Genomic DNA, 121276 nt, shown 5'->3' with positions numbered 1-121276 from the left:
TGTCTTGTCAGTCCACTACAGAATGTACTTTGCAAATGTGATTAATGTTCAAACTGATGGCCCTCAACATCAATACGTTTCTGAGTACGAGTCACCACTGATTCCGTACATCATACCAAAGTGTCCAATGAGGTTTCTGCGCACACCGCCTGAATCTCATTGCAAAGTTGTAATATTGTTACTCTTAAGTTGCTATGCTGAATTCGTAATGTTGTTACTTTTGATTTGGTATGCTGAAATCGGTGCTAATTGACAATGAAAGTGGGTTAAAAGCCGTGATCTGTCTGGGGACGTTAACCGTGGATTACTGGGCAACTGTTTCATCAGATATTTAGCAGACTAACATTAATGATAATCTTTTAATAGTCATACAAAACCGGTAAAATATATATATAAAAAAAGGAGAATTTAAATAAAAAGAAAGAAATCAGTTTATACTTGGAAATTTATTTTAAGATTGTTCATTGAAATTTCAGCATATTATACGTGAGTTATAACTGAGCTGGTGCCTTATTTACGATTGAAAAGAATGTGAGATTGTAATCTTACGGAACACATAAAATATGGAGCCAAGATTTGGGAAACTGCATACAACACTCCATTCATAAAATAACACACGAAGAACATTGAAACATAAGCAAGAAGAAATTAACCACAACCAACAGATTCAGTTTTTACCCAAAGAAATTACGTTCATACCACAATCCTGTCCGTCATGTAATTACCACACACTGGTATACTAAATTCATATTAACTCTTTGTGAAGACTTCGCAAAAAGAATAGCTGAGGGCTACTTTGATGATTACACCACATGCTTCACGTGGTCAACTTGGTTTACACAAAGCGTACAACTCCACAATAATTTTGATAATTAAAATAAATTAGATCGAAAAGCAATTGATAAAAGAAAAACCTTGAACTGGTTACTAACGTCTTACTATTAACCTGATGGGTCAAACAGTTATATAAGCACGCGGTACTGGTCTCGCAAAGTACACCCCACGTGGGTTGAACATAAAGAAAAGCATAAAGAAAAGTTGCTATATTAAAAAAATATTCTCAAGACGAGACGTTATAATCTCACGCACATACGGATTTAAGATTGATGAACTTAGTTAGAGTTACTGATCAACACGTGGTTCCACTTTACTCACAAAGTAGTAACAAAGCAACTACCGCAAAATAATCTGAATTTAACACGAGAATTACACTCCGCTGCACTTTAAGATAGGATTAGATATTTTAGAGCTAAACCTGAAATCAAGGTGATTAAATTTTCAGTTAGGCTGAACTTAAGAAATCCATTGTCCTACGGACTTAACAGACACGCGCTTAGCCGGAGATCTTACCACTTCAGACGCTCGCCACGGCCACCCTGCAACTGCCTTACTGCCGAGCGTACTTCCTGAGGGGTCGCTCACAAAGACCAACGGAAGTGGCCAGAGGGGCAGCTTCCTATACCAACATGACAACGGACGGACAGGACCATACTAAGAATAGAAACCTCTTTGCTTTTAGGAAGCGTAGCTACCTGTTCCGACGTTGGTCCTACTGTTCTCTAGCAGACAGCCTTGTCTGCTACCCTCAAGCATGCAACTAGAAATACATATGCTCATTCATCCTCTCACACAAAAGGGAAGGGGGATGACAGTATCTTATCATATACAGTATATAAAAGAAAGCGGATGTAGGTTCCGTATGAGACTGTGTGACATGAATTACATATAAGAATTACATATAAACTGTGCTTTAAAGTGTAGTAGTGTGACAGATCGTTCTTGTTTATGTGTAAAAGTAACACGTTCCACTGCTCAGTCTCCTCCCAGATAGTCAGAAACGCCACAGTACATTTAGAAGAGGAATTTATTCCATAAATGGCAACAGATTTAAGAAATTAAACATGAAAGGAATCCAACAGAGACCTTTCAAAGTGTGTCCAGGATACGTGGATACGTGGTTTACGTTTGTACACCTCATATTTTACTGTGCCCCATAAGAAGAAATCCAGCGGCGTGAGGTCTGGAGAGCGTGCAGGAAACTCGATTAGTCCCCTGCGTCCTATCCACTGGCCTGGCACATTGTGATCCAGGTATGCTCAGACGTCCCTGTGATAGTGCTGCGGCGCGGCACGTTTCTTTTTACCGCCCTGCCAGTGTCCAGCAATGTTCATTTGTCTAGCTAAAAGCTGTAGTAGAAAATACTAGGCCACTACTGTCTACTGCAGGTCGCAACATACATTGAATTGTCCGATAAATGGGATGTGGCTAGTACTGAAATAAAAGTTTTAACTTGGCAATGTAAATTTTCAGGTGTATTTTTACGGTATAGATCACAGTTAATACTGCCAAGTCCGTACTAAGTGGCTACACAATGTAAAGTTCCCACGCACACCACACATCACACACGTAGCCAGCTTATGGTATTTACATCCGTTACCGAAGTTAATATAGTTCACTAGATCGTTTAGTTATGAAAATGCTCGCTCAAATGTTGTGCACTCTGCTCTACACGCAATACCTGTTCCAGTCTTAGCTCGCACAACACGCCACGCGGTTTTAACTAACAGTCAAAAGCAATAATTTTGATATTCCGTCCGAAATTCCACACGACTTCCACTATACCGTTCACTTAAATACGCTTTGTACTACTTCGCGAACTCGTAATTAGCATTTTTCCGCGATTTTACAGTACTTTCGTCGGAGCTGCTTTCAATCAGGTCTTACTAGTTCGAACCCTCAGTCCCGACCGACCTAGATCACACCAAAGGCTTTGTTCCCCGCATAGATTGGCGCGAGCCTGCATTTTTCTGATTGGCTGATATCACAAACAGCAAATCAGGTTGCAGCATTATCCCGCGCTAACCCGAGCTTTACTTCAATGACCAATCATAGTAAAACATTTCTTTCTATGGCAATTGCTAAATAAATAAATTTAGAAAAGTATCAAATATAAAATTACTCCTTCTGAAATTACCGATTAATTTGTGTTCTACTCACGATTTATTAGTACCATAAACTGACTGCCTTTAATTATAGTAAATCCCCTGTATAGTTTAACTGGTAGTTCGTGAATAAACAAAACAATTTTCATTTACTTCTGTTTTTCTTCACTCATACAACACTCACACTGCTAATTACTACACATATAAAACAATTATAATTATGCAAATACATTAAATATTAGTCAAACATAACTTTGCAACATTGTTTTGACTACGACTGCTAGCACTGTCCGTCAACTGCTGACCTCTGCCGCCTACTAGTACAACTACGTGCAGCTCTGTAACTCAGGTCCATGTCAGCTGGTGACATCTGTCGATGACTCATGCCTATAACGATATCGTCCTAACAAGTGACAGGAGCGATGCGAAGGCGCTACGCCTCAGTGCGGCGGGGTGCCATCTTATTGGAAATAAAACTCATCATTACTGTATAATGCACGAATGGCAAGGAATATGGAGTCAGCAAGCATTGTTAGGTACGTTTCTCCAGTAACAGTACGTTCAAAGCGGAAAGGCCCAATGAGTCCCCTTGCAGACAAACCACACCACACATTTACACCAGGTAAATTCACAGCCTTTTCAACTGTAATGTGAGGATTATATTCAGCCCATTACACACAATTGTGCCTATTGACAGTTCCATTGAGTTTGAATTGGGCTTCATCCGACCAAATTATGCTACCCATAAATCCCGGTTCAAGTCTCACCATCTCCTGAACCCATTCACAAAATTCTAACCTGCGATCACTTAGCTGTTGCACCAGCCTTGGAATGTACACACGAAACTTGCCTTTCTTCAGGATGTGTAGCACACTACTAGCACTTACATTACTCTCACGTGCCGCTTGCCTTGAAGATTTTTCAGGCGAACGCTGAAACAGTTCCAGGACCGCAGTTGTGGAATCATCACTTGTAGCTGTACGAGGTCGCCCTAATCGACCTTTATGCATATCACACACTGTTCCATGAATTTCGAATTTGTCTCGTAGACATGTAATTGTTAACCTTGAAGGTGGTTCTGTACCATACTCACTTCTCCACTGACATCGAACGGCAGCTACATTCTCAAACTTCCAGTACCACTTAATTATATGCTTCCGCACTTCAAAGCTCAACGCACGTCCGCCATGTTGCAGTTACTTCCTTGCCACTGCTGCCACCTGTTGAAGAATCATAACATTACTTTCTCACAGATATTTAACCTTGTAGAATGGGAAATAAATTGTCTATGACAGTTCAAAGTGTGTATACATTTTTTTGACGCACCCTATAGATATCACAACGCAAACAAAACACGGCGAAAAACACACACCGACAGTTGATAACACCATAAACAGCAAAAATATTCCCAACCAATACACGTAGGTCTCTAGAAGAGCGTAGCGTCCCAAAGGATTGGAAAAGGGCACAGGTCATCCCCGTTTTCAAGAAGGGACGTCGAACAGATGTACAGAACTATAGACCTATATCTCTAACGTCGATCAGTTGTAGAATTTTGGAACACGTATTATGTTCGAGTATAATGACTTTCCTACTTTGTAGGAATCAGCATGGGTTTCGAAAAAGACGATCGTGTCAAACCCAGCTCGCGCTGTTCGTCCACGAGACTCACAGGACCATAGACACGGGTTCCCAGGTAGTTACCGTGTTTCTTGACTTCCGCAAGGCGTTTGATACAGTTCCCCACACTCGTTTAATGAACAAAGTAAGAGCATATGGACTGTCAGACCAATTGTGTGATTGCATTGAGGAGTTCCTAGATAACAGGACGCATCATGTTATTCTCAATGGAGAGTAGTCCTCCGAAGTAAGAGTGATTTCAGGTGTGCCACAGGGGAGTGTCGTAGGATCGTTGCTATTCACAATATACATAAATGACCTTGTGGATAACATCGAAAGTTCACTGAGGCTTTTTGCGGATGATGCTGTGGTATATCGAGAGGTTGTAACAATGGAAAATTGTACTGAAATGCAGGAGGATCTGCAACGTATAGACGCATGATGCAGGGAATGGCAATTGAATCTCAATGTAGACAAGTGTAATGTGCTGCGAATATAGAGAAAGAAAGATCCTTTATCATTTAGCTACAATATAGGAGGTCAGCAACTGGAAACAGTTAATTCCATAAATTATATGGGAGTAGGCATTAGGAGTGATTTAAAATGGAGTGATCATATAAAGATGATCGTCGCTAAAGCAGATGCCAGACTGAGATTCATTGGAAGAATCATAAGCAAATGCAATCCGAAAACAAAGGAAGTAGGTTACAGTACACTTGTTCGCCTATTGCTTGAATGTTGCTCACCAGTCTGGGATCCGTACCACATAGGGTTGATAGAAGAGATAGAGAAGATCCAACGGAGAGCAGCGCGCTTCGTTACAGGATCATTTAGTAATCGCGAAAGCGTTACGGAGATGATAGATAAACTCCAGTGGAAGATTCTGCAGAAGAGAGGCTCAGTAGCTCGGTACGGGCTTTTGTTGAAGTTTCGAGAACAGAGCTTCAGCGAGGAGTCAAGCAGTGTATTGCTCCCTCCTACGTATATCTCGCGAAGAGACCAGGAGGATAAAACCAGAGAGATTAGAGCCCACACAGAGGTATACCGACACTCTTTCTTTCCACGAAAAATACGAGACTGGAATAGAAGGGAGAACCGATAGAGGTATTCAAAGTACGCTACGCCACACACCGACAGGTGGCTTGCGGAGTATGGATGTAAATGTAGATGTAGATGTTTTGTATAAACACACAGCGAAGGTGAACTGTTTAATGAAGTGCGCTCGCAAACGCGGAAAAATCGCATGCTTGTGTACGCAGTGCAACGAAGTAGAGGAGAGTTTTGTATTTGGGAGCACTTTTCACACTTCCGACGCTAGCCAGCTCTGTAATGGTAGTTTAACATCACGCTTACCAATATGTTCCAAAACGCTGCTACTAAAACTGCGATTATTCCGCGGATCGTACCTAGGCTTCTGCTGGTGATGAAGTAGTTGGGTCAAGTGTTTTGGATAGTCTTTGGACCAGAGTGTTAGGGTGTCTAACAGAAGGATCCTCTTAGTGTCGCTATCCTACACTACAGGGTCAATGTATGAATATTACACACTTCCTACAGCTTAGGCAAACGGAGCAAATCGTTTTTTTCTACGATATGCATTACGGGGTTTAAGGGACGCCATTAGTGCATGGGCGATTCCTTGGGGAACCTGAAAAAAGCATTTTTTTACCGTTTTTCGTACCAAAACCTAGCCGCGAGTTCCAAGACGGCTGTGCACAGAAATGGCTCCGCTTTTGACGATATATTCCTAAGATCAATATCTCAAACAATCTAGAAATTTTTTTGGATATCTTAACCTATTTCTGAGATACAGAGATTCAAAGTTAGCCTACTACCCGTCATTATAGAGAAACAATCCAAGAACATGGTATTTGGGTACTACAACCGAGTCGCTGTTCCAAGACGGCTAAGGACAGCAAATGGATGAAATTTTTTCGATATATTCCTAAGATCCCGATTTCGAGCAATCTCGAAAATTTTCTTGATACAGTATCTCCATCCATTTTCGAGACACAGAGGTTCAAAATTATCCTACTTGTATACTTAAAATACGCAAGTAAAATCCGTTGCGAGTCGAAAACGGAGTTTATAAAGTGCCGTAGCACGGAGAAACATGCTGTAAAGCGCCTCTGTTATCATCGTAAGGTTTCTGGGAACCCCTTGTAGTACTGAAGCATACGCAAAATTTTTTTGCACGTAAAATCTGATCTGCGGTGTAAAACTAATTTTGCGTTGCTTCAATTTCACATGAGTAAGCTATCAGTATTCTACAGTCCTGTACGGTCCTTTTCATATAAGTGACATGCCCTGCTGCAGCAGGGAAAAGAAGGAAACCAGCGGAAAAGTGTTCCTATCGGAGCACAAAAAATTAGAATATGTTTATTTAAAAGAATCTGGCTGAAAGGTTGGGTACTAACTGCCTGATTCTACCTTCCTGAGCACCTTTAAAATTTTCCCAAAACTTTTGGCATGCGAACATATTCGCACTTCTCTATGCTAAGATGGAAGGAGACAGTGGCAGTGGGAAAGAGACGGAAAGGTAATAAATACTGGGAGGCAGTAGACGGTGTGTAAGTAGGCTGTTTAGGTTTTTATGTTGGTAACGCCACGTAGCGCTCTGTATGAAAATCACTGGCTGTGCTGTGTGCAGTCTGTGGCTGGGTGGCATTGTTGGAATTTGCTATTGTAGTGTTGGGCAGTTGGCTGTTAACAGCGCGTAGCGTTGCGCAGTTGGAGGTGAGCCGCCAGCAGTGGTGGATGTGGGGAAGTGAGATGGCGGATTTTTGAGAGCGGATGATCTGGACGTGTGTCCATCAGAAACAATACATTTGTAAGAATGAATGTCATGAACTGCTGTATATATATATTACGACTTTTGAACACTATTAAGGTAAATACATTTTTTGTTCTCTATCAAAATCTTTCACTTGCTAACTATGCATATCAGTAATTAGTGCCTTCAGTAGTTTGAATCTTTTATTTAGCTGGCAGTAGTGGCGCTCGCTGTATTGCAGTAGTTAGAGTAACGAAGATTTTTGTGAGGTAAGTGATTTGTGAAAGGTATAGGTTAATGTTAGTCAGGGCCATTCTTTTGTAGGGATTTTTGAAAGTCAGATTGCGTTACGCTAAAAAAAATATTGTGTGTCAGTTTAGTGTTGATCAGAATAGGTAAAGAGCGAAATGTCTGAGTACGTTCAGTTCTGCTCATCTGTTTGAAAATCAAATAACGTAAGAGATTTATCAGCACAGTAATTCAATAGTTTTTCTAAGGGGACGTTTCATAAGTGTTTGTGGCAGAGAAAGAGAGGGACACAGTGGAAGTGGCAGTGGAACATTGTTGACAGTGACAGAACAATGCTAGGAAAAGTGTGAAGAGGAGACGATGCCAGTGGCAGAGGAATAAAGAGGAGGACAAAGTGGATGTAGTTAAGAGCCAGTGATAATGAGAGGCAGAAACTATGAAAATGACAACGAGGAAGGGGGAGATAGTGACAGCGCAAAGAGAGAGCAGCAGTGGGAAGGAATAAATGAGAGTAGCAGTAAGAGAGAGACAGTGACAGTGTAGGACAGAACGGAGGAGACTCTTGATGTGACACAGCAGACAATGACGTTGAGAGAGACAAAAAGATAATGACAATGAGCTGGGCAGAATGACAATGGGCAAGTGGGAGTGGATTTCTGTGTGTGAGCGGGTTACTGTTAGGGGAGCTTGTGGGCGTTAGAGGTCAGTTGTGCGTTAAAAAGGAGTGAGAACGTTCGCATGTCAAAATTTTTGGAAAATTTTTTAAAGCTACCAAGGAAGATAAAATAAGGCATCTGGTAGCCCAATTTTCAGAGTCCTAAATAAATAGGACCACTTTCACATTTTTTGTGCTCTGGTAGGAGCATTTTCCTGCTGATATATTCTCTTGTTCAGTTTTTAAATGATAGCGTTCACTTTTCTCTGCTACAGTCTTTTTCTGAAATTAGAAAAATTATTGCGAAAAAGTAAGACTTTTCCAAAAGTGAAAAAATGTTCCAAGGTGCAACATGGTCATTTACCCAGGAACAAATATTCTATGTTGTTGTTGTTGTGGTCTTCAGTCCTGAGACTGGTTTGATGCAGCTCTCCATGCTACTCTATCCTGTGCAAGTTTCTTCATCTCCACCTACTGCAACCTACATCCTTCTGAATCTGCTTAGTGTATTCATCTCTTGGTCTCCCCCTACGATTTTTACCCTCCATGCTGCCCTCCAATATTAAATTGGTGATCCCTTGATGCCTCAGAACATGTCCTACCAACCGATCCCTTCTTCTGGTCAAGTTGTGCCACAAACTTCTCTTCTCCCCAATCCTATTCAATACTTTCTCATTAGTTATGTGATCTACCCATCTAATCTTCAGCATTCTTCTGTAGCACCACATTTCGAAAGCTTCTATTCTCTTCTTGTCTAAACTGTTTACCGTCCATGTTTCAGTTCCATACATGGCTACACTCCATACAAATACTTTCAGAAACGACTTCCTGACACTTAAATCTATACTCGATGTTAACAAATTTCTCTTCTTCAGAAACGCTTTCTATTTAAATTAAAAAATCGAGAAAATCATGTCAGTACTGTATTTTATAATCTGTTACATACCAACATCAGCAAGTGAAATCAAAGTAAAAAGAAGTCCTATCAAAAACAAGTTATAGGTCAAATACATTTGAAGACTAACACAGATTTCCATTTTCAAGTCAGGTAAAACTGTTAAGACATTAAAGAAACTCAATTCAGTTGCAAATATCACGTCTTCCATGCTAGACAACCTCCTTTTGTTTCAATGTGCTAGACGGTCACGAATGGCAAAGTTTGGCTTAATCTCCACAGGTTATATACCTAGTTTCAAAAACATATAGAATTTTACTCAGCATAAAATTCTGTAACAGAAGAATTAACATCTTCGAGACAGCTTTAATAGATTACACGAATGCTGCACGAAACACAACCTGACATTCCTCAACAATAGAAACAGTATAAAACGCCGGATAGCGGTTATGGTGCTTTGTAGTGCGCATTTCTACATGTTATTCTAAAATCGGCCACTACATCGAAACACTGACCCGGAAACGTCATGGGTTCCTAGGTACACTGTCCTTAAGGTACAACACTCTTCCTCTGCTGTTCCAGGGCGACACGTTACAACATAAGATCCCAAAAAATTATAAGTACAATCAAACAGTATATTAAACTTACGAAACTTTCACTGGCCTAAAATTAAAGAATAACGAGTAGTATATCTGCAAACATTACATAACACATTTATTTTATTTATACATGCAAATAGCCCTTGCATTCTTCTTCTTCTTCTACATTCGTTTCATCAGTTCTCTTCTCTGCTTTCGAAGTTATTTTCTTTTACTTCCTTCCGTTCCTGAAGATCACTTTCTGGACTTTCTTCCTAATTTAATTCCTATTATGTGTGTTCATTGTGTTGATGTCTGCTTCTTTGAAGTCGTTTATTGTCTGTGTAAATCATGAAGGTTGTCCTTTCAGTTTCATAATTTTACTAAATATGTGCTTCGTCAGCCTGTCACCGTCCATTCTAGCCAAATATCCGAAGAACTACATTCTTCTTTTGCACATTGTGTGTATTGCGTATCCACATGTCCATAGATTTCTTTGTTAGGTCGTGGTCTGCAGTATTCTATTTCTCCTGTCCTCGAAACAACTATGTTTCTAATCAATCTTCTTTCTGTTTTCACACTTTTGTTTATGCCACCTTTCCTCTCTAGTTTTAGTGTTTCGGCGCCTTCGGGAGCCTCAGATCTCACTATTGTATTATAATATTTAATTTTGGTGTCACACGAACAGAGCCTTCTTCTTGTATACGTTTCTGGCTTTCTGGAATGCAGAGTTCATCTTATTTGCCCTCGCTCATCTCTGCCCTTGAAACAAGCGAAGACTCAAAACTGCCCAGCAGTGCTTAATATAGTGCTGATTTTAACGATAGAACTTGTTGAAAATGATGTATTTCTTGGAATACAAAGAGACGTTTAAGACGTATTGGAAGATCAGTTTCACGATAGAAAAACAAACCGGAAAAGGATTTATGTTGGTGCTCTTGATAATGGAACGCAGAGCGGAAGAAAATCAGAATACTTTTCTAACACTTATGGTCCAAGAGAAAGCGTTGGAGAATGTAGGATGAAATGGATATTCATAATCCTTAGAAGATAAGAGTTTAAAACACAGAGACAGACTAGTAACACTGGCCAACAATGTTTTTGTTATATAAAATATGAATGGGGCTCATTAGTATATCGTAGGAGGTGTTAGAATATAAAATCAATTCTTACTATTGGGATCATTTGTCTTGTCGCACGCTATCTTCTGTCTATCGATATACTTGAAAATACTGCGTATTGGTAACTCTTCCGTGACTTAAATTTTATGCAGATTTAACTGTCGAAAAATAATCACAACATGTACAAGTAATTGCTACACAAGGCCATAAGCCCAGAAATATACCTTCAAGAAGTGGAGGTGGTTTCACAGCGCTGGCGAAGAGCCCCCATTGAACATGTAGAATCACTGTTTGGTGCCACTTACGTCTCAGCATTCAAAGTTCTGGCAATTGTAAACAACCGCTTGGTTTTCTAAACTAGTGAAGATTTTTGGTTTGCGATTTGTGTTAATTCAGAATAAGAAATTCCTCGTACGTGTGTAAATACCACAAATTATTTTTGCTATATCAGTAAATAGTTTACCCTGAAATCGCGGAAACGATATCCTAATAGTCTTGTAAACGTGTAAGGTTGGCGATCAGGACAAGTACTGGGCCCCACCAAAATGTTTTTCGTCACGTGCTACACTCCTGACAGCGTGGCTAAGTGGATCACTTCGCATGTCCTTTACTGTTTCCATGATTAGGAGGGAACCAATAGACGATACAACGAACTGCAATTTTTGTCTGAGAGGAATGAATGGAATCAGCTCAAAAACAAGGAAAACTGTGTAATATCGTAATTTACCATCTACTATAAAGCCTATACGTTGCCGTGAAGAATTACCTGTACCATTGTCTTCTGAGAATGTGACTGACAGTGAAGACAAATGCAGCGATGAACAAACAGGACACAGTGAAGGAGATATTGGCTGTTATTCATAGATTGCAGCAAAGTTAGTCTGAAAGCAATACTTATCTACAATGGGCACATAATACCGATTGTTCACACTTACATGAGAAGTACAAATGGCAAATACGTGGAGATTTCAAGGTATTAGCAATTCTTCCCAATATTTGAAAAAAGAATATTTGTGCCATCAGCTGTACACCATTATGTGTATTTTTTGTTTTGATCATTACAATCATTCTCCAAGGACGAAAAACATTGTACATCATTGGATGAACCATACTCTTCTGTCATACATGAGACATACAAATATAAAACCTATGTAATTGTCGTAATAGTCTGTCTTAAGACAGTCCATAAATCTATGGTGTACCTTGGCATAATTACAGTAGTACACATTTGACGATAACTCCACATGTAATAATTATTAAAACTGGGATTATTATCAAATGTATTATTGAACCATTGACACATAATGTTTTTATCCTTGTAGATGATTGCAACAATCGAAACCAGTACAGAATAAACATAAAATTGTACAGCTGGTAGCACAAATATGCTTTTTCCAGATGTTGTAACACAGGGGTGACCAAGATTTCGGCTCGTGGGCCATATCCTAGCCCAAGTGCTAATGCGCTCAGCCTCATTTCACATTTCCCCCAAGACCACGCTGCACTGTCTGAGCGCGAGGAGTGAAAACAGTGAAGGCGTCACATTTAAATGGCAGTACAGTAGTACGGCATATGACTTGGTTTTATATTTCACATTTCTCAACAACAAAGATCACAAACAAAAGAAGTTTCCAGTATTAATTATTTAGTTTTGGCTCGCTGAAGACATAACACAGGGTTTTTCAAAAATAACTTTACAACTTTAAAAATTCATATAAATTTATTGAAAGAAGATATAGAGCTGGGTTTGTAGGGAAACACATCAAGGTTTTTTAACTTAAACTAAAGATGTTGTATGTGGCTTCCGTTGGTTATCCTGCACATATCCCACTGGAAGCCAATTTCTTCCCAAACTCGCTGTAGTACTGCAGGTGTAGCTTGCTCAGTGGAGGCATAAATTCTTCTCTTAGTTCAGGTAGAGAATCTGGCACAGCAGGTACAAACACGATATCCTTGATGAATCCCCATAAAAAAAATCGAGTGTTGTCGGATCTGTGGAACGTGAGGCCTATACAATTGGCGCATCATGGCCAATACATTGACCTGAAAAATCCCGGACATCAGCCAGGTAGTGGGGTGGTGCACCATCTTGCCTGAAGTAAACATTTAGTACTTAGTCATTCTCATCGATCTGTGGTATCAAATTTGTTGTAACATACCCAGGAACACTATCCTATTGATGCCTCTCTCATGAAAAAAAAGGGGCCGTATACTTTGTTCTAGTTAAATGCACAAAAAATGTTGAGTTTAGGCCTATCACAAACACGCTCCAGTATTCAATGTGGATGTTCACTGCCCCAAATACTACAGTTATGTGTGTTAACCTTGCCACTGAAGTGGCACAGAAGTTCTTGCGAGCAATTTTATCAGTCTCTTTTATTGCATGTACGATCGTCAATCTGTACGGTTTCAAATGAAAATGGTTTCTTAAATCGAACCAAACAGTCATATGTGGGATTTGCAGTTCGCGAGATGCATGCCGGGTCGATTTTGTACGTCTGCCGACAAAACGTTGTCTCATTCGCTCAACGACGTCGTCAGATGTGCCTGGACGACACGATGATTATCTGTGTCTTACTAAGCAATCTGTTTCTACAAAATATTTGTAGCATTCATAAACTGTAGGCCTACTAGAAGGATCTTCAGTATACCTGGTATGGAAATTACACTGAACTGTTGTTGCAGACTTGGATTCTGCGAACCAAAACACACAACTAGCACGCTTGGGTCCAGGGAAGACAGCCATCTTTAACGCAACTGCCGCTAGCGCTCCTTACGGTGCGATTCGGTTCAAAAAATGGCTCTGAGCACTATGGGACCTAACATCTATGGTCATCAGTCCCCTAGAACTTAGAACTACTGTGCGATTCGGCACTAGCGATCTATGCGATGCAAAACTTGATGTATTTCCCTACAAACTGACACTACAGTCACCCTTTAGGTACAACGAATTAATTTACATTAATTTTCAAAGTTGTAAAGTCCATTTTGAAACACCCTGTATAATTTGTATTTGTAGACTGTCGGTTTATGGAGACACAGACAATTTTACAGAATTTTGCAGTCAAGTTGCCATGTAATCGTGACTTATTTAATTTCGTAACCGAAAAGAAGATCTTTCACAGAAGTATGTCAGTCGAAATATTGTATCAGTTTTGCAACCCTTATTATGGAGACTTGGGAAATATATCTGAGAAAAGCAGTGTAGAGGTCCTGCACACTTCTAATGTAAAAATGTTTGTAATTAAAGCTGGAATTACCTTGCAGGTCAATCAGTTACATCTGCACTCTCACAGGGGTGCTTTCAACTGAAACGGCAAACGGTTTCGACAACAGCTCGAAAACAGATGTAAGATCCATAGTGTCCTCAAAACCTTTATAAAACTGTTTTTGTAATTCTTGCAAGGCCACACTGAATTCTCGCGCTTTCTTTAACGCCAGTGAACTTAGGGAATTGGAATGTCTTTGTCAGAACCTGTCCTTCTACAATGCAATTTTCTTTTTAAATGAACCCCATCAAAACAGAAAGAAGTTATCGTGCAATGTCTTACTTTAGGCAGTGTGCAATCAAGTCCACTTAAATCACGAAATCTGCCATCCATTCCGAATGTTCTAATTTTCGTTCCTGCACTCCTTTTTCCTTCATAAATTCAACAATAGTGAGATTTAAATCGAAAAATCGTTCCAGGCACTCCCCTCAACTTAACCAGCGGATTTCTGCAGTCATATATGAGGTCTCCTTACTCTTTGTTCATTTCCATTGAAAACTGTATGTATACAACTCTATGCAGGAGAGATTCTTAATGCTATTCTTCAGATAATTAATAAGTGATTTTCTTAAGTGAACTCTCCCTTAATTTTGAGTTAGCACACCATATTCGTTTCTCTACAATAAGTGGGAGTCAGACCAACAATTGAAGTAGCACAGGAGCAGGAGACGGTGCACTGGGTAGAAGGCTCCTAATTTTTAGTTGTATCTACCGATGGAAACTTGAACCGGAAGAAGAACATTACTGAGCTGCTCAAACAGTTAAGTTCAGCGACTTTTGCTCTTCATGTAGGTTCTAGTCTTGGAAACCTCCTGAAATATTTTGCATATTTTTACTTAATAATGTCTTCTGGAATTACTTTCTGTGGTAACTCATCACTTAGAAAAAAAGTATTAATGGCACAGTAGCGAGAAGTAAGAATAATATATAGTATTAGCCCTTGGTTGTCCTGTAGACACCTCATCCAAGGAGTTAGGCATTTTAACTGTACCGCCACAGAATGTATGTATCAGCGTACGAAATTCATCACAAATATTTCACCGTAAATTGAGAAGAGCAGTGGTATCCATACCTAAAACACTAAAGGAAAAAGTTATCTTTATTATTCATTATTAAAGCTCTCAATGCCTCATAAAGAAGTTCAGTATGCAGCAATAAAATTTTTTGATAATTTGTCGGATAACATAGAGACAGGTAGCAAAGCAAGTTTTAAATTTAACCTAAATTCATTTGTTTTGGAAAACTCCTATTCCATGAACGAATGTTTACTTAAAAGCCCTAGTTGTTAAGTGTACTTGCACAAGTAGGACTAAAAAAATAATGTTTTCTTTAATTTTAATGCGAAAAACGTTTTCGTTTCCTATAAACTGACTCGCTCAACTCAATTTCGATAAAATAATCATTAAAATGACGCCTGTAACATGTAACTAACTGAATAAATTCTCGATTAACATAACATGTACAGAAGCCAAGCGGAAGTAATAATAGTTTAAGGTCACGGAACGCAAGTTTGTGTTAAGAAGAGTGTAAGGAAGACTTAACCTTATCACTATTACTGCTCAAACTTGTACATCGAAAAGGCGATACCGGGAGTGAAACAAAATTTCGGAACAGAAATATAAGTTGAAGGGAAACAGATCAAGGCAAAGGTTCGCAAACAAAGAACACTTAGAAGACATACTGAAAGGAATGGACAACATACTCAGCGCCGAATATGGCTTAAGCACAAACAGAGCGAAGTCGAAGAATTGCGACATTCTCCTTATCAAAATTGTTAACGACACTTTAGTTACAAACAAGTGGTAGGATTCTGGTACGTAGCAAGCAGGAGTTCACACGATGGTCAAAGCAAGGAAGATAGCGGAATTAGAATGGCACAGACAAAGAAAGCTATTTTCAATAAAAGAGATCCACTGACAGGTATTGATATGGAACAGACGAAGGAGGTCCTGAGCGCATACATGTGGAGCGCAGAACTGCGTGGCAGCGAAATGTGAACCTTCGGAAACTCGGGTATGGAGAAACTGGAAGCATTTGAGATACGGTGCTGTCTAAAAACGTTAAAAATTTCGTAGACCATGGCGGTATAGTGGGTATATGAACCCCTAGGCTGAACTATCGTGAGGAGTCCCATCAGGGGGAAATTTTTGACGACTGTTTCGCAAAAATATCATTTTAGAGCAACTTTAGAATTAATACTGCACAGTTGCATGATTTCATGAATTGACGTGATTTCGAAAATTAAAAGACTGGAAAGTTGCAGAAGTCACATCAACACCAAGAAAGGAAATACAAGTAATCCTCTGAATTACCGACACATATTACTAACGTCGATTTGCAGTAGGATTTTGGAACATATACCGTGTTCGAACATTATGAATTATCTGGAAGAAAACGATTTATTGACAAGTAACCAATACGGATCCAGAAAACATCACCCTTGTGAAAAACAACCAGCTTTTGTTCTCACGAAGTAATGAGTGCTATAGAGAGGCGATGCCAAACTGATTCCATACTTTTAGATTTCCAGAAGTCTTTTGACACCGTTCCTGACAAGCGACCTTTAATCAAATTACGTGCCTATGTAGTATCGTCTCAGTTGTCTAATTGGATTGGTGATTTCCTGTCATAAAGGTCACAATCCGTAGTAACTGACGGAAGGTCTTCGAGCAAACCAGAAGTAATAGGTGTCATTCTCCGAGGAAGTGTTAGACGCCTTCTGCTATTCCTGATACGTATAAACGATTTAAGAGACAACATGAGCAGCCCCCTGACATTGTTTGTAGATCATGGTGTCTTGTAAAGTCATCAGATGATCGAAACGAATTGCAGAATGATTTTGACAAGAAATCTGTATGGTGTGAAAAGTGGCAGTTGATTCTAAATAATGAAAAGTATGAAGTCATGTACATGAGTACTAAAAGAAACACGCTAAATTTCGGTTACAAAACAAATCACGCAAATCTTGTAAATTCATCTGAATACTTGGAGATTACAGTTACGAATAACTTAAATTGAAACGATCACGTGTTGTAGAGACAGCAAACCAAAGACTGTGATTTCTTGGCAGAACAGTTATGAAATGTAACAGGTCCACTAAAGAGAAAGTCCACGTTACGCTTGTCTCCTCCTCCTGTGCAATACTGTGTGTGGTGTGGAATCCGCATCAGATACTATTGACTGACGATTTCGAAAACCCCCAAAGAAGGGAGCTCGTTTTGTGTCATTGCGAAACAGGGGAGAAAGCACTATCGATATGATGCACGAAATGGGGCTGCAATTATTAAAAGAAAGGCGTATTTCGTTGCTGCAGGATCTTCACACGAAATTTCAATCACCAACTTTCTCCTCAGAGTGGGCAAATATTTTTTTGTCGACCACCGACATTGAGAAAAAAGATCATCATAAGAAATACGAGAAATCAGAGCTCTCACGGGAGGATTTAAATGTTAGCTTCCTCACACGCTGTGGAACGATAGAGAAATAGCTTGTAGGTGATTAGATGAACCTCTGCCAGGCATTTAAATGTGAACTACAGAGTAATCATGTAGATGTAGATGCAGAAAAGACTTGAAATCATTAATGGTTCAAATGGTTCTGAGCACTATGGGACTTAACATCTGTGGTCATCAGTCCCCTAGAACTTAGAACTACTTAAACCTAACTAACCTAAGGACATCACACACATCCATGCCCGAGGCAGGATTCGAACCTGCAACCGGAAATCATTAATGTATTTAACGCAATTTATTAACCACGCTGTGAACATCTACATACAGGGTGAACATTAATAAAACCGACAAACTACAGGGACGGATTCCTGACTGGGAATGGAGGGAAGAAAGTAGTTCGAACATGCGTCCGCGAAATGGACGGTGCGCATGTAACAACAAATCCTCCCGGAGCACAGCACAGAGCTGCATTCGTCCACGTCTCAACAGATGTTCTCCATTTGATGTAATGCAAGCGTACACACGTCGCATCACGGATTGTTTCACTCTTTCCCATAATTGTGACGGTCTGGTGCAAAAACCATCCACAAAACCCTTCTCGTATGGGCAAATCCGTTGCTGTTAAACCTTGACTTGTTGCAGGTGATAGAGACAGTAGTGGTTGCCATGGAGGATATACACAGTCGAATTCTGGCTTACACCATGTTGGCGGACCACTTACTTGGAGCTTATATTAGTGTTTGTCTCAATATCCTGTAGAACCCTGTGCTCCAAATCTGCTGTACGCATAGACCGCCACCTCCCTGCATGTTCGTCTGTCTAAAAGGACCAATGATAGCACAAATGCCCAAAAAGAGCTTTAAATGTTGTGTGATGTGGTTGGTGTCTGTGAGAGTACTTGTTTTGGTTATAGCCGTGCTCCCTCTCGACCGTTTCCATCTGCTTGGGGCTACTCAAAACACCATCTCGGCTTGTTCTCGACATGAACACCAGACCATTCTACTGCTTACAGTACTCTGCGTCTTCCACACAGCTTGCAGAACACAAGGAAGATGCAGAACATGGTCAGAGGAACTTTCACTCGTCAGCGCCATCTACCATGGCAACGATGCGTTTTTGGACACATGTTCATAGGACCTTTTATCCTTCATTTCCAGTCAGGAATCTGTCCCTGCAGTTTGTCGGTTTTATTAATATTCACCCTGTATATATTTGTAAAATAACAGGTTCTACCCATGCAAAATTAGTATTTCAGTTTAAAAAATAATATATTATAATCTAAAGCAAGTGGTAGTATTATAATTAAGAAAACAAAAAATGTGTTTCTTATAAATATAGTATCTAAAAATTTCTGCCTGTAACACCCCCCAATCCCCCCCTTCCATCCTGTGTTTTCTCCCCACCTATCATCTCCTTTCTCTCCCCCTCCCCCCGAGTCCTTTTGTACTCCCCTCCTCTGCCTTCCCCAATCCCTGGCCCGTCTGCTCAGCCCCCGCCACCCCTCTTATGGATCCTCCTCTTCCATTGGCTCATTTCCCCCCTCCCCCTTCACTTTTCCTCTCCTTCCCCCCCTTTTTCCCGTCATCTGATCAGTTTCCCCCCACCTGCTCTCGGGTGTGGTATGTCGTATTTGTGCCAACTTTTAGCGCAGTGTTTAAATGAGTGTTCGGTGTTGTGCGTCCTTCCACAGTGTTGCGAACAGAAATCATGCTGTCGCTGGGTGTGCTTTTTATATCTCTTGCGAACAGAACCCAGACTGTCGCCGTGTTTTTTTAATTGTCTGTCTATTGTTTTTCTGCTTCCTGTGTGTTATATTAGCTTCATCGACCATGTGTTTTATGTTTTACGCTCCAGAATTTTCTGCCATTTTTACCTTTAAGTCACCGATTTTATCGCCAACTGTTATTATTTTTTCTTATCTTCATCTTTTTAAAAAATTCTGTAGACTGAAGAGCGGCGTAATAAGCTGCTGCCAGCCCGCCCCCTTTAGGGGGAATCGAAACCCAATAAAGGAAAAAAAAAAAGAAACACCCACCACACAAAATGTAGTTAGTAGTTTTCCCTTCTACAACACAGGGTAGAATAATTACTTCATACTAATGTTTAGTGATCTACGTTGACTTTCTTACTGCAGAACCTGAATTCATTGCTACACAGATTGCACTACAATATTAATCATACAAAATTTATAGACACATCACGAGGAGCGTGAAGGAAAGACGCTTAAATTGATATGAATAAGACAAAATAATGTAATTTGAAGGAAGTTTAAGTGGTGAAGCATAGTGTAAACTGAATGGCACGGAGAAATGGTCACTTCAATACATGCAGTATACGATCAAAAGTATCCGCACACCCATCGGCGGACATTAATACTGCGCGTGGCCACACTTCGCCTTCATGACGGCTTGAAATCTGCTGGAGGCACTTTCAGTGGGGTCACTCAGTGTCTGTGTAGCCCATTCGAGAGCCGAGACCAGAGAAGTAATGTTGGACGCTGGTGCCTCGATCGAAGTTGACATTCTAATTCCTCCCAAAAGTGTTTCATGGGGTTCAGGTCAGGACTCTGGAGACTAGTCCATTTAGAGGATATTATTGTCCGCAAACATTGCCACAGAGATTCTGCTTTATTACATACAGTGCATTGTTACGCTGATACAAATAATCCTCGACTCTGCACTTGCTACACAATGCTGTAAAATGTGTTTATATCCCAAAGTTTTCTGTAGCGCGATAAGTGTACCGCAGCCTAAGCATGAAACTCTGCATTTAGTGACTTCTTAAGCACAGTACGCGGACTACATCCTGAAGGAAGAAAGGAAGGAAGATCGGGTTTAACGTCCCGTCGATATCAGGGACATTATAGACGGAGATAGGCTCAGATTATATCAAGGATGGCGAAGGAAATCAGCCGTCCCCTTTTCAAAGGAACCATCTCGGCATTCGCTTGGGGTGATTTAGGGAAATGGCGGAAAACCTAAATCTGGATGACCAGACGCGGGTTCGAACCGACGTCCTCCCGAGTTCGAATCCAGTGCGCTAGCCACTGTACCACCTCGCTCGTTCCTAACCAAGAAATGGACCCCATACCGTCACAGCACCCAAATTCCCTCCCCCGTACTTCACCATCGTCATCATACATGATGGCAGGTAAGGTTCTCCTAGTGCCGGCCGGTGTGGCCGTGCGGTTAAAGGCGCTTCAGTCTGGAACCGCGTGACCGCTACGGTCGCAGGTTCGAATCCTGCCTCGGGCATGGATGTGTGTGATGTCCTTAGGTTAGTTAGGTTTAATTAGTTCTAAGTTCTAGGCGACTGATGACCTTAGAAGTTAAGTCGCATAGTGCTCAGAGCCATTTTTTGGTTCTCCTAGCATTGGCCTAACTCAAACCCTTCCATCGGACTATCACAGGGTGTAGCGTGATTCACCACTCAAAATCACTCCTGTCTAGTCATCCACTGCCCAGTAGAATCGCTCTTTACACCAACTCAAGCGTCGCTTAGCACTGACTATAAAAATGTGTGGCTATTGAGGAACTGTTCGGCCATTGTACCACCTCCTCTGTAACTGACTGTGTACAGTCAGTGAGTTAGTTGGAAGTCACAAGTGATTGCCTCTGCTGACTTCATGCGATTTTGCTACAACCACCCTCTACAATGCTACACAGTCCCTCTGCATGGTCTATGTTTAGCTGTCGTTGTTCACAGTCACATCAGCAACAGTCGACATGAGCAGCCTTAGAAGTTCTGAGAAGCTGCTGATCTGCAGTATTTGTTTACCAAGTTAAAGTTGTCTGTGCTCTTCACAACTTTCACTGTTGAAATTATTTCACGCATTGTTAACTCATAGGTACATTGCAACGTTATATTTTGTACAGAACTGTTTATGTAAGTGTAACTGTCTTCGGCGCATTCAGTAAGATGGTAGGAAGACAATGGGTTTTTTGTTAAGCGCTCCAGTGACTTTTCAAGTGCGGTGCGTGGACGTACGATGGACAGCGTGTTCGAAAAGGACAAAGTTGTAAGTATGGTGGTGTCGGTCGGTGATGTCGGGAGGGACACTGCGGCGTGGTAAGATGCTATATGGTTGTGTAAAATTTGAGTCCAATTGAAATCAGAGTCGTAGATATCGCTCATATAAGGTGTGTCAATTTTCTTGTCGTATTAAAATGCTTGGAGTGGTGACTTTTAAGGTGATTTCGGAAGATTAGAGCGCGTTTTCCATGCTGAGATGTTACGCTTGTGGATTTGTGAAGTGAGTGATCGTCGATGCACGGTGCAGAATCTGTTTTCCGTTAATGAATACGACTAGTAGGGCTTTCAAACTCATCACATTCCCATTCGATGATCCTTCTTTCAATATTTTTCTAGATATGTAGATTTTCTTTTGTACCTGTGCGTCAAGTGCTGCAGCCTTTGTACCACCAGCTTTCTACATAAATGTTGTGTGTAGCGTAGTGACTTAACTACATTTTGGGAGCAATTACATGCTTTTCTAAACATGTATATTCAAAGTCAATTTTAATTCAAAAATGGTTCAAATGGCTCTGAGCACTATGGGACTCAACTGCTGTGGTCATAAGTTCCCTAGAACAAGGTAAGTCTCTCCTGTTCTGCGTCATACTCCTTTAACGGTGCAGCTAGATCGCGTTGTTTTTTAAATTCATGGGTCTAAATTTTGTACACGAGAGAGCATTTCAGTGCAGGGCATATTTAGTATGTACATTTGCATGAAATCTGGGCTTCAGTACTGGGAGGGGGAACTGACAAGGTGACATCTAACGGGCACCGCACTCTGCTGTTACAGCTTCTCCACGGACAACACACTACTCCTTTCATACTGGCGGGTCCGCCTCTCCTGACATCTAGTGCTCATTCCGCGTTACACAGTGTTTCTGGATCTTTTATTTATTTATTCTTTTCTTTATTGTCATTTTACACCTTACAAGGTGGGCTGGCAGCGGCAACAGTACGCCGCTCTTCAGCCACAGGCAGTATAAGAGAAAAAACAATGGAGACAAAGAATGAACATAACATAACGGAGGACAAAAAAACAGTAGACTCAGTAACGAAAAAACATGAAGCCGTTCACATGAGAAGAAAACCAAAGAAACTGTTAGCACTGTACATGAACACTGATGATGGAGATGACACACATGAACGATGGAGCGTGGGAGGCGCAAACACTAAAGCACAAACACGACAGCACACACACACAACAGATGGCGATGATCTCCAGCGCGCTAATGCCCACTGAACGTGTGCGAGTCTGGGGACCTGCCAAAAGGGGAAAAAGGTGGGGGAGGAGGGAGAGGGGAGAGCAGAGATGCTAGAGGAGAGGGGGGAGGAAAGAAGGTATGGGGGGGTAGGGGAAGCCAGGGGGGAGGAGGGGGGAGGAAGGGAGGAGGGAGAGAAGAGAGAGAGGGTGCCACGAGGAAAAAACACAGGAAGTGGAAGGGGAGGATCAAAGTTGATAGGTGGGGTAGATGGGGGGGGGATGAGGGCATCATCAGGCAGGGGGAGCTGGTGGAAGCCACCTTGGGAGAGGGTAAGGAGGGTGGAGAGATGGAGAGCAGGTGGGACGTGGGAATACAGGCACAGCAGCAGACGGTGTGGGAGAGGATGGGAGAGACAAGCGGGTGAGGGGGATCTATTTTACGGGAGGTTTAGAGGATCCGTATCCGTTCGAGGAAAAGGAGGAGGTGTGGGAACGGAATAAGGTCATACAGGATCCACGTGGGGGAGAGGAGACGGGTGCGATAGGCGAGGCGGAGAGCATGGCGTTCGAGGATTTGAAGGGATTTGTAAAAGGTAGGAGTGGCGGAGATCCAGGCAGGGTGGGCGTAGCAGAGGATAGAGCAGATGAGGGATTTATAGGTGTGTAGGATGGTGGAGGGGTCCAGACCCCATGTGTGGCTTGGATTGTGCGGAGATGGGGGGGGGGGGGGTCCATGAGAGGCGACGGTCAAGAGTGACGCCAAGGTACTTAAGGGTGGGGTTGAGGGCAATGTTGTTGTTGTGGTCTTCAGTCCTGAGACTGGTTTGATGCAGCTCTCCATGCTACTCTATCCTGTGCGAGCTTCTTCATCTCCCATCTTACTGCAACCTACGTCCTGGAAAATAATCTTAGCGTGATAAATGTGCGACAGTGTTTTAATAAATTTGCTCCTATTGTGTTTGTATGTGGGGTGGGGGTGGTGGGGGTGGGGGGGAGTACATTCCCACACTAAACCCTGCTATATTTGTTTAATGGCAGATAATTTCTCAGAGATAGTTAAATTTAATAACTGCTTTTAATAAACGAGCTCCTCACCAAATACTGAAGGACCAAGGGATGTCTACCGGCCGCCGTGTCATCCCCTGGCTTGGCGGCATAAGGCGGATGCGGTATGGAGGGGCACGTGATCAGTACACCGGTTTCCGGCCGTTTTGCAGACTTTCCAGACTGGGGAGCCGCTACTCTGAGTGCACACTGTAGCAGTCCTCCCATCAAGGAAAAATTCTTGGCAGTACAGGGAATCGAACCCGGGTCTTCCGTATCTACGCTGACCTATCAGCTAAGGTGGCGGACAACTGCTTTTAATAGTATCTTTGTTGGTCCATCATGGACAGGGTTAAGTAATTGTCAGTGTCAATGAAATTCACCAGCAGCCGTGTAACTTCAGCTCTTATTTTATTCTGCAGTATTTTGAAGACTACTAATTTCTGTACTTCGATATGCCATCTTCAGGGGCCATAATAATCTCTCCAAAGAAACGAAAATTTCATATAGAGTCATAAATCTCTGGGTGTCGTGAATTCAGTCGTTACACTAGTGCTTTATTCGAAGACTTGATAGAATCTGACAAAATTCATTGAATGAAAGGTAATTCTTAATTGAATTAATATGTGACGTTTATCTAATAAGCATCAGAAATTAAATGAATGGTATCCGTTACAAGTTCACGTGTGTGGAAGAGAATCGCGCTTCGAATACCACAAGTGAATCACCGTGCCGTAGAGTTCAATATTTTGGATCAAGTGGAGAATTTCTTTTCTTAATTCACATGACAGTCGTGTAAATACAAGGTCCCAATCCCTCTTAACGTAATAAAAACAATCGAAATGAAATTCCGTTTCATTATCCTGTGGCCGTATAATGAAAAGAAATAAAAATTCAAGTTTCAAAGCTGCTGAATAATTCCTGCAGCCATATAATGAAAAGAAATAAAAGTTCAAGTTTCAAAGCATCGAGAATATTCTAATTCCCAAAGACTATAAAATTACTTAAGATTCGTCCAAAGTTAGTCTGAAACTCATGCGAAATTTTGCTTCAACAAATGTAATAGTAAATTCGGGAAAATTCGGAACACACGAAAATATTTCTATCAGTCAAAACAGTGCGGCCTCGAACCGTGCACCGCTGACCGTTCGTATACTGAACGTCACAGCGACTGACCGACCGATACTGACCCGACGATAAAGACTGACCTCGTGCACCAGTTCCCCACTGCTTACGTACACACGTTTCTCTCCAACGTTTCACGGATAACAACTTTCGGACACCGTGTAATTTTCACACACGAAAACGTACACGTAATTAATCTCAATAAAAGTATCTTTCGTCGCGGGTCACTCTCCAGCGTTTCAGAACTACATAACATGCATGGTGTTTTTTTAAAAAAAGTGTTAATCTTAGGACATCGCGAAAGATACGAAAACGCGAATTCGAAATCAAATGAAATTATTGCGAGAAACACTGCCTGACAAGAAAAGTAAAGCATCCAAAAGACGTGATGGGATGTAGTGTGACTTCCCATAGGTAGGTTTGTAAGTATTTAAAAGTTGGGATTATCTGTGACGGATAGAACGGCCGCCAGAGTGCATTAATGTTGTTCGTGTTTAGTGTTGTTATCAAGCGTGGTACATAGGTGCTCGTAAATTCCCTTTAACAACTTCTGCGACTTGTAGAGGGAAGTGAGTAGATAATACACTACTGGTCATTAAAATTGCTACACCAAGAAGAACTGCATATGATAACCGGGTATTCATTGGACAAATATATTATACTAGAACTGACATGTGATTACATTTTCACGCAATTTGGGTGCATAGATCCTGAGAAATCAGTACCCAGAACAACCACCTCTGGCCGTAAAACGATCTTGATACGCCTGGGCATTGAGTCAAACAGAGCTTGGATGGCGTGTACAGGTACAGATGCCCATGCAGCTTCAACACGATACCACAGTTCATCAAGAGTAGTGACTGGCGTATTGTGACCAGCCAGTTGCTCGGCCACCATTGATCAGAAGTTTTCAGTTGGTGAGAGATCTGGAGAATGTGCTGGCCAGGACAGCAGTCGAACATTTTCTGTATCCAGAAAGGCCCGTACAGGACCTGCAACATGCGGTCGAGCATTATCTTGCTGAAATGTAGGGTTTTGCAGGGATCGAATGAAGGGTAGAGCCACGCGTCGTAACACATCTGAAATGTAACGTCCACTGTTCGAAGTGCCGTCAATGCGAACAAGAGGTGACCGAGACGTGTATCAGTGGCACCCCATACCATCACGCCGGGTGATACGCCAGTATGGCGATGACGCATACACGCTTCCAATGTGCGTTCACCGCCATGTCGCCAAACACGGATGCGACCATCATGATGCTGTAAACAGAATCTGGATTCATCCGAAAAACTGACGTTTTGCCATTCGTGCACCCAGGTTCGTCGTTGAGTACACCATCGCAGGCGCTCCTGTCTGTGCTGCAGCGTCAAGGGTAACCGCAGCCATGGTCTCCGAGCTGATAGTCCATTCTGCTGCAAACGTCGTCGAACTGTTCGTGCAGATAGTTGTTGTCTTGCAAACGTCCCCATCTGTTGACTCAGGGATCGAGACGTGGCTGCACGATCCGTTACAGCCATGTGGATAAGATGCCTGTCATCTCGACTGCTAGTGATACGAGGCCGTTGGGATCCAGCACGGCGTTCCGTATTACCATCCTGAACCCAACGATTCCATATTCTGCTAACAGTCATTGGATCTCGACCAACCCGAGCAACAGTGTCGCGATACGATAAACCGCAACCGCGATAGGCTACAATCCTTTATCAAAGTCGGAAACGTGATGGTACGCATTTCTCCTCCTTACACGAAGCATCACAACAACGTTTCACCAGGCAACGCCGGTCAACTGCTGTTTGTGTTTGAGAAATCGGCTGGAAACTTTCCTCATGTCAGCACGTTGTAGGTGTCGCCACCGGCGCCAGCCTTGTTTGAATGCTCTGAAAAACTAATCATTTGCATATCACAGCATCTTCTTCATGTCGGTTAAATTTCGCGTCTGTAGTACGTCGTCTTCGCGGTTTACCAATTTTAATGGCCAGTAGTGTATCTTGAATTGTAAGCTTGCGAGGTGCCGGGGCTAGCAGTGTATTTAACACTAAATTCTTCTAGAATCTTCATATATAAATGATGCTCTAAGCCCCCCCCCCCCTATTCTAACTCCGACATTTGCTGTTGCACATGGATTAAAAAGAAACGCGAACTGACTGTAATCGACCCTGCAAGTGGAGTAGAAAAGCGTTTAGCATCTGCAATAATTTAATTTGATAAATAAGTTAAATAAAGGACAGTTTCATTAACGTAGTGAGAAATGAAAGGGTTGCTCTACCGATTAACAGAATGAAAGTTCTGTCCAAAATAACAACATGATTTATTATGACTAAAATCAAAATAATAAACAAAACACACGAAACATTTACAATACATCAAATTGGCTCAAATTGGATACTCAAATAAATGCTGTGAAGGTGAAGTTGTCCCTAAACTAGATTGTGGCATTGATGACGAAGTGGTATGTGGAGCCAATTCCTTGCAACTCAAATCTTAAGAGAAACACACAGCCAACCCAACATTAATTGCTGCTACAGTAGTGAGAACTCAGACAATAAACACCCAAGACAGAACAAAGTTAGAAAAAGACGAACAGGCGCGCTCTGCTGAGCTCTGATTATCACCTAGGAAAATCCCTATCTGCCGGTGCTGCGGACATACATTACCAAACTATCTTCTTAACTGCACGAACACGATCTGGCGTACCAGAGGCGATGGCTGGTTGCTTCGACGTCCTGTCGTGGTGATGATAATGTCGCGAGTATAGCCCGAAACAAATTATCCTGGTCTGGTTGTTCCAGACTAAAGACTTCCTAGCAATACAAATGCGCCTCTGAGGGAGACGAAGAAGGCTCGCCACACAATCATTGATGGTACAGTGATTGATTTTAACAAGCTAAGTCACACAGTAACTCCGATACAGTCAACTTTAGCCAAAACTGCTCAAGACAGACAACATAGGCCGCTTTTACGCAGAACGCTCAATTGCCAACTGTACTCGGAAAGTTACGTTAAAGTCGAAACTTCAGCAACTTCGTCAAACAGTTACAATTAAATAAAAGTATATTAGACAGCCAGCGGAAGGCAGGCTGTCCAGAGCAGCGAGAGCTCAGTCTTGTAACCTACTCCGACCGAAAGGCGAGAGACGACCACCACAAGAGCACCTGTACAAACCGAACACAGAACATTCCCGCCCCCACGACAGTGGCCGTGGTTAAACGTTCCAATCAGCAACTCTAAAACCGGCGGGAAATTCCACTCTATTGCCTAAGCACTACCATTACACCAATGGAGATTCTTGGCGCCAATTTCTGCGCCAATTTTGCTACGTCACGGAGCTATGTCATGAGCGAGCCAATCACAGTTACGATTTGGCAGGAAACGTGGGAATTTGCCCACCAAGACTGCCTGCGGACATAAGTCATTCCCACGCCTCGGTGGTAGCCCGCCAGAAAGTGTTTTCACTAAGTTTCTGCGAAGTAACAGAATATCTAGCCCAGCCGCTGCTTCAGGCCCCTGCGGGCGTGTCTCTGCCGCTCTACTAACAATGTTGGCGTCTGGAAAGCAATCACTCGACTCCCTCACACCCGTCGGCTTAACCCTTTCAAGATCAGCAGAGTCTGCCTGTCACCGGTGTCACCAGCCCACCCGGGTGACGAGAGACGCTGCGTGGGAAGTCTGCGTGTGATGGAATAGCAACTTTTCACCGCATGCAATTAGAGAGGAAAATCGAATTACTCAGAGTAAGATAGAAATATGAGAGGGGGCTTCTGCCGCCTCTCAAACTACAGTATATCCGGAAAGTAATGTTTCCGTGCTATAACCGTTTGAAAAATGTTGGCAACTTTTACAGGTAATTGATTAGGGGTCACTCAGTACATCGTTTGTTTCACAATTCCACTCATTAATAGCCAAAGGAATTGCTCTTGTTGCCGGGTTCTCGTAAACGTGATGCGGTACGGTCTCTTCCCATTCGGGTGTGTGGCATCTCCTTGGAGCACCGCAGTGACGCCTGCTGCCGGTGAAGTTACCCGTTTCTCGAAGCCTTTCTGTAATTGTGGCGAAAAGGGTATGTGGTGGAGTTTGACGTTGTGCAGAACGATCTTGATAAAGGCCGCGAGCAGTTCTTCCATTACCGTGAGCTTCGCCGTTCAGAAGGATCGTGACGGTGTACTCTGCAAACGTGCACTCAGCCACGTTGCCCTGACACCCACAGACACGTGAATGAGGCCCGGACCAGGTCAGAGAGGTAGCACAGGCGTCAAATGACATCAGCTGACCCGACGTAACCACCCCCTGCCACGAGTTCCCTGTTGCATACGTACCTAGCAAACATGTTTTCAAACGGCTGTAGCACGGAAACGGTAAGTTTCCGGACATGGATTGATATTCAAAATATTATGTATTCACTCCTCTCTACAAGTCCTAGAAGTTTATAACGACAATTTCCCAACACCCTGTTGGTTGGTTTGGTTGCTTTGGGGGAGGAGACCAGACAGCGAGGTCATCGGTCTCATCGGATTAGGGAAGAACGAGGAGGGAAGTCGGGCGTGCCCTTTCGATGGAACCATCCCGGCATTTGCCTGGAGCGATTTAGGGAAATCATGGAAAACCTAAATCAGGATAGCCGGACGCGGGATTGAACCGCCGTCCTCCCGAATGCGAACACCCTGTATAAAGATTGAATCCGCGATGTTGTCGCAAGCTTTCAACAATGATGGATAAATTTATCAACTTGAGGTAAGGGTCCCGGTATCGGAAACGAACGAGTCGAAAGTTATACGTGAAAACGACTCTGATACCTCTGTCAGTGGAATACATGTACTGGCCGCGCGGAGTGGCCGCATTGTTAGAGGCGCCATGTCACGGATTCCGTTGCCACTCCCGCCGGAGGTTCTAGAGCTTCCTCGGGCATGTGTGTGTGTGTGTGTGTGTGTGTGTGTTGTTAGTTTAAGTTAGTTTAAGTAGTGTGTAAGTCTAGGGGCCCTATGACCTCAGCAGTTTGGTCCCTTAGGAATTGACACACATTTAAACATGTACCGGCATTGTTGTTGCTCAGATTGTGGGTTTGTAATATAGACAAAAACGAGAAAAATGTCGAGTAAACAAGGGCTTTTAAATGCGAACCGTAAGATTTATGAGCACTTGTTCGTTAGAGGAGACGTGTTTCACACTAGTGAAGTAGATCTTATAGCAGGTAACCTTCCATTCGGAAAGCGGGTGCACTCACCGAGTGTTATATTGACTTGTAAATTATAGATTGCAGCAACCAGTCGTCCTTTTTAAATTTTATTACGCAGATCTAGATTTCGGCTAGAAGCTAGCCAACTGTGGGTGAAGCCCGATCAACAGGGACTTGCATGTATTGAGCGAAAATATTAGTGCATTGAAAATGGCTAGCTTCTAGCCGAAATCTAGATCTGCATTGTAAAATTTAAAAAGGACGACTGATTGCTGCAATCTATAATTTACAAGATCTTATAGCTCCTCAGGTGCGCCTTTTTGATCTCATGTTTAGTAGACATTTTTTTCCTTTTTTCGGTCCATACTGCCACCCCTGAAAGTTGTATACCCTACATTCTTAATAACAACGGTACTGGTACACGTATTTCACTGTCAGAGATATCAGAATGATTTTCGCTTGTAACTTTCGACTCGATCGTTTCCAAACAGGGACCCTTACGCCAGATTGATACATTAATCCGTCTCCATTATCCTTAAGAGTTTGTTACATGATCACGGAATCACACTGTACATTAACAGGCACCGGGGCCTATAACTTTGACGCTCTGTAGTATCGTCAGATGACGTTTCTGGACATTGCTTCCTATTCAAAATATTATGTAGTCACCCTCCACCCCCCACCCCTACAAGTCCTAAAAGTTTTTAACGGGAATTTCGGAACACCTTGTACAAGGGACATGAACAGCGTCAGATGTTCGGGGATGACTGTGAAGCAAACGGAGATGCCACTTACTCGTATGCAGTAGCGTTATCAGCACCTGCCATAGTTTGAAATGGGTCTCATTGTTCCTCTTCATTTGGCTGGCTGGACGATTCGTGCAGTGTCCACATTTGTGGGGCATTAGAATGTGACGGTGGTCCAATGCTGGACTGCATGGAAACTAGTCGTGAAGGTTCTGATCGATCAAATCCAACCACCACAAAAGAGGATAGCCCTATTGTGCAACAAGCACGTAATACCCATCGCACTCCATTGATCGGACACTGGTAGCAGTCAGACTAGAGAGCTTCCGTCCCATGTGTGGGCTGCACTGAAAGCCAGACAAACGCTGAGTTTGGAATGGAGACGAGAGCGGAAAGCATTGACTGCTGATGAAAGGCGTCGCATTCTGTACAGCGATTAATCGCAGTTCTGGACTATTCTGGATGGCTATCGTCGGTGAATATGGCGGCGACCTGGGGAGGAGTGCCATTCTTACAAAGCTTTGGAGACGCGCAGCAGTGATAGTCCTGGCGTCATGGTGTGCGGAGCCATTGGGTACGACTCTGCGTCACGGCTGGTAGTGGTAGAGGGAATTCTGACAGCAAAACGTTAAGTTACGAGCATCCCGCGTTCTCATGTGCAACCTCTCTTACGACAGCATCCTGGTGCCATTTTTTAACAGCACAATGCTCGTCCACACATAACGCGTGTGTGTATACGGTGAACTTGTCTGCTTGATATTGAGGTACTCCCACGACCCCAGCATGTGTGAATGTGTGTGGGAACACCTTGACGTCAACTTATAACACTACCGTCTGCTACTGCTATACCATAACCTCGAAACCGGAGGCAGTTTGCAAAACAGATTTATTTTGTTAGAGTAATAATGGTATAAAGCAACAGAGCAATGTTACCCTCTCAGAGGAATTTTGTTATGTTGACCGTGTTGTACCGTGTGTGGCTTATCGGAAGTGAAAGTCAGAATTACGTAAATATTTGAACAGTAACAAACAAAATTTTGCCTATCTGCACTGTTTAACTGATAAAGAAAACGGTCGCCAGCCTAACTAGGCAAGAGAATGATTAACATTCTCGTTCAAGAAAATAGTTATTAGTAACTTTAATGGATAAACACAACCTATACTTTGTCACACGCGAGTGCAGTGAACTCTGACACATACATATGTTTATGGTAAGATTGAAACTAACAGTTAGAGCAGCAGAAACTATTTGCAAAATTATAAGAGACACCGAAAGACACTATTACTTTCAGGCTTTAAAGAAATTATGGTTTTTATAACATTACTATTAATATGCACTTCTAATACACAAGAGAGACAAACACTTAGCAATTATGAACATATAATTTTCTACTATTGCAGTTTCCCACTTTTACTACAGCGAAACACAATGTTGACAAAATTGCAAGAAACTGACTCACCTTTTAGAATTTACTACAGACAGCAATGTGATCATTTACTTTATAAGCCTCAGTTTTAAGAACATTTAATTTTGAAGTTGGCAACAGCACTTTAATAAGCGGTTTTACTAGGAAAATAATTTTCAGCAAGCAACATTAACTTTAACTCACTCTCTTGCCACATTAACTTTAACTTTCTCTTTACTATGTTCAAGGTTAGGTTAGTGTTGTTTAACGTCCCGTCGACAACGAGGTCATTAGAGACGGAGCGCTAGCTCAGGTTAGGGAAGGATGGGGAAGGAAATCGGCCGTGCCCTTTGAAAGGAACCATCCCGGCATTTGCCTGAAACGATTTAGGGAAATCACGGAAAACCTAAATCAGGATGGCTGGAGACGGGATTGAACCGTCGTCCTCCCGAATGCGAGTCCAGTGTGCTAACCACTGCGCCACCTCGCTCGGGTACTATGTTCAAGAGGCATTAATGAGCAAAATATTGGGCTTTAATGTTCTTTTAGTAAGGACACTCGAATATCACTTTAGCTCAAACGGAGAGGAACCTGAGAGGTGTTATGATGAGGAGAAAAATCAGGGTAGGTACATAAATTCAGATATAAATTACCTTATATTTGAGCACACTAACACATCCATTAAGCTGATCCTTCACTGTACATTATTGTAGTATTCCGATGTAATGATTGCGCAATGTGGTGGCAACTGCATGTTGTTAGTTGGAATTGCAGGTAGAATTGCTGGACTCTGTCATTTCTTGGTGGCGATGATTGATACCAATCCCAGAATATTTCCAGCTATTTATCCATTCTTCCGAGGCATTGGAAAGCGGCAGGAAAAGCATCTCTCGGAACCAGCACAATATGCATCTTTTACATGGCAGTCCCCGACTCGTAGCTTGTCCCCGACTGACTATCAGTTCCACCTTTTCTACGTAGGCTAACCACAATTTGCGCGCGCTACACAGTTCCGTTCCCGAGGGGAACCACTGCACCCTTTACATACAAATTAACTAAGAACCCTAAGTGAGGATCAGCAGTTTACCTAACAGCAACCAAACACATTAAATGAAACAGAACATTTTCACATATTGACATTTCTACCAAAAATTATTCACACAAAATTACAATCATATACAGTAAGTTTTGTTCCCTCCAAATGGGACAAAGCATTTAAACGACAGATGTACTACATTGCATAGAATCAGACCATGACTCAAGTTTTTACAAAGAAAGGAGTATACAGTTTTGTGTTATCGATTCAAACAAACACATTTACAGAAGCACAGCAATGTAACATTAAATGAAACAAAAGCAAAATAAATCAGTAGAGCATTAGAGCTTTGGTGTTACAAACTGCGTCCAGTATCAGTATCTCAGATATCAAACACCGTTTACCATAGTTGTGGACCAGCTTGCCGCAGCAGAGGTAACGACCGTTTCAGGACACCCTTCCCAACCGAATCGGGGTATACATTCAGGCCAGACGGGGAGGGACGTCATAATGGTAAGTTAACTGCCAAGTTATTAGTAAATTTAGCTCTATTTTGTAAGCACTAAAATAATTTTACTACTCTCTTAATCCGCGAAGTTTCATTCCCTCCTCCCCTCCTGGGGGCTTCACTTTTTTTTGTCATGCAGTGTGTATAGCCACCTCAGCTTGTACGTCTCTCTAAGCCGCACCAATTCTTGTTATCAGTTATTTTCTAAGTGGCACCAAATTTTAACAGTAGGCCATTTTATTATTGGCCAATTAATTGAGCGTTCATTTCATAAAGCTTATTAACCTACAGAGGTACTACACTGAGATAACGGAAGTCATGGGGTAGTGATATGCACATATACAGATGGCGGTAGTATCTCGTACAGAAGATATAAAAGGTCAGTGCGTTGGCGGATCTCTCATTTGTCGTCAGGTTGTAACGCCGGAAATGCATATCCTTCTATTTCCATCTATTGTACTATAAATTTGTTTTCCTTATTTTTGTTACCTGAATATATGACATTTCTGTGTCTTTACATATTGTAATTGTTTTACTATTTGTATATATATATATATTTATGCATTTATGTCGATGTATAATTGGTTTGTTTCGTAAATATTATTTGTATTTTTACGCTGGGTCTTGCCTAGGGAAAACTGCTGTCGAAAGATTACATCGATAGGTCGTGTGAAGAATCAAAGTGTGTAGGATCTTTGGTAGTGTTAACTCTGTCGCGTGGAGCGCGGGCAGAGGGAGTCTGGCTGGAGTAGCGAGTGGAGCAGGTGTGTTGTGTGAAGCTCCCGCGAGTTGCCGCGCTTTCGGGGTTTGGCAGCATGTAATTGCGCTCTACTTGCGATGATAGTTTCTGACATGGTATCGCGGACGGGAAGCATTAGCTGGCGCACATCAAGAGCCCGTTTCGTCTGGTGACCGTGTTGAGAAGAAGGTGCGCCAACATCCAGCTTCTGCAACAGCGACGGCCGACAATGAGTGACTGTCGCCACCTCCTCAATCGACAGCTTCAAACCTTCAATCAACCTACAAGGAAGACTGGAAGCATGTAAAGTTTTAGAACTGTATGGCAGACCTCAGCTTTTCAAACTTTTAAAATTGTTGCAGCACAAAATTACAGCAACTTAGCATGAACGTTTGTTGCCCATTGTCCCAATTGCATTACCAAGCAGGGTCCCTTCCTTTTCCGGAATGAACCCGAGTGTCGTTGAAGTTCAAACGCCAGCTTCATTCCATTTCACTACTTTAATTTCAAAGTTCAGTTAAAGTATTCATAGCTGGCTGGCTACAATACTTAGATTACACAAGCACAAATTAAGGGTGCGAGTTTTGTTACCATATTTTAGCTTACCTGTGACTGCAGCTCAGCTTGGTACGTACTAAATTTTACTATTGTTAATTGTTCAGAATCATTTAATTCAAGTTGAAAGTTAAATCCCTTATTTCTAAGTTGCGTAGATTCAAGTAGCTTTTGAAATGATTGTTGAGGTAGTCCAAGACTAATCGTATTTTACTGAATTTCGATGTGCTTCAGAAAGAAAGCTCACTATTAACTTCAGTCACTAAATTAACTTTCGATTTTCCGGTTTTATTAATTCTTTTGCTAAATTAAGTCAGAGTGTAGCGAAATTTATTACTTCTAACAAACTTTCAGTTTTCACACTACACTTGTCAACCTTCAGTTGCCACGCTTCTAGTGCTAATTATGTGTGTAATAATCTTTCTTTTTCAGTTACTATAGTAATTGTCCTTAGGACTGGCGACCGTAATTTCCCCCAAATCTCAAATATCTAATTACCGCTAGTTGATTGTTAACGTAACGGCCGCACATTTACTTTCTTTATTAACTTTACCCCTATTTCAAAATTAATTTCCACCAGTTTCATTAGCATTTTTCCTTTCATTTAGATGTAACCCTTTCCTCCCTCTTTACCGACAAATTAACCTCGGTGACGATTGCTTTTCCCAAATTTCCATTAGGTACACGAGGTTTAATTTTTCACTGTCATTAATGTCGATAAGTGAGGGGGAGGTGACAAGGTACTACACCGAGATAACGAAAGTCATGGGATAGTGATATGCACATATATAGATGGCGGTAGTATCTCGTACAGAAGATATAAAAGGTCAGTGCGTTGGCGGATCTCTCATTTGCCGTCAGGTGTTTCATGTGGAAAAGCTTTCAGACGTGATTATGGCCGCACTATAGGAATTAACATTCTCTGAACGCCGAATGTTAGTTGGAGCTAGACGCATCGGACATTCCATTTCGGAAGTGTTCAGGTGATTCGGTATTCCGAGATCCACAGTGTCAAGAGAGTGCCGAGAATACCAAGTTTCAGGCATTGAGGGTCGCCACGGACAACGCAGTGGCCGACGGCCTTCACGTAACAACCGAGAGCAGCGGCATCTGCGTCGAGTTGTCAGTGCTAACAGAGGAGCAACGCTGCACGAAACGACTGCAGAAATCAGTGTGGAACGAACGACGAACGTTTCCATTAGGACAGTGCGGCGCAATTTAGCGTTAATGGTCTACAGCGGCAGACGACCGACGCAAGTGCCTTTGCTAGCAGCACGACATCGCCTGCGGTGCCTTTCCTGCTGGGCTCGTGACCACATCGGTTGGACGCTAGTCGACTGAAGAACCTGGCCTGGTGAGATGAGTCCCGGTTTCAGTTGGTAGGAGCTGATGGTAGGGTTCGAGTTTAGTGTAGACCGCACAAAGCTAAGGTCCCACGTTGTCAACAAGACACTGTGCAAACTGGTGTTAGCACCATTGTGGTGTAAGCTGTGCTTCCATGGAATGCACTGGGTCCTCTAGTCCAACTGGATTGAACATTGACTCGAAATGGTTATGTTTGTCTACTTGTAGACCATTTGCAATCATTCGTGGACTTCTGTTCCCAAACAACGATGGAACTGTTTGCAGTTGATTTGAAGAACATTCCGGACAATTCGAGCAAATGATTTGGCCACCCATATCGACATGAATCCCATCGAACATTTATGGGAGATAACATGAAGTCAGTTCGTGCACAAAACTCTGCACCGGCAACATTTTCGCGTTTATGCATCGCTATAGAGGCAGCATAGCTCAATATTGGTACAAGGACTTCCAACGACTTGAGTCCATGCCACGTCGAACTCCTGTACTACGCCGGCCAAACGGAGGTCCGACTCGGTATTAGAAGCTATCCCATGACTTCTGTCACCTCAGTGTGTATCATGTGAGGATGAAGATTAGGCATAGGTCATTACAACTTTGCTTCATAATATGTGTTAATCACTCTACAAGTGTTTTCTAGCTGTATCGTTGATCCTGTGTTAATTAAAATGGGTTTCACGTCGAAAACAGACATGATACAAGGATGCGACTTTTTCCAGCCACTGCTGCAACTGTCTGCTACCAAACGCTGTTTAGGTCTTGTTCGTAGCTGTAGATATACAGGGTGATTCAAAAAGAATACCACAACTTTAAAAATGTGTATTTAATGAAAGAAACATAATATAACCTTCTGTTATACATCATTACAAAGAGTATTTAAAAAGGTTTTTTTTTTCACTCAAAAACAAGTTCAGAGATGTTCAATATGGCCCCTTCCAGACACTCGAGCAATATCAACCCAATACTCCAACTCGTTCCACACTCTCTGTAGCATATCAGGCGTAACAGTTTGGATAGCTGCTGTTATTTCTCGTTTCAAATCATCAATGGTGGCTGGGAGAGGTGGCCGAAACACCATATCCTTAACATATCCCCATAAGAAAAAATCGCAGGGGGTAAGATCAGGGCTTCTTGGAGGCCAGTGATGAAGTGCTCTGTCACGGGCTGCCTGGCGGCCGATCCATCGCCTCGGGTAGCTGACGTTCAGGTAGTTATGGACAGATAAGTGCCAATGTGGTGGCGCTCCATCGTGCTGAATTATGAATTGTTGTGCTTCTTGTTCGAGCTGAGGGAACAGCCAATTCTCTAACATCTCCATATACTGTAGTCCAGTTACAGTAGCACCTTCGAAGAAAAAGGGACCAAAAACTTTATAGGCTGAAATGGCACAGAAAACGTTCACCTTAGGCGAGTCACGTTCATGCTGAGTTGTTTCCCGCGGATTCTCAGTGCCCCATATACAGACATTGTGACGGTTGACTTTCCCGTTAGTGTGCCGTACTCAATAACACAAAAATCTTTCTGTTGAGCGGTCACCATCAACTGACGCTGACGCCTAGTCAGCAACGCCTCAAGCGAACAAATGTACAACTAAATGAAACTTTATAGCTCCCTTAATTCGCCGACAGATAGTGCTTAGCTCTGCCTTTTGTCGTTGCAGAGTTTTAAATTCCTAAAGTTGTGGTATTCTTTTTGAATCACCCTGTATGTGCACAGCAATGCTTCAGTTTTCGTTGCGTAATTTCAAGAATCATAGTCTACGTTTCACAACATTGGTCGTGCTATCGGATTTGAAGTAATGAATTATTTCGCAAGTATGAAGCGTTTGCACCCTGCACACACCAGTTGGTGGGAGGTCCCAGCGAGACAGTTGGCAGCTAATCCCAAGCCTATGGAACCAGCTCTACTTTTAGAGTACACCTGCAAAAAACTTGACACGTCTTTACAAGTTTCCACAGCCTTCGTCTCACTCTAGCTGGCTCCGTGGACAGCTTATCGGGCAACATGAAGCAGCGACTGACAACCGGCCAAATGGGTGTAACCTTACAGGAAGAGAACAGAAGCCTTTCAGGTGTGATTTCACAAAAAGATACTGAGCGTAAGTTAGTTTAAGTTATTTTAAGTAGTATGTAAGCCTAGGGACCGATGACCTCAGCAGTTTCGTCCCATTGGAACTTACCACAAAAGGAGAACAGGGAGAGGATTGAGGACATGTGGTTAAAGTCCAAAAATAGCTCCCATGCCACTGCAGGGAGTCGTAGAAGGCAAAAATTGCGCCTGTAGGGGAACACGGAGACTGAAATATGAAGAACAAAACAGTGAAGGAGGTGACTGCAAGTGCTACTCTGACATGAAGAGATTGGTATAGGAAATCAAATCATGATGGGACGCATCAAACCAGTTGGAAGATTGACGTTAAGAAAAAGATAAGGCTTGGAAAGTCTTTGTCAGTAAGGATTTCCCACATCTTTTTTCTCGTAGTTCTAACGTTCTAGTTCTAGTTCTAGTTTGTAATACCAGTCAGCAATGTATGTGTGTTTCAATTCGTAGTCTCAATGCTTGTCGATTATCTGTTGCATGCTGAGTGCTGCACTGACACAGGAACGACATTTATGGATACCATTTTGATATTCGTTCAAGACGACCTGGGAAAATTTTCAGTATTTTGTTGTAATTATTATGGCATAGTTCCTAAATCACTTATTGAAATGTGAATGCATTTGTTTATTCAAACTTGCATTTTTGGAGTGGTTTGGTAACATTTTATATCGTTTTCTATCTCGTGCTAATCTTTTCATCTCTATGGAAATTTTGCACACAAAACTGCCTACAGTTTATTTCGTATATTCTAATCTTCGTGTACCGTTTTATTTTCCCCCTCTACTGTTCCACTTAGCGTCAGCTTAAAAAAATGGCTCTGAGCACTGTGGGACTTAACATCTGTGGTCATCAGTCCCCTAGAACTTAGAACTACTTAAACCTAACTAACCTAAGGACATCACAAACATCCATGCCCGAGGCAGGATTCGAACCTGCGACCGTAGCGGTCACGCGGTTCCAGACTGAAGCGCCTAGGACCGCCCGGCCACAACGGCCGGCTAGCGCCAGCTTAGCTATTATGGATGCCGCAGCAGATGCCCCACTAACTACTCCTTCTCCCGTAAGCCCTGTCATCACCAATTCTTTTTAGTAGTGCTTGATTCTGCATTTTATCTGCCTGCTTAATTTTTAACGTTCTTTGATAGCACCACATCTCATGAGCTTCAAGTTTCTTCTTCTCCATATTACCAATGGTCCACGTTCCACTTCCATTCTATGCTGTGCTCAAGGCGAACACTTTTAGGTACTCCTCCCTCATTTCCATGCACCTGAATCAATGCTCGTGTGATGTTTCTCTGGCTTCAGCCAGTTGTGTAACAGCATTCGTATATGCTAGGTAGGAGAATTCTCTCACTTCTCCCACAGCAGTGTAAATCAGTTGTCAGTTCTAAAGTTATGCAAGCCATTATTCTCCTTTCTGTCACTAAACACCGTCGTCTTCGCTTTGTTTATCCTAAAGTCATGTCGTACGCCAAGTAAGCTGTTCATTCCTTTCCACAGATCTTCTACTTCTTCTTTATATTCGCTTAGAAGATGCGTCACCTTCGATCACCAGCATTGGAATTACTGTGTGTTTCTCTTCTGAAATTTCCTTCCACTTCCTTGGTTCTTTCTTCAGCGTTAAAATTGTACAACAATGATGACAAGTAGTGTACCTACCTTAATCATTAATCTCATTTTTTGCATTAATTTCTTGTAGTTCCCGCTTGGGTTTTGTAGGTGTTGAAGCCATGTTTGTATATTGCTGATTGTAATAATGTTCGGAGGAGAAGAAAAATAAATTAAAGGGTTTCTGGATGAAGTTGAGCGTGGTTTAGCGAAGGGAAAGCGTACCAGTGAAGAAGTTCCGACATCGCTCTTAGAAATGGAAGGCTGCTGAAGCAAAATAACGATATCTTGCTAGCATTTGTGAACCTAGATAAAGAATTACGGATCTTCATTTATAACTACACATACATACACACTCTGGAAACCACTGTGAAGTGCACGGAAGAAGTCACTTAACATCGTACCAGGTTTCTTCCCGATCTGATCGAATATATACTGAGGTGACAGAGGTCAGGGGATAGCGATATGCACATATACATAGCGATAATATCGCGTACACAGAGTATGAAGTGGCAGTGCGTTGGTGGGGCTATCATTTGTACTCAGGCTACGTGAATTAACGTGAATTAACAGACTTGGAGCTAGACACATCATCATCATCATCATCATCATCATCAGCCAATTCAATCATTAGATGATGTGGCCTCTTCGAGTTGTGGATTCAGGTAGGCTTTCAGAAGTCTTCTCCAAGTGGGACGGTCTTGGGCAATTCTCTGCCAGGTGTTACCAGCGATCTTCTTGATGTCTTTGTCCCATCTGTCTGGTGGTCTTCCTCTAGGCCTCTGGTGCTCTCTCGGACTCCACTCCAGTACTAGCTTCGTCCATCTGTTGTCTTTTCTTCTTGCGACGTGGCCAGCCCACTGCCATTTCAAGGAACCTACTCTCTCTAAGATGTCATTAACCTTCGTCTCAGACCGGATGTCATCTGCCCTTTTCCTGCCCTTTCTTGTATAGCCCAGCATTGATCTCTCCATGGCTCTCTGTGCTGTCCTAAGTTTCCCTTTTGTGAATGAGTTCAGTGTCCATGTCTCGCATCCGTACGTCATCACAGGAAGAATGCATTGATCAAATACTGCTTTCTTCAGATTTACTGGCATTTTTGATCTGAATACTTTTGAATTCTTCCCAAATGCTTGCCAACCAAGCTTGATGCGTCGATAGATTTCTGGTCTTATGTCTCCCTTCATATTTGTAATCTGGCCAAGGTAGACATATTCACTGACCTCTTCTAGTAGACTGTCCTTGACTTTCACATCTCCAGGTGGGACCCATTTGGAAATCATTAGGGGATTTAATATTCCGAGATCCACAGTGCCAAGAGAGTGCGGAGAATACAAAATTTCAGGCATTACCTCTCACCAGCACGGACAACGCAGTGGCCGACAGCCTTCACTTAACGACCGAGAGCAACGGCGTTTGCGTAGAGTTGACAGTGCTAATAGACAAGCAACACTGCGTGAAATAACCGCAGAAATCAATGTTGGACGAACGACAAACGTATCCGTTACGACAATACGGTGAAATATGGCGTTAAAGAGCTGTGGCAGCAGACAACCGAAGCTAGTGCCTCTGCTAGCAGCACGACATCGCCAGCAGCGTTCCACCTGGGCCCGTGATCATGTCGGTTGGACCCTAGACGACTGGGAAACCACGGCCTGGCCAGATAAATCCCGAGTTAAGTTGGTGAGTGGCACAGACACAGCGAAACCGTGGACCCAAGTTGTCAACAAGGCACTGTGCAAGCTGGTAGTGGCTGCATAACGGTGTGGGTTGTCTTTACACGGAATGGACTGCGTCCTCTGCAAGGCAGTGGTGGCCGCATAATGGTGTCAGCTGTGTTTACGTGGGATCATCATCATCTTGGACAGTTTCCAGCCACTGGCTGGGTCTGTCGGGAACACAAGCCCCTCCATCGTGTTCTGTCTTTCCACCATTCCCCCTCTTCCACCTTCGTCCAGTTCTCTTCTCTTGTCATCACACATTCCTTCACTCCCTTCACCCATCTATCCCTTGGTCTTCCTCTGGGCCTCTTCCCCTCCAGCTGCAGATCAAACATCCTCTTTGGAATTCTTCCCTCATCCATTCTCTTCATGTGTCCATACCACTGCAGTCTTGATTTTTCTGTCCTGTCCTGTACTGGTTCCTCCTTTAGTCTTTCCCTCACATACACATTTCGCAATCTGTCTCGTCTTGTTACACCCAACCTGCTCCTCTGGAACTTCATTTCACTAGCCTGTATTCTACTTTTGTCGCTTTCGTGCATTACCCATGCCTCACTTCCGTATGCCAATATGGGGACAAAGTAGGTTCGGTATATAATTCCCTTGGATTTCTGTGGCACCTCCTTGCTCCAAATAAGCCCCCTAATGCATTTGTAGAACTGCCCTCCTTGTCTGCACCTTTCATTTATTTCCATTGCGTTTCCCCCCTTACTTTCAATCACACTTGCCAGGTACTTGAAGTTCTCTACATCTTGTAGTTTTTCCCCTCCACAAGTTATATCCACATTTGGCCTATTCTTCTTCCTTGTTGTGACGATTATTTCACTTTTCTTTGCAGAGAAATGCATTCCACATTGTGCTGCCGTTGCCTCCCATGCATCTAACTGCTCTTGCACCTCCTTCTTGCAATTTCCCCATAACATCAGGTCATCGGCAAAAAGCACTGCTTTGATTTTATGATCTCCAATTGCATCTGATACTTGCTGTAGGATTTCATCCATAACAATAATAAACAATAAAGGCGAAAGTGCAGTTCCCTGTCGCAGCCCATTTTCCAGCTTGAACCATGCAGTACTTTCCCTCCCCACTTTCACGCAACTCTCACTTCCCTCATACATTTTTCTGACTTTTCGTGTTATCTCTTCATCTATCCCTTTCACATTCAGCACATCCCAGAGCTTGTCCCTACAGATACTGTCATACGCCTTCTCAATATCCAAAAAGGCCATGATTAAGTCCTTCCCGTACTCATAGTGCCTCTCCTGCAGTTGCCTTACCGCAAATATGAGGTCCGTTGTTGATCTTCCCGGTCTGGGGGATATGTGTGTGAAATATTATGGGACTTAACTGCCAAGGTCATCAGTCCCTAAGCTTACACACTACTTAACCTAAATTATCCTAAGGACAAACACGCACACCCATGCCCGAGGGAGGACTCGAACCTCCGCCGGGATCACTACGTGGAATGATCCGACTGAACCGCTCAATGATTGGAAACGGTGTTTCGGTTATTTGGAGACCATTTGCAGCCATTCGTGGACTTTATGTTCCCAAACAAGAGTGAAATTTTTGTGGATGATATTGGGCATGTAATCAGACCGCTTTTGTTCGCAATTGATTTGAAGAACATTCTGGAGAATTCGAGAGAATGATTTGCTCAATCACTTAGCCCGACGTGAATCCCATCGAACATTTGTGGGACATAATCGAGAGGTCAGTTCGTGCGCAAAATCCTGCACCGACAACACTTTTGCAATTGACGGTTATAGAGGTAGCGTGGCTCAATATTTCTGCAAGTTGACATCCAACGACGTGTTGAGTTGCTGCACTGCGCCGGACAAAAGAAGTTCCGACACGATATTAAGAGGCATCCCATGACTTTTGTCACCTTAGTGCAGGGGCGGGCAGGAATCCTGCACGTGTGCGATGCACTTGCACGTGTGCAGTTAACAGGTGTTCTGCGTGCACACAGGGGCAAGCTGGCCACCCGCTTCTCTCCACTCCCCACCATACCGTCTCTCCGCTACTTTCTCTGTAATGCGTTTTGTTTCCTGGCCTGTTTTATTGAATGAAAGAATAAGGTTAGCAGGAGTGCTTGAAAGAAATCGTGGTTTGAAAGAGTACCTATTACCTTCGATACGTTTTATTTAATTATCACAGGTGGAGTTTACAATACATTTAATGTCTGAAACAAAATTTCTACATACAGACAAACGCAAACAGTTACGTGGATTTTCATGACTGATGTTTGCTCTTAACCGAGACTTATTAATCTTCATAACAGAAAAAGTCTCTCACAAACGTATGTCGAGCCAAACATTGACATTATCTTCGCGGCTTCACGGTGGAGACGAGGAAACTTGCTGTGGAAAGTCATGATTAAAATCTATTACACGTCTTGCCAGAAGGAACATGTCTCTCAGACGAGAATTATGCTGTAGAATTTACAGCGCAGATCTATTAATTCCATTTGCAAACTGGAATGAATATCATATACAGAAACAGCAAATTGTCTCGAGAACTACTCAAAACCTTGGGATAAGTGTGATATATCCCCAAATCGCTTGAGAAATTCCTCGTTTATTGCACTAAGTACGGGAACATATTGAAATTTATTATAATGGCGTTCAATATTAAACTACCGCTGACCAGCGAGAATACTATCACATATTATACATTTCGAATTTTCACGTTTTTGGACAAAGAAAAAATGATTCTTCCATTCCTTTTTAAAAGATAGCAAAAGTCCACTTCTCCGTTTCCTTGATTCACTCTGCATTTTCCGGTTCTTGAAATACAACGTTCACTACGTAGTGGTCGCTTCGCTTCAACGTCGGCAGCTTAGCCCGGTACTACACTGCCGCAACCTGCCGGCTGTCGGCACTGTCCCGTTCGACGATTGCACGCGAGCAGCACACGTGCAGCGCCGTGTGCTCATGAGCCGCGTGCAACGTTTGCCCGCCCCTGCCTTAGTGTATACTGATAAAGATTTTTTTATCGTGTCCATGACCTTCATCCGTGACAGTATCCTTTCAATTAACGGAAGCCTGACACATGCTTCACCTGCAGCTGTCCCTGCGTTATCATTCCAGTTCGTATGCATACAAATTATTACAGCAAGAATTTGTATGAGTTGGCTGACTTCTGTTGTGACTCATTGATATTGCAGATGCAGCCATTTACTTTTCTGCATATTGTGAAGTGCACAGTTTTAAAATCCTGAATATTTGGTAGAATATGCAAGCCTTTATCAATAGCTGGTATGATATTGGCGTTGCTTTTTTTATTTTCGACGATGCATGGAGAAATAAGATATTCGCAATCCTTAAAGGAGATACGAGGATGTAAATAAACAGTGGATCACTGTGAGGAATATTATCAAAAAGGCAGCGAAGGTCACAATAGGTACAATTAAGAAGAACAGGAGGAAATCGTGGTTTGATGAGGAATGCAAGAAATTGGTAGAGGAAAGGGGAAAAGCGCGATTAGATTGGGATAGAATGGGAGACAGGAAACGAGAGGAGTTCTTGAACATGAGAAGGGAAGTTGGTCGTAGGCTACGGGCAAAGAAGAGGGATTATTTGAACAATCAAATAAAAAAATGGAAACAAACAGTAAAACAAAAAACATTAGGGAACTTTACCTAGACATAAATCGGTAAAGGAAGGGGTACAAGGCTAGGACAAAAGCACTTCGAGACAGACAGACCCCAGTACTATATTAAGTAAATGGAGGGCGTATTTTGAGCATCTATTAAATGTACACCAGGAAGCAGCAAATGAGCAGGCGAACGAAATACATACAGCAGAACCCCAGATACCTGAGCCAACGTTAAAGGAAGTAAGAGATGCAATCAACAAATTGAAAAACCATAAACCACCAGGATCAGACTGCATACCTGCAGAATTAGTTAAAAATGGGGGACAGAAATTGGTGGAAGTAGTTCACAAAGTGATAAGTATGGAACTCAGAGATGATACCTGAAGAGTGGCAGGAGTCGATTCTGATCCCAATTTTTAAGAAGGGGGACAAAATGGATTGTAGTAATTATAGAGGGATATCGCTATTACCAGTACGTTCCAAAATTTTCTCGAATATTCTGCTACGCAGGCTTACACCATATGCAGATGAAATTGTGGGGGATTACCAAGCTGGCTCTCGGAGGAACAGATCAACTATAGACCAAATATTCACCCTGCGTCAAATTTTGGAAAAGAAATGGGAACACAATAAACCAGCTCATAATCTTTTCATAGATTTTACAAAAGCATATGATTCAGTATTGCAATCAAAATTGTACAGAATTCTTTTGGAACTTGGAATACCAATGAAATATGTTAGACTTATAGAAGCGAGCTTGAAATACACAAAAGGTAGAGTACGCGTGAGGAAATTGGAGTCAGAAGAATTTGTAATAAAGAACGGACTTAAGCAGGGATATGCCCCGTCTCCGCTACTTTTTAATTTAGTCCTAGAATATATTGTATGAATTGCAGCAGATAATTCAGACGGTGTGGAGTTAAATGGAAATATTAAGATATTAGGGTATGCAGATGATCTAAACATCATTAGCGATAGGAAAGAATCTGTAACAGCAAATGCGAATGCATTAATCAAGGCTAGTGAAGATGTAGGTCTAAGGATAAGTGAAGACAAAACCAAATACCTGTTTACTACTAGAATGCCAACAGCATCAGATCAGGAAATGTTAAGAGTTGGAGACATGCAGTTTGAAAAAGTGAACACATTTAAGTATTTAGGCGCGGACATCACTTCGAGAAATGAGATTGAATCCGAACTGAAGAAGAGATTACGGGCGGGAAATGCGTGCTATTTCTCAGTGAATAGATTACTTTCATCACGGATATTGTCTAGGAATTTAAAGATTAGATTATACAAAACTATTATTGTACCAGTTATGCTGTATGGGTGTGAAACTTGGTCTCTCAATGTGCAAAATGAAAACCCGTTTCGAGTATTTGAAAACAAAATTTTGAAGAAAAGTTTCGGAGTAAAAAGGGATGACATTAGTGGAGAGTGGCGAAAACTGCATAACGAAGAGGTTCACGAACTCTATTCAAGCCCTGACATAATAAGTATTATTAAATCACGTAGGCTGCGATGGGCGGGTCACGTAGCTCGAATGGATGAGGGCAGGGCAGCACGCAGAGTACTGGCAGGGCACCTAGAGGGTAAACGTCCTGTGGGGGGACCGAGGCGTAGACGGGAGGACAATGTGAAGGCTGATTTGAGGAGCCTAGGTATTGAAAGTGAATGGAAGGAAATAGCCCAAGACAGGGACAGATGGCGAAAATACGTTGCTGCGGCAATGGACTCTCGAGTACGGTATGACCATTGAGTAAGTAAGTAAAGGAGGTACGAATAATGTGCACAACTGCAACGCCAAACTTTTAAGTAGAGACGTATAGATTCGACGGCGCAGTGTCTATCAGAGTGTTATCTGCAGCCAGCTGTGACGTCACGGATCGCGCTGTCTTCACTGGTGAGTCACCGGCAGAGCTCTGCGCTCTGCTGGCCAAGCTCGAAGAGAGCCAGACGAGGCGCCATGCATTCGGCGACCAGACCGTTCCGTACCCTAGCGGTGCTGATGCTGATCTCGGTGTCTGTGCTGGAGGGCGCAATTTCTACTCCGCAACCAGGAACGACCACCGAGGGACTGGACATCTCCAACGAAGGTACGATCTCATTGTTCCCGCCACGAATCGCACGTGGTAACTAATAGCGAGACATAAGAACGTCACAGAGGAAAGGAGCTGGAAGTGAAAGTCTTAAATAACATAGTTTGAATAGACTCTACATGTACACTGTGAAGTAGGAAGAAAGCACTTTTGACGGTACCGTAGGAGGCGTGTGAAAACAGCAATGAGACTGACAACGTTGCGAACAGTCTGGTGGCGCTGTGTTGTTCTACTCGTGTAGACTGGTGAGCTTATCCCTTCGAGACGTTCAGTCCGAGTTTCAGGTCCGTACGGCCATCAAGTGAATTTTGAGAGCGCCATCTGAAAAGTTGTGTTTTTGTTGCGTGTTACGAAAATGGGATAGTGGAGTTTAGAGCAACGTTATTCCTTCAAGTTTTTTTGTTAAACTTGGAGAATCCGCGAGTGTGACCTCTCAAAAGTTGAAACAGGTTTATGGGGAACATTGTTTATCCAGAGCACGAGTTTTTTGCTGACACAAATCCTTTTGGGAGGCAAACACATTGAAGATGAACCTCGCTCAGGGAGACATTCAACTTCGAAACCAGGTGAGGCCAGACTGACTTTTAACAATAAGGATGATGGGTGACCTGTTAAACACTTTGGCGGTACATAAAATTATGACTGGAATTTTGCACATGCGGAAGGTTTATGCCTAAACGGTGCCGAGAAAACTTACCACACGGCCATTTTCATCACGGAATTTTTGACCTCAAAAGGCATTTCTTTTTTTTCCCGTGGCCCCTCTATTCACCTGATCTGAGCCCTTTCTTTTCCCGAAATTGAAAAATGTCTTAAAAGGACGTCATTTTGGGACTTTGGGGACCATTGAAAAGAATGTGACCGACATGTTAAAGGCCCTACCAGATAAAGGCTTTCAACGCTGCTACCAACACTGGGAATAACGAGTCCGCCAGTGTATAGCTGCCGAAGAGAACTACTTTGAAGGGGCAATGTTGTTGTTTGGAAAGAAAATAAAAAGTTTGGTAAGTAAAGAACAGTCTCATTACTTTTCTCACACACCTCATATATTCATGTCTCCCACTTACGCAGCAAATGAAGAAACAGAAATGGTACCCTTCTGTGGGACCTCCTACCTAATTTTATCTATGAGTTATATGTGGGATAGGCAACAGTTAGCTGCAACTTTCAGCTACTTCTCTACACAGTCGTCAGCGGCACGAGGCAGCCGCGCGGTCTAAAGCGCCTTGCCACCGTTCGCGCGGCTGCCCCCATCGGAGGTTCGTGTCCTCCCTCTGGCTTGGGTGTGCATGTTGTCCTTAGCGTAAGTTAGCTTAAGTTAGATTAAGTAGTGTGTAAGCCTAGGGTCAGATAGGTACTTAGGTACTTACTACAATTTGCCGCGCGGGATTAGCCGTGCGGTCTATGACGCTGCAGTCATGGACTGTGGGGCTGATCCCGGCGGAGGTTCGAGTCCTCCCTCGGGCATGGGTGTGTGTGTGTTTGTCCTTAGGATAATTTAGGTTAAGTAGTGTTGTAACCTCCCCCTCCCTTATCGTCCTTAATGACAGTGAAAAATTAAACCGCGTGTACCTAATGGAAATTTGGGAAAAGCAATCGTCACCGAGGTTAATTTGTCGGTAAAGAGGGAGGAAAGGGTTACATCTAAATGAAAGGAAAAATGCTAATGAAACTGGTGGAAATTAATTTTGAAATAGGGGTAAAGTTAATAAAGAAAGTAAATGTGCGGCCGTTACGTTAACAATTAACTAGCGGTAATTAGATATTTGAGATTTGGGGGAAATTATGGTCGCCAGTCCTAAGGACAATTACTATAGTAACTGAAAAAGAAAGGTTATTACACATATAATTAGCACTAGAAGCGTGGCAACTGAAGGTTGACACGTGTAGTGTGAAAACTGAAAGTTTGTCAGAAGTAATAAATTTCGCTACACTCTAACTTAATTTAGCAAAAGAAGTAATAAAATCGGATAATCGAAAGTTAATTTAGTGACTGAATATAATAGTGAGCTTTCTTTCTGAAGCACATCGAAATTCAGTAAAATACGGTTAGTCTTGGACTACCTCAACAATCATTTCAAAAGCTGCTTGAATCTACGCAATTTAGAAACACGAGATTTAACTTTGAACTTGAATTAAATGATTCTGAACAATTAACAATAGTAAAGTTTAGTACGTACCAAGCTGAGCTGCAGTCACAGGTAAGCTAAAATATGGTAACAAAACTCGCACTCTTAATTTGTCCTTGTGTAATCTAAGTATTGTAGCCAGCTATGAATACCTTAACTGAACTTTGAAATTAAAGCAGTGAAATAGAATGATGCTGGCGTTTGAATTTCAACGACACTCGGGTTCATTCCGGAAAGGGAAGGGACCCTACTTGGTAATGCAATTGGGACAATGAGCAACAAACGTTCATGCTAAGTTGCTGTAATTTTGTGATTTGAACAGTTTTAAAAGCTGTCTGCCATACAGTTCTAAAACATTACGTGCTTCCAGTCTTCCTTGTTGGTTGATTGAAGGTTTGAAGCCGTCGATCGAGGAGGTGGCGACAGTCACTCATTGTCGGCCGTCGCTGTTGCAGAAGCTGGATGTTGGCGCGCCTCCTTCTCGACCCGGTCACCAGGCTCTTGATGTGCGCCAGCTAATGCTTCCCGTCCGCGACACCATGTCAGAAACTATCATCGCAAGTCGAGCGCAATTACATGCTGCCAAACTCTGAAAGCGCGGCAACTCGCGGGAGCGTCACACAACACACCTGCTCCACTCGCTACTCCAGCCAGACTCTCTCTCTGCCCGCGCTCCACGCGACAGAGTTCACACTACCAAAGATCCTACACACTTTGATTCTTCACACGACCTATCGATGTAATCGTTCGATAGCAGTCTTCCCTAGGCAAGACCCAGCGTAAAAATACAAATAATATTTACGAAACAAACCAATTATACATCGACATAAATGCATATATATATATATATATATATATATATATCTCGGGGCGGTTAGTAGACCCGCAACCGAGCGCCTCCCCAGGTGGCGGATAGGGGAATGCCTCCTAGATATAGGTGGTACCGAGGAAATGAAATACTCGGGGCGGACCAAAACTACTAGTAGCGTCTGTTCCCACAGTGGGCGGCTACAAAAGGCGTCTGCTCCACATGTCAGTGGCGGCCTCAACCAACCTCCTGATCTGGAAAGTCAGGTTGTACTCGGCAGCATGCCATACATCCAACTACTAAACATCATGATGGTACAACGAGAAAAATCTCATTACCCCGGGCCCCAGTCAATAGACTGGGATTGTCGTGAGCATCGGATTCCGGGGGCTCACGGACATCATGAGAAGAATCGGAGCTTCTCAAACTCCCTCAAGACCAAACGCAAACACTACATCGGCACACTCAACGTGAACACACTGATGAAGACAGGAAAGATGAAACAACTGACAGACACTCTCGAAAAATTTCAAATCAAAATATGTGCACTGCAAGAAACACGATTCACAGACGAAGACCATTTCAACACGGAGAATTTCAGAATATACAAAGGAAAACCATCGAGACAACTGAAAAACCTAAGGCTTTTTGGCACAGGATTTGCAGTACACAGGTCCATCACGGACAGCATAATCGACTTTTCGTCACCAAACGATAGAATCAGCACCATCACAGTGAAATCAGCCAATAAATCCTACACAATAATCAACGCACATGCACCAACTAATGACTACAACAGGAAAAACCCAGACGAAATTGATGACTTCTGGACGACAATGGAAGAAACTATCAGAAAAATTCCTGCACATAGAGTCAAAATAATACTGGGAGACTTCAACGCCAAACTCGGAAAAGAAAAGATATACAGACATATCACAGGAAAACATACTCCACACAAGGACACCAACAAAAACGGAAAACATCTGATAGACTTTTGCAAAAGCCACGACCTCGCCATTATGTCAACAAAATTCAAGAAACCAACACGAAAACTTACCACATGGAAATTCCCCAGCGGAAAGCAAGAACTACAAATCGACCACGTAATAGTGCAGAAAGACTCACAAAAAGAAATTTTGAACATAGACACCCGTAAAGGCTACTTCGACTCAGACCACCACCTACTACAGATCAGGATTCGTCTTTTGCCCAAGAAAAAGCTCCAGAAGAACAAAATTGTTAGACCAGATCCAGAATACGTTACTTTAAACCAGACACAAATATTACACAAAATTAAAATGGAGAAAACGGCAGACTGGACACAACTTTCACGAAGAATCCGAGAGGCCATGAAACTAGCACAAGCACCACGAACACGGAAACACCGTTGGTGGAACCACACATGTGACCAAGCTATTGACCAACGAATCAGTGCATGGAAAAAATTTAGTTGCCATAAATCCCAAGAGAATTGGATGAACTTCTTGAAAACACAGAAGCAATCAAGCAAAATCATTCGCAGTGAAAAACGACAGTATGACAAACGGCGACTGACAGAGATCGAATCGGACTTCACGAAGAACAATACAAGAAACTTCTACAGAACGTTCAGAGAAAGTATGACTGGATATCAACCACCCAACTTGTGCTTCAGAAGACCGGATGGAACCCTAGAAACCAATACCAAAAACAATTGTGACATTCTGGCAAAGTACTTTGAAAAACTGTTCAACACGGACCCCCCCATGGAAGAAATGATGACAGAAACGAGCACATACAATCCAGATAGTGAACCTCCAACTCTAGAAGAAGTTAAAGAAATAATAAAGTCACTCAAGAATCGTAGAGCACCAGGAGAAGATGGCATCATCGCGGAAATCTGGAAGTTACAAGACCCAGAACTCACCAAAGACATCCACAGGATCTTGGAAGACATCTGGAAAACCATGAAAATTCCTGACGACTGGAAAACTGCCCTGATACACCCACTACACAAAAAAGGTGACAAGACTAACCCGAACAACTACAGAGGAATATCCCTACTACCGGTCACATACAAGATCCTCTCTAAAGCTTTACTGAACAGACTAGAATGCCAAACCGACCACTTGATTGGGGAATACCAAGCAGGCTTCCGTAAAGGGCGGTCTTGTGCGGAACAAATTTGGAATCTGAAAATGATTTTACAACACAAACAGAACCTGATCATTACCTTTGTTGACTTCAGAAAGGCGTACGACTCTATCGACCGGAAAACTCTCTTCAAAATTCTAGCAGAATACAAAGTAGACAACAAAACACGAGCTATCATAGAGCAAACTTTAACCAACACGACCTCCAAAGTAAAGTTCTGTGGGGAACTATCAGAGCCCTTCGAAATTCGCACAGGTGTCCGACAAGGCGATGGCCTCTCACCTCTCCTTTTCAATCTGGTGTTAGATAAGGTCATAAAAGAATGGGAAACATCACAACAGGGGATAACATTAGGAAACCTACAGATTAAATGCCTGGCTTTTGCAGATGATTTGGCGATTGTCACGAAAGGTATAAAGGAAACAAAAGACGCTATTGAAAAACTGCACGAAATCGCTTCCAAAACTGGACTACAGATCTCTTACGAAAAGACACAGTTTATGAGCACAAAGAAACTCTCATCTCTGAACACAAAGTATGGCACGATTTACAAAACAGCAAACTTCAAATACCTCGGTGAAACACTACAAATGAGTGGACATAACAGAGACTCAAATGAAGAAAGAAAGACTAAACTGGACAAGGCATACAAAGTAGTGTGGAATCATTACAACAAGAAGTCTATCTCACAAAAAGCCAAATTACGCCATTACGACACGGTGGTGCTCCCCGAGGCACTATATGCAGCAGAGACCACACTAATCCGAGGGCATACACGTATCAGACAATTAGAAAAAGTAGAACGGAAAATACTTAGGAAAATATTTGGCGCAACTAACAACAATGGAATATGGATCAAGAAACCTACAGAGGAAATGTACAAACATACGGAGACAATCACAGAAAAGATTAGAAAACGCAGACTACAATTCTATGGACACCTATACAGAATGCCATCACACAGGCTGACCAAACAGATCTTTGACTGGGTAACCACTAGAAACAACAAATGGGTGGCAGAGGTAGAAAACGACCTGAACCAGCTCAACATAACAGCAGACACAATAAACGACAGAATAAAGTTCAGAAACATCATTAAGAAAAGTAAACTACATGAGATACAATGCGACAAACGAACAGGCATAAAATGGACCGAAGAACGAAAGCAAGATCACAGCCAGAAGATGAAAGAAATATGGGCAACAAAAAAGGCAATCAAGATGAAGCCGAAGACACGAAGCCGACAAGAAGCATGGACAGAGGACCGGAAACAGAAACACAGGGAGCGAATGAGGGAAGTTTGGGCAGCAAGGAAGGCAGCAAAAGGAACTGGCCATGTAGTTTAGTCCAAATGCGCTCTTTAAGGGCAAAACACCAATAATAATAATATATATATATGCAAATAGTAAAACAATTACAATATGTAAAGACACAGAAATGTCATATATTCAGGTAACAAAAATAAGGAAAACAAATTTATAGTACAACAGATGGAAATAGGAGGATATGCATTTCCGGCGTTACAGTGTGTAATCTTAGGGACTGATGACCTTAGCAGGTAAGTCCCATAAGATTTCACACACATTTGAACATTTTTTTTTTTACTACAATTTCCCGATTAGACATTTGTCGTAGCGTTGTTCCAACATACCTATATCCTCATCATAGAAGGCAGCCGCCTCTGCTTTCCGCGATGTCTCTACGCTGGTCTACAGCTCGTTATCTGTGCGAAAATGTGCTCTTCACAGCCAGCGGTTCACGTGAGCAAAGATGGAGCTCACACGGGGGAACTAATTTCGGGGAGTGTTGTGGGTGATCAGGCACTTCCCATCGAAAACGTCCCTGCATATTGCGGTCGAGAAATGTTATGAAGAAGAAAACGCGTGACAGTTGTGTTATGTGGCCTGCGTGACAGCAGGCGAAATCTATCACCAATCCCTCACACCTGGCGGGGGACTATTTTCTAGGCGCCTTTAAGGGCTTACTGTGCGCTCAGAACTGAAAAGAACGATGTGACGTGATCGAGAGGCTTACTAGAGATACTGCCCAACACATTTGTGCAAAGCTTCATCGGAGTTTCACTGTGGTTTTCATTTCGCGCCCAATCGAACTTTACTTTCCGAACAGCCCACGTTTTTACGACAGGTAATCATAGAGTTTCAGTTATCACCTGAAAAACAATGGGAGGTTAATGTTTTGTTTACTTGCTTGCAGGTACATGTCACAATATCGTGCCACGCCGATGGAGGAGTCAAAACAAAATTCTGCAGGCCATTGATAAAGTGGAGGAGGTGGTCTGCACCATTTTGCTTGACTCCTCTAAAGGCCTGCTGTGCTACTGGGTTGCTTAGATTACAATGTTAACAAGCGCTGCAGACATCTATCTGCCAACAACTAACACAAAACATTAGTTACGTACTACATTTTTCGATGCGATAATTTAAACTTTTACGACTACCGTCTCGCACTCTCATATACTTATCTGACATGGGATGCCCCAATGGTGACCCATTAATCGTGTGATCAAAGGCTATCAGGCTCTCGCGTTTCGTGTGAAGTGCACTTTTCATTTCCCTGCATTAAGAGCAAGTTGCCAATATTTGTGAAAGGTTGATATTTTGTCACCGGCCGTGGTGGCCGAGTCTAGGCGCTACAGTTTGGAACCGCGCGACCACTACGGTCGCAGGTTCGAATCCTGCCTCGGGCTTGGATGTGTGTGATGTCCTTAGGTTAGTTAGGTTTAAGTAGTTCTAAGTTCTAGGGAACTGATGACCTCAGAAGTTAAGTCCCATAGTGCTCAGAGCCATTTTTGATATTTTGTCGATGTCTAACTGCAAAAAAAAAAAAAAAAAAAAAAAAAAAAAAAAAAAAAAAAAAAAAAAATGTTCAAATGTGTGTGAAATCGTATGGGACTTAACTGCTAAGGTCATCAGTCCCTAAGCTTACACACTACTTAACCTAAATTATCCTAAGGACAAACACACACACCCATGCCCGAGGGAGGAGTCGAACCTCCGCCGGGACCAGCCGCACAGTCCATGACTGCAGCGCACTAGACCGCTCGGTCTAACTGCATATTGCTGCATTTTTTTACAGGATAAAATATTCTCATAGACAACTGCACCAACTGCAAAATGTCTGACATTTTAACTAATACTATCTGATAAGTCATTAATGTAAAACATAAACAGCAATAGTTCTACTGCACTGCCGTGTTTCACATCAGATATTTCTTCAATGTGTGTGGATGACTCTCCATCCAGGACAGCGTGCGGCGACCATCATACGAGGAAAATTTCTGCCAGGTTGCAATGCCCAGTTAAATATACCGTAGGAACGTAAATCAGATGTAGATAATTCGAGTTGCTCATTGTCGATGTGTACGGTTCTTGTACTGATTTCAGTGGCGAAGGCTATTTTGGGCGTGGTTGGTCATAATGTTTGAAATGAGAAAAAAAAATGGTTCAAATGTCTCTGAGCACTAAGGGACTTAACATCTGTGGTCATCAGTCCCCCAGAATTTAGAACTACTTAAACCTAACTAACCTAAGGACATCACACACATCCATGCCCGAGGCAGGATTCGAGCCTGCGACGGTAGCGGTCACGCGGTTCCAGCTTGAAGCGCCTAGAACCGCACGGCCACACCGGCCGGCTGAAATGAGAACACAATGTTTTTGCTAGATACTACACAGAGCAGTAGTTCTGTGGATAAATTCTTCCTCTCATAATTATTTCCGTTTTGCGTCGTTCCTTAGTTGCTTCAAAATTCACTGAAGTATGCCCAGTCTTAGCGTCTAAATAAAAGGCAGTTTGCTTTTTGCCAAACGGGTTTCTTTCCTTTATTTATGAAGCACTTTCAGTGGTCTGTATTACATGTTTGTTTTTATACTTATAAAAGGTGCTTTATGTAGCAGTTATAAGTTCTTGCAGTTATTGATAGAACGAATTTAATGATAGCACTGTTTCATAGGTCTAATAAGAGCTGACCGAGTAAAACTACGTGTAAAAAGTACTTGCAGCTGCTGCATAATGCGTTCATTATATATGTAAAAACAAACATGCAACACAGGCCACTGAAAATGCTTCTTAAATAAAAGAAGAGAAATACATATGACAAAAAACAAACTACCTTTCATTTAGTTGCGAAGATGGAATGTACCTCCATGAATTCTTTTTGTGTTTTTGTAGATGTCTGCGACCTGTATTCTTTTCCAATCAGTGGGAATATTTCTCCTATCAAAATATTTGCGGTACATCTACATCTACATGTACATTTACACTCCGCAAGCCACCCAACGGTGTGTGGCGGAGGGCACTTTACGTGCCACTGTCATTACCTCCCTTTCCTGTTCCAGTCGCGTATGGTTCGCGGGAAGAACGACTGTCTGAAAGCCTCCGTGCGCGCTCTGATCTCTCTAATTTTACATTCGTGATCTCCTCGGGAGGTATAAGTAGGGGGAAGCAATATATTCGATACCTCATCCAGAAACGCACCCTCTCGAAACCTGGCGAGCAAGCTACACCGCGATGCAGAGCGCCTCTCTTGCAGAGTCTGCCACTTGAGTTTGTTAAACATCTCCGTAACGCTATCACGGTTACCAAATAACCCTGTGACGAAACGCGCCGCTCTTCTTTGGAGTGTTTTGTAAGCCACCTCTTTTGTTGATGGACTACATTTTCTAAGGACTCTCCCAATGAATCTCAACCTGGTACCCGCCTTACCAACAATTAATTTTATATGATCATTCCACTTCAAATCGTTCCGCACGCATACTCCCAGATATTTTACAGAAGTAACTGCTACCAGTGTTTGTTCTTCTATCATATAATCATACAATAAAGGATCCTTCTTTCTATGTATTCGCAATACATTACATTTGTCTATGTTAAGGGTCAGTTGCCACTCCCTGCACCAAGTGCCTATCCGCTGCAGATCTTCCTGCATTTCGCTACAATTTTCTAATGCTGCAACTTCTCTGTATATTACAGCATCATCCGCGAAAAGCCGCATGGAACTTCCGACACTATCTACTAGGTCATTTATATATATTGTGAAAAGCAATGGTCCCATAACACTCCCCTGTGGCACGCCAGAAGTTACTTTAACGTCTGTAGACGTCTCTCCATTGATAACAACATGCTGTGTTCTGTTTGCTAAAAACTCTTCAATCCAGCCACACAGCTGGTCTGATATTCCGTAGGCTCTTACTTTGTTTATCAGGCGACAGTGCGGAACTGTATCTAACGCCTTCCGGAAGTCAAGGAAAATAGCATCTACCTGGGAGCCTGTATCTAATATTTTCTGGGTCTCATGAACAAATAAAGCGAGTTGGGTCTCACAGGATCGCTGTTTCCGGAATCCATGTTGATTCCTACATAGTAGATTCTGGGTTTCCAAAAACGACATGATACTCGAGCAAAAAACATGTTCTAAAATTCTACAACAGATCGACGTCAGAGATATAGGCCTATAGTTTTGCGCATCTGCTCGACGACCCTTCTTGAAGACTGGGACTACCTGTGCTCTTTTCCAATCATTTGGAACCTTCCGTCCCTCTAGAGACTTGCGGCACACGGCTGTTAGAATCCATCGTGGTAAGGAGCAGGGCTAACACACTTGCAAGTTTTGGCAGAGAGCGTCTTACTGAGTTCTCAGCGATGTAAGCTGCTCACTCATCTCAGTAGCACTAAGGTTGTTGCTTAATTGTACTGATGGAAGACCCAAGTCAGTAAATTTATTTTGAAATGAATTTTGCTTTGTTTAGGCTCCTCAGTGGCAGTTGATGCAACGAATTTAGTGATAGCACTGGTTCAAACGTCTGGTAAGAGAAGACGCGTAAAAATATGGTTCTCCTACAGTGCTTTCGATGACTCGGAGGCTCAGCTTCATAAAATTTCCGCCGCTCTTGATGTGTATATTACGTAGCGCAGATACGCTATACGTGGTAAACTGTATATAGGCATTCGGAGAATTTAACATAAAGGCGGCGGAATTAGAGCCTACCCAGGTAACGTTTGTTGGAAGGTACTCATTTATAGTACGTTGTTCGCAGATGGATTTTCGCCATCGAATTAAATCACAAGTCTTTTATAATTTACTAGTGTTTTTACAAATGAAGAACTGAGTGATAGGAAATAAATCATCATCATCATCATTTAAGACCGATTATGCCTTTCAGCGTTCAGTCTGGAGCATAGTCCCCCTTATAAAATTCCTCCATGATCTCCTATTCAGTGCTAACATTGCTGCATCTTCTGATGTTAAGCCTATTACTTCAAAATCATTCTTAACCGAATCCAGGTACCTTCTCCTCGGTCTACCCAGACTCCTCCTACCCTCTACTGCTGAATCCATGAGTCTCTTGGGTAACCTTGCTTCTCCCATGCGTGTAACATGACCCCACCATCTAAGCCTGTTCGCCCTGACAGCTACATCTATAAAGTTCATTCCCAGTTTTTCTTTGATTTCCTCATCGTGGACACCCTCCTGCCATTGTTCCCATCTACTAGTACCTGCAATCATCCTAGCTACTTTCATATCCGTAACCTCAACCTTGTTGATAAGGTAACCTAAATCCACCCAGCTTTCGCTCCCATACAACAAAGTTGGTCGAAAGATTGAACGGTGCACAGATAATTTAGTCTTGGTACTGACTTCCTTCTTGCAGAAGAGAGTAGATCATAGCTGAGCGCTCACTGCATTAGCTTTGCTACACCTCGCTTCCAGTTCTTTCACTATGTTGCCATTCTGTGAGAATATGCATCCTAAGTACTTGAAACAGTCCACCTGTTCTAACTTTGTTCCTCCTATTTGGCACTCAATCCGTTTATATTTCTCCCACTGACATTACTTTCGTTTTGGAGATGCTAATCTTCATACCATAGTCCTTACATTTCTGATCCAGCTCTGAAATATTACTTTGCAAACTTTCAATCGAATCTGCCATCACAACTAAGTCATCCGCATATGCAAGACTGCTTATTTTGTGTTCACATATCGTAATCTCACCCAGCCAGTCTATTGTTTTCAACATATGATCCATAAATAATATGAACAACAGTGGAGACAGGTTGCAGTCTTGTCTTACCCCTGAAACTACTCTGAACCATGAACTCAATTTACCGTCAACTCTAACTGCTGCCTGACTATCTATGTAAATTGCTTCCAAAAGTTTGGCTCCTATTCCATAATCTCGTAGAACACTCAATAACTTCCTCCTAGGAACCCGGTCATATGCCTTTTCTAGATCTATAAAGCATAGATACAATTCCCTGTTCCACTCGTAGCACTTCTCCATTATTTGCCGTAAGCTAAAGATCTGGTCCTGACAACCTCTAAGAGGCCTAAACCCATACTGATTTTCATCCAATTTGTCCTCAACTAATACTCGCACTTTCCTTTCAACAATACCTGAGAAGATTTTACCCACAACGCTGATTAAAAAGATACCTCTGTAGTTGTTACAATCTTTTCTGTTTACATGTTTAAGTCTGATGGAACCTGTCCCGACTCCCACGCCATTTCAGTTAACCTGTGTAGCCATTTAAGACCTGACATACCACTGTATTTGATGAGTTCCGACTTAATTTTATCCAACCCGGCGGCTGTATTGCACTGCAATCTATTGACCATTTTCTCCACTTCCTCAAATGTGATCCTATTTCCATCAACATTCCTATCCCATTGTACATCGAAATCTGAAACATTACTGATCGTATTTTCACCTACATTGAGCAACTCTTCAAAATATTCCCTCCATCTGCCCAAGGCATCAACAGGATTCAACAGCAGATTTCCTGACCGGTCCGAAATACTTCTCATTTCCTTCTTACCTCCCTTTCGAGGACTGCTAATTACACTCCAGAATGGTTTTCCAGCAGCTTGACCCAAAGTCTGCAACTTATTTCCAAAGTCTTCCCAACATTTCTTCTTGGCTGCTGCAATTATCTTTTTTTGCTTTGTTTCTTTCTTCAAAATAACTTTCGCTGTCTTCCTGAGTTCTAGTATGTACCCATTTTTGATAGCCTTCTTTTTCCTTTTACAGGCTGCCTTGACTGTGTCATTCCACCAGGCTGTTTGCTTCATCCTACCTTTACACACTACTGTTCCAAGACATTCTTTAGCCACTTCTAGTACTGTGTCCCTGTACCTTGTCCATTCCTTTTCCAATGACTGTAATTGACTACATTCAACTAACTGGTACCTTTATGAGATCACTGTTATGTACTTGTGCCTGATTTCCTTATCCTGAAGTTTCTCCACTCTTATCCTCCTACATATGGACCTGACCTCCTGCAATTTCGGCCTCACAATACCAATTTCACTGCAGATTAAATAGTGATCAGTGTCATCAAAGAATCCCTGAATACACGTGTGTCCCTCACAGCCTTCCTGAATTTCTGATCTGTTATTATATAGCCAATGACAGATCTAGTTCCCGTGCCTTCCCAAGTATACCGGTGAATGTTCTTATGTTTAAAATAGGAGTTAGTGATTACTAAGCCCATACTGGCACAGAAATCCAAGAGTTGTTTCCCGTTCCTGTTGGCCTCCATATCCTCTCCAAATTTAGCCATAACCTTTTCATACCCTTCTGTTCGATTTCCAATCCTGGCGTTAAAATCACCCATGAGCAGAACACTGTCCTTGTCCTTTACTCTAACAACTACATCACTGAGTGCGTCATAAAAACTATCCATCTTATCTTGATCTGTCCTTTCACAATGCGAATATACTGACACAATCCGAATTTTCTTGTTGGACACTGTCAAATCTATCCACATCAGTCGTTCGTTTACATACCTTATTGCAACTGCGCTGGGTTTCATTTCTTTCCTGATGTAAAGCCCTACACTCCATTGTGCTATTTCTGCTTTGACTCCTGACAGGTAGACCTTGTATTCTCCCACTTCCTCTTCTTTCTCACCCCTTACCAGAATGTCACTAACAGCTAAAACGTCCAGCCCCATCTTATTTGCAGCCTCTACCTTCTTCCCAGAGTAGCCCCCATTGATATTAATAGCTCCCCATCTCGTTACCATTCTTTTGCCGAGTCGTATCTTAGGAGTCACTGGTTTGTCAATTAGAGGTTTGACTCCGTCACCTCCGAAGGTCCGAGGCATTTTGCTCTGATTGTTGACAGCATCATATTTAAAGTACCAGGGAAGCAGGTTGCTAGCCTTACTTGCCCCGGGTCCCATTGGGTTTTACCCATAACGGTTGAGGGACTAACCGGTGGATTTGGTAGTCTTTGCCGTCTGAGCACAAAGGTGACCATGATTCAGAATATGTCCGAGACGCTCAGCCTTATTCCAAAGTAACTGGTATCCCGACTGTCAGGACTACTTACTTGGCCACTCATATGTTGCCCGTGGTTCATGAACTAGGACATGACAACAGGAACCCACACCATGAACCACATAGGAAATAAATTTCTAGACAAAATCACTAAATTGCACTAGGGGCGGTAGAATTGTTTCAAATGTAGCACCAAATGTAGTAGTTCTTGCTGTAAGAGTGAAAAGAGATTTGTGTCATTCAAATGAATATTAACCTTTATTCTGTTATATTGCTTCTAGATATAATCATAGAACTGGTTTTTAACCATGACAGGTTTCGGCCGTAATTGAGAGCGTGGCTGTGCACAACATATAGGTTGATTCTGTTAAAGAAGGAAACAGCAACAGTCACTATTGCTAATGGTATTTATTTACATAAATAGCGTCACTTACTAGAATACCGTTATTTACGTAAATAAAGTATATTATCAATAGTTACTTCTTTGAAAGAATTTTTTGTGACGGCTCCCAAACCCAAGGTCCTCGTCGCCACTTTTGTGACAGCTCCCAAACCCAAGGTCCTCGGCGGTACTTTTTGGACAGCCACCACAAATTGTATAAAGCGTGGGTAGTGACCAGGATGTAGCTATGCCTGTTGGCCGAAAAATAATTAATGACAAGAATTGCGCCAGCTAGAATGAAGAGATGACTGATCTTTATTTCTGACGAAATGTGCACTAGCAACATACGGTGAATAAGTGCCAAGACATTGATTGTGTGCTTTTGTCTTGTTCAGTACTGAAAGCGTGCTAGTCACCATTTGTCCTTTTATGGTATAAAGCGATAAAGCGAGAGAGGTGGCACAGTGGTTAGCACACCGGACTCAAGTTCGGGCGGACACCGGTCCCAGTCAGCGTCCGACCATCCTGATTTAGGTTTTCCGTCATATCTCTAAATCCCACTAGGCAATTGCTGAGACGAATCTTTTGCAAGGACACTGCCGATTTCATTCCCCAATCTTGTAACAATTCGAGCTTGTGCTCTGCCTCCAATGAATTCCATTTCAACGGAACGTTGAACATCAGTATTCCTTCCTTTTTCCTATAATGCTTACGCCACATTATGCTCCATCATGTCTCAATAGCTTGTGCAGGGACGAAAAAATACTGCATGTGCATCTCCTAATCTCAGTTCAATAAATGCTTTGCGACCTGCGCTTTCACTCTTCTTCTTCTTTCGTTAGAGGCCAAGTAAGGACGAACGTTTAGTTAGGTTCACGCTTTCCCAAATACCCTTTCATCTGTTCACTTTTTTTCTCTTTTCTTCTGCTGCCCCGCTTCTTTCACTCCATTCTTTAACTGTTTTGTCTTGGGAACCTTCCAACCTTTTAACTTTATTTCTGTGTTTTGTTCTGTCTTCAATTTCTTGATTATTTATGTCGATTTCTCGAACTACGCTGTTTTGTCGAAAACTGACGTTTTGAGAGCGTGGCTGTGCACAACATATGGGTTGATTCTGTTAAAGAAGGAAACAGCAACAGTCACTATTGCTAATAGTCACTTACTAGAATAGCATTATTTACGTAAATAAAGTTTATTATCAATAGTGACTTCTTTGAAAGAATTTTTTGTGACGGCTCCCAAACCCAAGGTCCTCGTCGCCACTTTTGTGATGGCTCCCAAACCCAAGGTCCTCGGCGGTACTTTTTGGGCAGCCACCACAAATTGTATAAAGCGTGGGTAGTGACCAGGATGTAGCTATGCCTGTTGGCCGAAAAATAATTAATGACAAGAATTGCGCCAGCTAGAATGAAGAGATAACTGATCTTTATTTCTGACAAAACGTGCACCAGCAATACAAGTTTAAGTAATATCCAAGAGTAATCCGTGTACTGAGCTTAGTCGAATACAATAGCAAATATCACACTGCAATGGCTCCGCTATAAACTCCACGAAAGGCTAGCAATAGACAATCGACAATAGACTGTCCATCTCGGGGTTTCTTTTTCTTTATTGTGATTTCATTCCCCTCCCCCTTATGGGCAGGGGAGGGCTGTCAGCGGCACAATCCGCCGCTCTTCAGCCGAGAGACACGACAACTAAAACAAGAATAAAATGATACATACATAAGGAGATAAAAAAAGGGGAACATAAAACAGAGTAAGGGGAGAAAATGGAGGTAAAAAGACATGGACATGTATACATTCATGGGGGACAATTAAAAAAGTGACCAGAAAGTTAAAAAACACAGAGTAAGGGGAGAAAATGGAGGTAAAAAGACATGGACATGTATACATTCATGGGGGACAATTAAAAAAGTGACCAGAAAGTTAAAAAACACAGTTGGCGATTCTTGAAACACAGAGAAGACACTGAATGCGCATGCACAGGTTAAAAGTTGGCCACAGTATTAAAAACACTCCGAAACAGCACACTTAAAACCCACTTGGAGCGCACTCCGTCTCGGGGCCAGCGCTCCTCCTTATATGCAAAAGGCAGAGGGCGCTGCGGACCCGAGCTCAGCCATGGCGCGACCTCTTCCGTCGGCGGTAACGCCCTGAGACGCCGACGGCCGCGACAGGAACTGTGGCCAGCGATGTCACGGTCAGGGCGCCCGTGCGCGAGTTGGTTGGTTGGTTGGTTGGGTCCGTGGATACAACAGAATTACCGCTTTCTTGCTGATATTCATGCACTTTCTCAAGACGACTGGACTTGCGTCCATATGTTTCCCACGTGGAGAGACACCATATGGGTTTATCAGTTTTACTTCTGTATTCAATTTTTATTCTGTCAAATCTCTTCACACACGCACATACACACAGACACACACACGCGCACACACACACACACACACACACACACACACACACACACACACACACAAACAAACATGCACGAGGAAGAGAAGATAATGAAAGTGAAGGAATAAAAATGTCCATATGATATATCGGCCACACTTTAAACAAGTCAATAAGATTTTCGACTTGCGGTACCTATCATTGTAACGTTTGCAAAGGTAATTTGTTTTGAAAGCAAAACAGATTACAATTTAACGAAACAAATCAGCCCAGTAAATCATTTTCATCGGCAAAGCAAGGACCAATGTTTGTACCATGAATGGAATTTTGAAACTATATCTTGCATTTCCCCCCCTCCCCCCATATGAATCATGGACCTTGCCATTGGTGGGGAGGCCGATGTGTGTCAGTGTTACAGCCGTACCGTAGGTGCAACCACAGCAGAGGGGTATCTGCTGAGAGGCCAGACAAATACGCGGTTCTTGAAGAGGGGCAGCAGGCTTTCCAGTAGTTGCAGGGGCAACAATCTGACTGATTTGGCCTTGTAACATTAACCAAAACGGCCTTGCTGTGCTGGTGCTGCGAACGGCTGAAAGCAAGGGGAAACTACAGCCTAATTTTTCCCGAGGACATGCAGCTCCACTGTATGGTTAAATGGTGAGGGCATCCTCTTGGGTAAAACATCCCGCAGGTAAAACAGTCCCCCATTCGGATCTCCGGGAGGGGACTACTCAGCAGGATGTCGTTATCAGGAGAAACAAAACTGCCGTTCTGTGGATCGAAGCATGGGATGTCAGGTCTCTTAATCGGGCAGGTAGGTTAGAAAATTTGAAAACGGAAATGGTTAGCTTTAAGTTGGGTGTAATGGAATTCGTGAAGTTCAGTGGCAGTAGGAACAGCACTTGTAGTCGGGTAAATCAAGGGTTTTAAATACAAAAACAAATAGGAGTAATGCAGAAATGGGTTAAAAATGAATAAGAAAATAGGAATGTGGGTAAGCTACTATGAACGGCAAAGTGGACGCATTAATGTAGCCAAGATAGACACGAAGCCCACACCCATCACAGTAGGACAAGTTCATATGCCAATTAGCTCCGCAGATGATGAAGAGATTGAAGAAATGTATAATGAGATAGACGAAATTATTTAGATGGAAATGAAATGAGCGTTAGCGTCATAGGCCGGGAGGCCCCTTACAGGGCAGGTCCGGCTACCTTGGTGCAGGTCTTTTTACATTCGACGCCACATTGGGCGACCTGCGCGCCGGATAGGGATGAAATGATGATGGAGACAACACAACACGCAGTCCCCGAGCCAGCCGAGAATCGAACCCGGGCCCGTAGGACGGCAATCCGTCACGCTGACCACTCAGCTATCGATTATTCAGATAATTAAGGGAGACGAAAATTTATAGTCATGAGGGACTGGGATTCGATAGTACGATAAGGAAGAGAAGGAAAAATGGTCAGTCAATATGGACTGGGAGAAAGTAATGAAAGAGGAAGCCGCCTGGTAAGACTTTGCACAGAGCATAATTTAATCTTTGCTAATACTTGGTTTAAGAATCACGAAAAAAGGTTGTATACGTGGAAGTTACCTGGATATACCGGAAGGTTTCAGTTTGATTATATAACGGTAAGCCAGAGATTTCGGAACGAGATTCTAAACTGTGAGACATTTCCAGAGGCAGATATGGACTCTGACCACAGTTTATTGGTTATGAACTGTAGACTAAAACTGAAGGACTTGTGAAAACGTAGGAAATTAAAGATATGGGAGTTGGATAAACAGAAAGAACCAAAGGTTGTTGAGTTTCAGAGGGAGCATTAGGAAACGATTGACAAGAACAGGGGAAAGGAATACAGTAGAAGAAGAATCGGTAGCTTTGAGAGATAAAATAGTGAAGGCAGCAGAGGATCAAGCAGGTAAAAAGATGAGATGCAGCAGAAATCCTTGGGTAACAAAAGAAATATCGAATTTAACTGTTGAAAGGAGAGAATATAAAAATTAAGGAAATGAAGCAGGTGAAAGGGAATACAAATGCCTACAAAATGACATTGATAGGAAGTGCAAAATGGCTAAGCAGGAATAGGTAAAGAAGCGTATATCACTAGTGGAAGAATACATACTGACTACAGGAAAATTAAAGAAGCCTTCGGAGAAAAAAGAATCAGTTGTATGAATATTAAGACTTTCCAAGTCTTAAGCAAAGGAGGAAAATCTGAAAGATAAATGAAGTATACAGAGGGTCTATACAAAGGAGATGTACTTGAGGGCAATATTATAGAAATTGACGAGGACATAGATGAAGATGAGATTGGAGATACGATACTGCGAGAAGAATTTGACAGAACGCTAAAATATTTAAGTTGAAACAAGGCCTCCGGAGTATACAACATTCTGTTAGAACTACTGACAGCCTTTAGAGAGCCATCTGATGAGCAAGATGTATGAGAAAGATGAGATACCCTCAGACTTCAAGAAGAATACAATAATTCCGATTCCAAAGAAACCACATGCCGACAGATGCGAGCACTAACGAACTATCAGTTTAATAAGTCATAGTTGCAAAATACTAACACGAATTCTGTACAGAAGCATGAAAAACCGGAAGAAGCCGACATCGGGGAAGATCAGTTTGGATTCCAGAGAAATTTAGGAGCATGCGAGGCAATATTGACCCTAAGACTTATCTTACAAGATTTGAAATGGTCTCTACAAAAAGTACAAAACACGTTCTAGAACGAATCCTTGAGAAAACTCGGAAAACGGAAAAACTTCCAAGTGAGTGGAAGATGACCTTGATACATCCGCCTCCTTGCGGCAACCAATGTGAACTCGGCCGCAATTTCCACGGCGATCATAACATTAAGAGTAGCCAAAAAAATGGTTCGAATGGTTCTAAGCACTATGGGAGTTAACAGCTGAGGTCATCAGTCCCCTAAACTTAGAACTACTTAAACCTAACTAACTTAAGGACATCACACACATCCATGCCCGAGGCAGGATTCTAGCCTGCGGCCGTAGCAGCCGCGTGGTTCCGGACTGAAGTGCCTAGAAGCGCTCTGCCACCGCGGCCGGCTAAGTGTAGCCCAACGAGTTAAAATCAGGCTCGTCAATTCTCGGCGTTGATCAGCATGTTCACTAGAACTGTGTATTATTATAAAATAATGATGGAATTTCATTGCTTATGGTTCCTAGTACACTTGTTTATGACAATGACAGTTACCGTCTTCCAAGTACAAAGAAAGCTGAAAACGCAATATGACAGACTACAAGCAGATAATGTGTTACTAAAGAAACATATAAAGCAACTTAGTGTGCGACACAAAAGAACAATATTGCGATTAATATCTTGAATTGCCAGTTTGAAAAAAAGTCTATGTATTTCAGTTTCTTATACGTTAAATAATGATAATGTAACGGGCCTGTTGAAGGAGCTTTTGGAACTGCAAGCTAGTGATAATGTATCACAACATTCTCAGAAAATAAGGAAATAGGCTCTGACCATTCATTTTTATTCTGCTAAGTCATATAGTACGTGAAGTTGTCTCACCCAAGAACACTTCGCTGCAACTGACGAGAAGGTACTTATTTATAAACTTTGACCATATTTTTACAACAATTTAATTTTGGAGGAAAGCGCATTATGTGTAAAAAAAACTTCTCCTCAAGCATTATTTTATCTTCAGAATAAATCACTGACATAACCCTAAGTCTTGTGAGCTGACAGGTAAAGTTGCAAGACAACTGGATACTAAGTTTATTTTATTTAAAGCTCAATGACAACACTGCAGAAACAGAATGTGAGTGAAAGCACTGCAACAATGAAATGCCACTGAAAACATTGTAGAAATGAAATGACGATAGAACACTATAAACACGTAGCGGCAGTAAATTATTTTATTGTATTGTAAGTCATTATGATTGTCATTGAACTACTTGTGTTAATTACTTGTAACGCACAATTTATTTTAATGTTCTCGTCCATGGTATTCTGATTTTTGAGGCTTTGACTAAGCTTAAAATACGAGGGAAGTTCAATAAGTAATGCAACACATTTTTTTTCTCGGCCAATTTTGGTTGAAAAAACCGGAAATTTCTTGTGGAATATTTTCAAACATTCCCGCTTCGTCTCGTATAGTTTCATTGACTTCCGACAGGTGGCAGCGTGTACGGAGCTGTTAAAATGGCGTCTGTAACGGATGTGCGTTACAAACAACGGGCAGTGATCGAGTTTCTTTTGGCGGAAAACCAGGGCATCTTAGATATTCATAGGCGCTTGCAGAATGTCTACGGTGATCTGGCAGTGGACAAAAGCACGGTGAGTCGTTGGGCAAAGCGTGTGTCATCATCGCCGCAAGGTCAAGCAAGACTGTCTGATCTCCCGCGTGCGGGCCGGCCGTGCACAGCTGTGACTCCTGCAATGGCGGAGCGGGCGAATACACTCGTTCGAGATGATCGACGGATCACCATCAAACAACTCAGTGCTCAACTTGACATCTCTGTTGGTAGTGCTGTCACAATTGTTCACCAGTTGGGATATTCAAAGGTTTGTTCCCGCTGGGTCCCTCGTTGTCTAACCGAACACCATAAAGAGCAAAGGAGAACCATCTGAGCGGAATTGCTTGCTCGTCATGTGGCTGAGGGTGACAATTTCTTGTCAAAGATTGTTACAGGCGATGAAACATGGGTTCATCACTTCGAACCTGAAACAAAACGGCAATCAATGGAGTGGCGCCACACCCACTCCCCTACCAAGAAAAAGTTTAAAGCTGTACCCTCAGCCGGTAAAGTCATGGTTACAGTCTTCTGGGACGCTGAAGGGGTTATTCTGTTCGATGTCCTTCCCCATGGTCAAACGATCAACTCTGAAGTGTATTGTGCTAGTCTTCAGAAATTGAATAAAACGACTTCAGCGTGTTCGTAGGCACAAAAATCTGAACGAACTTCTCCTTCTTCATGACAACGCAAGACCTCACACAAGTCTTCGCACCCGAGAGGAGCTCACAAAACTTCAGTGGACTGTTCTTCCTCATGCACCCTACAGCCCCGATCTCGCACCGTCGGATTTCCATATGTTTGGCCCAATGAAGGACGCAATCCGTGGGAGGCACTACGCGGATGATGAAGAAGTTATTGATGCAGTACGGCGTTGGCTCCGACATCGACCAGTGGAATGGTACCGTGCAGGCATACAGGCCCTCATTTCAAGGTGGCGTAAGGCCGTAGCATTGAATGTAGATTACGTTGAAAAATAGTGTTGTGTAGCTAAAAGATTGGGTAATAACCTGGTGTATTTCAATGCTGAATAAAACAACCCCTGTTTCAGAAAAAAAATGTGTTGCATTACTTATTGAACTGCCCTCGTACAAACAGAATCTCTGCGCCGGCTCACCACAACTCGTTTCGTAGCTTACTATATAATATTCAGACTACCTGCTGAAATTGCATTGATTTATATTCAGTTTGCGAGCAACAAGAAGTTATCGTGGGTAGACGAATATGTTTTGAGTCATGTTACAGTCTTAGCTGCGTCGAAAAATTTATCCATATGTCGATTATAACTTAATGTGATGCTGTCGTAATTTCAAGGGGGCTTAATAAAGCAGACGACGCTCTTCAATATAGAAGAAATGACGGATGGGCATAGAATTTGCTTCAAACATGGCGGCCGTACAGCCACCCTAGGAAATTTAAACTCATTAGAGTCATATGGTATGACGTCACGAGCACTTCTGTCCCGCTTTACCCACATTTCGATGCGGTGGAAAGAAAAACATTTGTCTTTGGATGCTTGAAATTGTCGGACTCAGCTAGCATCGACTGGGGAGGGTGGCATGAATCTGGAGCTTTGGTAATCCATTTCAAAGTTTAGCTGCAATCAAATAAAGCAGTTAACGGTGTGTTAAACTTTAGTCATACTATATATGCGGTGTTATCGCAGTTAAATCTGTTGCCATGTATTCTGATCGACATGAATAAATGAAACATCATTGCATGGTGTCGCTGGGAATATTTTATATTTCAGACCCAGACGAGAGATATGCTCAGCCTTAACTTAAGTGTTCATCAGTTCATGTGTGGCAAGCCACCGTAATATCAGTTGTGATTCGTTTTGGCCCTATCTGCAACGTCAACGGTGTTCCGAATATCAATGCAGTGTGCCTGGCCCGCTGTGTTCTCCCGCTTGTTCCGTTTTTTGTCGTTACACAGGTTTTTTGAGTGTTGGAATGACCCTGAAATGGATGTCGTGGGCAGTGTATAATGAACCTTTGTCGAATCATAGAGTATAATTGTGTATGGAGTGAGATTCAGATGCGCAGAACGGGAATTCTCTCCGCAACATCGCCTGCAGCTTAAGTCACGTGATATTGGGACGGTGCATTTTAACCCGTGTAGCCCTCAGAACATTTTGAGCACGATTGCTTCACTTCTACAAATAGGTCACCTTTAGATGTACCGTGAAACTATGTATAATCGTTTTACAGACATCTTAACAGTTTGAGACGAGGAACTTACGTAGGCCTTAAGATGTGAAGAGCAATGGTATTGTACTTCTTTGCCACAGAATCATAGTTTAGATTCCGCTTTACTTACGTTTATTTCGTAACGGGATAAGAAGTGCAGCCAACAATATTTTACGTTTTGTATTGCTCTTAGTCATATTGTCGGATCTCTGTTCTAATTATTTACGTTACAGTGACACCGTAGACGGTGCCAAAGTGTCACGAAAAACAACACATTTGAAACTATGAAACTGTTGCGGTTGAATATGGTAAGCGATTTGCACCATCTTCTTATCCATTATTATTTTCAATTTTTCTGTATTTGCCCTTCTGCTTTTTAGAGACAAGCAAAATATCTATAACATTTTTTTTGCCATCTCATTAGAAAAGTAAAACTGTACACTGCGCACATATCTATGCTCGAATTTTGGAGTAATAAAGGAAATGACAGCCAACAATATTTTCTTAGGTTTCCTATGGCGCTGATTCATATTGTCGAATCTATTCTAATTAATTAAGGTACAATGACACTATAGGAAATTGCCTCATTTGGAAACAGTAAGATACACACAACTGTTTGAGAACCTCCATAAGTCGAAGGAAATTAATCTGATTGTCAAGTATAAATTTAATCTGTACAGAACACAAGACCAGTGTGCATACAGTGCCTAACAGTTTACTTAAATAAATTTGCGAATTTATCTAGTACTTGTCTCGTAAACAAATGGCCATAAAATCGCAGAACTTCTCTCTACAGTACAAGACTTTATAATAACGTGTCTCGATATTTTTTAACATATAAAGTGCCTCATATCAATGTGACATTTACAATTATCCATTTGTTGTACGTACCTATGAAACATAACTGGTCCTCCTTTCACACACTGCTCTTTACTTCCACAGCAAGAGCACTGCACAATAGCTGTTAGTAAAACACACAGAAACCTATACAAAACAAGGTGAATACATATAATATTCAAGTTTCGCTATTACAAAAAATTGTAGAAAGCAGCATCGTCCCGAAATTACGCGAGTAGCCCAGTTTGATGTTGAAGTCCATGCAATGTTTTCAGTATGTTCCCTAGTATTGGTTATGGAGCACCCTTTGTATATAATGTTTCCTGTTTTTGTTCTTTTTTTCTTTTTTTTTTAAACTTGTGTATTAAATATGTGTGAGCATTTAGCTTTCTCTGTTATCCTTATGACAGTTGAAGTGTCTCAGCTTGGGGAACTTTTACAGTAAGTCATTGCTTACACTTACAAATTAATTTATTGACACAATCAGTCTATGTTCACAAACCTAAGTTCTGTGCTCTGTTAGCAGTTTACAACAAATAAGAAAAATCCTTCTTGGAAAAATAAAGGAATGACTTCTTTGACAACTAAAAGATCTTAGAAAATAAATAATTCTTTGTGTGAGACTATCCTCTGAAAAGTTCTCTTGCAAACGAAAATGACTATCTTCTCAGACAAGCACAATAGGTAGAAAGTTAAAGTCTCATCTCAGGAGCAATACAGTCTCAGAGTTCACAGCCGAAACAATAGGTTGCCATGTGCGGCGATCCCAGGTGGCAAGGGCGACATCGAGTCTGGGTGTCGGCATAGTGCTGGCGAACTTCTGCTTCTGCTGGTGGAGATGGAACTGCCTGCAGCTCGCTGGGTGAGGACAGTTATACGCATGTGTCAGATGACTACTGGACAGTTATTGGTCTAGTCATGTGGCCTCGGATTCGCTGCATAAAATGACTTCAACCAGTGCGTCTGCGGAGCTGAAATGATAACCCGCATAGCGGTGCAATGTTGCTGGTTGGTGGCGTTGCTGGAGAACATGGAAACACGCCGTATCTTACCTCCCTTTCCCGAGAAAGACCAAGGAGAGGTGGAGGCAGGAGTAGGAGTCAAGGGCGGCGTTGCTGCCGGAAGCATCGCCTCAGGGCCAGGCAGGGGATGCTGGTGGGTCGATGTCCATTGAATTGGTGGGTGGAGGGGTCGACAAGCAGAAGCAACACATCGGTTGGGCATGCAGCGAGACATTTGCAGTCCTGTGTGTCTGGAGCTGAGTTGCGGAATCCGCCTCAGATGGGGAACCACGAAGGGGCTGGAGATGGTAGTTATGCTTGCAGGATTTGGAGCCAATGAGGAGTGTGATGAGAAGCACAGCTCGGCCCAGGAGATGGGCCACTGACAGAATTCATAGCCCAGAAAGGGTCTCCAGGACAAAAACGATGCTGGCGGGAAGAAGGGGGGAGAAGTGGAACAGTTTGGTGTATGTAGAATGGACAGAGAGGGAAGGAGAGGCCGACCATGGAGCTGTTCTACTAGAGAGAAGCCCTCCATTGGAGTGGCTCTGTATGACGTAAGAAAAAGGTGAAGAGCCTCACCAAGGGAGTGTTGCTGGCATAATTTGGACATTTAAGGCTTAAATGTCCGCACAAAATGCTCAGCAGTGTCATTGGAGGCAGAGTGGAAAGGTGCAGTGTGGATTAATGTGATGCCCTAAGAAGCAGTAAACCGAGGCCCATTATTGGTGACAATAGATTCAGGAAGTCCCTGAAGGGCGAAAATTTGGATAAGGGCCCGAATGGTCTGGGAAGAGGAAGTGGAAGACATGCAGGCAACGAACAAAACACTGAACCCAGCTTCCATGGCGATAAGCCATACGGAGCCAAGGAAGGGGCCAGCAAAGTCCAGATGGAAGGCCGGATCTGGCAGGCCAACTCTTGTATGTGGTGATCAAATCCTTGATAGCGGAATCTGTGCCCTTCCAGTAGACATAATGGCGAGTCAGCCTCTTGGTAAGGACAACCCCCAGTGTCCTTTGTGGAACAACTGGATGATGCTATTGAGGAGAGTCGCCAGAATGACCCCCCAACTGCAGCAGTTGTTGCCGTGGGGCAGGACCATGCTATCCTGGGAAGAGAGGTCCTGGTGACTACCCAAGAATGCCTGAAGATCTGGGTGCTCCAGAGCCTACTAGTTGGGTGGCCAGCCTTGCCAGATGTGCTGGAGGAAGATGCAGGGGACTTAATCGTCTGCAGTGTGGCATCAGATGAGGTCCACATCCAGAGATAGCCATACAATGGCGTCGTCAGTGGCAGAGCCGAGGTGGCAGCAGACCTTCCAGGTCGAAACTGACTGCAATATTTCACTTCTTATTCTATTTAAGGTTGATTGATTATTCCAGATCAGTGTTGCCTACCGGGTTCTTTCCCAGTGGAATCCAGGAAAGGAGATCAGCATTGGTATGGAGGATGGCAAAACTATCTCTTAGGAATACGTAGGAACAGGGCCTAGTGCTGGAGGTGGTGGGCTGTGTAGGTGGGGACAGATGCGAAAGCCCAGAGCAGGGACAGCAGGAGCTTGCAGTATGTATAGAGGGCAAATGGATGCCCATAGAGAGATTCATGGAACTTTTTGAGCCAAAAAATAATGCCAAATGCTTCTTTCCGACTTGGCTGTATTTATGCTGAGCGGAATTAAGAGCTTTAGAGACAAATGCAATTGGCTGCTCCACTGCATGTGGGAGAGAACAGCTTCCAAGAACAGCTCTCATACCATAATCGGAGGCGTCTGCGACGAGTGTGAGCGGCTGGGAGGGACCATAGGTCATCAAGTGGGTAGGCTTGAGGAGCGCCTGTTTTAATAGGTGGAACACCCTTCACTTCGGGGAGAGGAAATACGGAGGAGCAACGCAACGGCAGGTGCACGTGGAGTGAAATGGTGATAATAGTTCAATTGATCTAAGATAAATTTAAGTTTAGCCTTATTGCAAGGCACAAGGAGCTTTTGGATGGCCTCAACGAACTATAGTACTGGGCGGATGTTAGAAGCACTAAGGACGTGGCCAAAATATTCCACTTGTCCTTGTTACAACAGAGACCAACACGATGAAACACTGCAAACCAAACGTCCAGATTGTGGGCGAGGTCTTCGGCAGAGACACTGGGGACCGAGATATTGTCCAAGTAGCTGGCAGCGTGGGTAACATCCCGCAAAAATTGTTCAACATAACGCTGGAAAATCGCTGGTGCACTGGCGATACCTGAAAGGGACCAAATGGAATTGAAAAAGGCCAAATGGGGTACTGATAACCAAAATGTCCCTGGATACTGCGTTCAAAGGAAGTTGGAGCTAGATGTCACGAAGATCAATTTTTGCAAAAATCTTGCTGGCACCCATTTAGAGGAAATCTCCTCAACTTTGGTAATAAGGTATGAGTTCACCACTGACTGGGGCTGACTGTAACACTGAAATCGCTGCAGATGCATAAGACATCATTAGCCTTGTTGACAAGAACTGGGATATCCGAGCTACTGTTGGAGAAGGGAGTGAGGATACTAGCGTCCTGTAAACGACAGAGTTCCTGTCAGGGTCAGTCTTAGAGTGCAAAGGGAATCGTCTGGGCTTTGTAAAACTTAGGAACCATTGATGGAAGAAGTGTGACATGGGCCTCAAAGTCCTTGAGGCCAGAAGGTGCTTAGGAGGCGTAGCACCGGGCTTCACCCAACTGACATGAGGACTGGCATCAAGAATCTGCAGCTCCAGAGTGGTGAAAAGATCCAAGCCGAGAAGGTTAGAGGCGAGAGGAACTTCAACCACCAGAATGCGTCCCAAGAGAGGTGTGTCCTCGTATTGTATGCAGACTGAGAGGGCACACTTGACAGAAATGAGGTTGTCGCTAAAATTATGTAGCTGGGTGTGGATGTGCTGCAGGGTGGGGGATCGCAGGGCCTTATAAGTTGGCTGGTCGATGACGGTGGTAGAGGACCCGGTATCAATTTCGAGAGAAACTGGGACAATCTTATGCAGGACAGGGAGAGACATTGATTCGTGGGAGGAAGGGAGCACCTTGTGGATAAGAAGAATGTACGGCAGAGCATCGCTGTCCCTGGAGTCGTCAGTGTCGGGAGGGGAAGGAGACACTCAATCGACAGACATCACCAAGGAATACCAAACTTCGGAATGGTAGCTGGGCGTTCCACATGCTGAACATTTGGCATGGAAAAAATGACATTGCTGCCCATGATGGCTAATAAAATATTGACTGCACTAGGGAAGAGGATGCAGCCAATGTTCACCCTGCTGGCCTGTGTCTTGGGGAGGTTTGGAAGAGGCAGAAGGCTTCCGAGGCGGGTTAGAGGCAAAGACCAACGCCAGATTCTGCAGGGACACCGAAGAGCGCTGAGATTGATCGTACACCCAAATAATGGGAAGGCAAGACTCAAGGGAGGGATTCTTAAGCATGAGCAAATCGTGATGGAGGGCCTCATCTGGGGGTGCACTTGAACCATGTCACCCACACCAGGGAGAAAGCATACGGGCGTTTGCTCTGGTCTTTAGCATACTGGAAACAACCGTCCTGAGAGAGTCCTAAGATTTATGAGAAAGTTTGTGACAAATGAAGAAACAGAGGCGGTCTGTGGCCACATGAACGCTGGAATCAAAGTAGTTAGAGAGGCCAGACTTCAGAAGTTCACAGGAAACAGTCTTGATCAACCTCAGGATGCAGGTGTTGGATGAGATGCTACACAAAGGGGCCGGCATTGGCCAAAAGATAAGGGCGCCACTGGGTGTCACCTGTCAACTTGTGCACCAGGAAATGTTCATCTGCGCTGTGTAGGACGACCACGGCTCAACTTTGTGGTCGAACGCACGGGAGGGAGACGGCGGCTGCTGGAAGCCCCAACTGGGGGTGGGGATTGTGTCCCCGTGCTCCGAAACCTCAGGGGTCTGGTGCGCTGGATCCGCGAGTTTCGCCAGAAGAGCCTCGTTGCCCACTGTGTCTGTTGTAGAAGAAGGAGGATCAGATGAGTAAGGTCCATAAGCACGTCTGCCGAAGCCATGGTGACTCAGACACAGGCGCCCTATCTGGAACAGTCACGTGAAATCCTTGAAACATCTCTTCGCGAACTGAAGTGTTCCAGCGTGGGGCTCTTTTACAGTAAGTCAGTGACTACACTGGCAAATCAGTTTACTGACACAATCAGTTTATGTTCACAATCTGTGCTCTGTTGGCAGTTCAAAAAAAAAAAAAAAAAAAGGTTCAAATGGCTCTGAGCACTATGGGACTTAACATCTATGGTCATCAGTCCCCTAGAACTTAGAACTACTTAAACCTAACTAACCTAAGGACATCACACACATCCATGCCCGAGGCAGGATTCGAACCTGTGACCGAAGCAGTCGCGCAGCTCCGGACTGAGCGCCTAGAACCACTAGACCACCGCGGCCGGAAAAAAAAAGAAAAGTATGAAACTTATAAGCCAAAAATTAATTTTAATAAAATTAGAGAACTCCTGCATTACAGAAGTATGATAGCGACGACTGGTACCTACAATTTTACATTAGTAAGAACTAATGTACCATCGCCGTTTTTACAATTGTCGGCATAGATCCATGTGTCAAAACTAAAATATAGCCCTAGAATTAGGGTTTGTCACGTTAATATAAAATAGCTCATGGATCTTGCAGATTTCCTCTGCCTTGTGATGACTGGGTGTTGTGTGATGTCCTTAGGTTAGTTAGGTTTAAGTAGTTCTAAGTTCTAGGGGATTGATGACCATAGATGTTAAGTCCCATAGTGCTCAGAGCCATTTGAACCTTTTTTTTTGATCTTGCAGAGCTCACAACCGACTGAGTGTAATCGGCGAGCGTAGTTACTCTGAAAACAGACCAGGTGGCGCTCGTGCCGAGAAATATGTGCCAATTGGCGTACAAAGGCAACGTGTAAATTATCAGTATTAATAACGTCCTTGGGTAGAGTAACAATAAAAAAGGAAGGAAATTAACACTCCCGTTACAACAGTATGGGAACATTGGTACAAATAATGTAGTTATACATCAAAAAAGGCAGGTGGCGCTTACGCCGAGAAACTTTCGCCCAGTGGCATATACAGCTAAAATATAAAAAATTACAGTACTATATTAGTGAAGCCCACAAACGGTATACATGTCAGAACTTTAAAATTGACAATAATGGCTCTTGTCAAGAAATAATTACGAACACTGGTACACGATCCTGTTAATATACATTCACAGGAAAAACAAAATTTTAGAACCAGGCAAAATCTCATAAGGGCCGATGTAGTAGCAAAAATACATCGTGACAAAACTACCATTACATAAGGGGTAGTGAGCTTTAAGCACTGAAGGTGCATCATAGCTTCCTGAGGAAATAAACCACTTAGGTTACCTGCATTAATGTTATACCATAAACAGTACAGGTTTAAAGCCTTCGAAAAATTGTCTACAGGCAAGGTTCAACTGGTCGTTCAGTATATTACCGTACTTGATCTCAAGATGTTTGAAAATTTGTAACTGTTCTCACAGATCTAATCTACGCCCTTTGTCTTCTCTGTGTAGGACAACAGTGTCTTCTAAATGTTTTGGCGTATGACTGGCTATCAGGAGATGTTCAGCAAAAGTAGAATTGTGTGTATTCGCTCCTTTTTTACCTAATAGGTGTTCTTTATATCTTGTTTTCACAGCTCTGCCTGTTTCACCAATATAATATCAAGGACAGTTGTTACAGGTTAGTTTGTAAACCCCTGAATTGGAAAACCAATCCCCAGCGATCTGTACTGAATGTACAAGATTTCTCTTTAAACTGTTATCTGTGGAGAAGGAGACGTTACAGTTATATTTTTTCATTAGAAGACGTTTTATCCTATATATTGCCTAAGAAAGGAATAGAAATAAATTTTTTAGCTTCTTTGCTATCAGTGGGGTCGGGGGGGGGGGGGGGGGAGGGGGTGTTGCTCAAAGTCGAACAGTTTTTTTTTTGGAAGTTTTCTTACTGAACATGTAATCGATCATATTCTGAATGTACCCATTATTAACCGCAATCGCTTTGATGACATTCAATTATTTTTGTTGATCGGCAGGTGATAAAGGAGTACTTACTATACTGTGAATGGCAGAATGAAAAAACGCCAGTTTATGAGCTTTTGGATGAGTTGAGTCAGCAGGGATGACATTATCTGAATACGTTTCCTTACGGAAAATGTTGAAATTGAAGGAACTATTCTGTGCAGAAATTGTTAAATCAAGAAATTTAAGTTCACCTTTTTGGTTCTGAAGTTCTTTTGTGAAGGAAATTTTTTCATGTAAACCATTGAAAGTATTGAATAGAAGCTCTAACTCATGATCAGTACCGTCAAAAGCAATGATAATGTCGTCAACATAACGTGCATAATAACAGATTTTATGGCGTAATTCTGAACTTCAATTGAAGAACGTTATTTCCAAAGCGTTGATGAAAACATCTGCCAAAATACCAGCGAGGGGACTACCTATTGTTAAACCATCTGGTTGTATACATTTTCCCATTGAACGTGAAGTAATTGTATTTCAAAACGAATTTAAGCAAACTAATCAGTTCTGCAATCTGAATTTCATTTAGTTTTTTATGTTTTAGTAAATTCTTTTTTACAAGGGCTATGGTTACATCCATAGGGACATTTGTATAAAGACTGACGATGTCAAAGGAAACCAGTCTAGTGTCAGGTGTACATCTTACAGTTTGAATATTGTTGATCAATTCCTTGCTGTTTTTCACCGAAAAATTATTTTCAAATACGAAAGCATCTTTAATTTTGAAATGGAGGCGCCTAGCGAGTGTGTGATGTGGGCTACCTATTCCATTCACTACAGGGCGAATCGGGTGATTTTGTTTGTGCAGCTTAAACTGACTTCTGGTTTCGGATTCATATTTATAAGCCATTTCATTTGGAAGTTATTGAACAAGCTGACAGAACTAGCTAAAGTACGCCGGATTTCTTTTTGCAATTACGCGGTTGGATCTACGGTAACTCAGCGATGTCATTGTCCTCAAAAAACTTCACCGTCTTTTCGATATATTCATTTTTATAAGCCACGACAGCAGTGTTCCCTTTGTCACTCTTAGTGACTAAGGCGTCTTGTTCTCAGTTTACGATAAATGTTTTTTACCATTCTACACTCCTGGAAATGGAAAAAAGAACACATTGACACCGGTGTGTCAGACCCACCATACTTGCTCCGGACACTGCGAGAGGGCTGTACAAGCAATGATCACACGCACGGCACAGCGGACACACCAGGAACCGCGGTGTTGGCCGTCGAATGGCGCTAGCTGCGCAGCATTTGTGCACCGCCGCCGTCAGTGTCAGCCAGTTTGCCGTGGCATACGGAGCTACATCGCAGTCTTTAACACTGGTAGCATGCCGCGACAGCGTGGACGTGAACCGTATGTGCAGTTGACGGACTTTGAGCGAGGGCGTATAGTGGGCATGCGGGAGGCCGGGTGGACGTACCGCCGAATTGCTCAACACGTGGGGCGTGAGGTCTCCACAGTACATCGATGTTGTCGCCAGTGGTCGGCGGAAGGTGCACGTGCCCGTCGACCTGGGACCGGACCGCAGCGACGCACGGATGCACGCCAAGACCGTAGGATCCTACGCAGTGCCGTAGGGGACCGCACCGCCACTTCCCAGCAAATTAGGGACACTGTTGCTCATGGGGTATCGGCGAGGACCATTCGCAACCGTCTCCATGAAGCTGGGCAACGGTCCCGCACACCGTTAGGCCGTCTTCCGCTCACGCCCCAACATCGTGCAGCCCGCCTCCAGTGGTGTCGCGACAGGCGTGAATGGAGGGACGAATGGAGACGTGTCGTCTTCAGCGATGAGAGTCGTTTCTGCCTTGGTGCCAATGATGGTCGTATGCGTGTTTGGCGCCGTGCAGGTGAGCGCCACAATCAGGACTGCATACGACCGAGGCACACAGGGCCAACACCCGGCACCATGGTGCGGGGAGCGATCTCCTACACTGGCCGTACACCACTGGTGATCGCCGAGGGGACACTGAATAGTGCACGGTACATCCAAACCGTCATCGAACCCATCGTTCTACCATTCCTAGACCGGCAAGGGAACTTGCTGTTCCAACAGGACAATGCACGTCCGCATGTATCCCGTGCCACCCAACGTGCTCTAGAAGGTGTAAGTCAACTACCCTGGCCAGCAAGATCTCCGGATCTGTCCCCCATTGAGCATGTTTGGGACTGGATGAAGTGTCGTCTCACGCTGTCTGCACGTCCAGCACGAACGCTGGTCCAACTGAGGCGCCAGGTGGAAATGGCATGGCAAGCCGTTCCACAGGACTACATCCAGCATCTCTACGATCGTCTCCATGGGAGAATAGCAGCCTGCATTGCTGCGAAAGGTGGATATACACTGTACTAGTGCCGACATTGTGTATGCTCTGTTGCCTGTGTCTATGTGCCTGTGGTTCTGTCAGTGTGATCATGTGATGTATCTGACCCCAGGAATGTGTCAATAAAGTTTCCCCATCCTGGGACAATGAATTCACGGCGTTCTTATTTCAATTTCCAGGAGTGTATATTCACCCGACTGAACATTAGAATGTAGTTTAATTTCTTTGTCTATTATGTTATTACATTCGTAGACACATTTGACTTGCTTGGTTTTCTCTAATTTAAGGGATTCCAAACCCATTTTAAGAGCTACAATAAGATTACAGATAACTGGAGCTTTATCGAGTTGAGAAGGCAAATTATAAAAAAAATGGCTCTGAGCACTATGGGACTCAACATCTTAGGTCATAAGTCCCCTAGAACTTAGAACTACTTAAACCTAACTAACCTAAGGACATCACACACACCCAAGCCCGAGGCAGGATCCGAACCTGCGACCGTAGCAGTCCCGCGGTTCCGGACTGCAGCGCCAGAACCGCTAGACCACCGCGGCCGGCGGCAAATTATATTTAAGGCCTTTACATAACAAGTCATTTTCAGCCTGCGTAAAAGTAATGTTAGTTTTATTCAATATTCTTTCGTAAAACTGATGTTTGACACTATTGTCTGCTATATTAACATTTTTACTTGTGGCCCTATTACTGAACTTCAACAACTTTCTTTCATGTCTGGCCCTAATTTCTTCTTTGCGATTAAAAAGCCATTCATTAATACTATTCCACAGGCGGTCAATTTGGAAATTAGAAAGATCTATAAAGGCTTTTGTTAAAAACAGGTGTATACAGTAAGCTTCACTGTTAAGATCAGCCGGCCGCGGTGGTCTCGCGGTTCTAGGCGCGCAGTCCGGAACCGCGCGACTGCTACGGTCGCAGGTTCGAATCCTGCCTCGGGCATTGATGTGTGTGATGTCCTTAGGTTAATTAGGTTTAAGTAGTTCTAGGGGACTGATGACCACAGCTGTTAAGTCCCATAGTGCTCAGAGCCATTTGAACCATTTTGTTAAGATCATCTTTTTTCTTGTACAAATTTACTGTGCTGTCAGAAATGACTAAATGTACCAATTTTTTTTTAACAGAAGGCACTTTATTGCACTGTTTCAAATTTAAGTACGCCTTCACGTGATCAGGGGTGATGTCTGTATCTAGGCACTGTTGATTAAAATCAATAGCCGTGCCTGCTTTCACAATTGTTAATTTGACGCCCGTGTACCTGGATGCAGCTTTTGATACCTCGGCAGGCAGGAACTTCAATATTTTAAACATTGCTGCACAATAGCAACGGTTTCACGCAATAAAATTATAAACAGCCGACCAGTTGCAATGGATAAAGAAATTCTTTACCTAGGTTTCGACAAATATAAGTTTCATACTTTTCTAATGTAAGCTATGATGTTCATTGCCCTTAGGTTACCTTCTGAAGAAGACAAATTTACATTTGTCGAAACCTAGGTAAAGAATTTCTTTATCCATTGCAACTGGTCGGATGTTTATAATTTTATTACGTGAAACCGTTGCTGTTGTGCAACTATGTTTAAAATATTGAATAAAAAAATCCTTTTTGAAAATAAATTAATAAGTTGATTGGCAACTAAAAGTTCTTAGAAAGCAAGACAAACAAATCTTTGTGTGAGACTATCCTCTGAAAAGTTCTATTGCAAAAGAGAACGACTATCTTGTTAGATATGCGCGCGAGGCAGAAAATTAAAGTCCCATCTCACGAGAAATACAAGGAGTTCCACCCTCAGAGCCCAAACTCGGAGTGGCGGGTCGCCGGTGGTATGGATGGCAGGAGCGAGGCGACATCGAGTGTGGGCGGCGGCGCGGTGCTGGCGAACTTCTGCTGCTGCTGACAGAGATGGAAGTGCCTGATGCTTGCCGGGCGAGAGCAGTTGTGCCAACATGGCGGATGACTGCTAGACAGCTATTGGTCTAGCGATGTGGGCTCGGATTGGCTGAGGAAAAATGACGTTGCGGATGCACCAAAAAGTGGCGGCATCTATTGCTCCCGTGTGCGCCCTCGGAACTAGCCTGCTTTCTTCCTGCCGGCTGACTTCGGCCGGTGATCCTGCGGAACTGAAACGATGACCGATTAGCGGTGCGACGTTGCAGGTGGGTGGCGATATACGAGTAGGAGATTCCGAAAACAAGCAAACAAACTGTTCATTCGATTGACATCAGCCTTAAACTGTCGGCTGCTGGTACCAGACGCCTTGTAAATCAAGTTTATATGCGAAGCGGGTTGAAAAGATGTTAGTTAAATTTAAAATGTGTAAACAAATGAGGGTCAGGGACCAAGACTTTCATTTTGACAATCCTCGGGCTTTCCCGATGCCCAACCACTCAGATTTCCTTTGTGGTGAAGCACGCTACAGCATGGTGAATCTGCAGGAAGTGAGGAGAAAAACAGTCAGAACAGATAATCCTCTTTCTAATCTTCTACTGTATCAGTTACGCATATGATTGCCATTATTACGTATGAATACAAATTTTGATAAGGAAAATAGGTGCACACTTACTTTTGAGTTAGATCTAGGAACTTTTTGCTTTGGTTGTTGGAGACCCTTTCTTTATGGGCACAGACCCTGTTAGTAACTAAATTCATTTGTCACAAACACTTATTTATTTAACATACACACATGTGTAACTGTCAATCTCACAGTCAGCCTAGTAACAGTCTGACTTACGCAACTGACTGTACTGCGATATATCTATAGGGTGAAGAAAATAGCCCGCCGCTGTGCCCGAGCGGTTCTAGGCGCTTCGGTCAGGAACCGCGCTGTTGCTACGGTCACAGATTCGAGTCCTGCCTCGGGCATTTATGTGTGTGACGACCTTAGGTTAGTTAGGTTTAGATAGTTCTAAGTTCTAGGGGACTGATGACCTCAGATGTTAAGTCCCATACTGCTCAGAGCCATTTGAACCATTTGAAGAAAATACTCCGGACTTCATCTATACTCCTGGAAATGGAAAAAAGAACACATTGACACCGGTGTGTCAGACCCACCATACTTGCTCCGGACACTGCGAGAGGGCTGTACAAGCAATGATCACACGCACGGCACAGCGGACACACCAGGAACCGCGGTGTTGGCCGTCGAATGGCGCTAGCTGCGCAGCATTTGTGCACCGCCGCCGTCAGTGTCAGCCAGTTTGCCGTGGCATACGGAGCTACATCGCAGTCTTTAACACTGGTAGCATGCCGCGACAGCGTGGACGTGAACCGTATGTGCAGTTGACGGACTTTGAGCGAGGGCGTATAGTGGGCATGCGGGAGGCCGGGTGGACGTACCGCCGAATTGCTCAACACGTGGGGCGTGAGGTCTCCACAGTACGTCGATGTTGTCGCCAGTGGTCGGCGGAAGGTGCACGCGCCCGTCGACCTGGGACCGGACCGCAGCGACGCACGGATGCACGCCAAGACCGTAGGATCCTACGCAGTGCCGTAGGGGACCGCACCGCCACTTCCCAGCAAATTAGGGACACTGTTGCTCCTGGGGTATCGGCGAGGACCATTCGCAACCGTCTCCATGAAGCTGGGCTACGGTCCCGCACACCGTTAGGCCGTCTTCCGCTCACGCCCCAACATCGTGCAGCCCGCCTCCAGCGGTGTCGCGACAGGCGTGAATGGAGGGACGAATGGAGACGTGTCGTCTTCAGCGATGAGAGTCGTTTCTGCCTTGGTGCCAATGATGGTCGTATGCGTGTTTGGCGCCGTGCAGGTGAGCGCCACAATCAGGACTGCATACGACCGAGGCACACAGGGCCAACACCCGGCACCATGGTGCGGGGAGCGATCTCCTACACTGGCCGTACACCACTGGTGATCGCCGAGGGGACACTGAATAGTGCACGGTACATCCAAACCGTCATCGAACCCATCGTTCTACCATTCCTAGACCGGCAAGGGAACTTGCTGTTCCAACAGGACAATGCACGTCCGCATGTATCCCGTGCCACCCAACGTGCTCTAGAAGGTGTAAGTCAACTACCCTGGCCAGCAAGATCTCCGGATCTGTCCCCCATTGAGCATGTTTGGGACTGGATGAAGCGTCGTCTCACGCGGTCTGCACGTCCAGCACGAACGCTGGTCCAACTGAGGCGCCAGGTGGAAATGGCATGGCAAGCCGTTCCACAGGACTACATCCAGCATCTCTACGATCGTCTCCATGGGAGAATAGCAGCCTGCATTGCTGCGAAAGGTGGATATACACTGTACTAGTGCCGACATTGTGCATGCTCTGTTGCCTGTGTCTATGTGCCTGTGGTTCTGTCAGTGTGATCATGTGATGTATCTGACCCCAGGAATGTGTCAATAAAGTTTCCCCTTGCTGGGACAATGAATTCACGGTGTTCTTATTTCAATTTCCAGGAGTGTACATCTACATCATACTGCGCAAGCCACGTAATGGTGTGTGGCAGAGGCTTGATTTTGTACCAGTGACTGTGTCCTCCAACCCTGTTTCACTCGCGAATAGCGCGTGGGAGGAAAGGTTGTCGGTAAGCTTCTCTGTTGGCTCTAATTACTCCAATTTTCTCCCCTCGGTCATTACTCAAGACCTGTGTGTGGGGAGGGGGAATAATGTATTGTCACACTCTTCCCGGAAAGTGCTGTCTCGAAATTTGTAAGTAAATCTCTCCGTAATGCACAACACCTCTCTTGTAATGCCTGCCATTTCCGTAACGCTCTCGCGCCGGCAGACGATCCCGTGACGAGACGTGCCACACTTTGTTGGATCTTCTCTATCTCTTCTATCAGTCCTACCTGGTGGGGATCTAAGAGTTATGAACACTTGGCGGTCGGCATCCCGATCCAAGACAAAAGTGTGTCTAGCAATACATAGCCCCGCCAATAGGATTAACAGAAATGCCATTTAAAAAACGAGGCTCAGGCAACGCCATAAATGCGTGCAGCGTGACCGAGATCTCTGCGCTGTGCCGGAGCTGTCCCATTAGCTCAGTGAGACGAGGCAATGCCGCGGGAAGTCCATATGCAGACTCGCCTATGTTCGAACGGCGTTCACGCCAAAAATGTTTTTCAGTTAACGAGTAAAATTGTATCCAGTTTACACCTCGCAATGCGGTATCTTGTGTATTTCTTTCTATTTCTACTACTTTATTGAAACGTTAAGACCTAACATGAGCTTCTTACAGACGTAAGCGACCGCCTTGTTTCGTCCGTGACACAAATAAAGCTAGTATAAAATAATAGTGGGTACAGTAACATCGTCTGCATCCAGTGAAGTACAAAAAACACAATAAGTAAGCTAAACTAGATTGTACATTACGCTACGAGCAATACTTCCGTTCTGTACGTTTGACGTCCAGGCTTATCTTCACAGTGCCGGTACGTACACGTACGAGCAACGTTCACTTTAGAAAAGATGTTCAAAGCTATCACCCTGAATTTGCAGACACTTCGTCACTCACTGGATCACACTTTGCTGGAGTATGCGCAAGACGGCTGCATCCATCATTGGCGAAGCGGCATGCATGCGAGCTACTCGTATTAGGTCGTATACATCCATGGGGCCCTATGGACTTGCTCCTTTAAGTGTATCCATAAATAAAATTCTAATGGATTAATGTCGGCGAAATGTGGAGGTCAGCACATTGGACCTCCATGAACAATCTATTTCCCTGGAAACGCCTCATTTAGATAGTTATGTACATTTATTCCGAAGTGTGGCGGTGTACAATAATACTGAAGCCATAGCTGTCACCGAACAACAAGTGGATCGTTTCCTATAGGGTCAAACAAAGTATTGCAAAGAAACGTACTATACATGGTCGCATTCAACTTGTCCGGCAATAATCAAGGGCCCAAAACACTCCTCTCACGATTCCAGCTCACAGGTTTATGCCAAACCATGCCGAAAGCTCCGTTCACGGATGGCACGTGTGTTGTGTTTCGGCCAATAATAGCTGTCATGGAGGTTGAAAATACCTTCACGAGTGAAGCTAGATTCGTCAATCCGTATTATGTTATTTATAAAATGTTATTTATCTTTCACTTGGTGTAAAACCCATCCCCAAAAGTTTACTAGTCGAAAGGCCACTAGTGTTGAGTCAACGTGTAATGATATGGATGCAGGTCTTCATCGTGCAACACTTCAACAACCAGTCTTTGTGATATCTGGAACTGTCTTACAATATCACGGGTACCTGGCCGAGGTGATTGGTGAAGTGTTTCAAGAATCACGTGCTCACTTTGTGGAGTACATCTAGTTCTCGGACGGCCTCTGTCCATTACTTGCAGACGAACATTATCGGTCTCCCAAGGACGTTGCACCAGGCGACGAGAAACAATCCTATCGGGATGGCGCCTTTGACGGTGCCGAGCAGCATATGCCGAGCAGCAGGAGCAACAGCTTAGTTATCGGATGCACCTAGCACCGAAACCACGTATTCATAGTTCGTGTACTCCACCCTACATGAATATGATCAGTTATAGTTGTGTACTGCGCGGTTAGTAGACAGATGCGTGCAGTTTAATGGACCCCACAGTTACGTGATAGGCTCCTGTCATGTGACAAAATGATGTCCTGCTTACAAACGACGATAAGTAGCGAGTAGACGTCGAAAAATAAGAAAAGGGAACTTTCACGCTCCAATATTTTTTCTCTACACTGGTTTACTCTGGTTAATTGTATGTAGCGAACAAGTGAGATTAATTACTATTATACTGGAACTGGCTTCTTATTAAATAAACAGTTTCGTTACTGAAATTCAATAGAATGCACAACATATCTGTTGTGTACATAGTTCCGCGTAGTCAGCGCGTACACAGCTTTCCCACTAGAGCGCGCCCCGCTAAGCACAACAGTGCAGGCGCAGCGCTCGTCCGTCTCCGCACTACGAGATGGCGCTGCCTTAGAGACGGAACACATTCTGCTTCTGCCGATCCGCGTATTAATATGTAACGCAGCCGATGAGATTGCTGCTAACGTAGAACCTTTTCTTCTCGCGGATCACACTCGCGCAGTGATACCTGAACGCTCGAGGTATTATAACGAGTGTACAGACCTCCGATTAGTCAGTCTGCATTAGTCTGCATCAGTCTGCATCAGTCTGCATCAGTCTGCATCAGTCTGCATTAGTCTGCATTTGTCTGTAGTCAAGTTTCAGTCTGCGCCTAATAAGATTATCGTATTCCTGTACATAGCCATGAAGACACTTTGTCAAGTATCAGAGATATGTGAGAATAAGATTAACATACCAAGACCATAGGAACTTCAGATTGTCAATTGTAAACAGCATCCAGAATCAAGTTAAGTAATTTCTATGCTTTTTATTATTTTAATAAATGCGTGTGAAAATTAATCAAGTTCTGTTTAAAGTTGGTCACCATCCATCTGCTACTCTAAGCGGCAAGTGGCATTTCTATCGTCTGACCTAGCGGCAGAAGATAAGCACGCCACAATAAGACCACGAGACATATTGCTGACACTCGCCTAATTCGTTAGAGCGACAAGTCAAATAATCTGATGGTATGTGTACCAAAGGTCTTACAGTACGCACAACTATCGTAAAAATTTTCTGAAATTATTTCTGTTATAAAAAATAATGAAGTTACTGTACGCAGTGCTTAAAGAACCTCAAACATTGCAGTGGATTTTTCGTCAATGTTAATTATTAATCAGTGCCACAGCTAACACTAGAGCATGAGACTATCATTATTAACCAGAAAATGATTTTTCTATAACTTTTACGAGTCCATAATTTTTGCTTAGCAAGATTTCCTTTTGAAACATGAAAGTATTTTAACTTTGGCATTGTTAAAGTTTACAATATTAGCAGTCCACGTCCGCCTGTGAAACGCAACGTAAAATCTGCTGCTTTGTAGTTCGATCTCGAACTGCTGTAAGAAATAATTTTAAATGCACTTTTTGCCCGACCGCTTATTACCGTATGATTGCCCTTATTATCAGATTTGAATCTGTCGCGGCGGCGGCCCGTTCCGCCGTGTCGCAGCTCTGCACCACGAACACTACTTAAAAAGCTGAAGATGCCTTGAATAAACGGGTAAAATACCAGGCAAGCTTTCTAATAATACTGTTAAAAGAAAAGAAAAAATGCCTTGATGTCTATATTTATGTGCTGCTCCATGACTCTGCTGTCAATATCTTTATTCTTGGCTTGTGTGTAACTTCTGTGTTTTTCTTACAGTAAATGTGTTTTTTTCGTATCCAGGGTGTAATTACAAAGCTAATAAAATGTTTTCTTGCCTTTAAATAATATTTTTTCATCAGGTTATGGGCCCAGTACACGTGTAAAGGCAAACAAGACAGTTTAATTAAAACAATATTTGAAATGAGCGTATGTCTGTAAAGAAACATGACTGCTAGCGGCGATTATAAGGTCAGCATTGATAAGCTTGAAGGACCTGACGACTGGACCAAATGGAAATGGCATATTTCTATGGTGCTACGTTCATATGGACTAGAAGATATTATTAACGGTACACGTGAACGTGTAGAGTTGCCGCAAGATGCGACAAGTGAACAAAAAAGAAGCGTATGTGGAATGGCTCAAGGACGACGCAAAGGCAGCAAGTCTTATAGCAAGTGCGCTAAGTAAACCTGTTGCAGAACTCGTCTTAACGTGCAAGAATGCTAAATAAATCTGGGACAAATTACGCGCCCGATTTGAACGTAGCAGTACTCAGCGTTTGAATATATTGATTGAAACATTTTTCCGTGTTAAACGTGATGAATCGGAAGATATTAGTGCACATGTGGCCAAACTGCAAAAGTTATTTGTGGACCTGAACGATGAATTAGCAAAACATGAAGAAAATACGCTATCTGAAAGAATCTTAAATGGTCGAATTTTGTCTACACTGGGAAAAGACTACGACAATTTTAAGGATCTCTGGGATACGATACCGACAGAAAAGCAAAGCTTGAATTTATTGATTGAAAAACTCTGTACTATTGAACTGCGTGAACAAGACGTTAATGGAAGTGCAGCTTTTGTCGTTTCTAAAACAAGAAAACGGCAAACAAGTAGTCAGCAAGTAAAGATGACGAAGTCACAATTAAAACAGAAGTTTCCGCGTAATAAATGCAAACAATTAGGTCACTGGGCAGCAGAGTGTCTACAGAACACTCGTGACAGCAATAAAAGAAAAGCGAAGAAGCGAGACAGTGAACACGCTGCATTTACTTCATACGCTATGGGTGTGTGTACCAGCAATCACAGTGACCCAAATAAATGGTATTGCGACAGTGGCGCTACAAATCATATCACTCCCAACAAACAGTATTTTGTTTCGTATAGTGAATTTGATGTTCCTCAAGTAATTTCATTGGGAAAACAAGATGTCAAAATGTGTGCGTACGGTCAAGGAACAGTTTACATCCAAATCCGACGAAACAATAAATGGTACAATGCTAGAATGGACAATGTTTTGTACGTCCCTGATGCAAGTGCTAATCTGTTCTCTGTGAGAGCCATTGCCTGCAGAGGCTACAGTACTAATTTTAGTTATAATAATGTCTGTGTTCGAAAACAAGTCAGTGGCAATATTGTTATGACAGGTTATGTGAAAAATGGACTTTATGTGTTGAACATGCGTGTTGTTAGAAATGCAAAAATGAATCGTATGAGCTTGATGACTTCATCCGAAACATTGCAAGTGTACCATGAAAGGTTTGGTCATCAGAATAAACAACATGTGAAGAATATTTTAAAAGGAATGAACATTAATGTGGAAGATGCCAAGAGTGAATTTTGTGACGGCTGTGCGGTTGGAAAGATGCATAGGCTGCCATTCAAAACACGAACAATACGCGCTACCAGTACTGGTGAATTAATCCACGCGGATGTAAATGGACCAATGAGCACGAAATCTTTTGGAGGCAAGCATTATTATGTATGTTTCAAAGACGATTTTAGTAAATTTCGTCGAATTTTCTTTTTAAGACACAAAAGTGAAGTGTGTACTGTGCTTAAGCAGTTTTTAAATGAAGCACGAACTAATGGACATGTTGTCAGACAATTTAGATGTGATGGTGGCAAAAAATTTAACAATAAGAATGTCAGTGAACTGCTTGCACACAGGGGAATAGAGCTACTGATTCCTCCTCCTTACACTCCTGAACAAAATGGTGTGGCTGAACGGGAAAATAGGACCATTGTTGAAGGTGCCCGGTCAATGCTAAATCCGAGTAAATTACCTAAAGGGTTGTGGGCAGAGGCATGTAACACAGCAGTCTACCTAATAAATCGTACTGGAAAATCTTCAGTTGAAAATAAAACCCCTTATGAACTATGGTTTAATCGACCAGTAGGACGACTTGATCATCTCAGAATTTTTGGCACAGGCTGCTATGTTCACATTAACAAACAATTCCGTTCCAAGTTTGATGATAAGGCAGTTTTTGGACGACTTGTTGGATATGTTAATGACAAAGATGGGTTCAGAGTTTGGATTCCATCTAAAAGAAAAGTGGTGTTGAGTCACGATGTAAAATTTAAGACAGAAATTGTTTGTGATTTACATAGTGATCATGTTGAATTTGAAGTCCCTCGGGAAGAATTTAATGATCCGAATTCATCTAAAGCTGACCAATGTAAATCTCCTAGGCTGTACACTTCTGGAGGAAGCCAAACTCAAGAAAAAATTGGCACTCTCGATTCTAGAGAAAGTCAAGAGTCGAGTGAATCTGAAGAAAATAAAGAATTAACAGAATTTCTAAAAGCAGAAGCTGCTGAATCTTCTAATGAAGAGAAACAGAAGAATAAAAGACAACGAAGAAAACCAATCTGGATGGAAATTGGTGAATTTTGTATGGCAACAAAAGTTGATGCACTTGGATACAAAGATCCAAACTGTTTTTCAGAAATATTGCAGTCAAACCGAGGCGGAAATAATTGCAGCTAGTGAAGGACCAAAAGAGTTGGTTTGGTTGCGTCGTCTGCTATCAGGGTTGATGGAAGTGTCGGGGCGGCCTCCAGTTCTTTACATTGGCAGTGCTGGTGCATTGAAGTTTGCAAGACGTCCAGAATATCATCGACGTTCTAGACATATAGTGGTCCGACTTTTCTATGTTCGTGAAAGATATCTGAACGGTGAGATTTTCTTGGAACACATTGATGGACAAAACCAGTTGGCAGATATTTTGACGAAACCTCTTGAACGAGTTCGATTTAATTTTCTATGTTCAGAAATTGGCATACAAGAGACAAAGCAATAATTTCATGATTTTTTTCTTTTGGAGGAAGTGTTAAAAGAAAAGAAAAAATTCCTTGATGTCTATATTTATGTGCTGCTCCATGACTCTGCTGTCAATATCTTTATTCTTGGCTTGTGTGTAACTTCTGTGTTTTTCTTACAGTAAATGTGTTTTTTTTCGTATCCAGGGCGTAATTACAAAGCTAATAAAATGTTTTCTTGCATTTAAATAATATTTTTCATCAAATACCATACGAGTTCTCATTAAATAACTATATTTAAAACTAGAATAATAACAAGTTCACACACCTCTCTTTATAATCAGCGACTAATGGCGTCTTGCTTACAATCTTGACAAAAGAAAGCTACCTATGCTTTAAACATAGCGTCACAGGTTCCTCCTCTCTACTGGCTCCAAGAAGACGACCACGACATTATTATTCTTACACTACTATTATACAATGGCTGATTGTCATGAAATCTCTGAGTTTTTTTTCACTAATTCTTTTCTGTGGCGGTTTCAGAACTCGCCGACACAGATATTATTTCACAAATCGAGTACTTAATCCTTTAAAATACAAAATTAACATAATTGTCTCTATTCTATTATTATTCAGAGTCCACAGACGTAATCAATGCCTATGTATATACACTCCTGGAAATGGAAAAAAGAACACATTGACACCGGTGTGTCAGACCCACCATACTTGCTCCGGACACTGCGAGAGGGCTGTACAAGCAATGATCACACGCACGGCACAGCGGACACACCAGGAACCGCGGTGTTGGCCGTCGAATGGCGCTAGCTGCGCAGCATTTGTGCACCGCCGCCGTCAGTGTCAGCCAGTTTGCCGTGGCATACGGAGCTCCATCGCAGTCTTTAACACTGGTAGCATGCCGCGACAGCGTGGACGTGAACCGTATGTGCAGTTGACGGACTTTGAGTGAGGGCGTATAGTGGGCATGCGGGAGGCCGGGTGGACGTACCGCCGAATTGCTCAACACGTGGGGCGTGAGGTCTCCACAGTACATCGATGTTGTCGCCAGTGGTCGGCGGAAGGTGCACGTGCCCGTCGACCTGGGACCGGACCGCAGCGACGCACGGATGCACGCCAAGACCGTAGGATCCTACGCAGTGCCGTAGGGGACCGCACCGCCACTTCCCAGCAAATTAGGGACACTGTTGCTCCTGGGGTATCGGCGAGGACCATTCGCAACCGTCTCCATGAAGCTGGGCTACGGTCCCGCACACCGTTAGGCCGTCTTCCGCTCACGCCCCAACATCGTGCAGCCCGCCTCCAGTGGTGTCGCGACAGGCGTGAATGGAGGGACGAATGGAGACGTGTCGTCTTCAGCGATGAGAGTCGCTTCTGCCTTGGTGCCAATGATGGTCGTATGCGTGTTTGGCGCCGTGCAGGTGAGCGCCACAATCAGGACTGCATACGACCGAGGCACACAGGGCCAACACCCGGCGTCATGGTGTGGGGAGCGATCTCCTACACTGGCCGTACACCACTGGTGATCGTCGAGGGGACACTGAATAGTGCACGGTACATCCAAACCGTCATCGAACCCATCGTTCTACCATTCCTAGACCGGCAAGGGAACTTGCTGTTCCAACAGGACAATGCATGTCCGCATGTATCCCGTGCCACCCAACGTGCTCTAGAAAGTGTAAGTCAACTACCCTGGCCAGCAAGATCTCTGGATCTGTCCCCCATTGAGCATGTTTGGGACTGGATGAAGCGTCGTCCCACGCGGTCTGCATGTCCAGCACGAACGCTGGTCCAACTGAGGCGCCAGGTGGAAATAGCATGGCAACCGCAATAGCATGAAGGTGACATACAGCCAAAGTTAAACTGGCGAGAAATGTACTACATGCTAGGCCAGGCAAACTATTAGCTTTTCAGTGAGACCCCACAAAATAGGTAGGAGTATATTCTGTATGTAACGAAAAATTATGCAGCTAGTTCTCATTCAGAGATCGCATTGGATGTTATTTGTCTGTGAGAAGTTGGTGTTGTACCCCTTGTAAGAAGGGAAATGTCTTCCAGTATCTGACTCAATCATTCCATGCTACTGCTGCTCACGGGGTCGAGATATCCCGATTCGCATGCATATATTAGAGCACTGGGTTCAGGACGGGTATATTCAACGTTATGCACTGTCTCAACGACCCCACGCGACTAGCGCCTGAGAGGAGAGACAGTGTTCTTTTAGTCGTGAAGGATCGTATTGTCATGTAACGTACCTTTAGTCAATAGAGTCACGCCCAAAAGTGATGCACTCAGTGAAAGCACCAAACACCGGAGTGGTACCATGTCGTCTTCACAGGCGAATCCTGACGTATCCATGTGCTGTTGAACATGCATTGTCTGCATGAGGAAGTGATGTTTCACCCAAAAGTGTTAGCCAAGTCGCAAAATATTCCCAATGATTATAATCACTAATTTATTCCTTCTGGCATATCACTTGTCAAGGTAAATATGTAAGTTACAGATAACGTGTTTTTGTACTTAGGCATTCATATTTTCCAACTTCTGTGCTGTACCTGAAGGTTGTTTCTTCTCTATGACAGTTTCACTTGTTTCTATTGTTATTACTAAAATAGACTGCGCTCCCGGCCCGCCCGGTAAACCTGGTCCACCTGGAGCTCCTGGGTATTTCGGGCTGCCAGGGAGGAAGGGAGATCCTGGGCTCCCTGGAACGCCTGGCGCACCTGGAATTCCTGGACCAATTGGACCTCCTGGACCACCTGGCAGTCCTGGACCGGTACTGGATGCTGCTTCAGCGGTGAAATCTGCAGCGGTTGGTTTTCTTATTGTTTATACTTGTCCTAGCTAGTTGGTCATCGAATGAGTCTTAGACATTTCACAGTACAGTGACAAAATATTTCAAAATTAAAAACCTCTACAAAGAATTAGAGAAACAAGAAGGTTAGCACAGTTTGTAAATATGAGTAATAAAGTAGAGTGGAAGGATCTAAAATTCTGTGAGAACTGCATTACAGAATAAAATTTGTTTGCCACAGGAAAGCCTTTTATATCGACTTGCAAATCAAGGTCTATAGGCCAAATTATTCATTTACAAACTTACAGAATATTTAAACTGAAGAACAGAGCATACTTTCTTTCTGGTCTTTCAAGGAATGATGTCCATTTGCAAACAATTTTTTGACAAATGTTTTGCTGGGTGAATAGAGAACTAGTGATGAATGTTCTGGCAAACTGCTGCGAGGCAACTGCATCCTCTTATATTTTTCAGAACTGAACAGCAACATCAGTTGCTTCATATATTAGCAAGTGCACTACATTAGTAAGAAGATGTAACGAAATTAATCATGAGTTAGTTGTTGTCCTCGGTCCTCGTTATTTGTCATCACCATTTATATATAAACCCTTACTAAAATATCTTACTGATTTCGTGGTTAAGCATTGGGCCGTACCTGTGGTATGTCCTCAGATGTAGGCATGCCTCAGAGTCATCCATCCTACCTTCTGGAATAAATGGTTTGCCCAGATGACGACATAACGGTGCCTTTTCGTTTGCGCTAATGTGACTGTGCTTACTAACACTCACAAAGTTTAACTTATTCCTCAAGCATATAAGACATTTTGCGTACCAGAAACGTCAAAACCCCGATCTGTTTCATTCAGTGGTACGTGTGTGTGTTCTTTAGTAAATTAGTTGTACGTTCCACAGGTAATTTACACGATTTGTATCGGCTTGGTGTTGAAGGAGTCCATACATATATTTTTTTGTGAATATGGCTATATTCTATCCATTAACAAGTGACTAAATAGTGCACTAGCTTCAGTTTAATGAAAATGTGCGTTTAAATCTTTGATACTATTTGTTTTGGTACTGATACATTTAAAGGTAGTTACTTTTCCTTTCTTAAGCTAGATATTCCATCAGGTTTAGTAACGTCCCCTTAGAAGAATTGTATACGAGACTGTGCTTAAACTGACACACAATATTTTTAGCGCAACGCAATCTGACTTCCAATAATCCCTACAAAAGAATGGCCCTGACTAACATTAACCTATACCTTTCACAAATCACTTACCTCACAAAAATCTTCGTTACTGGAACTACTGCAATACAGCGAGCGCCACTACTGCCAGCTAAATAAAAGATTCAAACTACGGAAAGCACTAACTACTGATAGGGATAGTTAGCAAATGAAAGATTTTAATAGAGAACAAACAATGTATTTACCTTAATAGTGTTGAAAAATCATAATATACATAGCAGTTCATAATATATAGTATTACAAATTGCAAAACTCCGTCATCTCTCTCCCCACATCCACCACTGCTGGCGGCTCACCTCCAACTGCGCAACGCTACGCGCTATTCACATCCAGCTGCCGCTGCCCAACACTACAATGGCAGACAACAATGCAAACTAGCCACAGACTGCACACAGCACAGCCAGTGATTTTCATACAGACTGCTACGTAACGTTGCCAATAAGAAAACATAAACAGCCTACTTACATAGCCCCCATGCTCCCCACAAAAAATTTTACAAATTGTTTTGGGCAGTGGCCAATAATGATTTGATAAAATTTTTCAGAATTACAATAACAAAGATATCAAAGGCACACACTTATTGATAAAATGTTGGTCAAAAGCTAAAAATTCCTCTCAGTCCATAAAGATAGTCCTGAACATTCATCATAATAGTAATTACAGTTCTTTTTTCACAAAGTCTCATTAGTAAAAGAAATTGCACACAGAAGTAGTGGATTTCTATGCAGTCTTGAAGAAGTAGTGTTGTCCTTCCAACGGAAAGACAGTGCTGACTCTTGACATGCAGACAGGTAATGGGCCACAACAGAGCAAACCCACAGCAGAGTCAGTCGAAGTTTTGAAGAATATAGGTAGGTAGGTCATCACAGAGCAGACCCACTGTAGTCCTGGTAGAGAATATGGTATTGGTGGGCCACCAGAGGTGCAGACCCACTGCAGTCCTTGTAGAAATAATTATATTGGTGTGCCATCGAAGGTGCAGACCCACTGTAGTCCTTGTAGAGATTGTGGTATTGGTGAGTCAGCAAAGGTGCAGACCCACTGCAGTACTTGTAGAAATTGTGGACAGGCCCACTGTAGTCCTGGTAGAGATTGTGGTATTGGTGGGCCACCAGAGGTGCAGACCCACTGTAGTCCTTGTAGAAATAATGGTATTGGTGGGTCATCAGAGATGCAGACCCACTGTAGTCCTTGTAGAGATGGCCAGCAGCCATCTGTTGTGACTGTGCGGGTGCACAATCACCATTGAAGAGTCTTGCAGTTAATATAACAAGTCCATAACCACCACTTGCGCACGCACAAAGTTTTTGGAATTGTCCTTAGAAGTCTTGCAGACAATATAGCAAGTCCATAAAGCACCACTCGTCCACTCAAGAAATTTTTTGGAATTGCCCTTAGAACCAGCAATGCTGTTATCCAGTCCCTTGCTGAATTATCAACACATGTGCAAACACTAACAGTCCCAACTTCTCACATATTGTGCATTACTATGACCAACAGAAATGTGTGCAAAGAAATGAATGCTTACAAGTTACTTAATTTGATGAACTGGTGTCAATTACAATATTATAATATGAGAATACAATTACAAAGGTACAAAATACATCATTAAAGAACATAACAATACAGATAACATTTGTAGTACAAGCTTTACAAAATAATCGAAATAACATATACATCAGTATTACAGGAATTATAACATAAGTTCATACATAAAAGATCAGAATAACTTTTGAAATATCAACTTTACACATGGGCATTAAAACAAAACAGAATAAATAATGTCTAAGCATATTTACAAGGTAAATTATTAATGCCAATTATATTTGAGGAGAACAGTATTCCTCATCATAGTGAATGTAGCTTAATATTAGAAGAAAAAATTCTATGAAACTACACAGAGACAGGAAGAAAACAAATACACAAGGGTACACAAACACATAGTGGGATATCACAAAAGGAAAGGACAGGGTTCGTTCTCAGTGTAACATTTGGTACTGCAGTCCAACCCAAAACTTCATTCCATAGATCTTTCGTCTTATTTCGATATTTACTCCAGGCAAAAAAACCCTATCCAAGCATGCTTTCTGTATTTTTCTCGTATAACCTCTCAGTGCATTTCTTCAAATTCATCGCAACTCATTCTCTTATAGGCTACCCCCTCTTAAGCTAACTTAAATCTACTGAGCTCAGATGCTAAACTAAGGAGCGAGGCAATGCAGCAGCATAAAACAATTAACACAAACATCAAGGACAAAAATTTTAAATAGGCAAAGCAATTGCAGTACTACAACTAATATAAGGCACTGTGCAGCAAACAAGAAAAATAAAACAGTAGTAAAACTAGCTTAGAAGAGTAACACAAAGTCAAATTCAGTAACACTATGCCTGGCAAACAGCAGAAGAAATAACTTATATCTAAACATGACATAGCTCAAGCAGAAAAAAACGTTACACTAAAGACGACAATGCAGACAAGGGAAATGTATATTCACATCTTAATGTCTATGTAATTAAAGTGGTGCACCACAACTTATTCTACGAAAAATATTACCAAGTAGTTGAAAAGAAAATTATGTATGCAAGTCCTGTGAAGGGAAATGTCTTTTTGTGCTCCTTCGTTTTTTTTTAAGTTATTGTTTACTGGATCTGTAGGCATAAAATATCTATATTAGTACATTCATAAAATTTTATTTTAAACAATGCTGCAGTGCAGCTAGAAACTAGATATTAAAGAAAATGAGCAAATAAATACATAAAGCAAGCCATATGGCATTTCTCTCAACTAGAAAGACAGTAGTCATAATCAGGTGTATAGACATAAAAATATTTCTCGTCATTTTATTAGTCATTTCAGTAAATATCAAAAATTAAGAGCTCCACAGTGTTATCATATGTTTTCAAGTTTGAGTGTGTCGTATTTGCGATGCTTTCTACAAAGGAATGTCAATAGCGAGGATAATGGCCTCCCTTTTTTTTTCTACCTGTGCCTCTGAAAAGGCCCTTACTAATGGATTTTTTTCAGGCATCTGACACAGCTGGGTGCCCACGACACATTACGTGCAGGTGGTCTGTTAACTTTCTTACGGAAATATTTACGACAGCAGTTTCCGCTACAGTGACAGTCTCATATAAAAATATTTCACAGGTCAAGAATTTGCGTTACAAATCTGTAGAGACAAAATGCTATTGATATAACAGAGTCCAAAAAACTTTCGTCGGCATTGTAATACATTCATGCATTTACATACATTTCATAACTCTTAAAGTACGATTCTTGGTTTCCAACATCCTTTTTCACAAGCCCTAACCACTATTCATTACTCCTTACCTTATTACACATATATATATTCGTCGACACGTCAATCTTGCGACGACACTTCAATATTTCATCATAATAAATACATAGCATAATCAAATTCCTCATATAGCATCAGCTTATTGATCATAAACATACCGCAACAGCATAATACACATAGTCATCGTAATAATAACATCATAACACCTCAGTCAACTCTCAAAATCGTAGTAGCCTCCTCCAATAATTTCAAAACCTAAAAAAATTCTCTGTTCATGTCAAAAGTGTCATCTGCCGCAAACGTACTTTAAAACTCGTAATCCCATACCAAATATATCATTCAAAGCTCTCATAATATCACAATAGGTCCAAAAAAATATGAACAGTTCACAAAGTACAGACAAAATACAATTTCATAAGTGTGAAGTTATCCAACTGTGTAATTGCGTAAACATCTGTCACTGACGTAGTAAAAAGGTTTGTCTCTCTCAGTTAAATGGTCAGATAGCTGTGTAATTCTGTGTTAGAGAAATATGGTACCGATGTGTAAAGTTGTATAAGCAAATACCATATTAGCTAGGGCTCCTTGTGCTTGCCAAACACATGGTACACAAAGTAAGTGTGTACCCCCCTGAGGATTAATGTAATTATAACCTCAGGTGTTACAGATTACAAGAATGGAATGAAATGTATTACGGAAAACCTTTGTATTATTGTACTTCAAATATCTTTAAAAATAAATGACTTAAGTACAAAATTAATCACTCAAATGCGTATCCTGTAGCGCTAAATGTGCGTCTTGCTGTAAGATAATCTCTGTGGAAGTGTCGTAGTTATTTTCCTCCGAAAGCTAAGTTCTGCAGAAGTCAATGTACTTACCTCATGATAAACAAAAGTGAAATGCTTTGCGTATAGATTTCTTAGTTATTACACTTATTGTTCTGATGAAGAAATTACTGTGCTGTAACGTATTGTTCTGCTACGGAAAAGGCTGTCTCATTGTAGCTATACCACAAAAGTTATTACTAAAACATGTTTTACTTTCCAGAATAATACATAAAACTGTGCAGACATAAAACAGATACACCATAAAAGCAACATTGTAAATTGTCACTCATTAGTAACGTCGTGATATAATCTTGTAGCTGTCACATAAACTAACCACTGTGTCATCTGGCATCTCTCAGAAAGTACTTTAATTCAGAATGTATTTTCAAGTAAACCAAAATGTTGCATTAAAATCTCATTAGCAGTACCAGTATATGTTCTAAGCATGTAAGTCTTATAGTCGTTACGTAATCATGTAACTAACAAGCAAGAATGTACACACACAATAACACTGTGTCGTCTGTTCTCAATAACAATGCATTCGTAATTTCTGTTTAAATAAGTTCTCTTGGTTCTTGACTGGATATTTAACTTCAAACATTGTTGTATATTAACAGATTCTAAGTCTGACAAAGCATACTAGTAATGTAAATTGAAAAGTTATATGGCAAAGACAAAGTTAAAAAAGCGGATTATCTTTCAATAAACGATTTTACATGTGAAATGTGGTGTAAACCTTTGCTCTTCTCAGTACGCAGAGTTTCAACTTGAATGCAATTATCATGCGGTATTCGTCTGTAAAGAATACTGGAATTTTGCTCAAGGTTAGCGTCAATGTTATTTTTCCCTGAGCCAGCCGGCACACGCGGCAGCCTGCGGTGCGAGTCATTGTCTGTTCCTTTGTTGGCGCGCGTCGTTATTGGGATTTGGACACCTAACTTCTACAAATTCACGTTATCGAAAGTGCCCTGCTCTGTTTGAGCCCCACCAGTTCTGATGAAATTCAGGTCTGTCGTTATGATTATCTCATCTGTCGTCATGTCGGTAGATTTCATAATTTCTTTCTTGTCGGTCATGTGGTGGAGAATTTCTTCCTGAATCATAACTGTGCGCTGAACTGTTGTGTCTGAAGTTCTTCTGTCTCCCTTGATAATAATTGTTTTGGTTCCCATATTGTCTGTTTCTATGATTGTCTTTGTCATATTCTTAACTACGGAAATGCGATCTTTCTCTGTAACTATTACTCTGCCAGTGGTTGTCATACGGGTGGTGTCTGTTTTGGTCACGATTTACGTTGTAAGAATAGGCTTGTCGTGGCCAGTTATTGTTTCTGTCGTCACGGAATTGTGACGGATGTGACCTGTAGTGATTGTTTTCCTGTTTTCGCATCCCGCGACTGTCTGTGTCAATTTATAATTCTTGTAAGAGTCCCTGAAAAGCTTCAATGTCGTCTTTGCAACGTCCTGCCAAAATAATATGTCGTAAATGTTCAGGTAATTTGATTAAGCAAATGCGGATGAGTTCTGAGGGGCTGTATGGGTTTTTACAGGTACTGATTCTTGCGCAACATGTCTTCAAAATATTTCACAAGACTGGAAAATTCAGATTGTTCGAAATGTTTCATCATTATGATGCTATGTTTTACTCGGTCTTGTGTAGCTTGAGACCAATATGCTGAGAGGAACACATAATAAAATTCTCCTTCACTGTGACAATCGTGAATGACCGTTCGCATTCTTACAGCTGGTTCATTCTCCAAGTAGCCACACATAAATTCTAACCTGTGCTCCAATGACCAGTTGGGAGGAAAACAATGAGAGAATTGATGGAGCCACGCTTGTGGATGAATGTCGTTGGCAGAATTCTTAAACGTTTTGAATTTACGTGTAGTAATGAACAGCTTATAGTCAAAATCATCATGTCGGCGAGTCGCATGTCGGTCATTGTTACGTCGCTTCGGCGGTTCCATCACAAAATTCGGTGCACATTGCCAATTTCTTTCATAACTTCCGAAGTGCCCTGTGTTATTATTTTGTGGCTGTTCCGTATTTCTATGTCCCTCTTCCCGTATTGGAGCGCGAGTGTCCTCTGAAATACGTAATTCTTGTATTACCTGTGTCAGCTGACCTTGTACTTCCCGGATTTCTCTTTGGTGTTGCGTATTAATTTGATTCTGATTTTGTTTGAATTTCTTAATTTGTTCATACTCTTCTGTGTCAGTGAAGGCTATGGGTCTTGTGTCATTCAGATCATCATCTACCTTTGTAGATAAGTTAGTGACCTGATCCGAAAGTTCGGCTACTTTCTCCGATAGTGAACACATTTCCTCAGTGTGTTTTTCTGAACCAAGTTTCAGAGTGTCCATTTGTGTTGAAATCGAATCTACTGTGTTCTTTAAGTTTTCCTGAGTTTTTGCAAGTTGCGTAACCGAATCGGTAGACGCAACTGAGTCAGTTTTAGCCCACAAGGTCTCATGATTTTCATGAACAATGGTTTGCAGTTCTTTTATGGCTGCTTCGTGATTCTGTAATGAATTTTCATGCCGCGAAAAAATAGGTTGAAAATGCTCACAAATTTGTGTTTTTACGTCATTACAGACTTTTTGACATTTCGATTCAATGTCATGTAACTCAGTAGTTAAATCTTCACGTGTTTGTTCAAGCGTGATGTGAAGATTTTGTTCCATTGCGTCTAACTGTTGCTGTGTTTGTCTCTGGTGTTGTTCCATTGTGTCTAACTGTTGCTGTGTTTGTCTCTGGTGTTGTTCCATTGTGTCTAACTTTTGAAGCCTTTGTCCCATTTGTCTCTGATTTTGTTCCATTTGTTGCATTAATTGCAATAATAATGTATTAGTGTCTGGAATCTGTTTCTCTATGCTTTTTGGCAGTGCATTTTCACCGGCAACGTTCACATTTTGACAAGCAGAAAATGTGTCTTGACTCATTTGAGAAAACGGTGAGGACGCAAAACCTGAATCTACAGTATTTGCAAAATTGTGTCCTATCATTTCGGATTCCTGAGGCGAGCTGTTGCGGAGCGATCGATCGATAATGCTTCCCTGTTCACTAATTGTTTCACTGCCTACGCCATTGTTTGCCGCCCGCTCCATTTCCCTATGCACATTTACCAAATTACTATGTTGAACATTAGTTAATTCATTACATGGTGGCGCTAACACACTACTTTCGTCTTCACTGTCATTTCTCAGTTTACTTTGGAGCCTAGTATTACGTTTTTCACACGCCATTATTGTCACAATATTTCACACAACAACACAGAACAATTTGAAGAGCAAAAGTAGGGGAATACATGAACATAGCACTGAAAATAATATCTAGTTAATTGCAAGCGCAGCTGCGAAATACTTGGTGCAAATCTACATGCATGCCACAACTGTTTTACTGTACAACAATGAAAGACTGCAACTACAAAGGAGATTCTCAATACAATTACGCACTAGCAATAAACAAAATCTACACTAATTACACAAACTACAAGAAAAAATCAGAAGATTCCAGTGAGGTATCCTCGGCTAAGTGTCGACATATGTAACGTCCCCTTAGAAGAATTGTATACGAGACTGTGCTTAAACTGACACACAATATTTTTAGCGCAACGCAATCTGACTTCCAATAATCCCTACAAAAGAATGGCCCTGACTAACATTAACCTATACCTTTCACAAATCACTTACCTCACAAAAATCTTCGTTACTGGAACTATTGCAATACAGCGAGCGCCACTACTGCCAGCTAAATAAAAGATTCAAACTGCGGAAGGCACTAACTACTGATAGGGATAGTTAGCAAATGAAAGATTTTAATAGAGAACAAACAATGTATTTACCTTAATAGTGTTGAAAAAGCATAATATACATAGCAGTTCATAATATATAGTATTACAAATTGCAAAACTCCGCCATCTCTCTCCCCACATCCACCACTGCTGGCGGCTCACCTCCAGCTGCGCAACGCTACGCGCTGTTCACATCCAGCTGCCGCTGCCCAACACTACAATGGCAGACAACAATACAAACTAGCCACAGACTGCACACAGCACAGCCAGTGATTTTCATACAGACCGCTACGTGACGTTGCCAATAAGAAAACATAAACAGCCTACTTACAGTTTTAATTATGTATTCGTCTACGAAATAGAAGAAATTGTCCAGAAGTAATGACTTTAGAATAAAATCAAAATTTCTTTGCCATTGAACAGACTTTTATGCTGCTAGGCATATGAGCGAAAATTTTTGAGGCTGAATGTAATACTCCTTTCTGAGCTACTGACAACTTTTGAGATGAGTAATAAAGCAAGTTTTTTCATCTAGTATTCTAACCATGAACATTACTATTCTTCTAAAATTGCAAGGGACTATTTACGACGAATTTACTTAGCGCACATACATCTTGTGAAGGAGCACTTAAAATGAATAACTCTTGGGAAGAGATGTCTACAAGCTGGTTTTTGTTGAACACTACATTTAACACTCATAGTCAGCTTATGTGGAATCAATAGTTATTTCTAAGTGATGTGTCATCCAATAACTGAGCTAAGAGACATCAATGAGAAGAAATGTGTAAATATTTTAAGACGTTGATTTGCTTGTTTCCAAAACAAGTTGTTATAGGATGCTCAAATTTTGCTGAATTTCGTCGTTTGAGCAAATGAGTAACATGGTTTTTTTTCACCAAGATTTACACTAAACGAACTGTAATATTATCCCATAGTTACAACTCCTGCTTATATTGATTGTGTTCTATTTGCTGTACTGCTGCGTACTTTCTTTTCAAAACTAAGATTGTGTCAATTTTCAGAGAAATACTTATTGATTCTTTCAAAAATATTATGGAAAACGTCCCCCCTATAATTTCCCCATAACATGTTTAATTATAATGCTATTGTTGCCTGCAAAAGTACAACTCTGCTTTCACAAAATTGCTCAAAAAAGGGTTTGCACCATTCTCATGCATTGCATAGTTAGATTTTTGATAGCAAGCCTCTATCTAAACGTTCTTTTGATCACGGGAAATAGCTATGTACAGATTCTTGTGTAAAGACGGTAAAATTTAACCTGCATTTTCAGTGCAGATGACTATAGGTGTTTCCAGTTATGAGCGGGATAACGTGGCTTGTGTGTACTATTGAGTCTACGAAGATGCCTCGGAGGATCGTTTCAACCTTAGACCTTGAGCAAAAGATGAATCTTCAGCACTGGAAGTCGCCTAGGAACATTCAGCCTCTCTCGTGAGACACAAAAACACCAAAGATCTGCCTCGTAGTGATCGTCTGTGGCCAAAATCGCTGCTCGTGACTGGTACCTACAAACTATGGCTCTTAGCTACTCGGAACAGAATGCCATAGGCTGAGTGCTACCTTTTTCGGAGGCAACTTGAAAGATTGCGCCGATCCATACAAACTATGATCATCTCGACAAGATCAAGGTACTCTCTAGGCAGCCAGTGCGAGCAACAATAAAAAATTCTCAGCATCATGGTGCGTGAAGAAGACTAGCAAGTGAACGTCTGGAAACGAACCAAGATTCCATTCTCCAATGAGTGAAGGAAGTAACTGACGCCTAACGAGCGTCATAAAAGGGTTTTTAGCTGACGAGATAACAATAAGCATCTAAGGCAAGCAGTCCATCATGTACGGATGTGAGACGTGCCTTCTGCTACAGAGACTGATTTGAGGCTTGTGCAGTACCGGAACAGAACCCTCGACAACTACAGACAAATGTTCTGTTACGGGTTTGTCTTTCAGACAATAATGTACGAGCCCACTTCGCCAATCTCGTGAACGCCTTCCTTCAGGAGGCATTAATCAGCCGAACGAAATGACCTGCTGTATTTGTCTGAGACCAGCTGAAACCTTCCTCTGACAGCAGATAACTTCAGGATGCCCGCCATCGATGAGATGGACGGGTTTAAGCAGCAACATCTCTATCACATAATGATCGAAGCAGAAGATGAATTAAGATTTGTGCTGCGGCCAGGACTCGAACCCGGGTCTCCTATTACACCACCACTGCACGATGGTCAACATTGCTACACGAACTACCCAAGCTGAGTGCCCTTCCCAACACAAACTTCAATTCATATCTTCAGCTTATTTTCCCTTTCATTATCACTGCTGCTCTGGTAGGGATCCAGCACAAATTTTAATTCATATCTTCTGCTTCGATCACTATCGTAGATAAAGTAGAGACTTAAATGTCCCAGGGAAACATTTAATTACATATCTGTCACATGGTGGACAAACCCTCAAGGTGGGTCCTAGCATACGACAATTCTTGGAGTGGAGCTACGCGATATCAAACGTCACCCATCAACAGATTTTGAGTGCACAGATGTGCTGAGCTGTTCACTTCTGAATACACTGCCTTTATTTTAGCTATTAGTTTGTTTTGATGTACCAATAAAGTTACATTTTTCCTGTTATATAAGTTCTATTGTTTGTTCCACCGCACTCTTTGAATCCTAGCACATACGCATTTGCAGATATGCAGAAGGTGGTGCAAAACTTTTGTTGGGCAGTTTATATAAGACCCTGTAGAATTCCCTTGCTGATATCTTCCCAGTCACCAAGTTTTTCTCTCCTTCACCCATTATCCCTTGTGTGTGTGTGGGGGGGGGGGGGGGGCGATGGAGGAGCGTTGTTTGTACCTGAAGTTGTCTTAACCATTAACCAATCTTGACTGTGGTGTTTCGGCCGGCCGGTGTGGCCATGCGGTTCTAGGCGCTTCAGTCTAGAACCGCGTGACCGCTACGGTCGCAGGTTCGAATCCTGCCTCGGGCATGCATGTTTGTGATGTCTTTAGGTTAGGTAGGTTTAATTTGTTCTAAGTTCTAGGCGACTGATGACCTCAGAAATTAAGTCGCACAGTGCTCAGAGCCATTTGAACCATTTTTTGTGGTGTTTCGTCATTGTAAAGCCTGTTTATGTTTGTTGGCAGTGCAACCAGAGTGAAGACTTGCAGAATCTGGAACAGATTCTTTACGAGCTGCGAGTGCAACAAGAGGAGTCACTCCACCAGCTTCGACTAACATATGAGAAGGTACTGCACCAGGTGAGGGGCGCCTTCATAGGCTGCAAGTGCAGTTCCCAACGGCATGTGCTCCCACCACAGTGAACCTGTTTGGGTTGCTGCCTGCACATCCTGGATGCAGCAATTCGATGTACACTGTCCTGTAGCCTCTCTTTGTATCTCCATTATATAAATAGGGTATTTGACTATTATTGGTACAATACAAAGGGACGAGTAGACAACAGTGAAACAAGAAAATAATCATAATAAATAAAGATCGAGATCCTAATGGGTTCCTCAATACGATGTATGTACAGGCTGTCATGCTAATGTTAGAGCACTGTTAACATTCAAGGCTACGTTTATTACGAAACATCGGAAATGCGGCGTAAATTACAAAGTTATTATCTGCCCTCGTTTAATTTTATCATCAGTTCAGATACAGAAGAACTGGTAAATAGCGTTTCAACGACAAGTGTATCGGTAGTGGTTTGCCAACATATTTGACCTTCATGGTCCCCTGACTTGAATCCGTTGAATATTTATCTGGGGGAATATTTAAAAGCTTCAGTTTTTTGCAGCCCTGTAGACGGTGGTGATGTCTTGCCGGAGCGTCTCGTGGTTGGTTGTCAGTGCATTCGGAAAACGACTGCGATCTTTGGATGCGTACAGGCTGTGATGGGCAGACTTGTTGAGGCCTGCCTTCAAACGGACGGTGGCCGCGAGGAGCATTTGTTGTAATGTGGAGGTTATTATTTGCAAATTTGTAGTTTGGCTCTTGTTCAAGTATTCAGTTGTAATACGTCTTGTAGGGAAATGGTTGATTTCCAGACCTATGTTTACTGGGATTATTTGCATATTTTACTACCCTCTACTTGCGCCTTTCGTTTGTATCTATAACACTAGCTAAATACCCAATGTTTTTCGCTTACTTATTGACTCCAGTCTTGTATTAAATAAGAAGAGGAGTAAAATCAGTCCATAATGTTAAAGCACATTTGTTATATAAATAAAACTTCTTTTCTTGCGGTAGAATTGGTATTTAATTTCACAGATGTGTTCCGACTTTTAAACTGAAGATTTCAGTGGATGCTCTGGAATAATGTAATTATTGATTTAATAAAATTTCACATCCTATTTGTCGTTAAACTAAATGATACTTAAGTTAATTTTTGTCTGTTCTGACAATAACTTTGTTTCCTGTGGGTTTTATTTGTAATTTGATATTTAATAATGGTACAAATCATTTTGTCACAAGCTAATAAACAATTTTATTTCTGTTTGATAACACACATGTTATTATCATTAAATGAAGAGTTTTGTACAGTATAGACCAGCGTGGAACGCCGCGTCAAACCGGTGTTCATGCAGAAGACCAAAACCAACAGTAAACAGTGTGTCTTGTTATGTGGCTTACCTACCATCTGTAACGGATTCTGACGGATTTCAATCGGCTGCCGCCCCCCTCCTCCCCCACTTCTCTTCCCCTTGCTCTAACATTATTTGGATTTCGTTTCTTACTGCCGCTTACTGTTACATAGGCATTGAATTTGATGTCACATTCAAAGGTTCGTAGTCTCTTACTTCATAATTTTTTACTGTATTAGGTTCCTCTGAAAATATCTTTTACTTCGTGCTAACATTCTAAAGAGATATATTTTCTTTTGCTCTGTTACTCCTTGTATCTAATCAATCCCATTGTATGAAAATCGGATATTCGACAGTTTCACCTCTGATTATTCTATTTCGTCTAACAAATCAGACTTTGATTCATTTCTTTGGTCTTATTCATCATCTCTACTACTCACTGAATTTCTACCTTCTCAGTGCTGTGCTTTCAACTGCCCTATCTCTTTGCCGTTTTGAAACATAATAACAAACTCCCTAGCCCGTAAATTGCCAATTTCGCTCCCTCCTTACACTTGGATATGACACCGTAAGACATTACCGAATGGAAGCAGAGAAACCAAGTATACTCCTCCTTAGCCGAATGGCCAGCTCATCTGATTGCCATACAGCGGACCTAGTTTCGATTCCTGGCTGGGCCGGAGATTTTCACCGCTCAAGGACTGGGTGTGGTGTTGTCTTCACCATCATGTCATCATCATTGACATGCAACTCTCCCAATGTGGCGTCAACTAAAAAGACTTACAACACGGTGGCTGAACATCCCCAGGTGGGGACTGCCGGCTCTCAATGCCATACGATCATTTCATTTAAAAGGAAGTCAACTTTTTGACGTTCTCATTTCCAGAATCTGATATTTTGCGTAATGCAATAGTTCTAGACCTTAGACATTTAAGAAGATTTTCAACATGTGACTTCGAGATTAATTCTTGCCAATATAAAACATAATAATTTAATATATTCCATTTAATTTATTGATTTACCATCCAGCATTATTGATAATGCTGTGGTCAGGCCTTGTGTAATATTAAACTGCATGTATAGTGTTTTCTCTAAATTCGGTGACACTCCGTTTGCAGAGAACCAGTAACTTATTTTCAAGAAAATATTTACTTTTTCAAGTGTTAAAGTTACCCCATTAGGTTTGATTATAATACTTGCACCATCAGCAAAGAGATTTATTTCGGTTTTTAGTACGTATAATGGAAGGCCATTTGTAGATAACAATCCCAAGAGCAGGTCAAATATCGATCTCTGTGGTACACGTAATAATTATTCCCCTTTCTGAAGATCCTGATCCATTTAACGCATTCCATGGCTTTCTTTAGGAAACACTCGCCATTTAGTTAGATATCTCCAAAACCAAATGCTAATGAGATCTCTGATATAATTATATGTGAGCTTCTGTAGAAGAACACTACGAAATGAACTATGAAATACTTTTGTCAAGTCACACAAAACACCGGTTGGCAATTTTTTTTTCATTTAAATATTGTAGAATCTTGACATCTTGGGTTGTCGGGTGTTTTGCCGGATATCAGCGTCGTACTTGCACGATATTTCGGTCACGTAGCTCGTGACCTTCATCAGGTGCGACCTGAGACTGCTCCTCGAGTGGACCTGGTCCAGTATTTATGCCTATGGCCTTCCCCCTCCACCAACGGCTGCAGGCGCTTCCTCTGTGGTCCGCGCCCATTCCCTGCGACCTGCAGGAGCGTTGCTGCTCCGTTTTCCGTCCGCTGCGGTTCTAGGTGTTCCCTCTGCGGTCCGCGCCCACCAAACCCGCTCCTGGGGGTTTCACCTACGGTCTGGGGTGACAAGCGTTCCCCCTGCGGTCCGCGCCCGCTCACCACGACCTGTTGGAGCGTTGCCGCTCCGTTTTTCGTCCGCTGCGGCTCTGGATGTTCCCTCTGCGGTCCGCGTCCACCAGTCCCACTTCTGGGTGTTCCATCTTCGGTCTGGTGCGCCTGGCAGTCCGTCAGGGGCTCGTTTTCCATCTCCAGTCTCTGGTTCTTGTGTTTGTGTAGTGTTGCAGCTGGCCCCGTTGCTCCTTTAACAATTCCAGAGCCGGATCCCAGGCTCTGCTTAGCTGGTACCCTGTGTCACAGTTCATAAGATCTCGTCAGCCATTTTAATTTCTATCGATTCTCTTATAACTGTCCCAAAATCTCGGTGTTTGTGCTAGAATCTTGGTATCCTCATACTTCATGGCATGATCTAGTTCTAGACAGTGTTCAGCAATGGCTGACTTAGTCACCTGTCTGAATCTAGTGTGCCTCTGATGTTCTTTGCACCTGATCTCCACAGTTCTTGTCGTCTGGCCAATGTAGGACATGCCACATTGACAAGGTATATTGTAAATCCCTGGTTTTCGTAACCCCAGGTCGTCTTTGACACTCCCCAGCAGTCCCCCGATCTTGTTGGATGGACAGAAAACACACTTGATATTGTGTTTACGGAGGATCCTACTGATTCTGGCAGAAATAGAGCCAGCATAGGGCAGATATGCCACCTTCTTTGCTTCATCTTGGTCTTCTTCAGGAAACTGTGGTATAGTGGCTGGTTGGAGTGCCCTCTCAATTTGTCTGTCTGTGTATCCATTCTTGGAGAAAACTGTTTTGAGACGTTCTCTCTCTCTAGGTAGATTCTCTTGGTCTGACAGGGCACGTGCTCTGTGGACCAAAGTCTTCAGAACCCCATTCTTCTGTGCAGGGTGGTGACAGCTGCTGGCCTGCAGATATAAATCAGTGTGTGTTGGTTTTCGGTACACACTGTGGCCAATTGATCCATCTGCTTTCCTCTGGACTAGTACATCCAGAAATGGCAGCTGGCCATTCTTCTCCAGTTCCATGGTGAACTTGATATTAGGGTAGCATGAGTTAAGATGTTCAAGAAACCATTGAGCCTGTCCATCCCATGTGGCCAGATCACGAAGGTATCATCCACATACCTAAAGAAGCATGTGGGTTTAAATGTGGCTGTCTCCAATGCCCTCTCCTCAAAACTCTCCATAAACATGTTGGCAACCACAGGCGACAGTGGGCTGCCCATAGCTACACCTTCAGTTTGCTTGTAATATTGGTTTCTGTACAGGAAATACGTGGATATCAGTGTATGAGTGAACAGGTCCAACAGAGCACCGTCAAATTTCTCTGCAATCAGTTCTAGTGAGTCCTTCAGTGGGACCCTGGTGAACAGCGATACCATATCAAAACTAATCTGTGATGTGCAGTTGCTTGAGGCATTGCAGGAAATCTTCTGAGTTACGGATGTGGTGAATACATTTCCCTACATATGGAGACAGGAGACCTTTCAAGTACTTGGCTGTTGTGTACGTAGGTGCCCCAATATTACTGACAATAGGACGTAGGGGCACGCCCTCCTTGTGTATTTTAGGCAGACCATACAGTCTAGGTGGCACTAACGCTTTTTCCCGTATTTGTCTGATGATCTTATCGGGCATCCCTGTTTCCTTCAAGAGAGCACTAGTCTTCTTGGCCACCTTGTCCGTGGGGTCACACTCCAGAATTCTGTATGCAGGGTCCTCCAGAAGTTGCGTACTTTCTCATCATAATCCACCCGCTGCAAGATGACAGTGGAGTTCCCTTTGTCTGCTGGCAGTACCACAATGCTGTTGTCTTCCCGTAGTTTCTTGAGTGCAAGCCTCTCCTCGGTTGTGACGTTCGATTTCGGCGGCCTGGCCTTGGTGAGGGCCTGCAGGTATCTCGGCGGACTTCCTCTGCCACATTAGGTGGAAGTGTGGATGCAGCTTGCTCTACTGCACTGACGAAACCTGAAATGGGTACGTTTCTAGGGGTCGTAGCAAAGTTGAGACCCTTGCTGAGTACCTTTAAGGTTGTATCATCAAACTGTATGCGACTCAGATTCGTCACAGTGCGTGTCTCTTCCATCTGTTGTGCTTTCTTACTCATGCGGTCAAACTTTGCAGATTGGCAAGATGAGGCATTCCTTCTAGCACACTCAGCTAAAGACCAGGAGGCACGGTCTACCCAATCCCAATCTTCTCTTGTTAAGGAGGCTGCCATGTACAGATGAATGTGTAACAGCTCCCTGGCCACAACATCTAACCTGTGGCGCATATCTCGAATCCTCTATCTCACCAGTGCCATGCTGGCTCTGCGTTTTATCTTGTTCGCCGCTCTGGAGTTGATGTGATGTTGAATTCTGGCAAATACTGGTACCACTTCTCCATCTCGACACCTCAGCAAAAAACTGAGAGAACTCAGCATCTTCCCTTACAGAGATAGTAAGTCAGGCTATAACTGTGTACAAGTTCATTGTATGTACAGGCACTGCTTATCTCAATATTGTATTACAAATATTGACATCAAATTAATTGCCATTACAAAAATTCTCAACATAGAACAAGAAATATGTACGTAACATAGAAGACGCACAATATGACACCCTAAAACCAATAACACAATGCACAAATATAGAAGTTACTCCTAAAAAATAAACTTTATCTTATGGAAGGTTAGATATATTATGTAACTACAAAATGTGGCTACAACAGGTAGTTCTATGTCAAATAGATAGACTTGTACTGCAACTATATAGTACAAGAATAAGTAATCACGTAGCATCATATATTATGATCATAGCCATACAAAGTTATATGAAACTAAGGAAACGAAACTCTAAAATAACGTAATGGGTTATTTAAAAGCCATGAAAACCATGCATACATAGACAAAACTTTTAAAATTTTCTTACAAATCTATTGATGCGATAAAAACTATGTAAGATCAATGAAAAAGATAATAAACAAAGAAATAATTCTGGAACAAAGAAATAGTTGCAAAGGACCATATCAAAAATTTCTTAAAGATGAGTAAGTAAACATAAAGAGCTAAAATTTGCGACCTACTGATACAGAAAATACTATTCATCTGTCAAAATCCTTCACAGAGACTGGAGGTTTTAACAAAGGCAATCACATGACAAAAAAAGTATATTATGGCACATTCAAGTTCTTCATTAGACCTAAGACTGCATGCTGAGGCCATAATATGCTCCACCAGCAATAATCACTATACAATATACATAGTATATGACAATTAATATCTCAAGTATAAGCACAATCTCACAGCCTTTTACACAAAAAGTAGCTGATATAATTTTCACAATTATCCCTAAGTCAGATATCAAGTACAATATATATCAAACAATAACAAGAAAAAGTAGGCATAACACATCTCTTGTTATAGCTATAAATATATGAAGTTACAAGAATTAAGGAAACAGTACAACAAATAATAACAAGGTCTTTTTCAATCCCCTGAAGGCGATATATGCCTCTGCGTGGGCAAAGCATATGACATATCAAAAGGTAGTGCAAGTGACAAGTTGGATTCCATGTGTGTGAGAAGCTAAAGGCAACCTACTCCCATACAATATAAACTTAACCCCAGACAGGGCACCTTGGATAAAGGCTGGAGGCATTCACCATTTGCGACCGTATAACACATTTAAAGTTTAGCATAACACAATTTTTGCATAAAATACAAGAAACAATGCTAAGACTATCACCAACATCATCGGTAACAATCACTATACCAAGGCCATTACTACTACCATCACAAATTTAAGTAACAAGTCCTACGTGTTAACCCTCTGCCAAATAGTAAAGAGAGTATTTATAATTAGTAACAATAATAGGTAAGCATGTCACATCATTCGTTATGATCATAAGCGTATAAATTTACAAGCTTTAATGAAAAAGAAATAGTAAAATAACATCGGATTTTTGTTTGTTTTGAAAACAGTGGATACAACAACTTGAGGGTGAAAACCTACGAAATTCTTAAATAAAATACGTGAGAAAGATGAGAAATGTACAAAAACAACGAATCAATACAAGAATGTCAGTGTGAAAGTACCCATCACTTATTTCTGTGAGTGAAGGGTTGCCATTAATAAGTATAAGTTAACGCTGTGAACTAGGATTAGCAGCTTACTCAAATATGCCTTTGGAGTTATTTTCGGTAGCATGCTAGAATAAAATCTTTTCAGTTTACGACCTGCATTACTTTTAATAAAACATCGAGCTTACAATGACTTTCTCCTATAATCATCATGAGTAAAAGCAAATGATGCCGGGAAAGGGCACAGTTCCACTTACACAAGCGTACAGTCTTGATAGCAGTATCTGGAACCTTCCAGAGACACTTCTGCAGAGGTAACTCATAGCAAGGACACACTTGTACTGTCGTTCGCTAGCAAAGAAGTTCAGGTGTTTGGCTAAACGGTGAGACTTGTGTCCTTTGCTAGTGTGCCACTTAGAGCCTGTGCCAGTCACTTTCTGAACCGTCAGAGGTACTGCTTCTAGGATCACGCACACAACAAATGATGCATGGGTGTACTTTTTTTTTTTTTTGAGTCGGCTGTCTTAACATTCGACATATTCCGTTACACATAGTCGTGGGACAGAGTCAGACTGGTTTGGCAGACCAGCAAACGGGTTCACCTGCACACTGGAATCCACCGGGGTTTCAGAGGCTCCTAGGGAAGCGCCTGCGTTCCAAATTAGCCGAACGCGAGACCGCGTACTTGCATTTTTTGGGCGTGCGCCATTAATAACAGATTGCTGCCATCCATGACTTCAGTCGCCGAACGCGTCATGGTGTGCCGCCCAGACCAGCAGGAGGGTAAAGTATTTGCTGCTACGGCGTAGGCCTTCAATATATGCTTCTCTGCACCCTGTTCTTTGGAACCATATTTTCCTTTATGGAATAGTGGAGTGTAGATGCTTCATTGTGGCGTAGTTTGTGTGCCACACCCCAGATTCACGTGTATGAAGTCAGAAAAAGCGATTAGTGTTCTGGTTAGTGTCGTGTGTCGATCCCCAGCTGATCACTTTGTCCACCATAGACCCCATATTAGTGAAAGCGCTTGTCAAATAAAAATGTTTGTGTTACGTTTCTTTAGCCATTTTTTGTCTTGTGGTGTTAGGAATGAATAAATCTATTGTTATTTAGATCAAAACTCCTCCTTGTTTTTTGATTAACATTACCTTGCCATTTTTATTAAAGTCCAGATTACGTAAGGTAGTGGAAGTTTGCAAGTGCTCTCCAAACAGTAGTGAGTGGAATGCCAGTGTGACGTACCGTTTCACGAGCGCTGACTTCACCATGCGGAGATGAACACGCTAAAGTCTCCATTTCTTCATGAACTGTCCACCTGTTTCTGGTCGCCCACCACTGGGCCGATCGTCTAAACAACCCATAGCTTTGAACTTCGTGCTTATTTTCCTCACAGCGACGCTTGTCACAGGACCTTTCCCCATTCGAATATCTTTCTTATGGCGATAGGATAAAGTGCAACAGGGTATCCTCCATTGTGATAGTAAATCTTCACTGACAGTGCCTTTTCTGGTAAAGTCGACATGCTACAGTTGCTGACTCCACCTCTCACTGCAGCTCATTTTATAAACGATTCTCATGAGGCGTTACTGACATGTTGCTGTATAGCACCACCTTTTGGCCAATTTTTGCATTCATTTTAAGTTTCAATGAAACCCCCACGTCTTTTTAGGCATATGTATCCATTCTTGCTTCTCTACCTACATTATTCCATAAATTAGTGCATTTTCAAATGTTGACTGATTTTTGGGTCACGCTGTATTTGTTACCATTGGATACAGCTCAAGCAGACTCTTCTATTGAGCTGCCCATCTTTATTGTTGCCTGTTAGTTATGACGTTTTCCTTGTTGTTAATTTATGCATGTGTGTGCAAAATTTGTGTTTAAATTATTTATGACTAAAGTGTTAGACCTAGTACATTGTGGTCTGAGGACGTCCGAGAGATAGAGGAGCTCTTTTCAGCATGTATATAACAGATGCAAATTGCTCATATTTTCAATGATGGTCCATTTTGTTAACTTCAGCTGCTTCGAGATTTGCTGCAGGTCAGCGGGATAGACAATATGAAAGCTTGCAGTGTGAGGTTATGGCTGAGGACTGAACAATTGTACCACCATGTATGTCAGAACGATCTGTATCTGGGTGTAACTATTCGAAATGATCTCAAATGTAATGATCAGATTACACAAGTAACGGGTAAGGCGAACTCTAGATTGCGGTTTATTGGTAGAACCCTGAAGCGATGCAGTCCTTCAACAAAGGAAATAGCTTACAATACGTTAGTTCGTCCAGTCTTGGAGTATTGTTCGTCTGTATGGGACCCTTACCAGATCGGTCTGATTCAAGAGACTGAGAAGGCCCAAAGAAGGGTAGCAAGATTCGTGACTGGTACATTTAGCCATCGTGAGAGCGTTACAAATCTCATAGAAAGTTTCAAGTGGGACACACTTGCAGATAGACGGCGCGCTAAACAGTAGGGGCTGCTCACTAAATTCCGAAATCCGACCTTCACCGAGGATGTAGAGAGGGGGGGGGGGGGGGGGGGGAGAATATGACTTTGGCGCGAATTGTACCCTCCGCCACACACCGCTTGGTGGCTAGCGGAGTATATATGCAGATGTAGGTGATCCTCTCCGTAGGTTCGTGTGAATGTAATTGCAGGTACCACTTAATGGATAACTCAGTCTACTGAAATAATTAAACAGGGATGGTCCTGAGACACATGAAGCATAGGTGCAGCCACTTACAAAGATGATAAAGGTAGGGAATTCATCTAACTGCTGAATGAAACTATGGTCCCTATAAAACCCTATTTATTAGAAGTCGCTATAGACTTCAAGTTAACAAAAAACCACACAGATAATAGAGGACAGTTACGTTCATGAGGTATCAACACAGATTACAATTGAATGAACATCAACACCTTGGCAATAGTAGAATGATGGATGTGAAGTGAACACTTTAGAATCAGCAAGCACTTTGGGTAGCAACCAAGTGTGCAGAAGCTGCATTGCGATTGCCCATTGTTAATCAAGAAATAAGAAAAGACCAACAGAAAGATTTACGCATGTATATATTGCCTTGATTGACCTCATGTTGAGCTTGCGATTGCTAATCGATATGCTTGAAATAGAAGTGTGAAAATCCTAACATTAGTTTAAAGTCTTCTTTTGCCTCCTACAACTTGGTTTGCGAACAAAGATATTGCTCACCATACTTAGTAACCGGTGTCCGTGACCGACTGCTGTGGTAAGTCATCTGTCCTGCGTCGAAGACTGATCTTCCTCAGACCCTGGAGTCCATGTCCCTCTCTCGGTTGAAGTTTCCTCCGTGCTCCAAGCAAGAAGTGAAGTTTTACATTTTGAGTGTGAATTGTGCATGATTCCGATCCAAAATGTCAGGGGTTTTTCCAAGCAGAAAGGTTCAAGAGAGGGGTTTAAAATTCAAGGTGAAAGGATATCAATGACAAGATACGCTGATGACATTGCTATCATTAAGTGTAGAAGATTTACAAGATCCGTTGAATCGAATGAACAATCTAATGAGTATAGAATATGGATTGAGAGTAAATCTAAGAAAGACAAAAGCTATGAGTAGCAGCAGAAATGAGACCAGCGAGAAATTTAAGATCCGATTTGGTTATCACGACGTAGACGAAGTTAAGGAATTCTGCTACCCAGGCAGCAAAATAACCCATGACGGACCGAGAAAGGAGGACATTAAAAGCAGACTACTACTGGCTAAAAGGGCATTCCTAGCCAAGAGAAGACTACTAGTATCAAAGACAGCCCTTACTTTTCGATACAAGTTTCTGAGAATATGCGTTTCGAGCAGAGCACTGTATGAGACATGGACAGTGGGAAATCAGAGCAAAGGAGAATAGAAGCATTTGAGATATGGTGCTACAGAATAATGTTGAAAATTAGATGGACTGATACGGTAAGGAATGAGGAGGTTCTCTGTAGAATCGGCGAGAGAAGGAATATATGGAAAATACTGACAAGAAGAAGGAATTGGATGATAGGACCTGTTAAGGCATCGTGGAATAACTTCCCTGGTACTCAGGAGGAGCTGTACAGAGTAAAATGAGCAGAGAAAGACAGAAATTGGAATACATCCGGCAAATAATTGACTACGTAGGTTGCAAATGTTACTCTGAGATGGAAAGATTTGCACAGGAGAGGAATTCGTAGTAAGCCACATCAAACCAGTCAGAGGACTGAAGAAAAAAAAAAAAGAAAAAAGTAGCAGTCTACTGTCCATAGTTTTAATATGATTAACCAATAGTGAGGAGCTATAGCGTTGGCGCTCAGAACCAGACAGTATCTGACTCCCACTACCTGTCCTGTTCCATACAACACATCCTTCACCACGTATACAGAGGTGAGCTGGTTTCTCCCATTCCAGAATTCATATAACCAATGGTAGCTGACCTTACAGTTTGTTAGCAAAAATCAACATTCCCAGTTAGCTAGGCGCCAGCCTGAAGAGTGGTAGGGCCAGCTCCCAAACACAAAGGTGCTCGATGGCCTCTTCTCATTCCTCCTCTTAGATTTTATTGCAAGCTTTCCCCGGTTTATGGGATTCCTGCAGGGTTCAGTTCTTTGGAGTTCTGCATACCCAGTCGCTGTCAGCCTGTGGGAAAACGTCGCAACTAGCCACTGGCGCCGGCAGACACGTCACGTTAAACACAATCTTTTATTGTGATGAACGAGAAATACCGGCTTCAGGCGCATGAGGGTAACACTACTGGCCATTAAAATTGCTACACCAAGACGAAATGCAGATGATAAACGGGTATTCATTGGAGAAATATATTATATTAGAAATGACATGTGATTACATTTTCACGCAATTTGGGTGCATAGATCCTGAGAAATCAGTACCCAGAACAACCACCTCTGGCCGTAATAACGGCCTTAATACGCCTGGGCATTGAGTAAAACAGAGCTTGGATGGCGTGTACAGGTACAGCTGCCCATGCAGCTACAACACGATACCTCAGTTCATCAAAAGTAGTGACTGGCGTATTGTGACGAGCCAGTTGCTCGGCCACCATTGACAAGACGTTTTCAATTGGTGAGAGATCTGGAGAATGTGCTGGCCAGGGCAGCAGGCGAACATTTTCTGTATACAGAAAGGACCGTACAGACCTGCGACATGCGGTCGTGCATTATCCTGCTGAAATGTAGGGTTTCGTAGGGATCGAATGAAGGGTAGAGCCACAGGTCGTAACACATCTGAAATGTAATGTCCACTGTTCAAAGTGCCGTCAATGCGAACAAGAGGAGACCGAGACGTGTAACCAATGGCACCCCATACCATCACGCCGGGTGATACGCCAGTGTGGCGATGACCAATACACGCTTCCCATGTGCGTTCGCCGCGATGTCGCCAAACACGGATGCGACCATCGTGATGCTGTAAACAGAACCTGGACTCATCCGAAAAAATGACGTTTGGCATTCGTGCACCCAGGTTCGTCGTTGAGTACACCATCGCAGGCGCTCATGTCTGTGATGCAGCGTCAAGGGTAACCGCAGCCATGGTCTCCGAGCTGATAGTCCGTGCTGCTGCAAACGTCGTCGAAATGTTCGTGCAAATGGCTGTTGTCTTGCAAACGTCCCCATCTGTTGACTCAGGGACCGAGACGTGGCTGCACGATCCGTTACAGCCATGCGGATAAGATGCCTGTCATCTCGACTGCTAGTGATACGAGGCCGATGGATTCCAGCAAGGCGTTCCGTATTACCCTCCTGAATCCACCGATTCCATATTCTGCTAAAAGTCATTGGTTCTCGACCAACGTGAGCAGCAATGTCGCGATACGATAAACCGCAATCGCGATAGGCTACAATCCGACTTTTATCAAAGTCGGAAACGTGATGGTACGTATTTCTCCTCCTTACACGAGGCATCATAACCAGGCAACGCCGGACAACTGCTGTTCGTGTATGAGAAATCGGTTGGAAACTTTCCTCATGTCAACACGTTTTAGGTGTCGCCACCGGCGCCAACTTTGTGTGAATGCTCTGAAAAACTAATCATTTGCGTATCACAGCATCTTCTTCCTGTCGGTTAAATTTCATGTCTGTACGACGTCATCTTCGTGGTGTAG

The 121276-nt window shown here is 42.6% G+C and overlaps 1 protein-coding gene across 1 annotated transcript; it reads left to right on the top strand.

Moving 5' to 3' along the window:
• Positions 1–47417: 47417 nt before the first annotated feature.
• Positions 47418–108900, top strand: LOC126176849 (cuticle collagen 3A3-like). Its single transcript, XM_049924037.1, has 3 exons — positions 47418–47585; positions 95288–95484; positions 107794–108900. The coding sequence occupies exons 1-3, from the start codon at positions 47456–47458 to the stop codon at positions 107968–107970; spliced, it is 504 nt and encodes a 167-aa protein (XP_049779994.1). The 5' UTR covers positions 47418–47455; the 3' UTR covers positions 107971–108900.
• Positions 108901–121276: the final 12376 nt, after the last annotated feature.

This window comes from Schistocerca cancellata, chromosome 3 (genome assembly GCF_023864275.1).
Source record: "Schistocerca cancellata isolate TAMUIC-IGC-003103 chromosome 3, iqSchCanc2.1, whole genome shotgun sequence".
Classification (NCBI taxonomy): domain Eukaryota; kingdom Metazoa; phylum Arthropoda; class Insecta; order Orthoptera; family Acrididae; genus Schistocerca; species Schistocerca cancellata.
This window is presented reverse-complemented; position numbering and strand designations above follow the sequence as displayed.

What these genes read in the sequence shown, in the direction of transcription:
- LOC126176849 (XM_049924037.1), top strand. Translation starts at nt 47,456, where the DNA reads ATGCATTCGGCGACCAGACCGTTCCGTACCCTAGCGGTGCTGATGCTG. An exon ending in ACTGGACATCTCCAACGAAG is followed by an intron (nt 47,586 to 95,287) that starts GTACGATCTCAT and finishes TTACTAAAATAG; the next exon opens with ACTGCGCTCCCGGCCCGCCC. An exon ending in CAGCGGTGAAATCTGCAGCG is followed by an intron (nt 95,485 to 107,793) that starts GTTGGTTTTCTT and finishes GTTTGTTGGCAG; the next exon opens with TGCAACCAGAGTGAAGACTT.